At 39.7% G+C, this 132,955-nt stretch overlaps 3 protein-coding genes across 3 annotated transcripts; 1 reads left to right on the top strand and 2 right to left on the bottom strand.

The window, feature by feature from the left end:
- Positions 1-33,607: 33,607 nt before the first annotated feature.
- LOC117393811 (sodium/potassium/calcium exchanger 2-like) lies at positions 33,608-48,988 on the bottom strand. The gene is made up of 12 exons (XM_055229794.1): positions 48,709-48,988; positions 45,811-45,980; positions 44,503-45,226; positions 42,446-42,577; positions 41,301-41,409; positions 39,129-39,170; positions 38,283-38,348; positions 36,831-36,928; positions 35,640-35,852; positions 34,878-34,967; positions 33,996-34,162; positions 33,608-33,857 (listed from the first exon to the last, which is right to left on the bottom strand). Exons 1-12 carry the CDS (start codon positions 48,886-48,888, stop codon positions 33,608-33,610), a joined length of 2,241 nt encoding a protein of 746 aa, XP_055085769.1. The 5' UTR covers positions 48,889-48,988.
- Positions 48,989-52,234: 3,246 nt separating this feature from the next.
- Positions 52,235-73,124, bottom strand: hacd3 (3-hydroxyacyl-CoA dehydratase 3). Its single transcript, XM_033986286.2, has 11 exons — positions 72,896-73,124; positions 70,917-70,959; positions 69,505-69,578; positions 68,420-68,584; positions 67,780-67,831; positions 67,598-67,708; positions 64,206-64,333; positions 60,968-61,080; positions 60,074-60,180; positions 58,398-58,529; positions 52,235-54,457 (listed from the first exon to the last, which is right to left on the bottom strand). Exons 1-11 carry the CDS (start codon positions 72,974-72,976, stop codon positions 54,381-54,383), a joined length of 1,083 nt encoding a protein of 360 aa, XP_033842177.1. The 5' UTR covers positions 72,977-73,124; the 3' UTR covers positions 52,235-54,380.
- Positions 73,125-74,111: 987 nt separating this feature from the next.
- Positions 74,112-103,912, top strand: slc22a18 (solute carrier family 22 member 18). The gene is made up of 10 exons (XM_033986275.2): positions 74,112-74,554; positions 76,226-76,323; positions 83,888-84,033; positions 84,568-84,700; positions 86,275-86,384; positions 96,333-96,437; positions 99,422-99,522; positions 101,574-101,675; positions 102,063-102,183; positions 103,455-103,912. Exons 1-10 carry the CDS (start codon positions 74,432-74,434, stop codon positions 103,652-103,654), a joined length of 1,239 nt encoding a protein of 412 aa, XP_033842166.1. The 5' UTR covers positions 74,112-74,431; the 3' UTR covers positions 103,655-103,912.
- The last annotated feature ends 29,043 nt before the right edge of the window (positions 103,913-132,955 follow it).

The raw sequence follows: 132,955 nt of genomic DNA, 5'->3' as shown, positions 1-132,955 counted from the left end.
ATATTGTTTCATCATCACAAACATACCTGGAGCTGAGTTTTGTTTCATTCACACATGTTTAACACATGGGCCCTGGATGTTTAGTTCTCCATCTTGTGATGTCATGTAGGAAGTACCCTGAGTTTTTAAACTACATACTCCTTCATTAGATTTCAATCCTGGAATTGCCAATCTCTACTGAACTAAAGGTAAAAGGTTGTTGTTACCTTGAAAATTACCACTTCATGACATCGCAAGGTGGAACAGAGCTGAATTAGGCCCTAACATGACCTGAAGTATCAGACCTGCTGTAGAAGGCCTCAGAGCAGAAAAGATCCAGTGTGTTGACTTTAAAAACACAGAGAAGCTCTTTGTTTGACCACTTGAGTGTGAGCCACAGAAGCGTGTAATGCAGGGAGTTATTCAGATTCAGATTTAACACAGCCTTCACAGAGCCAGTGTAACTTTAATGAGGCTCAGAACGTCACATTCAAGTCTAGTTATAGTGGTCAGAGTACATTTGGAGTAAAAAGGAGAAGACCTGAGGGCAGAAAATGGTATGAGGTCATAGTTATTCCTCACTTACCTTGTACATTCAGAGCATCCTAATTACTCACCAGGATGAGTTTATGGTAACGCTAACAACAACTAGCATGCTAACATGCACTTTCTGATTATCTTCAAGAAAACACTTTATAATTCGATGCAGACTGTACCCAGCAGACTTACTTTGACCTCAAGAGCTTCTTATACAATATATCTGTACTGGGACAAGACACAATGGCCTTTAAACATTCATGAAAGAGATTAGCAGCTGATAAAACTCACTGTGGCAAAGTCTGGGCCTTTAATCCAAAGTTTGGCAGATGATAAAATAAGAAAACTGTTTTTTAACTGATTCAAAATATTTTTTTTGTAAAACATTAATCTTTCAGAAGATCTGGATTTCTTTTAATAAAACAATCAAAACCAGAGGTGGGTAGTACTCAGTTACATTTACCTGAGTAACTTTTTAAAGCAGCATACTTGTACTCCTACTTGAGCAATATTTTTACCAAAGTAACAGCCTTACTTGAATAAAGTTTTGGTTCCTCTTCCCTCTGAGTAAGTCTAAAGTGACTTGAGCTTTATGTTGACAATATCAAATGATTTGAACATTTGCATTTCTTGCAGCTCCTTCAGATATGATTTAGTTTGTTTCATTTTTGTGTCCGTGGTTTGAAAATACCAGAATTTGTGCATCATTTAATGTTTTATCCTTTTATTTACATTAACTCCAAATTATAAACCAGATGTCACGTCCAAAAACTCTTTACTTAACTCTTACTCTTTAAATTACTCTTACTTGAGTAGTAGCTTTCTCAAATACTTTTTTACTCTTATTTGAGTCAAGACACAACTTACAGCTTATTTCCAGTTAAACCAGGACCAAATAAGGAGTTGTTTTTGTTTTTTTATGTGAAGCTAGTTTTGAGTGTGGTTCCTGAGTCAAAGTCCAGACCAGTCCAGATCCCTGAGGGCTCAGATCATAGACTGTATAAAAAAGTGGACTAAGTGAGTGGGATGTCACCCATACAGTTTGGCTCCAGTCAAATGAAGCCAATTGAGGCTAGCAGTTAAAGTGACGAATTTGGAGCCTGAATATTATATTTTCAATGAGCATCATAGCAATCAAAGAGTCAGTCAGGAGCAAAGGTAATTCCCCTTCAGGCCCACATCGCTGATTTGGCAGGAGGTGGGAGTTAAGCCGCGCTGTCAATCTCTCTCAACCGGTTGCTAATGCTAATGTAAGCAGCCTCAGGGGAAAGAAGGCGCCTGATTGATCTGTTATTAATGTTCATATTAATAAGGCACAAAATAGCGAAATAAAAATATCAGGATCATGTAGAACGGGTTAATATGAACTTTTTAAGACCAAAATGAAGAGCTTGACAGTAGCAGTTACAGAGAGAGGAGCACAGGACATTTCTTCATTAGAAAGTGAATTGGAGCCAGAGTTGATGGATGCTCACTTTCATTTATATATACAATCTATGACTATGACCAAAAACAGACATAGACCAGGTTTGGACCGGGTCTGGACCAGGTTTTGTTTTATTGTTTTATTGCAGACAGGTGAGGGACTTTAACACCTTTTTACGACTAGTTTAACCCCTTTTCTGGCTCCTCGATCAGTGCCTGTGTCCCCTGTGGCTCTCGATCTGCATCACATACCAGACCATCAGGGTTATTATGGGCTATAAACTGGATCCACAGTTATGGCAGGTAAGGGGGTGGGGCCAGGTTTGCTCCTCACCTGTGGAGTCGTAATATAAGTCGTGGTCCAGAAACATTTAATTATGTCATAATTTCAGATGTTGTGCAGGGGCCTATATAACTCCCTGGGAGAGACATAGTTTTTGAAGAAATCAACACAACTTCTCATTATTAATTTGGGATTGGCTCTACAATTTTGTCATATTAATGTTATGGCTTAAAGTGCTTTCGACTGACAACATCACTTTCTGAAGCTATTGTGAAAAAAATTGTCTCAGTTTTATTTATTTATACTGACTGAGAACATTATGCAGTAATTTCACAGATATTAACCATAAACCAGGTCAACGCATCTGTAATCTGACAGGTAAACAGCAAATTCTTTACTTTTTTTACATCTATTCACAAACTATGTCAGATACCCTGAGTGTGCACCTCCCCTTTAAGGCCTCTGTCAGAAATCACTTTGTTTCTTGGTTTAGCCGCTCCTCTTTGTTTTTAAAAGAGATCAGATGCCTGACCCACAACCTCCTCACTGAGAGGAGGAGACAGGATAACCACAGTAACACAAGACGTTTGACCTTTGTGTGAACTTTATGAAGTCAGTGACTCGGTCTGTAAACATATTTAAATCAGTCACATGACCAGAGCCGGCCAATCAGAGCAGAGCATTGTGTTCTTGAAGAATGTGTAATAGGATTGTTTCAGTGTGGGTCCAAGGGTCAGCAGCTGGTTCAGACCAAAATATGAGGAAACAAAAACAGGGATTTGAACCAGATTACACAATGTGGCTGAAGTGTCTTGCTCATGGACAGTATGCTCTGATTGGGGCTAATTTTAGTTCAGGCTTGTCCAGGTTCAGCCTTAATTCTAGTCCTGTAACTTAAAATGTTCATACTAACCTGCTCTACATGATCCTGGGTTTTTATTTAGCGAGTTTGTCTAAATTCTAAATCAAGATATGAACTTTAGTAATCTAGTGTCTGTTTTTCTTGAGGTGTAGCCTCGCTCCTAATTGGCTCTTTGGTTTTGCGCTCGGATTTCCAAATATGGTCCCTGGTTGCAGATTAGTCAGTATAACTGCTAGCCTTGATGAACTTCATTTGGCTACGACCAAACGCTATGGGTGACGTCACACTCACGTTGTCCACTTCTTTATCCAGTCTATGCAGGAGATCTAATGAGGCTGATACAAACTGGCCTGGATTATGTTTGTGTTTCCAAAAACTCTGGACTATGACCTGGACTAAACCAGGACTGATCCAGGACTAAACAAGGACTGATCCAGGACTAAACCAGGACTCATTCAGTACTGAATTAAATCTGGTCTAAATCATAAACTCTGCGACTGTGGTCCCTAATCTTTTCTCCACTGAACCTGTGTGTCCAGAGCCTTAACCTGCAGATAGAGACACAAAAAAGTGTGTCATTCTCAGTTTATGGACAGGCCTCATGTGAAAGAACCTCCAGAATTCACTCACTGAGCTGCAGAGGCTGCACTAGCACTGATTCACTAACTCTAACTCATGATTAGCTGCAGGTGCTGGGGTTTAGGTAGTGACCATTCAGATCAGAGAGAGTCCTTTTAGGTTTAAACCAACTGGATTTCAGCATAGAAACTGGCAACACAAATGAGAGACGCATGTGAGGCTCATTCTGCTTTCTGACTGAATAATCGTCTTGAACCAGAACACCAAATAATAACTTCTACATCATGTCCAACATTTTTGTAATTAAGAATAAATCAGCATTACAGTTGTTATATTTGCTGTATTTGATTTGAATTCTTTGGGGTGAGTTAGGAAGTTCAGATGCATAAGGTAAGTGAGGAATAACTTTGGACCACTGCAAATTGTTAAAAATGAACTGATGTTTTTCATGTCTCTTTTGTTTGCTGATAAACTGTTCACATGGTATTTTGATGATACTGTTTCTAGTCTTTTGCCTTTTTAGCTAAGTCATTTGTAACTTTCAAAAACACTGTGTGCTTTGTACCTTTCTTAAACCACAGGTGTGACGCAAAAAGTAAATCTCTGTTCTGAATTCAAAGCAGACAACTGTCAAAAAATGTGAAATAACGTGTTTCATTTGGTTTTAAATTAAAGGGCCCATATTACGTTATTTTCTGATTTATGTTATAATGTTGTTTCCTCATCACAAATATACCTAGAGTTGTGTTTTGTTTCATTCACACATGTTTTAACACACAAACCTGCATATTTAGGCTGAGTTCTTCATACACAGAAAACACTTTGTTCCACCTTCAGATGTCATGTGGTAATTTTAAACTTCATACACCTTCACTAGAATCATTTGGATAATTTCAGCCCTGAAATTTACAATCTTTACTAAACAAGGGAAAAGGTAGCTACAATTTGAAAACTATCACTTCATGACATGACAAAGCAGAACAGAGCATTTTGAGATTTGGAGATGTAGACAGACTGATAATAAATGGTTACTCAAACATGTGTGAATGAAACAAAACACAACTCAAGGTCTGTTTTTGATGAGGAAACAACATTATAACATGGCTTAAAGGTCACAAGAGTCAGTTTTGACCTTTAATAACTATAATAAAATATCAAAATCCTGAACAGCATGTCTTTAATGACATAATTTTTCTCAGATCCTGAAACAACCAATCACAAACTCTGATGCAGGCCCCGCCCTTTCTCATCTTTACTATAAAAATGAAAAACCAACAAACACCATTCATCCTCTCTAGGACTCTGCAATTTGACAGGTAAGACCAGGACTGAACCAGGACTGAACCAAGACTAAATAAAGACTAAACCAGGACTAAACCAAGACTGAACTAGGACTGAACCAAAACTAAACTAGGACTGCAATAGGATTAAATCAGGGCTACTCCAGGAATAAACCAGGACTGAACAAGGACTGAGCCAGGACTAAACCAGGTCTAAACCACAGCTAAATCAGGACTGAACTGGGACTGAACCAGGACTGAACCAAAACTAAACTAGGACTAAAATAGGATTAAATCAGGGCTACTCCAGGACTAAACCAGGACTGAACCAGGACTAAACCAGGACTAAACCAGGACTGAACCAGGACTAAATCAGGACTAAACCAGGTCTTAACAAGGACTAAACAAGGACTAAACCAGGACTAGACCAGGACTAAACCAGTACCAGGGGTTACCTTAGGATTTTGGCATCTAAACCAGGACTAAACCAGGTCTTAGTAAGTACTAACCCAGGACTAATTCAGGACTAAATCAGGACTTAACAAGGACTAAAAACATAATTTTACTGATTTTGAGTTTGAATTTATTCTTCTTATCTAATTATGTGATTGTGTGTGATGTGACTCTCTCAGTGTCATCTGATTGGCTGCTTCATCATGCTCCACCTACTGTTCCTCCTCTTCCTCTCCAGTGTCACAGGTAAAAATCTATTATGAGTTTAGCCAGTGTCAGTTACATTTGTATTAGATGTACCAAAATAGAGCTTAAAGTGCATAGTTAACATCATCATAGTTAAAGCAGATACATTGTGCTTGTGTCTACTCTATAGTGAAAATCGATGACACCCATGGATCATTATGTTATCATTTGGACATTTTAAATTATAATATTGATCTAAAATGACTTAATAAAAGATTATTTTTGAAAAACAAGACTCCGGGTCACACATGTAGAGTTAAAAAATGTCACCATAAAACCATGTACCTGACAATCTGCTGCTACAATGAAACGTCACATGAGGAGACAGGGGCCATCTAGCCTGCAGTTTGAACAGGAAACATAGACTGTATAAAGAAGTGGACTAAGGGAGTATGACGTCTCCCATAGCGTTCAGCTCCACTCAAATGAAGCTCATCAAGGCTAGCAGTTATAGCTATGAATCTGCAACCAGGGACCATATTTGGAAATCTCAGTGAGAAACCAAAGAGGCATTAATGTTCATATATTGATTTAGGAACAAAATAGTTAAATAAAAACTCCACGATCATGTAGAGTGGGTTAATATGAACATTTTAAGACCAAAATAACAAGCCTGAAAGCAGTTACAGAGAGAGGAGTGACCCATTTTTCAATAGAAAGTGCATTCGAGCCAGGGTTTGAAGGAGCCACTTCACACCCATGCTCACTTCCTCTTTGGAACCTGGCAGGCATGTTAGCTGTGTCCACTATTTTCATATATACAGTAGGGTGACCAAATTTTTTGACCAAAATTCAAAATTGGGACACACTCGCGTTTGGATGGTTAGCATACATAAAATTGTGAAAAGAGCACATAACAATGGCCATTCTCGACACTTGTGGGTCAGTTTATGATCTCACAGACTTTTTTTTTTTTTTTTTTACCTCATGCTCATTTAGCTACAAAAATGACAATATTTACTGTTGGCAGAGATCAAACTGGTCAAAAATAGGGACATCTGGAAAATATCTTGAATAAAACTGGAACAAATCAATGGTTTTGGGTAAATGTGCTGGGACAGGAGACACAGGGCTCAAAGGGACTATCTCGGGTCGATCAGGGCGTTTGGTCAGCCTGATATACAGTGTGTATGACAGTCAGTGACCCATATGCACTTGTGTTTTCTTTAGGGTTTGAAATCTATCTGGAAGGAAATTTCAGCACTCCCTGCGTTGTGAAGTACTATGGACTGAATTACTTTTCTGCCTATGTGAGTAGCACTGTGAACACTCACTCACACTTGCACCTCTCATTTTAAGATCAGTACATGGAAGATTTTGCCAAAATTTTTACTTTTTTCCAGTCTGGCCATATTTTCGGTTCCAAATTTTACTTCCTGGTTAGAAATCATGATGCTAGGAAATTCTATAACTGTTACCTAGCAACCATATTGTACACCGGGCCATGTGTACAGCGAGCTCATCGATATGGAGGTCTCTAAAATAGAACTCTCTACTCTAATTTTCAACATATTTTTCAACTTTTCTTCACAAATTGTTTCTTGATTTGTATAAAACTATCATTTACATTTACAACCAGCCTTTAGGGGGACCTAAGCTGGATTTTCCCTCAGGGGACCTCTCCACTTCAGTGACACATATTCATATATGACAACATTAAGGCATCATCGCGACTTATAAAAAGACTGCAAATTCTAGAGGCTCACCACAGCAATAACAAGAAGTACAACAGTATAAAAACATGTGAGGAAGGAGGGTCTGCCAAAGACATTTTTTAATTCTGTACATTTTTTTCTTGATTTCTGGTGTATTTTAATGTGTTCCAGTTGAGTAAAATGGGCTTCCATTTATCAATTCTTTGTTATAAAATGCAGAATTGGATAGAGTAGCCAAACGATGTACTTTAGCAAGAGTACACTTACTTCAAAATCATGTCACTCAAGAAGTACAAAGTAGTGATCCAAGTTAAGAGTTGCATAAAAGAAACAGCCTGGACATAACATCAGATTTAAAATCATCAGATCATTTGGACTGAACATTAATTCAATTCAATTCAATTCATTTATTTTTGTAACGCCCAAAATCACAACAACAGTTGTCTCGAAGGGCGTTCATGTTTTGGTTGATGGGGGAAACCGGAGTACCCGGAGGAAAACCCATCCATTAAATAAGAGGATTTTAGGATCATATTATTTTTGTGTTTTTTGTCAGGCTTTGGATGCTGTGATTTCAAATAAATGCAGATATTAATGAGTAGGGATGCACAGATACTGATACCAGTATCAAGTGTCAGTACTCGTACTCGTCAATGGGCTGCCGATACCAAGAGCCGATACCACTGTAACTGCGCTACCTCTTGTTTGATTCTCACAGCTCATCTCTCCACAGAGCAGAGCTCTGAGCTCTGAGCTCTGCGCAGCATTTTGCACAGTGCTCTGCATAAAGATGCACATTAACTGTTATGCATATGTGACTGTCATATGAAATATACAAATATTTAGGACTCAAAAAGTTTTTATAGTTCATAGAGGATATCAGCGCAGTGCTTGTGTTTATGATAGTAGCATGCTAACGCTGCTAAGTAGCGCTGGCGATTATTTGCTTGTGCTGCATTGAAACTTATTATAATTGACAAACATGTTTAGGGCGTGAACAGAGCTTTTAAGAGGCATAACGTGTCCATATTGGTCACAGTGTGGCCGTGGTAAAAGTAACACAACATTCACTGCTATGTTAACAGTGGGGCGTTAAAGGCAGGTGCTTATCTAAATAAATTATATTGAAATTATGCCTAATTACAGTCATTTATCAGTAAAGTAGAATACTTATCTACTTATCAGTAGATAAGTATTCTAAGATGAAAAATCTTATGAAATTAATGAGATTTACGACACTAGTCTGGAATTTTCCACAGTACGACATTAAACTTATCTATCTCCATGGAGACAAGCAGATGACGTGACCAGACCAGGTTTATGTACAGATTTTTAGTCCTCTTTCCACCACTGCCAAAAAGTCTGATATTATGTTTTTGACTGTAGTATTTGTGGTGGTTTTTTTTTGTTTTTTTTAGATCGACTCTTACTCTGGACACCTCTCATTCCACGAGGTGGTGTTAGATTATGTCACATTCCCCTCTCCAGCAGACTCAGTGATAATGGTGGACCACATGCCTACTATCACACCTGAAATGGAAGCAGCTGTGTCCAACCTCTACCTGACGCCGGCGACACTGCGCTGTACCTTTTTGATCTCCTTGACGTACAACGACATGTCAGCGGTACAGCTCCTCCTCAGCATTGCTCATTCTCAAAAAGCAGAATTTATAGCAGACATATTGTGTTTGTGTCTGCTCTGTGGTTACAATCTATGACACCTGTAGATCATTATGTCATAGTTAACATTTTAAATCGCAATATTGATCTAAAAAGACTTAATAAAAGAAACAAGTCTGCTGACTTCCACATTAGAAAACTGTGGTGCCCAATGGGAGCTGATGTCACCGTAAACATCAACACAATAAAGAGCCTCATGCTGGCAGCCCCTCGTATGTATAGCTGCAGATAACAAGGGAGCTAAATAGCAAGTAGCAGATTTTTTATTTTTTCATTTGTATCAAAATTATGACATGATGCTGCCAAATCCCACGCACATCACTGATGAATGAATCATTCAACTATCAAACAACTATAACATAGGGGCCACACATGGCTCTTTGGGTTTATTAATCTGGTGCGCCGAACCTGACCAAATTATATTAAAATAGGTAAGGGTAAACCTCGTTCAAAGTTTTTCTGCTGTCTTCATTCAATTGAAATTTTATAAATTCATTATCAATTTAATTAATGCATTTGGAAAACAATTTGTACGGCCCCTCTGTCAAATTTTAGAACCTATTGTGGCCCATGTGTTAAAAAGTTTGCTCTGGTATATTGTGTAGTGTGTAGTATGTAGTGTATAATGTGTAGTGTATATTGTGTAGTGTGCAGTGTATAGTGCGTAGTGTGTAGTATGTAGTGTATAATGTGTAGTGTATATTGTGTAGTGTGCAGTGTATAGTGCGTAGTGTGTAGTATGTAGTGTATAATGTGTAGTGTGTATTGTGTAGTGTGCAGTGTATAGTGTGTAGTATGTAGTGTATATTGTGTAGTGTGCAGTGTGGCAGTGTAACACACTATAGTGTGTAGTGTGCAGTGTATAATGTGTAGTGTAACACATTTCCTCTCTTTCTCTCTCTCTTTCTCTCACTCTCTTTCTCCCTCTCTCCCTCCCTCTTTCTCTCTCTGTCTCTCCCTCTCTGTCTCTCGCTCTCTGTCTCTCCCTCTCTCTCTCTCTGTCTCTCTCTCTCAGGGTTATCTGATGTATGCAGACTTCCTCAATGCCTCTCTCTTGTATGCATACGGATATTTCCCATCCACCACCTTTGATCCTGTAAGTATCTCCTCCTCTCAGTAAGGAGGTTGTAGAAGCAAATATTGTACTTTATAAATCTAAGTATTGTCTTTTCTTCTCTCTCTTCCTTAGTTCCTAAATTCATATGCTTATGGCAGATTCCAGTCTCGTCTGCCACTCTCCTGGACAGAAGGGCTGCCTCCTGCCGAAGTTCTGTTGGACCTGAGCGCGTGTCGCTATGGTAACACAAACAGCACACTTAAGTCACATTTACAAAGACAGAGTGACAGAACCAAGGGTCATATGACACTAGTGCGCCTCTGAAATAATTTGTCTCACTGAGCTTCAGAGGTTGGTAGTACTCAGTTGCATTTGCTTGAGTAACTTTTTAAAGAAATTTCACTTTTCTAGCAGCATACATTTACTCCTACGCGTTTAATAATTTTATTGAAGCAACAGTACTTTTACTTGAGTAAAGGTTGGTTCTTCTTCCCTCTGTGAGTAAGTCTACTAGTGACTTGAGCTTTACATTGACTATATGAAATGATTTGAACATTTGTGGTTTTTGCTCCTTCAGATATGATTCAGTTTGTCTCATTGTTTGTCTTTCCTTTAAAAATACTAGATTTTGAATGTTTTGTCCTTTAAATTATGTTAACTTCAAATTATAAATCAGATGTTACTCCCAAGAGTTTAAAGACTTTAAAGAGGGGGTATTATGCAAAACAGATTTTTTGAGCTTTCTACCATGTTATAACATTGTTCCCTCATCAAAAACATGCCTGAAGAGGCTTTAGATGTCATCCATGCCCTATTCTTTCCTGTGTCCTATTCAAACCCTTCTTATAGTTAGCTGTAAGATCCAAGGCTTCACCCACTAGCTTCAACACCCATGCTCCCACACAACAATTCTCCATAAACATTCAAAAACATAACACAAAACTGTACACAACAACGTGACAAACCTGATGTGATGATGTGCAGTAGTTTCATTAGCGGGACACATGCCAATTGTGTTATGATGGCCCCTTGAAGTAAGAGAGAAAAGGGAGGAGAGAGGAGGAGCTTCCAAATTGAAAGTAAAACATGTTAATACGTTGTTTTTGGCAAATATAGCATTTTCAAAACAGTATAAGTAAAATACCACCTCTTTGAGTTACTCTTAATTGAGTAGTACTTTTCCCAAATACATTTTTACCCTTACTTGAGTAATTTGTTGGACCACTACTTTGTACTTCTGCTTCAGTTATATTATTTTGAAGAAACGTTATTCTTACTTTAGTAAAATGTTTGGCTACTCTACCCCCCTCTGCTCACTGAGCGTAGAAAAAAATATCTCCCATAACATGTGCCACAGGCGAGTGCAGTGTCCCTAAATGTAAGAGCACACTCACCAAATGAGCCTTTCCCCCGCTGCACAGGGGAGGGGACATCGGCCTAAAATCCAAATCCAATAGAAGGTGGCATTTTGTTTGGGCCACCAACTGCTTAAAGAATACATTTAAAGCTTTATTTGAACACTTGAGTACAAAAAAATTACTTCTTTAAACTTGGAAACACTGCTCTCTTAACAGTTTGTGATTTAAAAAAAAGTGTTGTGTGTAAGTTTTTTGTCAGTCTAGTTTGAATGTAAGACTAATCTTACTTTCTGTGTTTGATTCCAGGTGACATTTTGTATGCTACTAATACCACAACAGTACTTCCTGACTGCACCATTCTTACGTGTGATGCCATGTTTGGCCTCAGCCTGACCCCAAGCTGCGGCTGGTTCAGCGAATGTAACGGCGACGGAAAGTATGTGGACACTCTGTGTATCTATCTCTCTATCTCTCTCCTGGGATCTGCTGTAGCCACCCCTGGCTTAAATGAAAATTAAAAAATAGATAGAAATAGCCACCTTTTGCTTTCACTGGTTTGCTCTTTTTGCATTTCTTGACCCTGACGTGGCACAGCTCTGAAGTGAAAACCATTTCTGGAGCCTTCACCTTGAAGCTCACTGAGAGAAGGACAAGGGTTTGCAGCTCTGTCCACAAAGCAATGGGCAGATACTTTCAGGATTTGAAAGTATCTGCCCTTTACATACATATATATATATATATATTCTTTACTACATAACTCCATGTATCTCCCTTCATATATTTGAAGGGAGATATATTATATAAAATGTGGAAAGTAGTAAACATGAAGAAAAAAAAATTGATGAGAGGTGTGTCCAAACGTTTGATTGGTCGTGTATTTGTAAGTATAGAGCTGTACAGGGATAGTGCATAGTGAGTTACAGAATTCACCCACACGGAGAACACACATCGATGACACGTGTTGATGATTCTGTTACATTTTGGACATTTAAAACTGCAATATAAATGTCAACACAACAATTTCAGCATTGTAACTGGCAACCCGAACAAGAGGCTCATGTGAGGCTCATTCTGCTTTCTGATTGGATAATCTTCTTGAAGCAAAACAATAAATGTCCAATGTGTTTGTAATAAAGAATAAATGAGTATTACAACTGTTATCAGTATATATTTTTAAAATCTTACATACAGTTTCAAGGGGCGTAGCATCTGTGCAGCTCCTCCCTTCAAATAGTTATTTAACATATTCACTCTAAAAACATTAATAATGAATTTAAATTTAAATTATATACATTATTATTATACTCATTATGTCTGATCATTTGTGATGCTTAGTCACACATGTTGTTGTTTGATTTGCATTGTACAGGTGCGTGAGGAATTGCTCCATTGTCTCTTCATTTGTGATGGACTTTTTCAATGGTGTCAGAGAAGTCACAGACCGCTGTAGGTACCATCTGCTGTCCAGTGTGAGGCACCACATCTACGGACAGTTTAAGGATCGGCGCCGCACGAAAATTAGCTTTCTGGACAGTCTGCACCTCACAGTGGACACCACCTCCATCGACCTGCTGCAGGGAGGGATAGTCCTGGTAAGAGCTCTGAAAAACAGGGTCTTATAAAAGAGAGACAAAAACAGAACTAGTTCATTTTAAACAGTTTGTAGTGGTACAAAGTTACTCTGCTCTTACCTTATGCATTCAGAGCATCCTAATTATTCACTGCGATGAGTTTATAAGCACTTTTCACAACTCTCAGACAACTGTCAGAGATCAGATAGTCATGGTAGATGGCAAAACAACTTTAACATGCTTTCTGCTCCCTTGCTGGAGTTAATAATCAGATGGAGGTAGCACACAGTGGTCTCATTTTCACTCCTTTTGTCACACCTCAAGTCAGAACCAAACATGATCATTCAATCATATTCGTTTTTTTCAGTGATACATGTGAAATGCTCATTGCCCACCCATCACTTACAATTCACATTTCTACATTCACATTTCTCTCTCCTCAGATGTACAGAGTTTAGTGCTTCATTCATTGATTCTGCAGAAAATCCGTTCAAAGATTATCAGTCCACTGTGGGTTTTTTTTTCCCTTCATAAGCAGCCATATTTGTTTTATTAGGGACAGACCATGCATGTCCCTGATTGGCTCACCCATCTGTCAATCATGCCCATCTGAACTTTGGGAGATGCACTGGTGACTGGACTCAAATCTTCCTAAAGTAGACCTATTGGATAAACGTATGGATCAAGCCAAGTTACATGTCAGATCTGTGGAGAGGCAACCTTGCTCACAGTAATAATATATGTTCTTAGAGGTATGAGTAACAAAAACCTCGTGTTAGATCAATTTAATATCATACAGTGGGAGATTCCAGGAAAAGCTGTGGCCCAAAGTTATTCCTCTCTTGTGCATTCAGAGCATCCTAATTATTCACCACAATCAGGTTATAAGCACTTTTCACAACACTCAGAGACCAGAGCGAAGTTTTGGCATGACACCAACTAGCATGCTAACCGTACATTTCATTATTTTTGGACATTAAATTCTTTATAACTCGATGCAGACAGTACACAGCTTATTAATTTTGATCTCAAGAGCTGCTTGTACAATATATCTGTACTGGGGGAAGACACATTTTGCTCAAAGGCATGAGAAAAAATGGCTTTAAAGATGCTGTATCTGATTTTCATTGTCTTAAAGGTAAATGGGAGCAAATCGATGCAGATGCCACCAGGAGTGGAGGTGACCAAAGACCTGACCGGAGTCACTGTTGATATCCGTGGAGAAATGTACATCTTCTTTGACGGGACTGGGGCTTTCATCATGCTAGCACGTAAGAAAACATTTCCAGATGTCAGTGTCAAGTTTTATGATTCTCTCATTTTGACTGGTGGAATATATAGTACACACTAATTACAAGCAATTTGCAAAGAAAAGTTGAAAAATACACTGAACATTACAGCGAGTAGAGCGTTCCATGTTGATGACATCACACTGGGAGAAATCTATCAAAAATCAACAATTACAAGCAAGAAAAACATTTTTTTCTGAGACTTTAAAAATGATTTCAACAAAATAATGTAGAAATAATGTTTTCTAATATTTGTATTAGATAATCATTTCTGTATACATTAGAGGAGTTTTGACCCAGTGTACAGTATGGTTGCTAAGTAACATTTATGGGATTCCCTACTGTGATGCAAACATGGATCTCTAATAAGAACTGGATAAGACATTCCCCCTCTGTCCCGGGGCGATATCAACTAGTGGCCGCTCCAGGTACTGCAGCTCCCAGGAGCTTGGGCCCAGAAAGAATTCTCCAATAGACCGCAATGCATGTTTTGGTAATTCAAACTGCCCGTGTTCGGCTGACAGGGCATCCAGTTTTCACAGACATCAGATTTTGTTGGAATTATTCTCTATTTCCACAACATGAACATTTAACATGGCTGCCCATTCAAGTGAATGGGCCGAGCTCAATGGCACATATCTCTCGATTAGCCTTTAGCAGCTAGGTATCCAGTGTCTGGGCAAACAAGTGCTCTGACCAATCAGAGCTAAAGCAGAGCTAGAGCGATTAATAAGCTGTTTTTAAGACAACTAAAGGATTTTGAACTGATCTGAAAATAGGTGAAAAATTGACACAAAATCTGACCTTTGTGAAAGCTGTAAGTGCCTGTGGGTCCCTGTCAGTCCCTGTCAATCCCTGTCACCTGAACACATGCAGTTTGTGATTAAATAACGCTCAATGGGAAGAATGTTTTCTGGGTAGGAGGTATTTTCTTCACTGCAGTACCATAGACTGTATATATAAATGGACATAGCTTACCTGCTGGCCACCATGTTCCAAATTGAAAGTGATCATGGGCGCTCTTCCGGCTCCATCAACTCTGGCTCCAATTCAGTTTACATTGAAAAATTGTGGTCTTAAAATGTATTGACCCGCTCTACATGATCCTGGTATTTTTATTTTGTTATTGTGTCTGTAAATCAAGATATGAACATTTATAACAGATAAATCAGGCAAGGTCATGCCTGCTAGTGTTAACAACAGGTATGATTGACATCGTTGCTAAGCAGGGCATTACCTTCAGCAGCCTCCTGGATTGGCTCTTTGGTTGCTATGATACAAGAGGTCGGAATTCCAGATATGATACTCGGCTCCAAATCTGCCAATTTAACTGCTAGCCTCGATGAGCTTCACTTGACTGGAGCCTAACGCTATGACGGGTGATGCCACACTTCCATAGTCCACTTCTTTATACAGTTTATGTGCAGTACCAATGAGTGGCCACTAACATGATTACTAGTAAAAGTAAGTAAGGAAGTAAAATATTAAACAAAAACATTTATAGACATTTATACACGCAAAATTCTATCTCTACTCGTTGCCACAACTCAATCACTGCACTACCAGGAGTCATGTCAAATGCCCCTTCACATACAAATGAAGGATGAAGCTAATCTCCATATTAAAGTATATAAAATGTTTATTTCATGATATTTATGTCTTTTTTCTGGTGTCCTCACAGTAACATGTACAAGAGGAGGTTTAGCAGTTCACCAGAATCACAACTTGAAAGTTGTTTATCCGTTAGCTCAAATGCTACTTTTACACTAATTATGATCTAAAATAAAACACCAAAAGGTTTACACACTCCACAATGGTTTTCGTCTATGTTCCCTTGACACAAATCTTTCTGTCATTAAAGAGAGCCCTATGGAGACAGTTATGACGGGGATGTGCGTCAACAATCTGCAGCCGAATGCAAATTTTCGCATAGCGGATGACAGGTCCAATCTGCACCCACACTCACACACACGTTTACATCAGGTCCTAACCTTGAAGGCCCATAGGACGCTATTTTCTGATCTATGTTTCTGATCTATGTTGTTTCCTCCTCAACGACATACCTGAAGTTGGGTTGTGATTAATCATATGTTTAACACACAAATTCTGCATATTTAGGCTGAGTTCTTCTCTTGCACAGAAAACACTGTGAATGAAACACAACTCCAGGTATGTTTTTTTAATGAGGTAACAACATTATAACTTGGTTTAAAGTTTACAAGAGTCAATTTTGTGTAATACAGGACCTTTAACTTTAGGTTACTTCCGTAACTCTGGTTCTCTGGACAGCATGAATGAGATGTCTCACTATGGGATACGCCCCCTCATGTATTCACAGAAGCCCTATACCAATATGCCAGTCCTGAGTGATGTTGCGATTTTGGCACCCCGTATAAATGCCGCTGGTATGACATCGCCCATCATTCAATAAGCACATCTCTTCATGCTTCTCTCTTCACCCCAGCAGTAAGAAAGGTGGGCTGCTGAGACATCTCACTCATGTTTCTCAGAGAACCGGGGTTAGAAAAGTAACCTATGAAAGTTCTCTTTCATAGCATTTGTTTCAGTGTCTCAGTATGGGATATGAAGACTCCAGATAAGCTTATCTCAATGACATGATGCCAGCAAAGGTCTATGAGAGTCCCAAAGATCAGTCAGCCTGGCATTATAAGCATGAACATACCCACAGAGCATGAATATCACTGGCATGTTTGGGAGTGGCTAAGACCATCAGCAAAACATCCTTCAGTGACACCATGCTCAGGTCAATGTCCGCCAGTGGCTCAGTGGGATGGACAGTGAGGGTCCAAAAGATTTGGCCAGGTCCAATGAGGGAGACACAGGCTTGGACACAGGCAACAGTCTCCTTACTCCTTTCATGAAATAACAAGCAGATGCTGGCCTACAGTCTTGCCATCAAAGCCAACATGACATGCTGAAAGAGCAGCCAAGTACACCTTGACAGTGGAGAATGCCTTCTTCCTGTTAATAAGGTCTGCAGGAATGACAATATGACATTCACAATTAAAGGGGAACACTCCCTTTTTAAGGCACCAGTCCTCACGGTCATAGAATAACCTCGTAGATGCGGTCCTGGTGCTCTGAATAATATTAATCACATTCTCAGTGCAGACCAGCCACGGTCAGGCTTAGCCACTCAGGGGCCAAACCTCTAGTGCAAGTTGCTCTGGAGAAGAATGGGATATCTGTTCATTTGCTTGGGTCAAAAGGTAGTAATTGTTTCACCTCTACAGGACTGATCAATACTAGCAATTTAACCCATATCTCGTTTACTTTTAGTTGGTTTATTCAACAGGGATGTGTACATTAATCTCATAAAAGGACAGACGCCACACCAGATTTAGCTACAGCTAGTTTTCATCTGCAGCCCCTGGGCAAGTGAGCAATGGAAATACATCAGCATTCAACATTTAAATTTACTCAAATACTATGTCAGAAATGACCATGTATAGGTCTATATTTCAATTTACCACATGCAAATACAAAATCAGTGTTGACAGTGCTGACTCTGTGAACTTTAAACCATGTTGTTTATCTAATAATCAAGGATTTACATCATTGGCACCTGACCTTAGCCCCCATAAAGCAGGTATCCATGGTGCGTGCAGATATTAGTGCCCACAATAAATATCCACCCACTCTATAGGCTCTGTCTGATCTGTTACTCTGTCGCCCTCTAGTTGTCAGACGATTGTCGAGGAGCCTCCATTAACAAATATTGACTGCCCCATGGTCCAAGATCAGTGAGTAACCTGTGTATTCTTCTTATTCATTTATAGTAAAGGCAAAATGTTGCTTTTGTTTTTATTTGGTACTTCCCTGACTATTATTCATTTGGTGACTTAAAGAATGCATGTGATGTGATTCCCCTTTAAACATGGTTTTGGTCACTTTGGGAGTATTTCACATTTTATAAATTAAAATAATGCCTAGATTTCGGAAATGTGCTTTATAAACTACACCTTTATTTTGATTGAGGTATTCAAGAATTGGAGCTATAATAATATAACTATGCGTTTGTTGGGAACACAATTTTATGGGCTTAAAACTGTGTAGAAGTCCCAACACAACAAAACTGACCAAACCTGAATAAAGCATTTTTGAGGCTCAGAGAAGATTGCTTTGGATTGATGAAACTAAATACAACTCTAGGTATGTTTTTGATTTGGGGAAAACATTATAACATTAATGTTATAATTAAACCCTCAAAAAGTCCATTATACATAATATTTACTTCTAAGGGGTATCAGGGGTATTAACTTGTAATACATAACATACTCGGATCACTATGTTTCCTTTATTGTTTTGAAAATGCTATATATTGAAAACAATGTATTAGCAGGGTTCATAAGTTTCACTTAAATTTTTTGACGCTCTGAGTCACTCCTCCCTTTGCTCTCTGCGCTAAGTCACTCCCTGTTCAGAATGATATCACACGATCAGAGTGCATCCCCTTAATGAAACTACTGCGCACCGCATCAGGCTTTACAAGTTGTAGTGTATTGTTTTCCATCCTGCTTCTGTATATTTATGGAGAATTGTCATGTGGGAGCTTGGGTAACATAGGCTTGTGGGCGGAGCATGGGAAAGAATCTTATTGTTAACCATAAGGAGGGTTAGACTAGGGCCCTGGAGAAATCACAAAATTACTGAAACATGCATGGATGACATCTAAAACCTCTTGAGGCCTGTTGTTGATGAGGGAATATGATAGATTTTGCATAATCCCTGTTCTCTAATGTTAAATATGTGTTTTGAATCAGCCCACCTCACTTCTCTCTCTTTGAGTAGAGATAGGGAGGAGCTCAGTTATGGAGAGACTTAAGTTTAAAAGCGTTGTGTGTTTGGCTTGTAGATGTTCACAGATGTCCCCCTTTGTTAATGACCCTTCCCTGGCGGGGTTGTGCCCTAACTTGATGTGTCGCTATCCGGACTTGGACAACTTGTTCTGCTCCTTCCATTATTTCTACGCTCGAAAGTTCAAGGTCCCTGTTCTTCCAGAGTGTGGTAAGAACATAACACAACAACAATAATTAAAGGTTCTATATTACGCAAAACTCCTCAAAAACATACCTGGAGTTGTGTTTTGTTACATTCACACATGTTTGAGTAATCCTTTATTTTGAATCTGTCTACATCCCCAAAGCTCAAAAAGCTCTGTTTGACCTTGTGATGTCATGAAGTGGTAGGTAACAGCTACCTTTTACTTTTACTTCAGTAGATATTAGCAATTGCAGGACTGAAATCATCCAAATAGTGAATGGAGTGCATGGAGTTTAAAAACACAGTGGAGCACTTCCTGTATCACCACATGACATCACAAGGTGGAACAGAGTGTTTATGCAGAGTTTGTGTGTTAAACATGGGTGAATGAAACACCTCCAGGTATGTCAGATTAGAAAATATCGTAATATACCCTTTAATATAATCAAATACGACCCTCAACAATGATTTTAGTAGTCGACTAGTCAGCAATGATTTTAATTCTTTTACATACACTATCAACCAAAGAAAGTTTGAAATATGGTGTTATTAGTTTAGTTGATTAATAATCATTACTCTCTCATTTGGGTTGCCAGTTTCAGTGCTGAAATCCAGTTGGTTTAAACCTCTCTCTGATCTAAATGGTCACTACCTAAACCTCAGCGCCTGCAGCCAATCCTGAATCAGTGCTAGTGCAGCTTCTGCAGCTCAGTGAGTGAATTTTGGAGGTTCTGAGTGCCCTCTATCTGCAGCTTAAAGGGCCCATATTACACTGTTTTTTGAGCTATGTTATCATGTTGTTTCCTCATCAAAAACATACCTGGAGTTGTGTTTTATTTCATTCACACATGTTTAACACACAAACCCTACATATTTAGATTGTGTTCTTCTCTCAAACAGAAAACACTTCACCTTGTGATGTCATGTGGTAATACAAGACATACACCTTCACTAGAATCATTTGGATCATTTCCTCTCTGAAATTGCCAATTTCTACTGAACAAAAGGTGAAAGGTAACTGTTAATTTGAAAACTACCATTACATGACATCACAAGGTGGAACAGTGCATCTTAAGCTTTGGAGACTAATAATAAAGAATTGCTCAAACATGCATGAATGAAAAAAAAACAATTCCAGATATGTTTTTGATGAGGTAACAACATAATAACATGCTCACTACAGTCAATTTTGCGTAATATAGGACTTTTGAGACACTAGCAACTCAGGTTCAGTTGTGATTGTATTACATTTTTAAAACAGTAAGAGCACAGACTGCAATAAGGGCTACATACTGCCCCCTTCAGGCACATGCTCAACGTCTTTGTATTGGACTGTTCATATTTCTTTCGTGTCTCTGCATCATGTGCTCTGTGTGTTTCCACAGCTTCCTCTGTCTGTGCAAACCACATCTGCGCCCCTCATGAGTTCTGTGGTCTGAATGCAGCTGGGGATCCCATGTGTTTCTGCCGCTCAGTGTGGGCATATACCTACAGAAACAATGGCATATACAGCATGAATGGTGCGTATACAGGTTGAGAGGACCAACCAAAGTCTGTAAAAAGATATTTATATAACTTTGGCAGCTGTGTTACCTGTATAAAGCGGGCTGGGTTACCTGTGTAAAACGGCTGTTACTTGCGTGAACCGGCTGTTACCTGTGTAAAGCTGCTGTTACCTGTGTAAAGCTGCTGTTACCTGTGTAAAGCTGCTGTTACCTGTGTAAAGTGCTGTACGTGTGTAAAGCGGCTGTTACCTGTCCAGGTGAGGGCCCTTATTGTGGAGATGGGGAGGCCTCGCTGCAGCTCGTGTCTTGTCTGTTGGAGGATAAAGGTGTGGATGTGTCACAGCTCCGACTACTGGACCCCACATGCAAAGGTGTGATCGACAATGAGGCACACACCGTCAACTTCTACTTCAACGTCTCTCACGACTGCAAATCAGAAGTCTCGGTAACTTTACTTTCAGATTTTTTAAGTTGCACAAGAAAATTGAATTCTGTCAACAGGACAAAAAATATATAAGTTCTATATTACACATAATTAGGATGAAGTATAAGGGTCACTTAAATAAATTTTTTTTTTTAAATATGTGGGCGCTACGAGAATAAAGTCGTAGCATTTCGACATTAAAGTCCTAATTTTACGAGAATAAAGTCGAAGCCAGAAAAAGTCGTAATATTACGAGAATAAAGTCATAATATTACGAGAAAAAAGTCATAATATTACGAGAAAAAAGTCACAATATTACGAGAAAAAAGTCGTAATATTATGAGAATAAAGTCGTGTTTTTTATAGGCTGCTGTGCGTGAATGAGTGACCAGTGCGTTATGAAGAATTTGGAGCATTTTGTTCAGATATAGCAATTTCTTCCAAATCTGTCTGGTTTCTCCGACTAAACAAACTCAAATGCTTGCAGTGTTGCTTCAAAGTACTTATACTGATGATAGTGTGGTGATGGTGGGCTAAAAGACACAGTATTTCATCGTGCGTAAACCCCAGTTTAAAGTTTATCTGAACAAAATGCTCCAAATTCTCCTTCACACACAGCAGCCTATACTCTCATAAAAATACCAATTTATTCTCGTAATATTACGACTGCGCCCGCATTTTTTTATTTATTTAAGTGACCCTTATACTCCATCGTACATAATTGACTCTTGTGAGCTTAAGGAATGTTAGAATGTTGTTACTTCCTCCAAAACACCCAGAGTTGTGTTGCGTTTCATTCACACATATGTGGGTAACCCTGCATTATTAGGGTGTCATGAAGCGGTAGTTTTCAAGTTAATAGCCAATTTTAGAGGGTGTGATTGACAGGTGGATTAACCAATCAGACAGAAGCATGATCTGTTCGTGTCAAAATCTGTCATCGGGTACAAAGCGTCTCTACAATGTTTCTTTGATTAATGGTCCTGTGTCTGGTCCCTGTAAAATAAGTTAACTAAACTAAATTAAACATAAAAAAGAGGAAAGACAACACAGAGCACTGACAAACCGCATGGGTTTCTACAGAATCAACAGGGGACAATATTGTAACATGGTTAAAAGTTGTTTTTTTTAAAGTTAATTTTACATAATATGTGTTTTTTAAATAAAACTTGCCTATAGAATCTGAAACCCAGCAATTAGTTGAGACCAGAAGTGGGTAGAGTAGTAAAATAACTCAAGAGACGTAACATCTGATTTATAATTTCAGGTTGAGGTAATAGGAAGGATAAAATATTAAATAATTCACCAAATCTGGTGTTTTGAAAGAATAGATACAAAAATTAGACAAATTAAATCATATCATGAAGGGGCTGCAAGAAACACAAATATTCAAATTATTTCATATTGTCGACATAAAGCTGTTGTCAGTGGTAGATTTACTTACAGTGGAAAGAGGAACCACAACTTTTACTCAAGTAAGAGTACTGTTACTTCAACAAAAATATGACTCAAGTAGGAGTAAAAGTATGTTGCTAGAGAAGTAATTTGAAAGGTACAATTTCTTTAAAAAATTTCTCAAGTAAATGTAACTGAGTACTACCCACCTCTGGATATGATGTGCTAATCCTGTTTGGTCTAAACTCCACTAACGCCTGCTGTTTCTGGTGTGATTTCAGTCCAATGAGACCCATATCCTCTACTATAACGCCATTCTGGACAACAACACGGATAGCAACGGCATCACACGCGAAGACCAAATCTACCTGGATTTCTCCTGTGCCTATGAAATGCCGCCCCCTAATGTCATGACCTTCAGGGTCCGCACCAGGTGAGAAAACAAAAAGAGCAGAGGGAAACAGGGAAGTGTTAGCCTCATATTATGTTAACAACAGACAACTGCACAAATATGAAACAAAAATCGAATGGCAAAGGTGGTTGTGATTTATGTTTAAAAGTAGGCTTCTGTTCAGAGTGCGCATTGTAAACAACCTCAGAGGCGCTCACATTTGAAAGAAGACTGAAATCTGATCAACTTAAACAAGAATCCCACCTTTTAGGGCCATTATTTTTTATTTTGTTTATTAATGATTTGTGTGAGTCTTCAAAAAAGCTGTAATTCTTGTTCGCAGATGACACAAATATTTTTCATCCTGGGAGTAACCTAAATTAATTAAAAGAGACCATAAAAGAAGAAATTGCAAAAGTGAGATTTTGGTTTAATGAAAATAAGTTATTTTTAAATTGAGGAAAACTAAGTATATAATTTTTGGTAACTGAAAAAATTATGAAAATGTGACAATATCTATTGATGGTGTCAGCATAGAGAGAGGAACCGAGGTGAGGTTCTTGGGAATAATTTTGAAAAAAATCAATTGGAAGTCTCATGCAGGCCATGAAAAGAAAGGTCAGTAAAATATTGCTATATCGTATAAAGTCAAAGATTTGTTAGATTGTAAATGACTTCATATGTTATACTTCTCATACTTTAGCTACTGCTCAGAAGTTTGGGTCAATGCTTATTTAAGCACCATAAAACTTTCCCTTCTGCTGCAAAAAAGAGCAAAACGAATAATCGGCAAAAAGGGGTTTAGAGATCACACCAGTCATCTGTTTAAGTCTAATCACCTAAAGTTAAAAGACTTAGTTGATCTTAAGATTTTACTAGTTATGTCGAGAGCCAAACAATAAAATTGACCAGAAGCTGTATAAAATCTTTTTACGTTTGTTTCAGAGGACTGTGACCATAGGAGACAGTATTTTTAAAACAGAAATGTGTCTCTGTTTATGGAGTCAAGCTATGGAACTCATTAAATCATGATTTCAAATGTTGCACTATAGTTTATAAATTTAAAAAAAAATTACAAAATAATGATCGATTGTGGACGATGTGACTAAGGAAAATATTTAAAAGCAAGCTGTTGTGGCTCATTGGGGACTTTTGGTTTGGGGAACTATTATGAAAGAAATGTTTATTTGAATGCTCTGCGAAAGGAGCAGGGTTTATAAGATTTATCTTCTGTTCCTTTTTGTTCATGCCAGTAATGTCAAGGTACATAACTGTTGTATTTATGTTAACTGTCTGAATATTTAGTTTTTCACTCATTAAATTGATTCCAACAAATTGAAATGGTGTTAGCAATAAATAAGCAGCCCTCATATCTGGGTGACAGTGGCTCGATGGTTAGAGCACTGATCTGGTCAGGTGGAGCAATTTCTACTCGGACCAAGTTCTTTTGTTGTGTCCTTTGGCAAGACACTTAACACTCCGTGCCTAGAATGAAAGTGGTGAGTGAGTCTGCCCACGGGCAGCTGTGGCTACAATTGTAGCTTACCACCACCGTGTGTGGAGCGAATGAATATGAGGGGAATGAGGGGCTTCAACAAATCTGTAAAAGTACATTAAAAGTTTCCTCCACACCACCTAACCTGCCCAAATATTATCTTTACTGGTTTAGTTAGTCCTGTTTTAGACCTGTTTTTTTTTCTGGGTTAGTACTACTTAGTCTTGTTTGGTCCTGGTTTAGTCCTTGTTTAATTCTGTTTTAGACCTGGTTTAGTCTTAATTAATTTTGGGTTTGTCCTGGTTCAGACCCAGTTCGACCCCAAATAGTGGTTGTGTCAAACACCTTCTGGCCCAGAAGCCACGCCCTTCCAAAAAGTCTGCCAACTGGGAAAATGTAGTTGAGCAGCCCTGCATTATTATTATCATACGATCTCATAGCCCTTAGAGACAGAAACGCTCAAAGTGTGAATACTCAGTAATGAATCTTTCCTGTGTGTTTGTAGCTCCATGATGATACACTTGAACACAGGTCTGTTTAGCTTCTCATTGGAGACGAAAGCGTGTAGAGACAGCCAGTGCTTACAGCCACTGAGCTCGGAAGACGAGCTATCATTGGCAGAAGACATCTGGATCCATCTCTTTGCAAGCGAACTGGCCACAAGCCAACTGGTGCTGTCCACCGAGTATTGCTGGGTCTCCGACCAACAGACCGACAAGGGCACCAGGGTACACAACCTCATCACCAACGGGTCAGTCCTGGTTCAGTTCTGGTTCAGGCCTGGTTCAGGCCTGGTTTTGTCCCTGGTTCAGCTCTGGTTTAGTCCTGGTTCTATCCCGGTTCAGTCCTGATTCAATCCTGATTCAGTCCCTGATTTAGTCCTGGTTTAGTCCTGGTTTAGTCCTGGTTTAGTCCTGGTTCAGTCCTACTTTAGTCCTGGTCTAGTCATGGTTCAATCATGGTTCAGTCCTGGTTCTGTCCTGGTTTAGTCTTGGTTCAGTCTTAGTTAGGTCTCTAGTTTAATTCTATTCCAGGTTTAGGCTCTGGTTCATCCCTTGTTTAGACCTAGTTCAGTCTCTGTTAGTATATAGTCAAGTCAAGGCCCCAAATGAACAGTCCTAAATCAACTTTGCCTTTAAATGGCAATAAAGGAAATGCTCCACCGTTAATGCTAATATATTGTTTTAGGCAAATATAGCATTTTCAAAACAATAAAAGGTAACATGGTGATCTAAATATATTTTGTGTTAGCAGTTAATACCCCAAGTAAAATACCCCCACCACTAAATGACATAACAAGGTGGAACACAGCATTTTGAGCTTTGGGGATACAAACAGTCTCATAATTCAGAATTACTCAAACATATGAATGAAAGAAAACACAACTCCAGGTATGTTTTGAGACAGCAACATTATCAGATTGTGCAATATGGGCCCTTTAAATGCTATTGCAAAAAATAACAGTATAATAAGTGATTTTTGTGTCTTAAACGTGTAGATGCGCTGATCCAGGAGACGACACAGTGAAGGTCCTGGAGAACGGAGTGGGGGAACGCTGCTCCTACATGTTCAAGGCTTTCCAGTTCGTCGGCTACTCTGGAGAAGTCTACATGCACTGCCAAGTCCACTTGTGTGTAGATGATGGCACCTGCGCTCCGGTGAGAAACCACAAAACATATGCACTCCCCTTAGTGTTAGAGAGGTGGTATTTTGGATACTCATTTGAGCAGGTATTGATACTAAAAAAGTCACATTCACAGGGCAGAAATGAACCTTTCCTGAATAGGTTTAGAATGATCTTGAGCTGAATCAGAACAAGTATAAGACACATAGACTAGGTGTATACTAGTCTATGTGTCTTATACTTGTTCTGATTGGACCACTATGGAAACGACCTGGACGACTGAGGGATTTCACAGATATAAGGCCACGTGGGAATTAGTACTGAGCATCAGGTCTATTCTTTAGTATGAAAATTGAGTGTGAAATTTTTACTATTGTGACAACATTACTCTCCTGGGTACTATTCAAACCTTCCTGTTGGTTCAAGGCTCCGCTCACAAGCCTATATATCCAGGAACTTCTCTGCAGTGCTCCCCATGCTCCCACCACACGAGTGTCAAAAACGAAACTGAAACTGATTCAGCTTTTTAATTCTGTTTTCAGCTAATATAGAAAACATTAAAAGGTAACATGGTGATCTAAATATGTTATGTGTTAGCAGTTAGTACCCCAAACACGTGTAATAGTCCGGCTTCAAAACCGACCTCTTCTGCAGAATGGACTGTTCAGAGCTTTTAACCGTGTTATACTTGTTTCCTTCTCATTGACCCTCTGAGGTTATATTTAGAGTGATTCATGTATGTTTGAGCAATAGTAAAAGAAAAATTCAAATCTGTCCTGTCTATTTTAAACCTATAAACACTTTAAGACAGAAACTTGTTGACCCTAAGGACAAAACCCCGAGCCATAAACAAAGTAATGTTGTCTACAGTGTACAGTGTAGTGAAGAGTGCAGTGAGCGTTACATTGGAGAAACTAAACAGCCATTCCATAAGAGAATCTACCTTCACACCTTCACAAGAGCAGCTCGGGGCCCCAAATTGCCATACAACTCCATCACAAAGCCACTAACCACTCCTTTGAAGATAGTGAGGTACAGATCTTAGCCAAAGAAAATAAATGGTTTGAGAGAGAAGTTAAAGAGACATTTCTTTTAGGAAAGACAATCCTTCTTTGAACAGGAATGGGGCCTTAGACATAATCTATCTCCTATTTATAACTCCATCCTTAGACCTATATCTAAACAAAGAAAATAATTGGTGATTCACTTAGAATTTGACAGCATCGCCTAGTCATTTTGGTACAAAACAAAAAATAAAACAAAAACTGATGCTTGCTCACGTGATGTGCAGCTATCCATAGGAGGGGCCAACAGCATGAGGCAGTTTGTTGTCATGACGTGTACACCGACGTCAGCTCCCATTGGACACCATAGTTTTCTAACATGGAAGTCAGCGGACTTGTTTCTTTTGTTAAGTTGTTTTAGATGGATATTGTGATTTAAAATGTCCAAATTATAACATAATGATTTATGAGTGTCGTATATTAAAACTATAGAGTAGACATAAGCACAATATGTCTTTTTACCCAGGACATAAATCCTTTATTATTGGATCAACAGCCTGGTTTAAAGTTCACATATGGATTAAAATAGGGTAAGGGTAGGATTTAGGTTCAGGTTAGATAAGTAGTGTTTATGGTTAAGGTTAGGATCAGTCTCCAGGAAATTAATGGAATAATGTCCCCAAAAAGTATGGAAACCCAACACGTGTGTAAGTGTGTGTGTAAATCTTGGCTTTCAGGTTTGTCCTCCTCCTTCTGGGGCTCGTCGACGTCGGTCGGTGTCCAGTGTGTGGAGCACCACATTCTCGTCCATGAGCTGGGCCAATCTGGTAACAGTACCTTTTCAACATAAAATGCAGGCAGTTGGAGTCAATGTTAGAGAGGCCAGTCCAATAAAAGTCAGAATTTACTTTAAAATGCAACAAATACAGAAACAAACACATAAAATGCATCAGGAACATGTGTCACAGAAACTTTATTTAAAGGCAAGATAGACTTTATTGTCCACTTGCATCCCATCCTTCAGTGTCTCTGGGTAAAACCTGCATTTTGACCCATCTTTCAGAAAACACTGATAAAGTTTGTGATCAAAGTAAATATGGTTTTCTTTGAGGTGATCTTAACATTCATTAGTGTTACAACAGTGGCAGGTCGTGCATTTCATCTTCAGTGACGCCCCACTTACACATTACAACATCACCTCAATATAGGCAAGTCAAGCAACACTTAATTTCAGGGGCATTTAAAACCAATAAGCAGCATTGCATTCACAATTAAGAGCAGGAAAGTTCACAGATACTGTCAAAAATAAAAAATAAAAATGTGATTTAAAGATACCAAACAAAATTACATCTAAATTACGCTTTGTGACCTTAAACAAGTCTGTCCAATAAACTGCGCAATGTCGCTGTTTCATATAAGACACCAACCAGACAATAACAAAACAAACTATCCTTTGAAAATAAAGTAAACAGATCATTTGCATTTTTTGACAATAGGCTATACAACAGCAAATAACTGAAAATGTGGCACAGCTGAGATTGAATGAACTATAGTGCAATTTTTACTGAGGTGACTTCAATGCACCATGTTATTATTAACCTTATAAACTCACTTTTTCATTCTGGAGCTCCATCTCCCTGCGTGCCGCTGAGCAGCATGTCCTCTCGAGTGTCTCCAAATGCTTTTAAACGCACTCTAGTATATAAGTGCCCAGCCATACAACAACAGTACAATTTGTGGCATTTCTCAGAAGCTGTGATCCACGCAGTACCGTTCATAGTTGCTTGTCTGGAAATAACGGACAAACCCTTTCCCTTGCTGGGACAGGTTAGCTAGCGCATGGGGTTGGCCTCTTCTCATAACGTCCAGCTTTTTGTGAAAAATGGCGTGGAAAGTATATCTGCAATCAGATCAATCTCTCCTCCTTCGGCCATTATGTGTTAAAAATACAGCAATGGCTGTTGGATCTCCTGGTTTAGTTCGATATTCTGCAAACTGCCGCCTTTCCAGCTCTAGCAGTGCTTACTATCCAATTATAGGACAACACAAGCTAGCTGAAATATAATTGTATATAATATAAATATAATATAATATAAAAATAATCAACAAGCAACATTGGAAGCTACTCAATTAAGTGCATGTAATAAGACATAAAGAGAATAGAGAATATTTTTGTTTACATATTTATGAAAATAAAATAAATTCACTTTTCTGAGCATGTTTAGAGAAGGCCTTGCTGGCCCTGACGGCCCACCACTGTTTTACGATAACTGCACGTGGCCCAGATAGACTTTTAGTTGAGAGGGTGTGAAAGCCTCTACTAGTATTGATCTTATTTTTACACATGTTCCAGAGCTCTTTTCACAAACAGTATCAATAGACATAGGGCGCAGCGATCATAATTTGGTGACCTTCTCAAGAGAAATAAAAATGCCTAAATCAGGGGTCAAAATTGTGCAGTGTAGGTCATTTTGAAGGTTTACTCCAGATTTAGTTTGGTCTGATGTCAATAATGGAGCAAAGTTTATGAGGAGCATAATGTAAACGCTGATCTGGTGTCACTGTTGTTGCCCCCCCGGGTGTTGAAGTCCCCCAGTAGAACAACGGAGTCCCATTTCGGTGCACTGTCCAGTACCCCTCCCAGGGACTCCAAGAAGGCCGGGTACTCCATTTGGCCTGTAGGCCTGCACAACAGTGAGAGACTTGTCCCTGACCCAAAGGCACAGGGATGTGACCCTCTCGTTCACTGGGGAAATCTCCAACACATGGCGGCTGAGCTGTGGAGGTATAATCAAGCCCACACCAGCTCGCCACCTCTCCCCGCAGGCAACGCCAGAGAAATGGAGAGTTGAACCCCTCTCAACAAGTTGGGTGCCTTTCAACCTCCTGCACAAGCTCAGGTTCCTTCCCTCCCAGCGAGGTGATGTTCCACATTGCCCCAGCCAGATGCTGTGTCTGTGGACTGGGTCATCAAGACACCCGTCCTTGACTATTGCCCAGTCCTCCTTGCACCTGACCCTATGATCCCCTCTGCAGATAGTGAAGCCAAAGAAAGGCCAATATTGAAATGTATGCTGATGATGCCACACTATATATGTCTGCACCAGCTATATCTGAACTAAGCGATGAGAGATGAGATAAATGCAAATGAGTAAAATGAATAAACTAGTGGTGAATATTGCTAAAACTAAATGCATTGTATTCATTAACAGATGAGTTCCAACAGCTACTACTGCTCTTAGTCACTAGAGGGAGCACTTGTTGAGCAGGTCCAAAAGTCAAATTGCAGGGCATTAGGTTAGACCAGTCCTTGTCTTGGACAGAGCAAATGAATCATATTGTTGGCGTGATGGGGAAAGGTGTTGCCATGTCTAAAAAAAATTCTGTTTTTTGTCCACATGCTGTCCTGAAAAGAGCTGTTGAAAGTCTGCTCTTAACTCATTTACATGGCTGTCCCATGATGTGGTCTAATCCTACACAGAAACATCTAAAAAGCTCCAGATCAAAACAGAGGCACTAGAATGGTACTTCTGTGCTCTTATCACACTATTAGAGCCTGCCCTGACTAGTGGTGGAGGACAAATGGCAGAAAAGTCTATTGGTGTTCAGGTATCACATTATGGGGGCCCTGATTTGTGATGATACCTTTTATTCAGTGGGTTTGGCTACAATCATCCAACCAGCCAAGTTACCTCAGGCGTCGAGTGCATGAAGGAGTGGATCATGAAAAGAACTGTTCTCTATAGTAGCTGCCCCCTAGTGTCAAATCAATTAAAAACAGGACCTCTTTTGAAAAAAAAAAAAAGAGTAAATGACGTTTTGATGGTGCTGCATTTAATGTTTTATTAATATTAATATTAATATTAATAATGTCGTATGCTTGAAATGCTGTTAAGCAACTGTTCACTGTATACATGGAATTCATACAGCAATTTTTGCATTTTATGGACTCCAGGAAGACTAGCAACCATTTGGTGGAAGCTAATGGCAATCTAAATAAAGAGTAAAGAATAAAGCCTACAGTTAGCATCACATCCTCAGGCAAAGTTTATCAGCTTTAAACTATCATGTGCTGATTGAACATAGTCATAGACCAGTGCATTTGTCTCATATTTTGCTGCTCTGATGTTGTGTCTGGTCCACAGGACAGCTCTGGTTCACTGAAGAACAAATAAAGCAGCTCCAGACCACAGCGTCTCAGGCCCACAGCCCCAAAGAGACATCTGCTCCTGAACCTGCAGAATCCCACTGGAACTGGGTCAATAAAGTTTATAACTGAACATAAGTCACTGTGTTTTGTCTTCACTCACTGAGCTGCAGAGGCTGCACTAACACTATTTCATGATTGGCTGTAGGTGCTGGGGTTTAGGTAGTGACCATTCAGATCAGAGAAAGGCATTTTAGGTTTAAAACAATGGGATTTGAGCACTCAAACTGTTGTGAGGTTCCATCTATGCACGAGTTTGTTCAGTGACTAAAACTAACACATTATTCTTATGTAAAGAAATAAAAGATAAAAAAAAAAACTAAAACAATCTCATTGGAAAATGATTTATTGCAGAAAGAACTTTGCAAAATATAATAACATTGTTTTTGTCTAGTTTTGATGCATCCACTTTTAATTAAAGGTGCACTGCATAACTTTTCTGCTCTGTCACCTGCTTGCCTCCATGGAAATGATATTGTTTTTCCTGGAATGTTACACAATATAACATTAATCTATCTAGCATTTGTGTCATTACAAGTTGTTTAATTGATAAAACACCTTGAAAACATGTATTCTTACTGTTACTGGAGTCGCCTCAGATCTGACCCATAACTTGACCTGGTGACATCTCCATGGAGATGCATGCGTTCATTACCATACTGTAGTAGAGTATTCCACCCCAAAGCAATAACATCTCCATAGATTCAAACAGGTGGTAGACCACCTACCAGCAAAGTTATGTAGTGCATCTTTAAAAAACAAACACACAATCAAACACAGAACATTTTGACATTACAACAAAGTAATAATAATTGAAACATTTAGGACAGACAATCTGTTTAAAGGTCCTATATTACGCTACGCTACGACGTTTACATTTTTATAATGTTACCTCCTCAAAAACATATCCTGGGTTGTGTTTTATTTTATTCACACATTTGCATTATTAGTCTGTCTATATCTCCAAAGCTCAAAATGCTCTGTTCCACCTTGTGATGTCATCAAGTGGTAGTTTTTTTTAAAGTTAACAGCTATTTTTAGCCTCACTTGAACTGATTTACTAATAACTCTAAGTTGTTGCCTTTTTCAAAAATATTTTAATTTTACTTTTTGTTCAGTTGAGATTGCTACAGAAAGTCTAGAGTATCTGCTGGTGCACCGACGAGAGAAGCCACTTCAATGAGGCTAAACAAAGTCTATTATTTCAATAATAATGACAGTGCCGTACACTAATGTTCTTTACAGGTTTTACCACAACAGTCACACACACCACATTCATATTATGTGGGGGAAGTGTCTTGCCTTAAGACACAACAAACTCCGACCTTCGGGTTGGGGGACCACTGCTCTAACCACTGAGACACCGTCGCCCCTGACTCTAGTGAAGGTGTATGGAGTTTAAAACAACAGGAGAGTACTTCCTGCATCACCACTCAATGACATCACAAGGTGGAAAAGAGTGTTTTCAGTTTGAGAGAAGAGCACAGGTTAAATATGTAGGATTTGTGTTTTAAACATGTGTGAATGAAACAAAACACAACTCCAGCCATGTTTGTGATGAAGAAACAACATTATAACACAGATCAGATCAGAAATGTGCATAATATGGGCCTTTAACTTATACATCCAAGAAACAAAAGGAATGTGACCTAAAAGCGCTGTTTTGTGCAGAATTTACTTTGGAGTTGTTTATCATGTTATTTTTATCCTTCCAAAACATCCATGCATGTTTGAGCAATCCTGCCTCTTTCTATGAGCTCCAAAAATCTCTTCCACCTCGTGACATCATCAGGTGGTAATCCAGAAGTCTATTCCTCAGACTCATCGGAATCACTTCAGGGCTGGAGATTCTAAGATTCATCTCAACTTTTAAAAATCTAATTTAAACATCTGACTTGTTTTTCACATAGACACTATTTTAACCTTTAATTAACCTTTATTTAAACAATGCATAAGGAGAGGAGACAGGCTAATCACTCTGCCACAATAACACAGGGATCAATTTGTAGAATTCAAAATGACTAAAGCTGTTGTAATTGGCCCATTGCAGGTCACGTGAAGTTTTCATTTTTCAGCCACGTTATAGCTGTTTCCATTTAACCTCTGGAGTCGTATTTAGAGTGATTCGACATCAGCTACTTCCATTGGGCACCACAGATTTCTAATGCGGAACTCAGTGGACTTGTTTCTTTTACGTTGTTTTTGATCAATATTGTGATTTCAAATGTGCAAATTAAAATGATGATGACCCACGGGTGTCATAGGTTATAACTATAGAGCAGACACAAGCACAGTATGTCTGCTTTAAACAGACACGGGGCAGGTGAGGATGCGGTTTTGCAGTAGAACGCTGAGCACAAGGAACAGGAAGTAGAGGAGGAACATGGTGAAACCCAGTTTGCGGCTCATCTTCCAACGACACGCAGCGATGGAGGCGATCACGAAGAGCAGCATGAGGAAAAGCAAAACGATGGCACAGAACAGACCATTAGACCGGACCGCCACCGACTCTCCATCGTGGGTCAGAGAGAAGAGGAGCCAGGGAACAGGGAGACTGCAAGGACAGGAGAGAGGGGAGAAAGAGACAGAGAGAGAGGAAGGCAGATAGAGAGAGAGAGGGAGTCATTGAAACTCATGTATATATTTTTACAGTTCACTAACCTGTGTATATTTTTGCAGTCCAGGTACATACCCCACGGTGATGTCGAAAATGTTGCTGCCCACAGAGCTGGACACAGCCATATCGCCCAGGCCTTTCCGGGCCACGATGACGCTGGTGATAAGGTCGGGGATGGAGGTGCCTGCTGCCAGGATGGTTAGCCCCATGATCTCCTCCGAAATGCCTACCGTCTCCCCCACCTGCAGGGGGCGACACAGGCCAGCATGGTTTGGAGCTCTTACACAGGATTTAGCCACAGCCTCAGTCCCTCCTGGCTCTCCTCACTCTGGGATTCTATGTTTTAGCTCTAGTGTTGTATTCGACTTGAGAAATTCTTGGTAGACTAAAGACATGTCCTGACAGTCGACTAAAAAGGGGGCGTGACAAAAGCTCTAGGTATCTCTGTGTACCTGACCCAAACTGCACTCACAAGACTACACCTGCAGGGGGAGTTCATGCAAAAACTACTATTTATGCAGAAAAAAGTACCAGGAAACAATGGATTTATGTAAAGACAGACTGAACTTGTGAATGATGAGTTTAATCTGACTTTTTATAGATAAATACCTAAAATACCAAATCTTCAGCTCATTCACTATCTTCTCCTTTCTGCTGTTGTCCCAGATAAATCCTTATCATCTAAATGAAATGATTAATCGACTAATACACATTTTGGATGACCTATACTCCATCGACCGATTAATTGACTGAAGGACTAAAGGCCTACAGCCCGATATAGCACATAGATGTTTGATAATGATAATAATACCAAAAAATGCATTTATTAAACAAAATTGTAGGTATATTAAAAAAGGCACATTATCAAAAGGGCAGAAGCAAAACGAAGTTCAGTGAGAACTTAGATTGTGTGTGTTGAGTCTGTGCCTAATGCTCCAGAGCTGATATCAGACTCACCTGATGAGCCCACCACACCATGAGGTAAGAGAAGATGCCGATCCACAAGATGGAGCCGACGAACGTCATGGCAAAGTACCGCTTTGAGGCCTGGAGAACAAAAACAGAGAACTGCAGGAGAACTGGCATTATACACAACTATGGACATGCTTTAGCTCAAAACATTTTTAAAAACGTCTTATAGGATTTCAGTGCAAACCTGAAAATGGTTTAAAAAACGTGAGGCTAAAAGGGCACATTACTTAATTATTGAAGTTATAACTATTGCATTATTAATATACACACAACTGCACTGTGTTACCATCTTATTCTGTGAAAATTAAGCTTTTATAAATATCAATTCAAAGCTTTTGTAAAGTACCAAAATTATTTATATATATATATATATATATATATATATATATATATATATATATATATATATATATATATATATATATATATATATATATATATATATATATATATATATATATATATATATATATATATATATATATATATATATATATATATATATATATATATATATATATATATATATATAGTATTAGTTTGTCAGTTCATATTTCAGTCGTTTTGTCAATTCTTCTGAACCTGTTTAAAATAAATGTGAACTTTGAACATACATAACCATATTATAAATCACAAATGAAATCATAAAATTGCTATTTTTGATATTTTGCCCAAATGGTTGCCCCCTGGTGGAGCCTACAGCCGCACACGTCCTAGTCTGCATCTGATTCTCATTTATTTTCTTACAGAATTCCTGACGTCCGGCAGAGTCACCCACAGGGGGAAGATGATGGGCAGCAAGAGCAGGTATGACACCTGTTTGGACAAGGTCTGGGGCCAGTCCAGACTCAAGGGGGCGATCTCCTCCTCCTCCTCTGCCTCTCCATCCTCTTCCTCCTCTTCATCATCAGAGCAGGAGGAACAGCTGCTGCGTGAACTCGGCTCACTCTCCTCTGGGATCTGCAACACAATACAGCCATGGTCAAAGAATATAAGCTGGTTATGTTTGCACCACCACACCTGATGAGTCAAGATTTATTTATTTTGGGGACAGTGCATTAATGACTATTTGTATCTCAGGACCTCATGGCTGCGCGCCCTTTATCTCTCTTTATGATGTAGTTGGACAATTGGACAGTTGCTGACAATCTGCAGTAAACAGCATTGGTGCATATTTCTTTACAAAGCTAAGGTACCCACATTATCACTCTAGAATTTTTTGATCGCTTTGTCATTACAATTATTTGAATCTCATTGGTTGATGTGTCACAAGGGCGGAACAAGATGAAAAATCTAACCTTTGGCATCCTCCCTGTTCACAAATGCACAAAGCTCTGACCCTCTGCACATTTTTCATGAACTAAACAGTCAGTATAGACGCTAAAATAGGCTGAAGTACGGCATCGCCATGTTTGTTTTGGTTTGTTTGGGCAACTTGCCTTTGGCTTCCGCACAAACCTCAATGCTGCTCTGCGCTCAGCCACTTCACCTTACAGCGGGGTAAGCTAAAATGGATTCTTCTCACAAATATCACGAGAATCCATCTTGCTGTGCCAGGTTAAGTCTACCTCAGTAATCTTCTTAAAGTGTTTCTGACTCAGCACCGTGATCTTGGGATCATTTATGATTTTCAGAACTTCAGTCTTTAGTGTTGGCTGCTACTCTCTTGTAAAAGAGACTCTAGATCTCAGTGAGACTTTCTGGTTAAATTAAGTAAAGTAAATTAATACAAATAAAATCTTCTGGCAAGTTTTGACGCCAGTGGCTTTGAAGAATGGGTCAAATGCAGATGACAAAGCCTTTTATTGTCTACAAACCAGGAAGCATGCTAGTTGTTTAGTCTCTGAATGTTGTGAAAAAGTGCTTATAAACTCATCATGGTGAATAATTAGGATGTTCTGAATGAGTTAGAACACATTTGGACCACCTTCATCTTACCTTGGTCTCGTGTGGTGGTTCTGTGGTTTTCTCTAGGACTTTGTGAGATGTGGATGGCTCTGGTACAGGAAGATCACACTGAGCGTTCTGGTCTCCATCTGAATATGTGTGGAGAGGAAGGACAATGAGCATATGGTACAGAGGAGGGACAGTGAATATATGGTACAGAGGAGGGACAGTGAATATATGGTACAGAGGAGGGACAGTGAATATATGGTACAGAGGAGGGATGTGAGTTTTAGAGTAGGGAGGTTTATGCATTTAGTGAAAGACGACATGGTGGATGGTGTGAATGCAGAGGATGCAGAGGAGAGGGTCAGAGGAGCAGAGGATGCAGAGCAAGCAGAAAAGAGGGTCAGATGGAACAGAGGAGAGGGTAAAATGGAGCAGAGGAGTTGAAATGTGTCAATACATTTCCCTGTTGCTCTTATATTATTAGGAGCCTTTAATGAGCTCTAGCCCCAGTGCTTTGTCCTGACCCAAGCAGCAGCAGCAGCAGCTTCCATTATAATTATATCACTTATTATTATTCAAAGACAGTTCTTGCCGTGATTGAAGTGGAGCGAACACTCATGGTTTAATCTGGATTTTGATTGGCTGTTGTCCTGAGTGCTTGGCTGTCATTGGATATTGCTTTACGTAATGGTTTGTGATTGGTTGGTTTGTCCCCTCTTCAGACAGCTCTTAGTGATGGTAGCTGATTGGAGAGGACCTAAGCCTCTTCAATGTCCCAGCTGCACAGAATACACACACGTCTGTAGAAACTAGATACTCGTTTGAGCAGGTATGTGTACAAATAAGGCCTCATGCTAAGACAAAGAAAGTACCATTATTGTGTATATGAAAATTACATTGTTTTAATAAAAAGGACCATATTTTACGATATTGAGTATATTGTAGTACTGCTAATAGAGTACTGCTAATAGTAGTATAGTAAATACTATAGTAGCAATAAAATCAAGTTTGAAATTTTAGTATCGTGACAACACTATAAGCGCCCTGTGAACTTATAACCACACATACAAAACCTAGTGGTGCTTCGCCTGTAATTATATTACAGGAGGACGGAAGGGCATCTGACACACAGAGATACAGAAGGATGGGAGGGCATTTAACCCTGAGGGACTGGTTTGGAGGTTGGTAGTTGTAACACTCATAAGGAAATGTGTTTTGCAGTGAGTAGAGAAACATTAAAAGGACAAGGTGACAGGACTTCTACATCAGTGGATCAGGCACAACAGACAACATCCATCACACAAAACTATTGAGGACTAGGCCTGAAACCCTGAGTGAAACCTGACATCATTAAAATGAAAAGATGAGAGATGGGTCAAATGCAGAGAAAAAATTTCCCTCACAATAAAGTACACCTTAACCTTAACCTTAAAACTCTGGGCGGTTTATAATGAACCCAATCCCCCATCAGCTGGACCACATCGGGCAGTGTCTCACCCTCTGAGGCAGTGTTCTCCTCTGTCTCTGCTAACGCTGTGCTCAGGGGCTGCACTCTGCTCCGCACTGAACCACACACAGTATCAGAAAAACATGTGTTTTTTTTATATTTGTACAAAACAAACTTCCACAACAACACCACAACAGTGTCACAACAGTGTCATGACAACACCATGACAATGGCATGACAGCATCATGACAACCCCAAGACAGCACCATGACAACACCACGACAGCACCATGACAACACCATGACAACACAATGACAATGCCATGACAATGTCATGACAATGTCATGACAACACAAGAACGACACCACAACAACACCATGACAACATCTCGACAATGCCATGACAACAACATGAAAAACACCATAACAACACAGGAACGACACCATGATAACACAGTGACAACACCACAAAAACACTACAACAACACCATGACAATGCCATGACAATGCTATGACCAGAGGTGAGTAGAGTAGCCAAAACTTGTGCTTAAGTAAGAGTATTGTTACTATATTACTCAAGTAGAAGTACAAAGTAATAGTTGAAGAAATTAAGTAAAAATCAAGTAAAAAAGTATTTGGGTAAACTAAGAGTAAGAGTAACCTAAAGATTATCAGGATGCAACATCTGTTTTATAATTTAAAGTTAATGTAAATAGAAGGATAAAATATGAAATAATGCACAAAATTTGGTATTTTCAAAGGCTGAAGGAGCTGCAAGAAATGCAAATGTTCAAATCATTTCATATTGTCAACTTAAAGCTTTTGTCACTTGTAAATGTAATTGACTAAAGGTAACTGAGTACTACCCACATCTGACCACAAGACACAGAGCCTTACCTCTCCTCTGTCCAGTCTTCACATCACCATTCAAAGACAAGTCTGAACACAACCAGAAAACAAGTAAAGATGTGAGTTAATGCAAATCCAGGTTCAGTCCTGGTTCAGTCCTGGTTCAGTCCTGGTTCAGTCCTGGTTCAGTCCTGGTTCAGTTCTGGTTCAGTCTAGTCTAGACCTTGTCTAGTTTCATTGCAGCTGACATGAAGAAACACTTTTTAAAGGCACACTTTGTAACTTTTCTGGAGGATCCACCAACTGCTGGTCTCCATGGAGATATTATTGTATTGGCTGGAATCTCTTAAAAACATTTTGTTAACAGAATTCATGGAGACAAGCAGGTGATACAAGACCAAGTTACAGGTGAGATCTGTGGAGAGGTGACCCCACTCACAGTAAAGTAAGTTACTCGAATAAAAGCAAGGCAGGTAAATGCAATACCATACTGTGGAACATTCCAGGCAAAGCAATAATGTCTTCATAGAAACAAGCAGATGACGTATCCCTCACTAGAAAAATTACATAGTGCACCTTTAAAGTGGAACTAAACCACTTTTTTCACTACTTAACTGTGTATACAGTGTTAGTATTATCTACTGTTCATATTTATATTTTTGGTAACTTTAGTACAAAATAAGTGAATTTATGTCTTACTGGTCAAAAATGCCTAAATCTATGGTGCCTTTTGTGACCTCAAGTAATATGTGATACCACACAGAACTGCCCTGATTACAGGGACTCAGTTTGAAGTGTGGATACATGTTAGACCAATGACACTGTTCCTTATACCTCCAGACCCTGCCCCTCCTGCCCCTATCTCTTCCCTTTAGGCTTCCAGGCCCCACCCCTCCTCCCCCTCACTCTCCCCTTTAGTCTTCCAGGTACTGCCCAGTTTAGCAGCTCTTTATGAAATGTGGTGGTGGGCGGAGTTAAGGTGTTTAGCAGAGGTGTAGGCAAACAGGTACGGTCCGATACTGTGTACCCCTAAAACAGGGGTGTCAAACAGATTTCCACCGAGGTCCACACCAGCAAAATGGCTGCCCTCAAAGGGCCAGATGCAAAATAAATCTAACTACTTTTTTTTTTTTTACTTGTTTTTTCTGTATTTATTACTTATTCAAGTTACAAATATTGCATTTGCCTAGATGTAAAAATATGCTGTGTCACTGTATCTTCTGATAAAATGACATTTTAAGACCATCATACCTTTTAATTTACCCTGTCGAGGGCCACATAAAATGATGTGGAGGGCCACATTTGGCCCACGGGCCTTGAGTTTGACACATGTTCCCTAAAAGATCTGGTGGCAGATTTGGTGGCAGTGCACTGTACCATAAGGCAGGGAGATGATGAGCTGTCAGACCTTACGCACAAAAAAGTAGTCCCACTGAAATACAGTCAAGCCATTTCTAAAACCACATAATTGAATTTATTTCTGAGTCAGGCTGTGTATTTTTTATATTTAATCTGCCATACCTTGAACCTTCAGCACTCTAAGTTTATTCATTTGTATCTGACTCACCCCTCTCGCTCTCTCTGTGGGTCACACACATACACACACACACACACACATACCCACACACACCCCGACACGCACCCACACACACACACACACACACACACACCCACACACCCCCACACACACACACACACATGCTCTCATTGGCCTCTCCATGTATAAATAAAAAGTGTGACTGAAGGTGGAAACTATCCTACAAGTATACTGATATAGTGGCATATTGTGATGTGCGTCTGTAACAGGTGTTACACACACAGAATCACCTGGAAAGGGATGCTATGGAAGCTAAGGGTGAAAACATCAGTAATAGTCATTTATGGCACACAGAAGAAGAACTGGATGAGACCTGCCTTGCTGTGTAGAGGAAAAAACAGCCTGTCCCTGCTTTGAACATGATAAAATAACATGCCTGAGGTACATTCTAAAATGATTAATTTGACCAAAACCATATTCTAATTGAAATATGGGTGTATGTTAGTGAAAGCCGTGAGACAAAAATAAAAAATGTCAGCCTAATAGTACCAGGAAAACAAATAAAAGCACTTTCAGCCCTGATGTTTAGTCCAACTTAAATCACAGTCTTTTAGCACCAAAGGTTTGTCAGGGGATTTGAAAGGGAACGGCAGCATTACTGCAGTCACAGCTGTTCCTCTTACCCTCATTCAATGGGTCCAGTGTGTGGATCATGAGCTGGAAGATGGTGTTTCTCATTGAAGCATTATGGAGCGACGCAGTGCTGCCACCTCTCTGCAGAGCCGGGCGCGTCTAAAAGAATGCAGTGGTGTTACCCCTGTGTTTGTACAGCTCATAGTCTGTCTGCATGAATCAGTGGTCCTGGTTTAGTACTTGTTTAGTCCTGGTTTAGACCTGGTTTAATCCTAGTTTAGATCTCTGCTCCTACTCTTGTCTGTGCCTATGAGCTTTTGACTGAAAGGACAAGATAATGGATACAAGCAATCAAAATGAGTTTCCTCCACAGGGTGGCTGGGTGCTCCCTTATGGTGATGAGCTCAGCCACACAGGAGGAGCTCAGAGTAGAGCCGCTGCTCCTCTATGTAAAGAGGAACGTGCTGAGGTGGCTCTGGCATTTGTTCTGGATGCCTGTTGGACACCTCCATGAAGAAATGTACCCATGGATTTGACCAATAAATTTACCAAATATGTGGCCCCCGAATACACACTTGTTTAATACTTCACAAAGATGTGAGTCAGGTCAGAGCTGAATCTCCCCGAGTTCAGATGGGACAAGCATGGTCCATCCATATCGGAAAAAATAAACATCACAGGGGGCTGAAAAACATGCGGATTTCTACAGAATCAATGAGTGAAGCACCAAACTCTGTTAATCTGAGGAGAGATACATTTGATTTGATTTTTAGATGATGATAAACCAATGAGCTCCTTCGTTTCAAAAGTGTCAGTGGAATAAACAAATCTGATTGGATGATCACTTGAGACGCAGCAGGGGACGTGGGGACCAGACTGATATCAATCAAAACTGCACATAGGTCAAGGGAATGTGCAGTTACTAATAGAAAATAAGATAATGAAGGGCTTGCCTGCACAGAGTCACTTAAAGGTCCCTGATGATGTATTATTTGTGGATATATTTGGCCTCTTCTTTAATGGGGGATGTTTGCTCAGGCTTATGTTGCTGTGTTGTCTTTCTTTGTGTTAAAGCATGTGACCTCCTGTCCCAAAACAAATTATAAGGGATTATCTTAATCTGTATAAAAATACAGAGAGATATCATTCTGGATTTGCCAGGCAACCAAATATGAATAAACCACCAGAGTGTCACCTTGATTTTGCTTCGGTCCATCTGAGGGTCTGAGGTCCGCCTGATCTTAGGACTTTGAGGCTCTGGGTCAACTGTGGGTTTGGGCTCAGGTTCAGGGGCAGGAGCAGGGGGAGGGGGAGGGGCTTCGGTTACCTGGTAACAAAACAAATTGGACATAACCAAAAAAATAAAAAGTAAACATATAATTTTAAAATACATATGTGAGTAAATGTGATCATATAGGTCCTATATTATGCAAAACTTACTCTTGAGTGTTATACTGTTGTTACCTCCTCAGAAACATACATGGAGTTCTGTTTTGTTTCATTCACACATATTTGTGTAACCCTTTATTATTTATCTGTCTACATCTCCAAAGCTCAAAATGCTCTGTTCCACCTTGTCCTGTCATATAGTCATAGTTTTCAAGTTAACAGCTACAGCAGAGACTGGAAATTCCAGGGCTGAAATTATCCGAATGATTCTAGTGACACTGTTTGGAGTTTAAAAACATAGTGGAGCACTTCCTGTATTACCACATGACATCACAAGGTGGAACAGAGTGTTTTCAGCATGAGAGAAGAGCCTAAATATGCAGGGTTTGTGTGTTAAACATGTGTGAATGAAACAGCCTAGAGCCAACAACTTTGAGAAGGCTGAAGTATTTTTAGTCAATTTTAGGAAATTTAGAAAGTGAAAATTTGTCTCATTTGTCCAGCAATGGTCCATGTAGGAAAGGACACATTTTTTGAAAGGTGGGTGAACAATTTCTTTGTGGATTAAGTCTTAATCTACCTTCTGTTTAAACTAAGCTTGTCAAAAGTATCAAAAATCAGATACTAATTGATGCTAAAACTAGGATTGAAACTAGATACTTATTTGAGCAGGTATCAATACTAAAAAAGTCACATTCACAGGACAGAAATAAATGTTTTCTGAATACCTTCAGAATGTTCTTGAGCTGTATCAGAACAAGTATAAGACACACAGACTAGTATACGCCTGTTGACCAGCTGCTTCAGTTGTCTTTTTGTGATTCGATAAGATCAGCCTTCTGAGAATATAATTCAGGTAAGATTTAGATTTTATTTATTAAATTAATATTAGTTATGTTGAGGTAACATCCCCAGGACCTGGAGCCGTACCCGGAGCATGGAAACACAACTTGGCTGGAGTTACGGCTGGTCCTCCAATAACGTTCCAGATGCTTTTGGAAGGTAATACCTCCAGCAGTCCACTTTGAACCTCTAAAAGGGAGTGGTACGGATCACCTTATGCAGTGGAAACACTCAGGGTCAGCACTGTACCACCCCATACGGGCCCTATGCAAAACGAGGCTATAGACTAGTATAGGCCCATGGACCACTATGGAACCTACCTGGACAACTGAGGGATTACACACATACAAGATAGATATATCGGAATTGATATTGAGTATCGAGTCTATTCCTTGGTATCGAAATCAAGTTTGAAATGTTAGTTTTGTGACAAGACTAGTTTAAATCATGCTGATCAGACCTTGGCCAAATGCTAATCAGGCACTTACCAGTTATGTGGTAGAGAACAATAAGTGGATCGACCCATAATCAGGTTAGCAAATAAACTAAGACAGATCAGCTGCAGGTATAACTCATCCACATAAACTAGTTTATGTGATCTTATATTTGTTCTGATACAGCTCAAGATCATTCTAAAGCTATTCAGAAAAGGTTATTTTCTGTCCCGTGAGTGTGACTTTTTAGGATCGATATCTGCTCAAATGAGTATCTAGTTTCATTACTATTTTAATGTATGGATCAGTATCTGATTTTTTGACAACCCTAGACTAAACCCAGTCTGAGCGAGGTGGAGCCTGGTGCTGGTCTTACAGAGGTTGTGGGTCTGACACCTGCTCTGTGGATCAAAGCACAGCTGCTGTGTTCACACACACCTCCATTGTTCCTCTGCACCTCTCTGCTCCATTCAACTCTACACAGTGTGAATCAGCTCAGCAGTCTACATTTAGTAAGCATTATTTTATCTTTCACGTTTTTACTACTCACAAATCCTCTGCATCCTCTGTTCCATTTGGCCCTCTCCTCTGCATCCTCTGCTCCATCTGACCCTCTCTTCTCCATCATGTGGTCATCTGACCCTCTCCTCTGCATCTTCTTCTCCTCTATCTCCTCTCTTATGATGTTATGCTCTTCTGTCCTTATATTCTGTAGAGTCCTGACCTTGTTGGTCTCGTCGGCTCTCCATACTTGCACTGTGTTCTTGTGTCTGCTGCAGTGAGTCTTCACTGCCTTCTCAATCTGAGCATTAAACTTCATAAACGCCACATAGCTGATGTACCCCAACACCAGCAATGCACTTTCCCACCACCGGATGGCGTTGTCCAGAAAAAACACGATAAGCATCATCAGGTCGAGGATGTAGAAGGACACGTCTCTGAAGAGCGGCCACCAGGTCAAATGCAGCATCTCCCGGGAGAAGATTGCGCACATTCCAATCACAAACAGGATGTTAAAAACGGCTGATCCGACGATGGTTCCGATCCCGATGTTGGAGCGAGCAATGAACACTCCGATCAGAGAGGTGAAGAGTTCGGGAGCAGATCCGCCGGCTGCCATGAAAGTCGCCCCTGCGACGTCATCAGAGATTTCTAGTTTTTCTGTGATGACTTCCAAAGCAGGAACGAAGAACTCATCACAAACAATCGCCAAGGCAACGAACATGTAGATCATCCCAAAAAGGTGAAGCACAACCCATCCATGTTGCCTCTGCTCGAGCGAGAACAGATCCACCGGGTACTCGCCTTTACTGTGGGCACAGGAGAGAGTTAACTCCAACCTTCTACCCACATGTTGTTTACTTTGCAGTGGTATCACACTGAGGGTGTTCTGCATGTATGCCTTTGGTAGAATGTTCAGCATTTGCCATAATGATACATTGCACACATTCGAAAAATCAACTTTTGGAGCTTTCTATCATGTTATAACATTGTTCTCTCATCAAAACATGAATGAGGAGGTTTTAGATGTCATCCATGCATGTTTGAGTATTTCAGCAATCACTCCCAGGCTCTATTCGAACCCTCCTTAAGGTTAGCTGTATGAACCTGTACAAGGCTCTGCCCAAAAACGTACGTTACCTATGCTCCTGCATTCTCAATTCTCCATAAATATACATATATTATACAAAACTGTACACTAGAACTTCACAAAACCTGATGCAATGTGCATTTGTTTCTTTCAAAAACAATAAAAGGTAATGTGGTGTTCTAAATATGTTATGTGTTAGCAGTTAATACCCAAAAAGTGTAATATCCCCTCTTTATATCCTACCCTCCCCTGTACCATATATTCCCTCCTCTGTACCGTATATGAACTGCCCCTCCTCTGTACCTCTTGGTGGCTCGGTTGGTGGGAGGAGGGTCAGTAGCTTCTGGTTTGTCCACATACACACAGGTCTGAATATCCGTCCGATTCACTTGGATCACCACAGGAGGACTGGTCTGGACTTGTTCCATATTCTTCTTTAGATTAGAGACTCCATTTGAAAACTGCTCTGGGTCCTTCATAAAAATTTTAATATGAGAGATTGTAAAAACCTTTTGTTTTCTTACAATACAAGTTGACATTCAGTTAATTGATAATAGAATAAATATATTTTTATTTACAATTATCTACAATTTGCTGACCAAAACGTTTCACTCAATTTTAATTAATTAAGTTTTATTTGAAAAATGTGTGAAAAATGTGTATAAAAGGTAACTAATATAGTACTGTGTTTAGTATTTTTTATGTCTACTTTGGCAGTAGTATAAATTGAGCATAATTCTAGTCAATTCTTTACTTGAGTAAACCCTGCGAGTTAATCATCTTCGTCCCTGTTGGGGCATATGGTCACACTGAGTTGCCTTATGTGGGGGGCTGTGTGCTGTGCCTCGCCCCATGTTACCCCATCTCTTCAGCTCATTTATTCTATGTCATGTTGTTTTTGGTCGGCCTCATTCCCTTTTTCCAGGTGGAGTCCATATCAGTTCAGGATATGGTCCTGGTCAATTCTCAGAGCATGTCCCAGCCCCTGGAGGTGTCGGGGTTTGATCTCTTGGACTACGTCTGTGTAATCCCTCAATCGTCCAGATCTGATCCCTAGTAAAAGCCAAAAGTAAAATCTGGCAACTAGACACAAAGTTGTAGGAGTGAACACCTTTCACTGCTCATCCAAGCTTCTTTAGTTCTGGTCAGATTGTTGGTGGCCACTGTCTTATATCTATCTGAAGGGAGGAGCTAACTACACTGAAACTGGAAACAGCAATTGTTTTCAATATCTGTATGTCGGCAAGGTCTGTTGAGCTACACTAAGTGTGCACTGTGCCTGAGACATACTTAGCATATTTGTTCAGCTCTTAATGGGTGCTTCCACACCTATTGGTATCCTGGCTAGCTCTATTGTTATCTTTGTTTCCTTTGTTTGCTTTGGTCAACACCTCCAATTTGATTCAGATAAGACCATGGTTTCATTCCATTTGACCTCTCTTTTCACTTGTATCCCCACAGCGTTAGCGGTGGGGGCAGCAAAGAGGAGGCTACTGCAGGATACTAAGTTAAAAGAGAGAACTAAATTGTCACCTGACCAAATATGCAAACTGCTGGAAATTTGTTTGAATACCACATATTTACAGTTTAGAGGAAACTTCCACAGGCAAATCCATGGCCGTGCCACGCGGTTTCTCTTATTAAGGCTAACTTATATATGGAACAATCTGAACAGGAGGCTTTGGCCTCATTTACAGGTACGCCCCCCACACATTGGTATCAATATGTGGATGACAACTCGACTAAAATCAAAATTCAAGATCTGGAGCCTTTTACTGCACATATAATGCTGTGGATCCAAACATCAAGTTCATATGTGAAGAAGCCAAGGAGAACAAACTGGCCTTTTTAGATTGTGCAGTCTCCAGGTAGAAGTTTACAGCGACTCCAGGTAGAAGTTTACAGGAAACCCACACACACTGACCAGTACCTGCTGTTTGATTCACACCATCCACTGCAGCACAAACTTGGAGTGATCTATACGCTGCAAAACAGAGCTCAACTGGTGCCCACAAACACAGAGAGAAAAGTGAAGGAGGAACAACACACAGAGAAAGTCCTCTTGGCTTGTGGATATCCAAAATGGGCCTTCAATAGAACTAAGAGAGCGAAAAAAACAGGACAACAGGGAATCTGAACCTAGAAGGAAAAGTGTAACTATTCTTTACACAGCGAGTGTGTCTAAAAAACTTCACAGAATTTTCAGACAATAAAATTCCAGTCTATTTCAAACCTACAAACACTTTAAGACAGAAACTGGTTCACCCCAAGGACAAAACCCCGATCCACAAACAACGTAATATAGTCTACTCCATTCAGTGTAGTGAAGAGTGCAGTGAGAGTTACATTGCAGAAATTAAACAGCCACTTCATAAGAGAATGTACCAACACCGTTATGAGAGTTCCTCTAGACCCCAGTCCACTGTACATCTCAAAGCGACTAACCACTCCTTTGAAGACAGTGAAGTTCAGATCTTAGCCAGAGAAAATAAATGGATTGAGAGAGGAGTTAAAGAATCTATTTTTGTCATGGGGAATGGGGACCTTAAAAATCATCTCTCCCTTATCTATAACTCCATACTCAGACCTAAAGCAAACAAAGAAAACAAAGACAAAAATAGTGCTAGCCATAATGTCAATAGGTGAGGAAGCACCCAGTATGAGCTGAATGAATATGCTAAGTATATATAAGGCAGACTGGCCAGTCTGAAAGAAGAAGCGGCTCAGATGAGAAGTGAAACGTCTTTGCTCTTAAAACTTTGTGTTCATTTGGCAGATTTTACTTTTGGATTTTACCTTGGACCACACTCTTTTCTTGCTTTATTAGATATTTTGTTTGGCCAGAAAATACAGCTGTTTCTGAGGCAGCCTTTGTGGAAAGCATCAATCTTATTCATATCATTTTTAACAACACACCAGCGTTCAGATGCAAACAGCAAGCCTGATCTGACAATGCTAGTCTTAATACTGGACTGATTTCACTTCAGATGGGTCGAGGTTTATTGAACGTGACGGGGCTGTTACCGGTTAAATCCAATTCAGAATAAATGGCCACAACCACATGTGTCCAAATGTCTAAACTGATCCACAATGTCTAATTCTGCAAAACAAATAAATGCATCTGTACAGCTATATAATTATGGAAAGACAAAAATCGGCTGAATCTAACAAAACCAAAGACATTAGATGCTGGACTCTCACCTGGTCCTGTTTGAGATCCGGGTTCAAATCCTGGTCCATATCTCGGACTCTCAGGTGAACTGGGTCTAGATCCGGGTCTTGAAGTTTCAGGGACAAAATGTAGACCGAAACCAGGACCAGACAGACTATGAAAACCAGGACTCTACCGAAGCGCAGTCTCCTCCTCGGATAAGCCCCCATCCTGGGTCTAGTCTGGGCACAGTCCTGGTTCAGTCCTGGTTTAGATCTTGATTTGGTCCTTCATGGTTTAGACTTGGATTTCTCTGGACCAGCTGTGGTTTCCAACAGATGAGACCTACAGAGACCAGATCAGACCAATGAACATTACAGCATTACTGCATTTGAATTCAGAGAGTTTTGGAGATTTTTTTTTGGATGATTGCTCCCAGCAGGTCAGATGCAGGTTTAACCCAGAAACACTGAAGGGTGGGTCGAATGCATTATTAAGTAAACTTAGCAGCAAGTTGACCACCATAATGACAAAACACACTTCTATGGGGTATTAACTTAACATATTTAGATCACCATGTTACCTTTTGTTGTTTTGAAAATACTATATTCACCGAAAACAACATTTTTTTTTATAAGTTTCACTTTCATTTTTTACACCCTCCCTTTGTTCCCTCATGACTCCCCCATCAGAGTGACATCACAACACAATCTGTGTGCATCTCGCTAATGAAACTACTGCACATCACATCAGGTTTGTGAAGTTGTAGTGTATTGTTTTGTATCATGTTTTTGTATATTGATGGAGAATTATCCTGTGGGAGCACGGGTGACATAGGGTTGTGGACAAAGCATTGCACAGAATCTTACAGCTAACCGTATAGAGGGTTCAAATAACGCTAGATTACTCAAACATGCATGGATCACACCTAAAACATCTCCAGCCATGTTTTTGACGAGGGAACAACGTTATAACACGGTAGAAAGGTTCAATTTGATGTTGCTTATACCCCGTATTTAATCCATCTGCCAGTATTAAATGTTATTAGACACAATTTGGTTTAAGCCAGTGGTTCTCAAACATTTCTCTCCACGGACTATCACGTCATATTACCACTACTACACCTGGACTATATCAGGCCTGAATTAGGGCTAAACCACTTCTAAAATGCAGAGGTGGGTAGTACTCAGTTACATTTACTTGAGTATCTTTTTAAAGAAAATGTAGCTTTCAGAGTAATTTTCTACTAGCATACTTATACCCCTACTTGAGGTTTTTTTTTTTTATGTCGACAATATGAAATGATTTGAATATTTGTGTTTCTTGTAGCTCCTTCAGATATGATTTAATTTGTCTCATTGTTGTGTATGTTTGAAAATACCAAATTTTGTGCAGTATTTAATGATTTGGTCTTCGAATTACATCTTGAAACTATAAATCAGACATTGCATTTACACAGACTCTTACTTTTTTACTCCTACTCGAGTCATTTCTTGGATCACTACTTTGTACTTCTACTTGAGTAACATCATATTGAAGTAACGTTACTCTTACTTGAGTACAATTTTGACTACTCTATCCACCTCTGCTAAAATGACATAAAAAACCGAAAAAACACAACAAAACACGGATAACACTGCTGTATAATCAACCCAAAGAGGACAAAATCATACACAGATTCATCTCTAATTCAAACAGACACTCAAACTGCAGGGAGTCCCGCGCACCACAGTTTGAGAAACACTGATGCAGGCTATTGAAAAACTATGAACCAAACGGATAAACACTAACTAAAAACGGTGCAAATCTGACTTGAAGAGAGAGGATGCAGCTGCTACGCGACGCACCGAAGCCACTTGTTGCTGCAGATGTCTCGAATTGCATTGGTCAGTTTGGTTTTTCATCTCGTCTTTACCTTTCTTGTTGCTCGTTCCGCTGTTGATTTTCTTTTATTGTCGCATTTGGCTGGTTAAATGCGCTCTCGCCTCACCTGTAGACGCGCTCCGGGCCCCGCTGCTGCGCCATGCCGGGCTCCAGCTGTGAGAGGCGGGCTGGAGATGCTGCTGACTCCGGGGTTTGGAGCCGGAGCCGCTAAGAGGATTACCGCCGCCAATCAGCTTCTGTGCTCCGGGAGAGAGCGCCGTGAATGAGCCGCACTCTCCAGCGCACACTCGGGATACTACCGGGCATGTTCAGGATTAAGCAGGTGCATCTAAACACGAGCTCTTTAAAGGGACTGGGGATTGCATCTGTGTTATAATGTTTGTTTCCTCATCACAAACAGACCTGGAGTTGTGTTTGTTTCATTCACACATGTTTAACACACAAACCCTGCATATTTAGGCTGCGTTCTTCTCTCAAACTGAAAACACTGCGTTCCTCTTTGTGATGTCATTAAGTGGTGATACAGGAAATGCTCTACTGTGTTTTTAAACTCCATTCACCTTCACTAGAGTCATCTGAATATGTTCAATTTGAAGGTAGCTATTGTTTTAGCCTCATTGAAACTGCTTCACTCCTCGACACATCAGCAGATATTAGAGAATTTACTTTAAATCTCAACTGTACAAAAGGTTAAACATAAATATTCAAAAATAAAAGGAACAGCTGGAGGTTATTCTAGAGTACTGAAGAGTAAAACTTCTAAAAATTCACATTAAAACTACTAAATGACATCACAAGGTGGGACAGAGCATTTGGAGCTTTGGAGATACAGACAGACGAATAATGCAGGATTATTCAGATATGTGTGAATAGGGTATATTTTTCAATTCAGTTTGACTTTTTTACTTACTATGGGGGTACTAACTGCAAACACATAACATATTTAGATGACCATGTTACCTTTTATTGTTTTGAAAAGGCTATATTCATCAAAAACAAAATATTAACATGTTTTATAATAATTTTTGACACTCCCAGTCCACCCTCACTTTGCTCTCAGTGTTAAGTCGCTCCCCCTTCTGACCGCTATCACAACTCAATCAGCGTGCATCCCGCTCATGAAACTACTGCACATCACATCAAGTTTGTGAAGTTGTAGTGTACAGTTTTGTATCATATTTTTGCATATTTATAGAGAAGTTGTCGTGTGGGAGCATCAGGGATGTAGACTTGTGGGTGGAGCGTTGTACAGTATCTGACAGCTAAGAGTAAGGAGGCTTCAAACACGGCCTGGGAGAGATCATTAAAATACTCAAACATGCATGGATGATATCTAAAACCTCTTCAGAGAGGGTTTTTGATGAATTAAGCAAACTTTTTTTGTTTTTTTTGTTTGTTTGTTTTAAATCATTTTTCCATTTCAAGCTTTCTACCATGTTATAAGAGTGTTCCCTCTAAGTTAGGATGGGTTATGTTCTGAAAGTTGGTCATCTACTAGCCTTATTTCAACTTGTACCACAGAATAAAGATTAAACAAACAGTGAAAAATGTACCATTTTAGGCCTGTTGATGGTTACAGATGCTAACACATTACCATGGCAACCAGAGCTACGTGATTACTTCCATCCCTCTGGACTATCTGAGTGTCCCCTCAGGGCCACCGTACCAGCAGCACTCAAACACACAGACGCATTAGGAGATCTGACATTTATTCATTCATATCATAATAACAGGCTCAGGATATTGCCATAAATCACTTACAAACAAAATCCAAACAGAAAGACCAAAGGTGAAAAGGAAACTTAAGCTAAAAGCAACACTGAAAACACCACCTTAAAGGGCCTGTACCAGATTTTGTTTTATTTTGGGGAAAAAATACTAGTACAGGCTCCGTAAAAGTACCAGAAATTCCAAATGTTGCTTTCTGACAGATAGTTGTGGCAATAATAAACACTTTTGTTATTCAAAGTGCATATGTCATGTTAGACTCATTTCACCAACACACTTATCATTAGATTTAAGATTTGACTAAACATTTGCATCGTCTTTTCTGGCATTATAAAATTTTGATGAAGCTTATAATTTTACTTCCTGGTTGGACACAGGCTGCAGATGTGACACATGTAGAGGCAATTCCATAATTTATCTAGTACCTATGAGTCCTACCTGCCATACTGCAAAAAAGGCCCAAATCTTGTCAGTTATATTTATTTTTGAAATCATAACTATTGTGCAATAAGACAACACCTTTAGTTAAATGAAGGCTTGAACTGTCAGAAAAATGCCTTCCTTATGTCGAAATTGTCTGGATGGAGTTTTCTGTGACAGAGGCAGAGGGATTCTGTTTTACAACTCAGTGCTGCTTCCTGTATTTTTGTACTTTTCTTCTCAACTGTTCTTCTCAAACTGCTTCTTAAATAATGGAAAACTATGATAAATATTTGCAGCACAGATACTACCACACCAAAACAAGTCAGAATTAGAAAAACATGAAAACATGTCATATGCACTTTTACAATTTTTTGGAAATAAATATAATATATTTAAGGAAAATACAATTAAAAACACAAACGTTCAAACGGACAAATAATGTAAGTCCAGGCAAGTCAAGGACAAAGTTATTAGGTTTTTCTTTCAAAGTTTGGACAGTTTTTAAACTTGAAACTCCATGCGAGATCTGTGTAATCCTGTATGAGCGTATAAAAGAGAAATTTAATTCTGTCACTGGACAAAAAGTTGGAGTGAAGACGTTTGGCTGCTCATTCAAGACCCTTCTTCAGTTCTGGTCAGATTACTGGTGGGCACTGCCTTATATCTGTCTGAAGCGAGGAGCCAACTACACTGAAACTAACACACCTGTTTAGTTTAGTTTCAGAGAAGTTCGCTCCTTGGATGAGCAGCGTCTCCACTCGAACAACTTTTTGTCCAGTTGATAAGAGTTTAATTTTTTTAAATTCTCCGTACGATATTGACACTTTGCAGCTGATGTCAAAAACATTTCCTGGGTGTGTGATGTTAACTGTAGGCACCACTCCATCTAAGGGTTTGTTAGACTTAAATTTGAGCTTTGTTTTAACAAAGTCTGACAAGAAAGAGCTGGTTTAGTTAGAACTACAACAGGAGAGCTGATTTGTGCTGCTAAACAAGTCCCTCTTAAATAACATTACATTCCCAACCTAGCTAGCATTAGCATCAGTTATTCACTCACCTTTTTGGTTGAAAATAAAACACCTAAACAGTACTGTGAATGCTCGTATTGATCACAGGATCCTGATATTTAGGAGTTTAAATCCGTTTTGTATTTTTTCATCAGTTTTCACATGATCTTAAAAAAGATTTGACAGTGTTTGCTAATGTGTGCATAGTGTCACCATTGTAACTGCTGAACATTCCACCACAGACATACATGTAGAACACCCTCAGTATGTTGTCACTGCAAAGAATAAGTATTTCATGATATGTCACAGTATGATATTTATTGCGATATTTTGTAGAGGCTGACAAAATTGTGAATATACTTTTTCCTTTTAAATCTCAATTATGACAGAACCAAAGGCGAAGCATTTTAAAAGTGCTGAACTGCTATTTCTTCATGTAGTCTGCACTGAACCAGAGCAAAGGATCATGGTCTATGTAGTTCCTCAGTTTTTAGCCATTGCTGGACCATAACAATAAATTTAAGTTATAATTTGATATATTGCATATACTGATGATATGATATCACGATATTTGGGTTATTGTTACATCTCTAAAATGGAATGGATATTTCATTAGACTCATTTTAAATAAAAAAAAATAAAAAATCAACATTGCAGAGTTGGAGCAGAGCCTGAGAAAGTCAGAGCTGCTTCCTTTTTCTGGAACGATATCGTCGTCTCCTCTGTTTATACAAGTGACGGAAATTGGTGAAAAGACCTGAAAAAAACAAAACACAAAGTTGTTATTATCACACAACAATAGAATAAACCACAGCAGAACTAACCAGGGTCTGTTCACGATTGCCTTCAGCTAATGACTTTTTATTGTTTGTTGTTTTGTATATAGAATTTTTGTTGTCGTTTGTTGTTTTAACATTTACTGCACTTGAAAAGCACTTTGGTTCAGTTTTTGCTGTTGTAAAGTGCTATATAAATAAAGTTTGATTGATATGGGCCACAACGCTACTTCAGATATGGCCAGTTCATCATCATTTAAAAATGCTGGTACCCGATTTATTTTTCCTCGTGCGTTTGAGCAAAAATGTGTCTTGCCCCAGTACAGAGATATTGTATAAGCAGCTCTTGCGGTCAAAATAAATTTGCTGTGTAGTGTCTAATTACAAAGTGTTTTAATGTCTGATAATCAGGAAGTGTGTTCTTATGCTAGTTATTAGCACCTTTACCTTGACGACACAACTCTGTACTGGCCTCTGAGTAATCTGCTCTGCCAGCATGCTAGTTATTGTTAGCTTTACTGTGAGGTCTCTCAAAGTACTTAAAAACGAATCAAATTAGTTATTATGTTAAGACAGTAAAAAACAGGTACGGTGCCTTTAATAAGATACTATTATTTTAAGTTGAAAAATATTTTCTTTAGTTTCTTTATTATAATTGAAAATTAATTTGAGTTTGAAATTTAATATTGTGACATAGGGTTTGTCAAATGTATCAAAAAATCTGAAACTAATAGATACTAAAACTAGTATTGAAACTAGATACTCATTTGAGCAGGTATTGATACTAAAAAAGTCACATTCACAGGACAGAAATGAATGTTTCCTGAATATATTTAGAATGATCTTGAGCTGTATCAGAACAAGTACAAGACACATAGACTAGTATACTCTAGTCTATGTGGCCTTACGGAATCTACCTGGATGACTGAGGGATGACACAGATATAAGGCCAAGAAAAAATACAAAACTGAGTGACTAACTGATAGTAATGCTAGCTAGGTTGGGACTGTAATGATGTTTGAGAGGGACATGTTTAACAGCACAAATCAGGTCACCTGTTGTAGTTCTAACTAAACCAGCTCTTTATGGTCAGACTTTGTTTGTCTAACAAACCCTCAGCGTATGCTAGAGTATACTAGCATATGTGGCTTTATACTTAGTCTATTACAGCCACACAGACTAGGGATTACACAGATATAAGGCCACATGGGAATATACAAGAAAATACTATTATTTAATGTTGAAAATCTCATTCTATTGTCTAAAGAAAAAGTGTTTTTATCATTATGGTATCAGAATCAGTATTGAGTAGGCCTGTCATGATAATCCCTGTAGCAGTTTATTGTTCAAATGATCATTATTGGGGTCAATATTTATCATGTATACATTTTCTTACTAATGAGAAAGTTTTAGTTATTTTTTCTGCAATATGACAAGATTTGAGCCGATGAAGGTTGAATTATGAACTAAAATTATAAACTAATTGCAGCTATTTCATTTATTGCAGCTTATGTTTTTAACAATATTGCACTTTTTTGTGGATAATTCTGCTTTATGGTTTGGTTTCAATATTATAATTTACCATCTGCATTTAAAATGTATCGCAATTCTAAATTTGTTATCGTGACAGGTTTAGTATCGAGTATCGGGTCCATTTCCTAGTATTGAAATTGAGTTTTAGTATTTTGACAACACTATAAATGTGATACTTCTTTGCATACTTTCAAAAGACAAATCATCGGCCCCATAGACCCGGCTCATGCGAGTTTAGACTTGAGGACCCTTGGGGAGTCTTGTGTCTTGTCTTTGATGTGAGACACAGACAGGTGGTGTTGTCTCTGATGTGAGATACAGACAGGTGGTGTGGTCGATTCAGAGGACGGCTCCTTCACAAAAACTCAAACTCCTCATTTTAGACTTTAATAATCTAATCTCCTGTTTGTCCCTAATCCATGTGCCCTGCTCCATCTGTGCACCACCCGAGCACAACCACTGTGTAGGTACAGGAGGAGGGTACTGGAATTAGTCCTGGTTTAGCCTTGATTTAGTCCTGGTTTAGTCCTGGTTTAGTCCTGGTTTAGTCCTGGTTTAGTCCTGGTTTAGTCCTGGTTTAGCCCTGGTTTAGTCCTGGTTTAGCCCTGGTTTAGCCCTGGTTTAGCCCTGGTTTAGCCCTGGTTTAGCCCTGGTTTAGACCTGGTTTAGACCTGGTTTAGACCTGGTTTAGACCTGGTTTAGACCTGGTTTAGACCTGGTTTAGACCTGGTCCAGATTTGATGTGGTTCATCTCTGGTTTAGTCCTGGTTTAACCTTACTAGTTTATGCACACTACACAGGGCTCTACACAGGAACATTTGGGAAGTCCTGGTACTGTCCTGATATTAGGTTTTGGGAGCATGCAAAGTTGTGTGGATGCATTTCATATTCTCATGTATTTATGTAACTGTGATTTATTCCATACACTACAGGTTTGGTCCCTGGTTTGGTCCCTGGTTTGGTCCCTGGTTTGGTCCCTGGTTTGGTCCCTGGTTTGGTCCCTGGTTTGGTCCCTGGTTTGGTCCCTGGTTTGGTCCCTGTTACGGTCCCTGTTACGTCAGATTCTACTTTCTGCCTTTTGTATCAGACACAAAGCAGTCCAGATGTTTTGTTGGACTTAACCTTTGCCTCGTGCGTTTACATAAGCAGGTCTATGAACAAGGATTTAGACATTTCCCAAATGCTTTTTAACTGTAATGTCATTATAGCAGTTCCACTAATCGGGCAAAGTAATGCGTCATGCTTCTGAGACGTTGAGTGGGGGTTATTATTGTAAAGGCCCTGGAAGCTGTGCTTCATTTGTAAATTAGACGTTGCTGGAACAAGTGACATATGTGAGCATAGGTGCAACTGCCCATTTAACTCAGTTTGAAACAATATAAAGCCTATTTTATATACTTGTATGTCCATTCACTCTGACTCAAACCAACGCAGCACCTGCTGTTTAAGCCGATCCACGCATCTACAGGATGCCCTCCCGCATTGAGCCTGAGTGCACTGTACCAAAAAAGAAATTAGGCTGATTAGCCTGCTGTGTTTGTATCTGGGCCACTATCTAGAAATGTGTTACTTTCATCACACACTAACGCAAATAAATGACAAAATAATCTACAAAAAAATGCCCCCGTCGCTATTTGTTCAAATTAAAAATGAGCTCCATGCAGCCTTATTTACCCTGCAAATCATAGAATGCCCCCAGAGCAAGCATTAGTGATAGGCCTCTCCTGCACAGAGCTCAAAAGCATCAACATAGACACGAGGACTGTACAGTCAGCCACAACAACGCAGGGCAAACAGTGTCATTCAGCAGCAGACTCCAAAACTCTAAACAGTAGTGTATTTAACCAAACACACATCATATCATCATATCAGAACCAAACAAACATATGGCAGCACTTGTACAACTATAAAACCATAGGTGAACTGCCAAATAGTTAAAACTACTCTCCTGGCTCACGTCTTTGTAGCAATCTTTAAATTCCAAACACATAGGTCGCTTCTGCTGTCATCTTCTTTTTATTCCCATCACAAAAGATGAAAAATAATGACGTATATTCTCAAAATCCACAAGAATTGCCATGATTCCTCTGGGAAACAGCAGGTAGACCATTATGACACAGCATCTATCAGGTTACACCAATGAAATGTCAGGGAAGTCTGAAGCTTGCTTTATGCTTGAAGGACTCAAATAGTGGTCTTATACTTGTTCTGATACAGCTCAAGATCAGAAAGGTTCATTTCTGTCCTGTGAATGTGATTTTTTTGGAATCAATACCTGCTAAAATGAGCATCTAGTTTCAGTACTAGTTTTAGTATCGATTAGTATTTGATTTTCAATACTTTTAACAATTGTAGTTTAATTACTTTGACATGGAAAGTGTGTCTTACCCAGGAACATGAGGATGAGGTAGAGGCGCAGAGAGTAGGAGAAACTAAGCGAGCCTCCGAGGGACACAGGCAGTGGGAGAGCAAACATGCGGGTCTCATCGAACACAGCCAGAGACTGAACTACTGCCACAGCTGAGGAGAGGGACAGGGACAAAACTATTAGAATAAACATTTAAAACCATTGTAAACAGAGACTGCACCAAAAGCACCACTAAAGGAAAGTACAGGGACAAAACCAGAGCTGCATGATATGAGAAAAACATGAGATATTTGATCTATGTTATGCAGGGCTGGAGGCCTTTAGTCCTTTTGTCGACTAATACACATTTTGGTCAATTCAGACTAATCACTTTATTTAGATTATAACTTATCTGGGACAACAGCAGAAAGGAGAAGAGAGAGAGTGAGTCTGAAGATTTTGTATTTTTTGGTATTTATCTGTAAAAAGTCAGATTAAACTCATGATTCATAAGTTGAATCTTTATATAACTACATTGTTGCACAGTATATTTTCTGAATATATAGTAGTTTTTGCATGAACTTCCCCTGCAGGTGTGAGTGCAGTTTGAATCAGATACACAGAGATAGGGAAGAGTTTTGAGAGCTTTGGCCACGCCCTCTTTTCAGTCGACCAATTGATCTGCAGCACATGTCTTTACTCGATTACAGCCCTACTATTCTGTATTGCATGATGATACTATACTACTATAGTGCACAATGAGTTCAGTTCAATCAAAATAAAAAATGAACATGGCTTTGTTTACCCTACAAGTCAAACTGTGTAAAAGTAAAAACTTAAAAGAAACTAAACTAAGACCGACCTAATGTCTAATGTAGGATCTAATATAGCCAATTGGGAAAATCCTGGATTCAAATCTACCTTTTTTCCCATTTTACTTTCCAAAAACAGGGTTGTCGGGATATATTTATTTTCTTGTGGTACAGATTATTGCGTCAGCCAGTGTTGCGATATTGATAATTTTGCGCTATATACGGTGTAGCCCTAAACATTATAATACATATTTCAAAAATAAAAGTTAAATACAGCGTGAGATTTTTTTTTTTTCTAATTTAATTTCGTGACCTTCTTCTGCTTAGGTAACTGCCGTTGGGTACTTGATAACGTGATAACCTATCTTGTTGCTGCCCAGAAAATAGTCATGAATTATTAGTCAATTCTCTGAGAAAAGGAGAGTTATTAGATTAGTACCACCTACATCAAACACCTGTTCATAGCGCTATATGCAAGTCAATGAGGGCCTGGCACATAGGGCTGCAAGATTAACTGTAGTCAACCGAAATTACAATTTAAAATGGATGCAATTAGCAAATCACAAAGGCTGCACACAAGGCCTCCACAAACAACAAGAACTCCTTTCTTATTCTGCATTCAAAAGACTAACGCTGTAGTTTAGATCTATACAAACATGCTCTGAAATGTGATTCTTGTATTAGTTCTTCATTTCAGATTTCAGTCTTTTTGTCAGTTCTGGACGTGTTTAAAATGTGAACTTTGAACAGAATCCTATTATCAAAACATAAGTCACATATTTAATAAATCAAGATGTTTGTCAAAAACAGTAATTAGATGTTTTTTCACAAATAGTTCAGCCCTAGTGGCACATCCTTCCCACATCCTTCTACAAAAACATAAGGATGATTAAAGCGAATCTGACCTTCAGCAATGGTGCCCAGAGGATACAGAGGGATCCACAGACTGTACCGAAGCCACGTTAGCAACTTCCACTCTGTGCCAATGCAGCCCAGCATGTAGAATGGATATCTGCAGGAAGAATATGGGATAAAGAGACAGATCAGAATTCTATGGTGAAATTTACTGTTTAACTGTCAGACTGCAGATGTGTTGACCTGGTTCATGGTCAATATATCTGTAATTACTGGACCTATATAAATGAAACAAACACTGGCATCATCTTTTCTGTGAGTGACTCTGTTTACATGCACACCAAAACCAAATTATCTGATTTCTCAACCTTGAAATTACTTTGAAATAATGCAAAATTGACTCTTGTGAACTTTAAGTCATGTTATACTGCTGTTACCTCCTCAGAAACATACCTGGAGCTGTGTTTTGTTTCATTCACACATGTCTGAGTAACCCATTAATATTAGTCTGTCTACATCTCCAAAGCTCAAAATGCTCTGTTTCACCTTCTGATGTTATGAAATGGACATTTTCAAGTTAACAGATCCCGTTTACCTTTACTTTAGTAGTGATTGGCAATTCTAGGGCGAAAGTTATCTAAATGATTCTAGTGACGTTGTATGGAGTTTAAAACACAGTGGAACACATTACCACATGACATCACATGGTGGAACAGAGCGTTCTCAGTTTGAGTGAAGAACACAGCCTAAATATGAAGGGTTTGAGTGTTAACCATGTGTGAATGAACCAAAATACAACTGCGTGTATGTTTTTGATGAGGTAACAGCATTAAAACGAGGTTTAAAGCTCACAAGAGTCCATTTTGCGTAATATAGGACTTTCTGTTTGTTCGGTGGTGCTGATGCATTTTCTACTAGTGTTTATAATAGAACAAATGTGAAACCTGAAGATTTCGATGCAGCTCCAGAAGTAAAAGACGAAGAACACCACAGCCTTGTTCTGCATCTCCTCCACACAGCCGAAGATCACGAACAAGATCACGTTTCTCCCCGTCACCTGAGACCAAAACATAACTGTTATAAATGAAAAAGTGATTTACCATTAATGCACAAGTTAGTTGGGTCTCCAAGCACAAAGTGATCTGATGGGTAACGTTTATGATCTAGAATGTGATGAAGGCTTCTGGCATTCATCGAAAACAGAGTTTTATGCAGAATAAAACAGGTATATGAATGTCAAAGCTCTAAAAAAAAAAAAAAAAGCTGCTACAGTTTAATGAGAAATATAAAAGTCTACAACTCTACTTGATTTTCTTGTTTTAAATAAACTAAATATTTAGCGGACAATAGAAAACCAATTAACAGTTAAAGTTAAACAACAAGGAAACTGCACACACACTCATTCATCAATGATACAGACTCTGGATCAGACAACTGATGAACTGAACTATTCTCTCCTTAATTCACATGTTTCTGAGCGTGTGTTGAGGAGATTAATTGTTGTTGGGAGGTAACAACAGTTCCATGGACAAAAATGACACAATAAAAAGCAGCATAAGCATAAGAAACACATTTAATCTGTTGTGCTGCTCATAGTTCTGCCTCAATGCCACTCAGTCAGAATGATGAGGAGCATTTCAAAATCTGCAGATGTACAACAAATATTAAGGTTCACGCACACTCACACTGTATTTGCGATCTGTTATACTTTATTTATAATTTTGTCAAAAAAATTGCAACTCTGTTTTGCCAAGACCCTATTTTTTTCACAAAGCATAACTACATTTGGGGGAAATGGTGCCTCCCTAATACATCAACAGAAAGTAAAAGAAAAGCCGGATGTGTTTTTGTTATAATTTCAGTTCTAAATTCACTTTGTCTTGTCAAAAGTCTGTTTTTTAGACCTGGCAGCTCAGGAAAACACTGTTTAAATAAGTGGGTTGCCATAGTTGCAATAAAATGTTACGCCCCGCCTCCAGATGAAATGCTGAGTTTTTAGGGAGTTGCTTGATTGGTCTGGTGGTCCTAGTATTCACCCTCCATGCAGTTTTATTGGTTAAACGCCCTATATTATGCAAAATGGATCCTTGTGGGTAGACGCAAACCTTGCTTGCTCCTGCCGCTTCCTTCTTTCTTTTGTTTTTTAATCATTTTACCTCTTTCAGTGCAGGAAGATTTGTTTAGTTATGATTTTCTTTTAAGTAAACCAAGACTTTTAAATATTTTTTTTTACATTTTTTTACTAAATTTCTGACGAGCCAACGACGTGAACGATGTCGGAACTATCAACAAATTAATGAGCTACAAGCAAAGATATTCGTTTTATAATCTGAAAAATGACTTCTCCGGATGCTCCCTGTGACTTCCAGTGGTAAGTAGCACAGTTACTTTCAGGGAAGAGGGTGAAAAACTGCTACGTTCAACTTAAACCTGCGTGATACTGTGTCTTTTCCAAAACTTTGTAAAGATAAGAATGCCAAGCCAACGCAACAAGTGATAAAAGAAAATGCTAATATAGTTACATTACCCAAAATACAGCTTACAAACTGTTTTTTACCACACATATTTGTCACATATTAATGTTGATGTTAACATACAAACGGAAAATAGATTTTGGTCAGAAAACAAGAACAATGAAGTTGGCAAAAGAGCACAGACAAACAGGCGATCTGTGCCAAAAGTCAAGGTCAGAGATACGCTGCTGTTAGGAGACGGTGCTATCAGAGATGTGAGCCACAGAGCAATGCAACCATGCTCTTGCAATGTTTCTGAAATTACAAAACTCCTGCCAAAAGTTTTGTTAACACACTGAGGAGTTAAACAGCTGATTATGCACCTGGGTGTAGCTGACACCACAATGGAACAGAATGAAATCTTAAAAAGGAATTTCATTAAATTATTCGAGGAGTTTGATAAAGTGGAGGCTAAGACATTTATCAGAGGATCTCTTCATAGCATAGATAGAAGAAAGATGAGCAAATTTTCCTGGCTGTTTCAGCTGAACACATGGCTGTTCAACATGTGTGCGGTCAGAGGATTGCACTACATTGAGAACTTTAATCTATTTTGGAAATGAGACGACCTGTTCAAGTAAAAATGGCCCACACCTGAGCGATGGCAAAAAAAGAAAAAAAACATGCAGTTTCAAATTAATTAAAAAGCTGAACTTAAATTTTCCATGTAGCAAACAAAAAAAAAGGGCCTTCATCCTTATATTTGCCTTTGGGCTTATCTTGAGTGACGAAAAATAATAAACTATTGTGATCTTGAAATATTAAAATAAAATTATAATCTTCCAATTTAGAACTACAATTTAAAAAAAGAACTAACGCAATTAAAATACACTTCAATTAAATATTTTTATTTATTTTCCAAGGCCACACAGTTTAAGGATACAAGAGCTGCATGCGGCTCTGGAGTCGCGGGTTGCCCAACCCTGACCTAGACACTGACTCACTTTGCACCTGTAACTGACAAAACTGTCCAAGAGATCGTCACCAGTCTGAGTTCATCTACTTGCTGCCTCGATGTGTTACCCACCAAATTTCAACATGTCACTTCAAGCTGGAGTATTCCCAAGAGCTTTGAAAACTGCTCACTGGCCTCTCCAAAAGAGTGTTAAGACAGCTGCAGTACATCCAGAACGCTGCTGCTTGGGTCCTGACTAGGATGTACAAGCACATAAGTCCTGTGCTCAGGTCTAGACTTTAAAGCAGCTCAGCTTGTACACAAGTCTCTCCATGGCCTAGCACCAAGGTACATATCTGACATGTTAGTGCCATATGAACCATCTCACACTCTGATGACTTCAGGGACAGGCCTCCTGCTGGTGCCCAGAGTTTGAGTAACCCTTCATTATTAGTCTTTCTACATCTCCAAAGCTCAAAACGCTCTGTTCCACCTTGTGGTAGTGGCAGTATTCAAGTTAACACCTATCCTTTATCTTTAGTTCAGGAGAGATTGGAAATTCCAGGGCTGAAATCTCCAAAGGATTCTAGTGAAAGTATATGGAGTTTAAAAACACAGTGGAGCACTTCCTGTATTACCACATGACATTACAAGGAGCAACAGAGTGGAGAAAGAAGAACTCAGCGTAAATATGCCGCGTTTATGTGTTAAACATGTGTAAATGAAACAAAAAATAACAGATCAGACGTACATGCTCTGAGCCCGAGGCAGTACCTGGATGAGAGCAGGGATGAAGCCGGTCCGGACCAGGCCAAGTAAAGGGTTCACCACCTCCAGCACAGCCATCATCTGACAGAAGTACATCATGTCTGCAGTGGTGTGGAACGTGTCGTAGAAAGAGTCTGAAAACCACAACAAAAGTGCATTATTAATACTTTGTGTTAAATTAAAGCTCAAATTAAAGTCTGAGTTTAGTCTAAGTTACAATCTAACCAAAAAGAACTTACTTAGCTGGAACTACAGTGCTGTGAAAAAGTATTTGCCCCCTTCCTGATTTCTTACTTTTTTGCATGTCTATCACACTTAACTGTTTCAGATCAAACTAATTTAAATGTTAAACAAATATAACCCAAATAAACATAAAATGCAGTCTTTCTGCAATTAATTTATTTGCTGAGAAAAATACTACCCAAACCGACATGACCCTGTGTGAAAAAATAAAAGATTTGGTAACTGTGGTTTATCATATTATTGTGAAAAGCTCAGTTCAGTTTCATAGCAACACCCAGGCTTGATTCCTGCCAGACCTTTCAAATCAAGAAATCACTTGAATAGAACCTGTCTGACAAGATGAAGTCAGCCATATTGAACCAAAGACATTCAGGAGCAGATAAGAGTAATTGACATGTCTCCACAACCACAGTGAGAGCCATTATCCACAAACCTTCCCAGGAGTGGGTAGCCTCCAACAGTTATCCCAAGAGCACAGCGACGACTGAGACCTCCAAGAGATCACAAAGGAAGCCAGAACATCTAAACAACTCCAGGCCTCATTTGCCTCAGTAAAGGACAGCGTTCATGACTCAACCATAAGAGAGAGACTAGGCAAAAATGACATGTATGGCAGAGTTCCAAGGTGAAAGCTACTGCTGACAAAAAAGAACATAAAGGCTTGACTCACTTTTGCCAAAAAAAAAAACAAAAAACATCTTGATGATCCCCAAATACTATGGGGAAAGATTCTGTGAACTGATTAAACAAAAGTTGAACTTTTGCAAAGGAGCACATCCCATTACATATGGTGTAAAATGAACACAGAATCTGATAAAAAGGACATCATGTCAGCTGTGGAAAGTGGTGGTCGTGTCATGGTTTGGGGCTTTGCTGCTTCAGGACCTGCACAACTTGCTGTGATTGAAGGAACCATGAACTCTGTTCTCTACCAACAAATCCTGAAGGAGAATGTCCAGGCCATCAGTTTGTGACCTCAAGCTGAAGCATACTTGGGTTCTGCAGCAAGACAATGATCCAAAGCACACCAGCAAGTTCACTTCTGAATGGCTTCAAAAACGAAAAAAACAAAATGAGGGTTTTCGAGTGGCCAAGTCAAAGTCCAGACCTGAACCCAACAGAGATGCTGTGGCATGACCTTAAAAAGGTGGTTCGTGCTTGGAAACCCTCCAATGTGGCTGATTTAACACAATTCTGTAAAGAAGAGTGGGCCAAAATTTCTCCACAGTGATGTGAAAGACTCATTGCCAGTTATCACAAACGCTTGACTGCAGTTGTTGCTGCTGAGGGCAGTTCAACCAGTTATTAGGTTTAAGGGACAATTACTTTTTCATATTTTATTTATTTTTTTATTTTTTTATTTTAATTAGGACAGTGCATATTAATCAACATGTCAACAAACAGCATCAATGTAAATATGCCGGAATTAGCACAATAGCTACTTTACACCCGTTGTCCTAAGGCAGGTCAAAAACAGGAAATTTAAAGAAACACAGACAAACCAAAAGTGCACATAGACATGACAACAAGTGAACCACAATAGACCATATTCCGAGTTTAAGATGTCCCAGGAAAAAAATAAAAATAATAAAAAAAAAATAATAATAATAATAATAATAATAATAATAATAAAATCTACATGTGTGAGCATGTTTGATTATATTATGGGCCATGTAGGTTCAGATGGCTTTTTTCCCAGCACTTAAAACTGCATTTTGTTTGTACTTGTGAGTTATCTTTGTCTAGTATTTAAGTTTCCTTGATCTGAAATGGCTAAGAGTGACAAAAGGTGCAAAAAAGTAAGAAATCGTAAGAGGGCAACTACTTTTTTCACAGCACTGTACAACACATAAGCTGATTGCCATCATAGAGATACATGTAGAACATCTCCAGCATGATGTCACTGCAAAGTATCAATTAACTATACAGTGGTCCCTCGCTATATCACAGTTCACCTTTTGCGGCCTCGCTGTTTCGCAGATTTTTTTTTTTTTTGTGGAATTTTGCCTTCTTTTTTTTTTTTTTACAGAGTATGAACATTCATTGTGTTCTCTGTCCTGACTGGCTAAGGGACTGTAGACCATTATCCATCAGTCTCCTTTGTGCCGTGTCTCCTGTACAGCTCAGAATGAGTTCAGCCAAATTTACATAAAAGTTCGATCGCAGTGTGACCCTGAAGTGCTGTATATTTGCAAGTTTTCTTCCCGACAAAACCCACAATGTTGATGAAACATTCTGCACCGACAGATTTCAGAAACGCTTTGGACTTAAGTGTATCTCTGCAGATACTGCTGGAGCAGAGGCACGTGAACAACACTTTTACAGTGTAAAGATCATTGAGGAAGGGGGATATAATATACGAAGGTTTGAACTTTTGAGAGTGTTTAAACAAGAGAGAAATGTAAGAAAAGTGTATAAAGTGTGTGGTGAGGGGTTTTACAGCCTTGAAACATATATACTAATTGTAAAAACTAAAGCTGACTACTTCGCAGATTTTGCTTATTGCGGGCTATTTTTAGAACGTTACCTCCACGATAAACAAGGCGACAAACAAGGGACCACTGTATACGTCAATGTTTCTTTACACCCTGTATGTGAAATAATGACTAATATGAAATATTTTAACGTGCACTATGGAACATTTCTGTTGGAGCATTTTTTTCTGCTTATCTCCATGGAGATGTTACTTCTGTGCCTGAAATGTTCCACAATATGGCATTTAAGTAGCTGCACCCAATGTATTAAAGCAAAAGGTGCCTTGCACCAGTACAGATATATTGCACAAACAGCTTTTGAGGGCAAAATATGTCCACTGTGTACTGTCTACACATTTTGTTTTTCATTTGTACCAAAATTACTATGCAACGCTGCTGAATCCTACGTGTATGACTCATTAAGTACAAAGCAGCAGGCGTGTACAAGTGGCAGTGATAATGCGAGCTGATTGGCAAAATGGCGACTTGAAAATAAGGTATTGAAGATTACTTAAACATGCACAAATCACTCCGAACACACCTTCAGAGAGTAAATGAGACGGAAACTATTATAACATAAAAGTGCTAAAAAGTCGATTTTTCAGAAAAAGTCTTTAGATTGGAGTATTTACACAGCCTGCTTGTCTTGGTTGTCTCTCTCACACTTTTGTGTTTACAGACCTTGCCCGAGGATGCAGAGGCGGACGGTCATGTTGACGAAGATCCAGGAGAAGCCCAAAAACTGCACCAGATTATACATGAAGAGGTACCCACGCTTCACACCCAGGAACGCTGTGGGAGAAAACATTTAGATCTACAACACTAATACAAACCAGGTAATCTCCCAGACTGTTGTGACTCACGGTCTTTGCGCACTCTGGACTCCACACTGATGCTGCTGATCTTCTCCTCCTCCTGAAACAATCATTTTACACATTTAAACCAACAGTCAGTTGTTTTGACACACTTTTTCATTCATCTTTCTTCTTTACTTCCATGATTATTTCCATTCCACTGAAGGAATTAAAACTATGAATGACACATATGGAATGCAGTAAACAAAAAAAGTCAAAATAACTTGTTTTAGATGTTACATTTTAAAAAATAGCCACCCTTTGCTTTGAACCCTGATTTACACTCTTTTTATTTCTTGACCCTAGCTGTGAAGTGAAAACCATTTCAGGAGACTTCAACCGCTCATTGAGAGAAGGACAAGGGTTTGCAGCACTGCCAACAAAGCAAAAGGTGGGTTGAGTGCCTTTCATGACACCCACACATTATTCATTGACTCCCTATTTCCTGATAACAAAGGTTTCCACTGGTCTCCCTTCCAAGTACTAACCAGACCCAGGGGGTATCTGACCTGCAGAGATACAAGAGGATGGGAGGGCATCTGACACACAGGGATACAGGAGGATGGGAGGGCATCTGACACACAGGGATACAGGAGGAGGGGGGGGGGGATCTGAGACACAGGGACAGGAGGCTGAGAGGGCATGTGACCTTCTTCTTGAGCTCCATCTCGGCGTCGCTCTCGTCCATCCAGCGGTCAAAGTCTGGGGCGAGGAACAGTGGTCTCTTCTCCTGCAGTGTGAGCCTGTCCCACCAGTGCTCCGCCTGTTTAGACACTCTGATGTCCACCTGCCGCTGTGTTGACCGGTGGTGCACCTGACAACACATAGGTCAAAAGGTCAAAACATCTGTCATCACATCTGTATCAAAATATATTTAAGATCTGGAGAAAAAAAAAACTATCATTCTATAATCCTAAAGTGCGTGTGACATGTTAGAGTCATTACGCATTACTCAGCATTATATTTGAGATTTTTCTAGAAAAAGTAGTTATTAATAGTTTTTAAATTGTGATCAAATTTATAATTTTACTTCCTGGATGCACAATGGCTATTTTTTTTTCCCCCAATACAGTTATTCATTGGTGGGTATGCTCGCAATTATTAATCTTTGACAAAATATTTTTCACAATCAGGTTAAGGTTAGGGTAAGGTTCAGAGACAGGTTAGCTTACTGAGTCTTGGCAGATCTGCGTTGGGAGAAAAATTATGCGGGCAGTACATACGTAGGTAATTCCATAACTGTTACCTACCAACCATAATGTAAACAAAGGTCAAAGCTTGCACAATAGTTAAGATTAGACTAATAAAAATTAATGATAACACCTTTATATTATTAAACTGACAGAAAAATGGCTTCTTTGTGCGTAAATTGTGTTTGCATTTTGGATAAAGTTGTCAGTGTTGATGACAGAGGCGGAGAGATTCTATTTAAGAACTCAGTGCTACTTCCTTTATTTTGTACTTCTCAACTTTTATAATTAACTGATGTAAAACTATGATAAATACTGACATAAGGCATTATCCCACTAAACCAATAATGATAATTAGAAAAACATTAAAACCTGTCATATGGACTTTAGTTACTCCTGACCATACCTAATTTAGACACAGTGAAAATATGCAAATTTCACCCACAAAGGCCAGTATATAAAATTAAGATCTTGATACGATGAGGAAAGAGCGCTAACCACTTAAAGCTGATCTGGGGATTGAACCCTCAACCTGACGTCTTACCTCTGGTTTGACAGGCTCTCTGAACTGCAGACTGAACTCGTAATCATTCTCTCCTTTGGCTCCGTGGCCCTGAGCTGAAAAAAAAAAAAAAAGACAGACACTTTTTTTATTACTATAATTTAACAGGGCTGCACTAGGATTCTCAGGATAATACAATTTCAAAGTTCAATACTAAGCAATATGCTCAATAGTCAATACTTATTCCAAAGCCATAATGATAATAAAAACACTATTTAGAGAATACAATGTGATTTTCAACATTAAATGGTAGTCTTTTATATTCCTATGTGGCCTTATATCTGTCGTCCAGGTACGTTCCATAGTGGTCCATGGGTGTGTACTAGTCTCTGTGTCTTATACTTGTTCTGATACAGCTCAAGATCATTCTAAAGCTGTTCAGGAAAGGTTCATTTCTGTCCTGTGAATGTGACTTTGTAGTATGAATATTAAGATTTTGCCGATACGATACATAGGCCGCGATACGATACATATCTCAATACAGTACTTTTTTGATTCGATACAATATATTTCAAATCAATTCGATATGATTCAGTAAAAAATTCTTTCGTAAAGCCTTTCGTAACCCTTAATGATCAACCCCACGTTCACAAAAAATAAACATTAATGGTGCGTTTATCTTCTGTTTAGTAAAGATGGATGAACATAACCAAGTGCATTGTGTTTAGTGCATTTTGCTAACTAGAAGCACACATCAAACTGTTCCATTGGTCAATATTCCTCATCCACAGCTTACATTTACATTTAACCAGCAACGTGTGCAGTATAATGGCTGTGAAGGATCACGACATATCGACTAAATAATGACTGTGATAAACCACTTTGTTAAACCACCATCTGCGCAAAGTTAATATAAAAGAAACCTATTTTAATAATCAAAACAGGGAATCAAATGTCAAATGTATTGCATGAACAATAGGACTAGGGCAGAATAATTTGGTAAAATATAGAAAAAAAAAATCCATTCAGCAGCCCACGATATCGATACTGTATCTTTAAATTAAACAATATGATATAATGAAATTTCAATATTTTTGCACACCCCTAATGGATATTAGCTTGATGTCCAATTTCTGTTTTTACAACCCTAAACGGCACACTTTCATACAGTAATCAAACCAAAGCATGTACCCCAGAGCAAAACTTGAATACGGTATCTCACACTTGATCCTGGCTTAGTCTCTGTAAAAGTTCTTAGATTTTGTTACACTGACATTAAATGTTTATTTGTGCCCTTTAAGTGTTTGTGGACAGCAGCAGGAAGTGAGAAGAGGGCGGGGGTCACAGCTCTAACCACTCATACGTAGCCAGTCTTAAAATGCTAATATTAAGTCATATTGTGCTTGTGTCTGCGATACAGTTATAATGTTTAGTTTGGCTGTAAAACACCAGACCTCTGAACTGCAGGGTGTTCTCCTCCACACTGATGCGCAGGTTCTGAAATAAACACAAACATAAAAAGGTAGGCAAAAATCTAGAACTGTGTGTCCGATGCCTTCCCATTCAACTACATCCCTGTATGTCAGATGCCCTCCCATCCTCCTGTGTCCCTGTAGTGTTAGACTGAGATAGGGCAGGTCAAGTGTCTCAAGTTACTCTGCAGATGTTGTGGTGTGTCAGATGCCCTTGCAGATGTTGTGGTGTGATTGGAGAAATACAATGGGAGAATGGACCTTGTCACTGATAAAAATCAAGGGAAAAAACATTTGTGGATTTGACTTTTGGAGATTGGAAATATACCAGAGAATAACACAGAATACTCCATTGTCTCCTAAACCCATAATTACAGGTAGAACTTCTCTGCTCCTCCGTGGTCCCAGTCTGTTGCCCTCATTAAAAATGCATGCTTTCCATGGCTAAGTGCGGGTCTCCATAGTACACACCTGTCAGCTGCAGTGCCTTAGAAGTGAATAGACAATGGGCTGGTTGAGTTGTGCTACACCCCCGCACAGACAAAAGCTCACTGTTACGCCTCTGTGTGCTTAATACATATACACTGTAAATGTGTCTCGCTATGCAAATAAAATGTGAAAGCAGGAGCAGAGCCAGAGGAGCAGAGCCAGAGGAGCAGAGCCAGAGGAGCAGGGCCAGAGGAGCAGGGCCAGAGGAGCAGACAGATGTAGAGCCAGAGGAGCAGGGCCAGAGGAGCAGACAGGTGTAGAGCCAGAGGAGCAGAGCCAGAGGAGCAGAGCCAGAGGAGCAGAGCCAGAGGAGCAGAGCCAGAGGAGCAGAGCCAGAGGAGCAGAGCCAAAGGGACAGACAGGAGCAGAGCCAGAGGAGTAGACCCAGAGGAGTAGACAGGGGCAGAGCCAGAGGGGCAGAGCCAGAGGAGCAGAGCCAGAGGAGCAGAGCCAGAGGAGCAGAGCCAGAGGAGCAGAGCCAGAGGAGCAGGGCCAGAGGAGCAGGGCCAGAGGAGCAGGGCCAGAGGAGCAGGGCCAGAGGAGCAGGGCCAGAGGAGCAGACAGATGTAGAGCCAGAGGAGCAGGGCCAGAGGAGCAGACAGGTGTAGAGCCAGAGGAGCAGAGCCAAAGGAGCAGAGCCAGAGGAGCAGAGCCAAAGGGACAGACAGGAGCAGGGACAGACAGGAGCAGGGACAGACAGGAGCAGGGACAGACAGGAGCAGGGACAGACAGGAGCAGGGACAGACAGGAGCAGAGCCAGAGGGGCAGAGCCAGAGGGGCAGAGCCAGAGGGGCAGAGCCAGAGGGGCAGAGCCAGAGGGGCAGAGCCAGAGGGGCAGAGCCAGAGGGGCAGAGCCAGAGGGGCAGAGCCAGAGGGGCAGAGCCAGAGGGGCAGAGCCAGAGGGGCAGAGCCAGAGGGGCAACAGTCATTGTGTTTCCATATTAAAAAGTAAATGGCTTTCATACTAATTTCATAAAACATATGAACATAAACAATACTTACTTTTAATTATTGCCATTTTACACTAAACTATAGCTACATTTCTTTGCCCATAATCTTATGTCTGCTCCAAACCACATGTTTTACTGATAGAGGACTGGCTGTAGACCTCCCCACCCGAGCTGATAATTAACCATTAGACACGACTGACTATTTGATGAATGGCAGTACTTTTTCTCTTAATCTTTACTTAACGATTTCTCAAAGATTTACGAACAACTGAGCGACATATGATGAATTGGTGCCATGTTTTATTCATTATTCATTAAAACTCTGCAGTACCAGGCTAAGCTAATACTGCTCCCCATTGAAACGCACGCGATGAACTTTAACCCCTTTCTTTTGGTTTAAAGCTAATTTATGCTCAAAAAATTGTACGTGAATACATTTTTTCTACATTTGTGATTGATAGTAGTAAATACGATGAGAAAACCGCTGAAATATCCCGTTTGATCCGGTTTCTGTCCGGGTACCTTGGCATCGCAGAGCTCCACCCGCAGGAAGATCTCTCCGCGGCGCTGGGCCCAGTACACATGCGGGGTGAGGAGCTGCATCTTCGGCCTCAGGTTCACGGGAGGGTCGGTCTACATGCCCCGAAGGAAACGCGCAAAATCCGGTCAAAACTGCGCTACACCGGCGAAAAAGGAAGACACTCTCCTCAGCTGGTGCAGAGGCCGCCCACCAAGCAATAACACCGGAACTTCCGGGGTGCGCGGGAGTGTCACAATAAGAGCCCTACACAATTCTTCTTCACAATTCTTCAAAAATACTCATTATTTTAGTGTTTTAGTTTGATATACATTAATCATTAATCAGTCAATTTTCTGTTTATCTATTAGTTCATTAATGATTAATGAACTAATACATAAAAAAATGACTGAAATAAAAATAGTCACAGTACAATCATATTCTTTTGTGTTCAGGAGTCTAACCTACAACCTCCTTACTGAGAGGAGACAGGATAACCACTCTGCCGCAGTAGGGGCAAGACCCAATAGCCAATATAATTTAGTAAATGTGTTACTATTCTGCACTTTTCTCCTTTAATGTAAATTTTATGATGATTATTTGTGATTATTTATGTTTTGATTTGTCTTTTTTTACACTACAAGAATTTATCGTAAATTACTCTCCGCTGTCCTATACTGGTTATTAGACCTATGTGTCAGATACCCTCCCATCCTCCTGTATCCCTGTAGTGTCAAACTGAGAATCAGAATCAGAATCAGAAGACTTTTATTGCCATAGTCTGTGAACACAGTTCACAAACTAGGAACTTGATACGGTGAAGAAGTGCAACATAAACACACTGAATAAATACAAATACAAGATGGGGGCAGGTCAAATGTCTTTAATTCATCTGCAGATGTTGTGGTGTGTCAGATGCCCTCCCAGATGTTGCGGTGTGTCAGATGCCCTCCCAGATGTTGTGGTGTGTCAGATGCCCTCCCAGATGATGTGATGTGTCAGATGCCCTCCCAGATGTTGTGTAGTGGTTGGAGAAATACAGCGGGAGAATGGACCTCGTCACTGACAGAAGTGGTCAGAGAAAACATTTGTGGATTTGCCCTTTGGAGATTTCGTATTAAAACACCAGAGAATGAGACAGAATCCTGCTCCGTCTGAGAGAGACACTCCATTTAACTGTTTAACTGAAAACTAAAAGGGAAAAAGTTCCTCCTCTCCTGTGCGCTCGTGAAGGCGTCCCATCGAAAGCGGTAGTGTTTTTTTACTAGTTCCAGTCGCTTTCTCCGATTTCTTCTTTTGAAATCACTTTTTTGGTCCACCCATATCGGTATCGTACCACTGCGCTTTGTTTGGTTTGTAACTGATTTATCTTAGTAAGAATTAAGTTCCGCCTCCCGTGTCCAAAGTGCGCGCTCGGAGCAGGAGAACCATGTCAAAGTGCACGGCTCCTGTTCGCTTCTCCTTCACGTAGCGCTGGTTATCGCTCTCTCCCGGTTTGACCCTCGCTGTGATCCTGTTTTCACGCAGATTCTGACCCGAAAATGGACCGTATCCGCGCCGAACCGGAGCTGAGCCACGCGCAAAGACGCAAAGTGATTCGGGTGACGTATGTAATCGCAGCGCTGGACATTACATGGATGTTTATGCAGTTTTCAGTGACTCCCGTGAGTAAAACGCAAGCGATTGCATAATAAAGCTAATGTAAATAACTATGTATGAGACCTGTTATGACGTGAGTGAGAGAGAAGCCAGGATTTACGGAGTCGCAGTGAAGGGGTCATGTTTCCTATGGTTTCAGGACAGCAGACCGGCCTAATATGAAGCCTGTATCACATGGCAGATTCATTACTATAGAATAGACTCACAGTAAAGCAATTGTCAGACTGATTAAAACAGTGCAGTTTGTAGTTAAAGGTTATAAAAGGTTTTCTATGACAGCAATAATTCCTATATGCACAAGAAACACATCAATTTAAACACTGAGCAGACAAATTAAGGTTACCGTCTGATCTAAACTTCTATACTAAGAAACAGACTTGACACCAATTTCAGCATTAAATAATAGTACTTTCTTTTCTATTCCCATGCTAGGTGATAGTAAAGTTATAAATTACCCCAAAAAATAAAATCTGTACAAGATTATTAGCAAAATCTTAAATATAATGATGTTAACCATGTTTTAGTGAAATGACATATCCACTTAAAAGTCTCTCCTGGTTTAAACAAGGCAGAGTGTCCTAATAATGAAAATAGGACATGTTGCCATAGTAAGAATGCATTTTTGGAGGTATTTTTGAGGAATACCAAAATCTGTAATTGAATAAATTCCAGTTTAATGCCATATTGTGGAACATTCCAGGTGAAATAATAACATAGCCACAGATAGCCAAAGTTACACTGTGCATCTTTAACTATGCTATTATGGAATGCATGTTTTATTGTTTAGGGCAGTGTTTCTCAAACTGTGATACACGTCCCTCTGGTGGTATGCAGGTCCCTCTGCAGTTTGAGTATTGATACTTTGCAGCTGACGTCATCAATATTCCCTGAGGGTTTGATGCTAACTGGAGGCTCTACTCTGTCTGAAGCTTAAATTAGATTTTAATCTGAGCTTTGTTTTAACACAGTCTGACCAGAAGGCGTGCTGATTTGTTCTGTTAAACAAGTCTCTCTCCAATTATATTACAGTCACCAGTTAGTTAGCGTTAGCCATCATCTGTAAAAATAAGGGGTAAGATAATGTCACATATTTCCCAAGTCTAAAAGAGTTAAGTTTTAAGTGTTAAAATCTGCTTAAAATCAGATTTTTTAAAACATTGTTATAACATTGTTTCTTCATCAAAAACATGAAGAAGTTTTAGATGTTATCCATGCATGCTAGATGAATAATCTAGTAATCTCTCCATACGGCTAGCAGTAAGATTTTGTGCAATGCTCAGCCCACAAGCCTATGTCACTCATGCTCCTACATGACAATTCTCAAAAAATATACAAAAGTATGACACTACAACTTCACAAACCTGATGCAATGTGCAGTAATTTCATTAGTGGGATGCGTGCTGATTGTGTTGTGATGGTGCACTGAAGGGGGAGTGACTTAGTGTGGAGAGAATAGGGAGGAGGGTTCAGAGCACCAAAAATTAAAGTGAAACTTATATACTAATACACAGTTTATATATTATTTTCAAAACAATAAAGGATAACATGGTCATCTAAATATGTTATGTGTTAGAAGTGAATACCCCATAGAAGTCAAATACTCCCTCTTTAATAACCCAGAAGAATATCTGAAGCATTTGATGTTTCTATATTTACTAACCTGTTGTTTGTCTCAGTTTTTGGCGAAGAAGTTGGGCTTTGATACGCTGTGGTTCGGGTACCTGCAGACTCTGGTGGGAGTGCTGCAGCTCATCGGGAATCCGCTGTTTGGGAGGTACACAATATTAACTTTACTTAGAAACTTAGTTCATTGGAATGGCCACTTTGACCTTCTCCAGTTAAAGAGATGAAACACAAAAGGAGATCCGGTTTGTAAGTTTATTGTCCAAGCATGCCATGGTTTCTGAAGCAAACAATAACAGGTCTACATCGAGTTAGGAGCCGCAATGCAGAAATAATATAATAATGTAATTCTCCCAATCAAATCATATAAACATAAGCAGTCTTACTTTAACATGGAGGCACTGGGACTTGAACAGAGGTGTCGGGATGAGGAACAGCTCCATGTGCTCATGTTCAACCTTAAGAAGGGTCAACACACCCGAACTGTAACACACCCGAAATTTGTCAATGCAGTTTCTGATCCGTCCACTAGATGCCCCCATTTCACCCACTTAGGGAAATTGCAACAAGCTTTATCAACTTCATTTAGAAACAGGACTGTAAATCTACAGTTCAGCAGGTCATCTCATAGGGCATAGTTTTGTCACAGTACAAAAATTTCAAACTCAAAGTAAAAAAACAAAACTTGGCACTAATTTCAATATTGCAATGAAAGACACTCTTTTGATGAACATATAACATCATATAACCCCAGATTTTTATTCCACATATTTATCATAATTATACAATATAATGTCATTTTCAATGCAGAAGAATAAGAGTCCATTTACTTTCACCATGTGGTCAAACACATCAAGTTCTGAGAAGATATTTGTTCTTAATCAAATTATCATGTTAGGGATACTGTTTTATTTAACAGTTGTTCAAACTTATTTTTCAATATTGCAATTGTAACATTTGCGACAATGTGAGTGTATTGTTTTTTGGTTCTAATCAGACTTTTTTTTTTTTTGAATTTTTTTTTTTTTTTTTTTTTTTTGAATTTTTATGAATATTTTATTTCAGGAAGAACACATATCACAGGCACATTTTTCCAGTACAAGTATTGTATAAAACATTATTGATCAAAGCCCCTAAGAAAAGTGCTTGTCAAAACTATACCGTGGTCGATTAGTCCCATCCCATTTTAATATAATAAAGGAGTAGAAAGGAAAAAAAAAAAAAAAAAACAAACAACAAAAAACAAAAACAAAAACACACCAAAAACTATTTACAAGAATTGGGGAGCTTACATGGAAAAATAAAGTGTAGTCAAACATTTATATATGCATTATACCGTAAAAATATAAATCTTCACCCAAAATGGAGAAGTCACAAAAAGTCTGTTCTAATTGGAGCGATATACTTAATCCACTTGTTCCAAATACAATAAAATTTGTTCCTTTGAATGTTTATTGTGTACGTTAGCCTTTCCATCTTAAATATTTCATTTACTATATCAATCCAGCCATCCACTGAAGGCGGAGCAGAATTTAGCCATTTTTTAGTGATGTTCTTTTTACTTGCTGCCAGGAGGGCTTGCAACAGCTTTTTATCACTTCTCCGTTCCAAAAGAGCAACCCTACCTAAGTACAAAGTTTCAAAGTTGAATGGCATGTTCACTCCAAAAACTAAGTTTAACCGCACATGGATCTCCCTCCAATACAGTTTTAATTTGGAGCAAGCCCAAAATATGTGGTAGTGATTCCCCTCCTCAGAACCACACTGTCTCCAGCATGCCGACTTATTGCTCCCCTGTGCAGGAGTTCTAAAATATCTAATAATGTTCTTCCAGCAGTGTTCTCTCCAGGACAGGGATGCCGTCGATGACCACTGGAATGACCAGATGCTGTCCCAATCCTCCTCAGTCATTTTAATTGTTGCCTCCTTTTCCCATTTCTGTTTCACATATAGCGTATTACACTTGTCAGTCACATAAAGTGCATTGTATACTTTAGAAATCATTTTTTGGGTAGATAGCCCATATGCCGATTTCAATATTTTAAAAAAAGCTTCTTCAGATTGTGTAAAGTTTGTTAAACTGCAATTTGAGTTAAAATAATGTCTGATTTGTAAGTATCTGTAAAAGTCATTTGCCCGCAGATTGTATCCACTTTGCATTGCCTGAAAGCTGAGAAAAGTGTTTCTCTCTGTGTATGACAAGTAGGTGGTCAGACCCCTGTCTATCCAAGCTTTGAAAACACAATCACTTCTGTTCGGGGGAAACTCTGTGTCATAAGCACACCATCTAAATAGAGTTATCATTTTCTGAATTTGAGTTAAATTTACCACCTTTTGCCAGATCTTCAAAGTTAAACCCATGCAACAGTTGCCCATTTCACCCACCTGTGACCATAGATTTTTATCCCCTATAAAGGCCTGCAAAGGGAACTTTTTTATCATTTTAAACTCCATTTCCTTCCACTTTGCTTTGTAATCATCATTGCACCAATAAAGAAGCGGAACCAACTGAGATACATAGTAATAATGTCTTAAGCAGGGAAGGGCCATGCCTCCTTTTTCTCTTCTTAATTGCATTGTACTATACCGCACCCTAGGTTTCTTACCTTCCCAGATAAAACGTGATATCTGTTTGTCCCACTCCCTGAAATAATTGTCCGGTACTTCCACTGGGAGTGTTCTGAACAAGTATAGCAATTTAGGAAGTACGGACATTTTGATGGAGTTCACTCTGGAAGTCAAACTTAAAAAAGGGATGAGACTCCATCTATACAAATCCTCTTTGATTGCTAATGACAGCGGTTCATAGTTTATTTGAAACAGATTTGAAAGATCTTTAGTCATTGTGATACCCAAATATTTCATTCCCGTTGCTTCCCAGTTCAAATTATATCCTTCCTGTAGCTTTACTGAAGCAGTGAAGTTTATGGCCATCACCTGTGTTTTGGCAATATTAAGCCTGTAACCAGATAAATTCCCAAATTCTTTCAACATAATCATCAGCTCATTAAATGACTTCTCAGGATCCTCCATGTAAACTAGTACATCGTCTGCGAACATTGCCACCTTATGTTCGACCCCTGCCATTGTCACCCCTTTAATCTGGGAGCTTTGTCTTATCCATTATCCAAGAGGCTCAATAAATAAAGAAAATAACAGCGGAGAAATTGGGCAGCCCTGTCTACTTCCCCTTTCCAACTGAAATGAGTCTGAGAGATCACCATTAATTTTTACCTGTGCAGTTGGTTTTGAATATAGAGATTGGATCACTCTGGTAAATTTGCCATGAAAAGCAAATCTGTCCATTACTTTATAGAGAAAAAGCCACCTTACAGAGTCAAAGGCCTTTTCTGCATCTAGCCCCACTATTAATGCTTCAGTTTTTTGACGTGTTACGTGTTCTATAATATGTAGTGACTTCCTGATGTTGTCCAATGTTTGTCTTTGATGAATAAATCCTGTCTGGTCTAGATTAATTATCTCTGGCAGAATATTTTCTAATCGACGTGCCAATATGGAAGTAAATAATTTATAATCCACATTGAGGACACTTATAGGTCTATAGTTTCCACATTCTTGTTTGTCTTTATTTTCTTTTGGGATCAGTGATATAATGGCTTCGCACCATGAGGGAGGAATTTCACCTGTTTGTAATACCTAGTTAAATGTCCGCAACAACAGTGGTGTTAGATTTGCCCTCAGGCATTTATACCACTCTCCTGTGTACCCATCAGAGCCTGGGGATTTACCAGACTTCAACTTTGTTATGGCAAGGTTAACTTCTTTGATTGTGATTGGTTTCACTAACATCTCATTTTGTGAATCTTGGATTTTGGGCAGCTCAAGGCCACTCAAAAACCTATCAATACTCTTCTCATTAGCTGCTGGTGGTTGAGTATATAATTCTTGATAGAATTTCCCAAAACATTCTTTAATTTTCTCCCTCGAATCTATCACCTGACCAGTAGTAGGATTTTTTATCTTATAAATTGTATTCTCCCTTTGTTGTTTTCGCAGTTTATAGGCCAAAATTTTTGCCGATCTTGCTCCAACCTCATAGTGTTTCTGTTTCAAAAACGTCAACTTTTTTTGCACTTCTAAATTATAAATCTCATCTATTTGTTTCTGTACTTTCTTTATTTCAGCTCTCAACTGGACATTGATGTTTTGGCTGTCCCTGTTTTGCATCTGTTTCAATTTTGCCTGTAGATCTGCCAGACTTTGACCCCTAGTTTTTTTCATGAACGCTGTTAGGGAGATAAGTTTCCCTCTTAAAACTGCTTTTAATGCATCCCATAAGATTGTGGGCTTAATTATACCATCATCATTAAATTCCAGATATTCTTTAATATCTTTTTTAAGTTTCTCTACTGTTGTGGAGTCATTGAGAATATTTGAATTAAGTTTCCGCGAGGTTCTCTTTGTATCTTTTTTTAAATCTAGCAGCAGGATTATTGGGCTATGGTCTGATATGTCGATCGTTAATATTTGAGAATCCTTTATCTTAAGTCTATCAGAACTAAAGACAAAGTAATAATCAATCCTTGAGTAAACTGAGTGTGGGCTTGAAAAATGTGTATAATCTCTAGTTGTTGGGTGCATATCTCTCCATACATCTATAACACCCAGCTCCTCCATCAAGGATCTAACTTTTTTTGTTAGTGGGTTACTCTGGGTACTCCTCCGTGATGAGTCCAGGTTTGGGTCTAGCCTGATATTAAAATCTCCGCCACAAATCACCAGACCATGGGACGTGGCCATCAGCTCAAAGATGCTTTTATAGAAGAGCCAATCACTCCCTGGTGGAGCGTATACATTTATCAAAGTTATATCAATGCCCTCTAATCTACCAGTAATCTTAATAAATCGTCCTCCCTCATCTATAATCTCGGACCCATGTTCATATGTCAGTTCACTAGATATTAATGTGGCAACTCCTCTTTTATGAGCCTGTTTATATGATGAGGCAAATACATATTTAAAACCTTGCCTCTGAAGCTTAGCGTGCTCTAACCCAGACATATGTGTTTCCTGGAGAAAAGCTATTTGGGCCTTTTCTTTTTTAAGTTTAGAAAGAATTTTAGATTGCTTAATTGGATTTAATACTCCATTCACGTTAAAAGAAATGCATTTCAGTACATCACTATGCATATTTCCTTAGTCTAGTAAAGTAAACAACTCCAATCAGAACTATTGTGTAGCTACCCCTTTTAACGAAACAACAAACACGAACATAAAAACTACAACTAAACCTTGTAGTAGTTAAAACAATTAAACCGCGAACATTCATACCCACTTCCAAGGATGAGGTCCCAACTCTATTGGACCTCGGCTCCAGGGGATATCCTCTTTGGCCTGCTTGGCGTCGAGGGCCCTCTGAAACAGTCATTTTACTATTGTCCCCGACATTAAATATTTCACGTCCTGCATCCAAGTTCTTAAGTCCTTCTCAAAATATATCCACTCCATACCTGTCCATTATTGCTCCTTCAATTGCTGGTACCTTCAGATACTTCCCGCCTGAACACCTGTAGCTTTTCTTTAAAACCCCGTTTACGTCGTCCTGGCGCTGGCATCCAACTGTACCGCTGTAGTTTCTCCAGAGAGGAAACCGGGCGCTCCACCCTCGTTACAGGTAAACCTTTATCAGCCAGATCTGACGCAGCCTCCTCTACTGAATCATATATCTTCGTCTCATCCTTCAGGAAGACCTTAAGTCGAGCTGGATACAGCGTTTGAAATCTTATGCTGCTTGCTTTAAGGACCCTCCTGATCTCTCCGTATTCCTTTCTTCTTGCCAAAACATCTGGCGCGTAGTCGTGATCCAGGTTGATTTTGCTCCCCTTCCATGTGAAGCCTTTCCTTTGCCAGGCCGCTCTGAGCACTTCGTCTTTGATCCGGTAACTTTGGAATCTGATGATTATAGATCTGGGCTGGCTGTCCACCGGGGGTCGCGGCGCCAAGGCTCGATGCGCTCTCTCGATTAGCAAATCTTTAGTAGTTGGGAGATCCAGGTTTTCACGCAGTAACTGCTCCACAAACGGGATAACTGATAGAGCCGTGGACCCCTCAGCCCCCTCCGGGACACCGTAAATTCTTATGTTCTTCCTACGGGAGCGTCCCTCTAAGTCAGATACTTTTAGTTGAAGTTGCACTTGTTGCTTCACTAATTCAGTAATGATGTCCTCCGCCCCCTGCACACGATCATCGATAGTTACAAACCTTTGCTCCACTTCGTCCAATCTCACATTTGTCTGTGCAATATCTTGTTTTAAGTCGCCAAATTGTTTTTTATTCTCCTCTCGCATCTCTCTAATTTCCTTCAGGATTAATGACAGTTTATCCTCGCCGCCGCCGCCGGCCTCACCGCTGCCCTCATCTTGGCTAACAGAGTTAGCGTCTTCATCTTCAAAGTTTTTCTCGTGTAGTGGAGCGTTCCTCCTTTGACTTTTCTTGGATGTCATTTTCTTCCCCTTTTAACACATTCCTAGTGTGGCAGAACACGCTTCATAAGTTCGTTTAGGGGATTTTTTTTAATCAATTTGTCGCTGCGGACTTTTCACGCTGCCATCACTGGTGGTGACCCCCTAATCAGACTTTTTATCTCCAAAATATCCCTAGAGTCTGCAGTGTGAGGGACAGAGCAGGAGGATGGTGGTCCTGTGATTTTAGTTACATTTTAATCTCTTTAATTACCAATAAGGTAAGAGATTTATATTTACAGATTGACTGATTAAACCATGTATGAGGTTTGTTGGAGATTTTTCCCTACTTAATTCAGTTTAGAGGCTACAGGCTCTGAAAAGGCAAAATGTACAAGACAATGATGAACTTTTTCCTTAAAGCAGACTAGGGTTGTCAAAAGTATTAAAAATCAGATACTAATCGATACTTAAACTAGCATTGAAACTAGATACTCATTTGAGGAATTGGGTAGCAGGTATCGACTCTAAGAAAAAAAAAAATCACAGTCACAGGACAGAAATGAACCTTTCCTGAATAGCTTTAGAATGATTTTGAGCTGTATCAGAACAAGTATAAGACACATAGACTAGTATACAACCTACCTGGACCACTGAGAGATTACACAGATACAAGGCCACATGGGAATATGGAAAGTAGTATTATTTAATGCTGAAAATCACATTCAGTTGTCTAAAGAAAGCGTGTGTTTTTATTATCATCGTGGTATCGAAATCAGTATCGAGCATCAAGTCTATTTCATAGTATCAAAATAGAGTTTTAATATCGTGACTGACAAAGCTATCGTCTACAACATCCATTGAAAGCAAATTCATCCCAGAAACATTTTTTTATTAACAGCTGATGAACATATGTTTGACTATACGTAAATTGGGTTAGCAAAACTGTCTTTGTGGAGGATAGAGCAGTGGCTTTCTAAATGTTCTGTGCATGTCCCTGCAAATGAGTATTATTAATAGTATTAGTACTTATTAAAATATTTCTCAAAATACAATTGTAGCATTTATCAGTATCAGGATGAGCAGCAGTAGTAGTCGTCACAACATTATAGAATCTCTGTAGTTTAACCTGAGCTGGAGACAGGTCAGAATTCTCAGCTGGAATTTCAAACAGATAATGACAAGGTTCAACTTTTGTGGTCTGAAATTTGGAGATGTCTATCAAAAACAGTGAATCTGTCGCAGAGTTTCCCCAGTGTGCAGAGTACTCCCCGTGTCCTGCTCTCTCCCCAGGTTCGGTGACCTGTTTGGGGCTCAGGCGGCTCTGTCTCTGTCCTGTGGCGCCACCATTGTCTTCTTTCTGCTCCTGGCCTCAGCGGAACACCCTGCCATGCTTTTTATCCACAAACTGCCCACACTCTTCATGCACGTTCTGCCCGGTAACAAGCCAGCCAATCACAAAACAGACTTTCAGAACTAGTCTTGGTCCAGGCAGTTCAAAATGTTAGAGATGTTTGAAAGAAAATAGCAAGTAACTAATCCACTGATAAATGCACAGAAAGGAGTACTGGCATATATTTGACCTGTATCATTTTAAAGGAACTCTATGTAGCTCGCACTCTTACTGTTTTAACAATGGTATTACAAGTCACAACTGAATCTGTGTTGCCAGAGCCTTAACCTACAGATATAAGTTTCTCATTCTCAGTTTATGGACAGGCGTCATGTGAAAGTTCAGCCCAGAATTCACTCACTGAGCTGCAGAGGCTGCACTAGCACTGATTCATGATTGGCTGCAGGTGCTGGGGTTTAGGTAGTGACCATTCAGATCAGCGAGTCCTTTTAGGTTTAAACCAACTGGATTTGTTTGAAATCATGAAATTGTAAATCACTGTCCTAAAACACAAAACATGATGTCAATAAACTTGAACAGTCTTTACTTGAATATTCTTCAACATTTCTTGCAACTGCAGCGTCTCAGATGGTGGTGACGGACCTCTCAGACCCAGACAGAAGAGCCGACTCTCTCTCTAAACTCGGACTGTGCTTCGGCATCGGCATGATCGCTGGCTCCACGCTGGGAGGGCATCTGAACACACGCTACGGGTCAGTACTGCTCTGTGTGCTGTAGGGGACGCAAAATCAAAATCACTTTACAACATCACAACACAATCAGCTAATGACACTACTGCACACTGCATCAGGTTTGAAAAGTTGTAGTGTATTGTTTTATATTGTGCCTTTGTATACAGTGGTCCATCGCTATATCGCGGTTCACTTTTCGCTATCTCACTGTTTTGCATGCTTTTTTTACACTGTATGAAGGCGCATTGTGTTCTGTGTCTTGATTGACTAATGGACGTGGCGTGTCTCCTGTACAGTACAGAATGCGCTCAGCCAAATTTACATACATTTTCGATGTTAGCAGTGTTACTCTGGGGCATCAAGTATGTGTCGGATGCCTTTGCATTTGAGGGCACGTCATAGATGCTCTGGACGCACGTCATCTTAATGCGTAATTAAGCTGCCTCTAGTTTGTGGCTGATGTCTTTCTACTTGTTCCGGATAATGACATTGCTTTGTCAGTGGAGCCTAGTCTCTGATTAGTTGACGCTGCATGTCAAATGCCAAAAAGTTCAGCTTTTTCAATTTTTTGATGCGTCTGAGCCTCTGACGCCTGGATGCTCAAGGAGCGCCGCGTCAACGCCAGATTCGTGCTGCTCTGACGCTTGAAGACGTGCTGCAAAAACACAGGACGTCCAAGACGTGCATCCACCAGAGACTGTGAACTCGACATAAAGAAGGAGGAAAATAACACAAGGAGGACAGCAGCAATAAGTTTTAACAAAGATGCATAAAGGGTTGTAACCATCGTGTGGATGGAGTCTGCTTTAACTTTGTGGAACAGTGATTGCAGGAAAAGGAACATTATGACAGTATTATTACAGTTCAGGGACGCCAGCACACAGAGGCGGGGTAAGAGGAACTGTGAAATACACGTGAGTCACTATTAATCATTTCTTATGTGTCCAACCACATAGGTTGATCATTAAAATTTAATTTGTTACAGTATTTCTAAAAGCTGTCATTTTTATTTACAGTACTGTATAGTAATTGGTTTCGTTCTATAATACTGTGCTTTTTTTTTTTTTATCTACGAAGGTTTGAACTTTGAGAATGTGGTGTAGTAAAGTGTGGTGAGAGGTTTTACAGCCTTAAAAATATATAATTGTAAAAAATACATTTTTCTACTCCGCCGATTTCGTTTAACGCGGGTTATTTTTGGAACGTAACCCCCGCAACAGGAAACACTGTATTCAAGGGAAATTGCTGTGTGAGAGCATGGGTGATGAAGGGGTGTGGGTGGAGCCTTGTACAGGTGTATACTGCTAAGGATAAGGAGGGTTTGAATAGTTTCTAGATTACTCAAACATGCATGAATGACCTCATGTTTTTGATTAGGGAACAATGTCATAACATGGTAGAAAGCTCATGAAAGCCGATTTTGCATAACACCCCCTCTTTAAGTAACTTGGATCTTGCACTACATATACTGTATAGATACACTATGGCAGTGTATCTATACAATTTCAATGTAGTCAACAGGCAGAAATCTCAATCATAACAAACCTATGAAACAAGCTTATAGAATGTAATATTTGCTTTCATATTTATTGCAGAGAGAAGTTTACAGCGTGTGTGGGGGCTGTGGGGAGTGCCTTCAGTCTGCTCCTGGTTCTAAAGTTCATCCCAAAAACCACCAAAGCTCCAACCAAAACCAACAGCGAAGGTGAGAAAATGCAAAGTTGTGGGTTAAACTCCTGATCTCTGAGTGGAGTGTGCATGTCCTCTCTGTGTTACTGTGGCAGAGTGGTTATCCTGGCGCCTCCTCTCAATAAGAAGGTTGTGGTTTAGACTCCTAAACTAATAATGAAAGATTTTTTTTATTTATAATGCACTTTTGAAGACAAATCTCAAAGTGCTACTAGTTCATTTTACACTGTTTGCAGTGGTCCACAGTTATTCCTCACTTGTCTTATACATTCAGAGCATCCAAATGATTCACCACAATGAGTTTATAAGTTTCACAACTGTCAGACCAGAGCGGAGGTTTGTCACAACAGTAAAGCTAACTAGTAACGCTTTATAATTACATGCAAACAGTACACAGCAGACTTATTTTGATCTCAAGAGCCGCTTATACAATATATCTGTGCCGGGGCAAGACACATTTTACTTAAATACCTGGGAAAATCATGTACAGTGCCTTTAACATTCCTACTTACAACAGACATACCAAAAAGTCAACAAAAGAAAAAAATATTACTACACTCTTGAAATTGCATTAAGTTGCATCTTATTTATGCTCAAAGTTCAAAGCAAAGGATAAAGTTAAAATGTATCAACTGGACATTTCGCTGCTCATCCAAGCCGCTACTTCAGTTCTGGTCAGATTGCTGGTGGCCACTGTCTTATATCTGTCTGAGGGGAGGGGCTAACTACGCTGAAACTACAAACATCTATTGTCTCCAGTTTCAGCTGGAACTACTCTATTCAGGCCTTAACGACACTGCTATTGTTCTCATTGTTTTGGGTCTGAGGATGAGGATTGGATCAACTGCAAAACGTTTTCACTCTTACAATGATTTGTCCAGTTGACAGATTTTAACTTTGTCTTTTGCGATGGATCAGCCCTGGACGACTGAAGATTTACACAGATATCAAAGTTCAAAGGTTACACTGGCCTCTGGATGCCTCGCCCGGAGACAGACAGAGCTACGGGTGCTTTTAGGCTCCGCCCTTTGCTCTTCTGCTGTTTACTCACTGCGTTGATCACTCTTCAGTATTCCGTAATGCGACACGACATTTTTCGTACTTTCCCAGAACCTGAGCATTTTTGCCTCGCAAATCTTGACATTCTTTTAACTTCAGGATCTCCTCTGCTTGGGTTGCTACCTCTTTCTCCAACAATTGGATCTTGGTATTTTGTGGAGCGGAAGTTACCATGGGAAATTTAGGACCTTTCACATCCACAACCGTGATTCTCATATGCAGTTTGTTCTCAACAGAGTGGAGGCACTGTAGATCCACCATCTTGTGCTGAAACTTCAAATCTTCTTTTACCTTTTGGATTTGACATTTCAGCTCCTCTTTCTCCTTTTCTATAAACTCATAATTGATGATCCAAATGTCCAAGTCTTCCTTAAATTGAAGGATTTCCTTCACATACTTCTGGTTTTCCTTCTCTTTGCGTTTAAATTTGTCAATCTGCATAGCGTTTCTCTCCTCCAAAACGCTAATTTCTGATTTTGCTTTGAGCAATTCTTCTCTGAAGTTATCTCGCTCATCTTGCAGAAGCTTTACCTTCTCTTCAAATTCCCTCCACTTGGCCTTGTGTTTAGCAGCACCATCTTTAGCAATATTTACCTGCTTCTTTAGAATGTCAATCTCCTCATCTTTGGTAGAGATTTGTTTCTGGGCATGGCGTAGTTCAACATAATACATAATTAAGTATCATCCAGGTTTTTACGTCCTTCACGCAGGCACTAAATCTGTCTACTCGATCAGTCTGATCTGGTTTCATTGATAAGTACAGCTGTAGCAACTGCGTGATGTAAGGAAATAGCTCAATTAACAGTGAGGCAATACTATGGTGCAGTCGTTATATAGTAAGAAAGGGTTAATGGGCTAATAATCAGAAGACTAGAGAATGCTCTAGGAGGGAAGTGACAGGAGACTGAAATTGAGTTTGGTTGGTACTATATATTAGAAATGATAAATGACATGCAACATTTAAGACAGACAGTTCACATGAATGGCCATTCAGAAGTGCAGTAAATATTTACAATCAGCAAGCACTTGAAACAAATCAAAATAATTAAATGCAAAACCAATAATGGCAGTGCAATAATACCAAAAGAGTCAGTAGTTGTTAAAGTGACATGTGTCAGAGTTCCGCAACTATTGCACTGGATTGAAAAGGTCCGAGTTCATTTACAGTGCAAAAAGGCAACTTGTCAATGTATACCCAGCTCACACAGTTCAAAGCCCCATCTGGAGAGGACTGGGTTCCAGAGGGAGAGGTAAGTGCAAAAGAGTTCCAGGAGAGATTTTCCACAGGTGTGGGTGTGTTGGGAGAGTATGATGGGCTGCCAGGAGCCCCCTACCAGCCCGGTGGGAGAAGTGCGGCTCTGCGATGCGTTCTCTTAGGACAAGTGAACGCTTCTCTTAGGACAGGTCAGCGTCCCTCTTAGGACAGGTCAGCGTCTCTCTTAGGACAGGTCAGCGTCTCTCTTAGGACAGGTAAACGCTGTAGGCTTTCTTTACTAGCTCGCCATCGGGGTCAAAGACCAGATATATCACATACAAGTCCTTTTGACTTGTGTGCGAGTCACAGCAGAAGGTCCCTGCAGCACGCCTCTCCGTTAGCCTCCAACACACACCTCTCCTTCACCCAGCTAGCGCCGGTATGATAACTCCGGTTGGCCACGCCTTGTCACATGACCGCGGAAACTTCACCGTGATTGGCTAGAATGAACCATGTGACACAATGACGTAGAAAACCCGCAAGAATGACTGAAAATACCGTGAGACTTGGCAACTTAGACAAAATATAGGCTGAAACGCCAGGAGAGAGAGAAACGGGAGAAAAAGAGAGAGATATACAGGATTTGTCACCTGGGTTACACAGCTGTGTGTCATCAACAAAGCAGTGGAAGTTAATTCCAATGTTTTCTGATTATATTACCTAATGGCATCATATAGAGTTTGAACAAGATAAGACCAAGTACAGTACCTATCCTATAAATAGGAATAAAACAAGCTGAGGGCTGCTCCTCTGACACCTATGTCACATTCTAACCTCTGCTCTGAGGTCCAACAGGACTGAGACCAGTTCATTGTCAGCAGCTAATAACAAGTCATGTGTGACTTTTAGTAGCGCAGTTTCTGTGCTGTGGTGAGCCCTGAATCCTGATTGAAAAACTTAAAAGAAATTATTAGCCTGTAGTCTGTGTAATCCTTCAGTCATCCAGGTATGATTCACAATAAAAGAAAAATTCTAATCTGTCAGCTGGACAAAACGTTACTGGAGTGACGACATTAGCCTGTAGGTGGCGACAAAGTTGCTTAACTACAACTCTTTCAAGGATTTTTGAGACAGAGGGAAGATTAGCGATGGGTCTATAGTTGGCTAATAGATCAGGTTCAAGATAAGGTTTTTTTTTTAGAAGCGGTTTATTGACTGCATGGAGGATTTCTTTTAGGGAGTCTATTTGGAATAGGGTCAAACATACAATTTGATGTGTTAGAGGATATAATGGCTGAAGTTATCTCTGCTTGGTCGACAGTAGTAAACCTGTCTAGTATCACTGCTGGACTTATGTGGGACACTAGTTTTACAGCCTGGGCTTGCTCAGTCCTAATCTTAAAAGTAATTTAATTCAATTTATCTCTAATACTATGGTTTTGCCATCATTACAGCTGAGTGTAGCAGGGATTGAGGGTTCAACTGCACTGTGGTAGTTTGTTAGCCTGGCTACAGTGGTGTACAAATGTTTTATGTTTTTGTTTACTTCAAGTAATGAATTAATAAAATTTGAATAATTTCTGGATTGGGCCTTCTACAGAGACTTATAAATCAATAAGCAGATTTTCCATGCCTTTAGGGATTGCTCCGAGTGGAAGTGGCACCATGGCCTCTTTAATTTTTGGACCTTTTGTTTGAGAGACCAGAGCTCTTCGTTGGACCCATACTCAGTATAAATGTGTGGACATAGATAACCTGCTAGCTGCCACGTTCCAAATAGTAAGTGAGCATGAGTGCTCTTCTGGTTCCATCGACTCTGGCTCCAATTCACTTTGTATTAAAAAACGTTGCCACTCTCTGTAACTGCTGCTTCAGCAGCAGCACTTATAGTTGGACTAAAGCTCGTTTCAGCAGGGTCACATGGCATGTCCCTAAAGATTGGCTCTATGGACCTCCGGTTTGGCTAATGGTGGAATAGGTGCAACACCGGGAGAGCTCTGCTGAAATCCTTAAAATACTGGTAAAAAGTCTGCTAAAACGCAGTGTGGGTACATTTAGAATATCTATTAAGATGGGTAAAACAACAAAGAAACCGATTTCAGTCCAAGTGTTCTGGTGAAAGAAGAAATCCCTCATACCAGCGATAACCAAGATACCGCATGTACCGACAGTGCCACTAGCAAACAAGGCGCTGTGCTAACCCGAGCCGACATGGAAGCGATCCTCGCTGAATGTCTGAAGGAGGTTCTCGATCTGTACACGTTCCCCTCCCCGGTGGAAGTTGACCGAGCGCACCATGTCAGTGTCCACACACGGAACAAGGATGCTCCTTGCCCGCTTATCGCCAGGATTCACTACTACCGGAATAAAGAACTCATGCTGAAGCTTGCTTGGGAAAAGGGACGACTCATCTACCGCAGGACAGAAATCCACATTTTTCCAGATTACAGCCCAGAGGTTTCACAGAAGAGAGCAGCCTTCTCCGAAGTCAAGTCCCAGCTCAGATCTGCAGGATTTCCATACAGGATGTTTTTTTCCAGCTAAGCTTCAGTTTATAAACAAGAATGGACAGGGTATAACTTTCTCCACTCCAGACCACGTGCGCTCCTTCCTCGTCGATGTGCTTAAGGGCCGATGAGCCGGTCCGGACTCACCTGATCACTGTCTTAGCTGCGGTCAGGTGAGCGGCTGATGTGCGGCTCTCAGTTCGTCTCACCAGTGTATCACCACCGCCCAGTATGAATGTTTGTATTTGGACTGTTTGCTTTGCCCTTGATTTTAAAATTCTTATTTTAAAGTTTTATTTTACGGAAACAAAAGAGTTATTCTACAAATATATATATATAGGCTGTATTCTCTATAATGGACAAATCTGTCCCAGTTTATTTTAACTTTAGGCAGCAGTGTATTTCTATTATCTTTTCCTGCAGTTGAATTTTTTCCCTTCCTTTTTTTTCATTCTAACCTCCTTATGTGTCCACACAGACTTGTTTCGATTTACAAAGTTCCCAGAGTGACTTTGAGATTATCACAGTACTTCTCTTATTATGGCAAGTATAACCAAACATGAAAAAAATCATAGCATTACTTTTGTCTCTTTAAATGTGAAGGGTGTTAATAATGTGGTTTAGACAATTGGGAGTGGGTGTGGCCTTCCTTCTGGAAACACACTTGAGGCAGGGCCAGTCCACATTACTTAAGGAAAAACTGGGTTGACCATATTTTTCATTCAAGTTTCAGTGCCAGGGCCAGGGGCACCACAATTTTAGTGCATAAGGACATACCACTTCAGTTAGAAGAAGTCATCTCGGACTCAGCAGGACGCTATGTAATAGTTAGGGGTCATATGTTCTTTACCCCTGTTATCCTGCTGTCTGTATGTGCCCCAAACTGGGACGATGGTGTCTTTTTTACTAAGCTTTTTGCTACTTTGCCCAGGCAAGACAATTACAATATTATAATAGGAGGTGACTTTAACTGTGTTTTCGACCCCAACCTTGATAGATCCTCCAATAAGCCGCAATCACTGTGCAAGCCTGCCAAAGTTATTAATAATTTCAAAAACCATGCTGCTTTATCTGATATTTGGAGGTTCCATAACCCTAAATGGAAAGCCTTTTCCTTTTTCTCCAATGTCCACCACACTTACACTCACCTAAAAGGTTATTAGGAACACCTGTTCAATTTCTCCTTAATGCAATTAATCTAATCAACCAATCACATGGCAGTTGCTTCAATGCATTTAGGGGTGTGAGCATGGCATGGTTGTTGGTGCCAGACGGACCGGACTGAGTATTTCACAATCTGCTCAGTTACTGGGATTTTTACGCACAACCATTTCTAGGGTTTACAAAGAATGGTGTGAAAAGGGAAAAACATCCAGTATGCGACAGTCCTGTGGGCGAAAATGCCTTGTTGATGCTAGGGGTCAGAGCCTGGTCTGATGAGTCTTGATTTCTGTTGAGACATTCAAATGGTAGAGTCAGAATTTGGCGTAAACAGAATGAGAACATGGATCCATCATGCCTTGTTACCACTGTGCAGGCTGGTGGTGTTGGTGTAATGGTGTGGGGGATGTTTTCTTGGCACACTTTAGGTCCCTTAGTGCCAATTGGGCATCGTTTAAATGCCACGGGCTACCTGAACATTGTTTCTGACCATGTCCATCTCTTCATGACCACCATGTACCCATCCTCTGATGGCTACTTCCAGCAGGATAATGCACCATGTTATAAAGCTCAAATCATTTCAAATTGGTTTCTTGAACATGGCAATGAGTTCACTGTACTACAATGGCCCCCACAGTCACCAGATCTCAACCTGATAGAGCATCTTTGGGATGTGGTGGAACGGGAGCTTCGTGCCCTGGATGTGCATCCCACAAATCTCCATCAACTGCAAGATGCTCCTATCAATATGGGCCAACATTTCTAAAGAATGCTTTCAGCACCTTGTTGAATCAATGCCACGTAGAATTAAGGCAGTTCTGAAGGCGAAAGGGGGTCAAACACCGTATTAGTGTGATGTTCCTAATAATCCTTCAGGTGAGTGTACACTCATATAGATTATTTTTTAATTGAGAATAAACTATTGGAAAAGACCCACTCCCTTATCATAGTATAACTGTGTCGAACCACACCACTCTGTCCTTTATTTAGGAGTTGCCAGACTGTCCTGATTCCTGAAATTAATTCCTTTTTGGATGAACTGGCTTTTCCCACTGTCCCTTCTGAAAAACTGAAAATCTCCATAATCGAGATCAAGGATGCTATTAAGTCATTCAGGACAAACAAAACACCTGGTCCTGACGGGTTTGGCACTGAATTTTATAAGAAATTTGTGGAGACGTCTTGACATAATGCACACTCCGCCCGATCAAAACACTGAAATTGTTCTATCTCTGGACACAGAGAAAGCTTTTGACCGGGTGGAGTGAGAATTTTTATTTGCTACATCGAAGAGATTCAGCTTTGGAGACGGTTTCATTTCTTGGATAAAACTACTCTATTCTGAACCAGTCGCGTCAGTCATAACTAATGGACAGCAGTCTCGATATTCTCGTTTTGGTAGAGGCACACGTCAGGGATGCCCACTGTCCCCTCTTCTGTTTGCATTAGTAATTGAACCGTTAGGTATTGCCCTCAGACAAGCTGTAAACTTTTGTGTGTTTTTGTTTGTAGGCAGCACGGTGGCTGAGTGGCAACACTCATGCCTCACAGCAAGAAGGTTTGGTTCGATCCCCGGGTCGCCCAGGCCTTTCTGTGTGGAGTTTTGCATGTTTCTCCCCGTGTCTGGATGGGTTTCCTCCGGGTACTCCGGTTTCCCTCTTCAACCAAAACATGAACGCCCTTCGAGACAACTGTTTTTGTGATTTTGGGCGTTACAAAAATAAAATGAATTGAATTTTCAAGGCATAGAACAAGGTGGTGTATTCCATAAATTGGCTCTTTATGCAGACGATTTGTTGCTTTATGTGTCTGACCCACAGTCCTCAGTCCCTTCCATCATTAACTTGCTGGACCAATTTGGGAGACTATCAGGTTATAAAATCAATTTTAATAAAAGTTTATTATTTTTCCTAAAACAAGAAGATGCAGTGCCCTCCGTAGATGTACTGCAGTTTAAAATGGCTAAAACCTCTTTTAAATACCTTGGAGTGGAGGTAACGTGCACCTTGCCATCACTTTTCACTAAAAACTTTACTGTCCTATTAGAAAAATGCATACAAGATTTAGAACGATGGAAAGAACTCCCCTTGTCGGTGGCAGGAAAGGTCAATATAATTAAAATGGGAATACTGCCAAAATTCATATACCTATTTCAAAATATCCCTGTGTTTATTAGGAAATCATTCTTTAAATCATTTGACAAACTTTTGACCTCCTTCATTTGGAAATGTAGCCTTCAAAGGCAAAAGAAAAGGGCTGGACTTGCACTTCCCAGTTTTCTTTATCAAAATATATATATATATATATATATATATATATATATATATATATATATATATATATATATATATATATATATATATATATATATATATTTTTTTTTTTTTTTTTTTTTTTTTTTTTTTTTTTTTGCTATTTTTATTTATTACTCTTTATTACTATATATTATTACTACACCAGTCAACCTGAATCTTGGGTGTCCCTTGAATATGGCACCAGCCATATCCATCTAGCCTCACTTGTAAGTGCCTCTGCCTCTTCCATTGTATTATCAAATTCAATTGTCAATCAAACTATGAAAAATATGGACACAGTTTAGAAAGCATTTTGCTTTAAAAAAATAAATCTATTTATGCCCCTATCTGGAGAAATCATAATTTTCCTCCTGCCTCTTTAGATGCTACTTATGGAACTTGGCACATTAATGGTATCAAATCTATATGTAACTTATTCTCTGATGGATAATTCCTTTCCTTCTCTGGTCTGAGTGAGGCATTTCAGTTACCAAAATCAGATTTCTTTGGATATCTACAAGTTAAGAACTTTGTACAAAAGAACTTTCCCTCTTTCCCCATTCTGCCAAATGATAATCTATTAGACAGCCTTCTCTCACTTTCCCCAGCTAAAAAGTCCATTTCCACTTTGTGCAACTTAATAAGTAACATCTGTCCACCACCACTTGAGGAAATTAAAAGGCGGTGAGAGACTGACTTTAGGTCTTGCATTGTATGATGAGATGTGGGAGGCTTCTCTTAAGCGTATACATGGATCCTCAATCTTCGTGTGGCATGGTCTTATACAGTTGAAAGTGGTTTTAAGAGCTCACCTTACCAATGCAAGACTGGCGGACATGTATCCTAACACAGATCCTTCCTGCCCTCGCTGTAGAAGCCAACCAGCAGATCACATACATATGTTCTGATACTGTCCTGAACTTGGCCCCTTCTGGTCTGATATTTTTGAAGCATATACAAAGATTTTTGGCAAAGCCATTTGCCCTAACCCTTTAAGTTCTGTATTTGATTGATGATTGATTGCTCTTTATCAAGCAACGCACGAGATGTTATGTCTTTGACCTCACTCAAGAAGAGTCATTCTACTTAATTCGAAACAACTATCCCCACCTACTTTCGCTAGATAGATAAGAGATGTTATGTATTTTTTGAAATTGGAAAAAATTAGATACACTTTAAAGATAACTACACAGCAATTTTTAGAGACCTGGACTCCATTTTTGAATTATTTTCAGGGACCACAAACACCTCTCAGTGAAGGGAACACTGACTGATTTTATCCGTATAATTGGGTCTTTTATTTATTTATTTATTTATTTTTATTTTTTTATCACTATTATTATTATTTATTTATTTGTATGCATTTATTTTTGTATTAGTACTGATAGTACTGATAGTATTGTTTATTTAATTTGTTTATGCATTTATTTTCAGTAGTGTATTTCATCCTTAATGTTTATTTGCAATACCATTATTTCTATAATTAATAATGATATGTAAATCTTTTGAAAATTCTGTTGTATTGGATGTATGATGTAATGGTATGTCTTGCTGGTCAGATGTACTTGAACATTGTACTGGAACATTGTTTTGCAGATAAATAATAAATAAATGGGAAAAAAAAGATTAGATCTATTATTTCTTTGAATTTCAAGATAGATTTTTCATATATTGTTCAGCCTAACCCACGACCTCCTATGACAGGATGAGACAGGATAACCACTCTTGTTTCCTGTTATGTTTTTCAGCTGAGAAGAGGTCCCTGTTCAGTTTGGGGGAGATCACCAGATTACTGAAGTATCCAGGAGTCACTCCAACTTTTATTGTGAAAATCGCAGCGGGTTTACCTTCAGGTGAGTTTAGTACAAGCCTTTCAGGGCCTATAATATGCCATTTCGTTTTATTGATGTTGTAATGTTGCTTCCTCATCAAAAATATATGTGCAGTTGTGTTTTGTTTCTTATTTAGGTTCTTCTTTGAAACTGATAACACTCTGCTTGTCTTTGTAAAGTCATTTGATAATACAGGAAGTGGGCTGCTGTGTTTTTAAACGTAGTTTTCCCGTAGAAACTGAGACTTTGGTATCACTGTAAGGTGGTTGTGTCTCCACAATAAAGAACGCCATAAAATTATTTATTAACATTTATTCCCATTGTAATTTTATCAATATTTGTTTTTAATCATGTTTTTTACACTGGGTTACACCTGTCTTCATGGAGATGTTATTACTTTGCTTGTTGGTACACATTATGGCATTAAACGTATCAATCACTATGGAGGGAAGCAGATCACATCACCAGGCCAAACTACACGTCAGATCTGTGGAGAAGAGACCACCACTCACAGTCAGAATGCATGTTTTCAATGTAATTTTGAGAAATAAAAACACTTAATTGAATAAAAGCAAGACTGATAAGCTGAATGGCATAATGTGGTACATATAGATAAGGTAGATAAGGCAATCCCATCTCCATGGAGACAAGCAAGAGACAAACACCCACCAGAAAAGTTACACAGTGTACATTTAATGTGAAATAATTTAAATATTGGACGTTTGGGGCTCTGGGATTGAAAAGTGGAACTTAGATTTAGTCTCATTCAACAGTAATATCTATACATTTTGTCATAGTTTTATGAAAAATATGACATTGATGAAAAAACTATGACAAAATATTTTAGTGTTCAATGTGTACACAGGCCTTCTCACTGTTTACTGAACTCTCTCGTCTGATTGTACATTTGTTATACATTAGTGGTGCATTTGTGCTGCATTATACCATAGTGAGAATTGTAATACTGACTGCTGTGTATTATTTTTGTATGGGTTATTTTTGCATAACCCATACATTGTATGTATAAATGGACATTAATTAACCTGCTAGCCACCACGTTCCAAATTGGAAGTGAGCGTGGACTTGTTTTCTATTGAAAAAATATTGCCCCTCGCTCTATAGCTGCTGCTGTCAAGCCATTTTGGTCTTAAAATGTTTGTATTAACCCACCCTACATGATCCTGGTGTTTTTTATTTCACTATTTTGTCCCTAAATCAATATGAACATTAATAACAGACCAATGAGCTACCTTCATTTGCCGAAGTCGCTAGCGTTAGCAACAGGCTTGATTGACAGCATTGCTAAGTGCCCGCTCCCAACTAAACCAACTCTTCAGGGGCGTTACCTTCCACAACCTTGCTCCTGATTGGCTCTTTGGTTGGTATGATACTCATGGATTGAATTCCAAATATGGAACTCAGCTTCAGATTCACCTCTATAACTGCTTGTCTCAATGAATTTCATTTGGCTGGAGTTAAATGCAATGGGTGACGTCACACTCCCTTAGTCCACTTCTTTGTACAGTCTATGCCAGAGGCCGGCAACCTTTAACATGCAAAGAGCCATTTGGACCCAGTTTCCATGGAAAATAAAACACTATTATACACTAAAACGGTGTATAATAATAAAATATAATGGAATGGAATAATGTAGTTTTATTTTCACGGACCAGCCTTCTACACGTGGCAGATAAATATGGTAAAAATAAGTTAAGTGCATAAAAAATACAACTCACTATACTGCTAAATCAGTGAGAGCCCTGCACTTGTTTCTTTGGGATGAGGTGGTCCCATCGAGGACTGATGGGAGACAATGACACCCACAGTGTGATTATGTCTAGTCTGCTCCGCAGTTTCTTTCAAAAAACTCTAAAGGCTTATTTTTTAATCCCAGGTGTTTAGTCTCCATGTGCCGAAGCAGTTTTGAAGGTTTCATTGCCTCATTTGCTTTTCCCGCATATTACTCAGAGCAGACTCTGTACCTGTAGCGACAAACCCATATTTTAAGTAGGTATTGTCTCTTAAATTTAGCTTCCTTTTTCTTGGTGGTTGTAGGCTCCTCTTCTGGCTCCTCAGTTGGCCTTTTCCCCTTTGTTAAAAAGCTCTCCAAAGACTTTTGTTTTGGCTCATTTTCACTTGCTTGTGGCTCTAATTTTGGGCGAAGTGTCTGACGTGATACGTCATCATGGAGGACAAGACCAGATCCAGAACTGATATAATATACTCGCCATTATATCAAATAGATTTCTGTGGCGAATTCCTCTCAGGATTTTCAAGATATATCTACGAACGAGTTTATTAGTGCGTCATGAGGGATGGGCGAAAGTTATGTCAAAGAAGATCCTCCTGCTCCTGACCCCTATGTGCACAGCGTCTGAAAATCAGGGCTGTGTCTTTACGTGTTTGTAAGGCGTGAGCGGTATTTGTTTTTAACATTGTTCCGCGAGTGTGTGAAAATATTATTTTATTTTAATATTTGAAGATCATAATAATCTTCCAGTTTAAACTACAATAAGAAAGAACTAATACAAATAAAATACACTTCAATTAAATACTTAAAATGTATTTTCCCAAGCCACGCAGAGCCGCAGTATAAGGATGAAAGAGCTGCATGGGGCTCCGGAGCCGCAGGTTGCTGACCCCTGGTCTATGCTGTGACAGCACAGATAGTCCAGCAACAGTTAATCACTGTTCTACGTCACTACAATGTGAGCATTACCATAGCAATGGATACAACAGAACAAATTAATGACTGATAGGAGGAACTAGCTTCAACTAAAACAGAAATAACTAATGTCTTGGACATCCATGGGGAGCCCAAAGGTTGTCAGATTTAAAAGTGAACTATTTTACTTTTGTGGGACCATGGTATAAGTGGATTATGCAACTGGTAGCAATGCGTTAGACTGTTGTAATGCTGTGTGTGGTGGTGTGGTGGAGTGTCCTTATTTAATGGTGCATTAGTCATACATTTGTCATACTTTTGTGGTACATATATTTTCCAGGGATCTTCCAATCGATGTTCTTGATCATCGCTCTGGACATGTTCAAACTGGACCCGGAGCAAAACGGTTATCTCATGGCTTTCTTCGGGATCTCCCAAATGGTGAGAACAAAGAAACATTCCCATTTTTCTACTCCGATTGATATTTTGCAGCTGACGTCATCAAAATTGTGCATGATAGTAACTGAGGCACTGCTCTGTTTGAAGCTCTGCTACTCAAGTTAAACTTTAATCTGAGCTTTATGTTAACACAATCTGACCATAAAGGACTGATTTAGCTGGAGCTACAACATGTGAGCTGATGTACTGTTAAAAGTTCCTCTCACATAACATTATAGTCATAAGATAGCAAGCACTAGTCAACAGTTTTTCATTTAGTTACTCTCACCGTCTCTCATCTTTTTTGTTGAAAATCAAATGCTTAAACAGAACCATATACAGTCATGGTCCTGTTTTGGTTTAGATCACAGGGTCTTGGAAATGTGTGGTTTAAATGTTGTGTTTTTCTTGAGTTTTCAGGTTATCTTTAAGTCTTTATTGGCAATGATTGCTAATGTGTGCATTGTGTCACCATGGTAACTGCTGAACATTCCACCATAGAGATACATTTAGAACTGCCCCAGTGTGACGTCACAGCAAAGTATCAATATATATCTGCCACAACACTTATATTTCTAATATAACTAGGGATGCATTCAGAGGTCCTGGGAAATAAAAGATAGCCACTAAAACTTTCAAGTTCTAAATGTACAATATACTCCTCACCTTACATGGGTATCATAGTTTAGCAAAAAAAAAAGAACAACCATCACCTTAACACGGTGGAGGCATTTGAACCCTCGAATGATCCTAGGAGCCATGTTTGTCTGATGACGGGTCACACTAAGAGCAGCTCAGAAGCCCTTTATGGTAAGTTCTATATCAAGGCCAGTTACGCCGTCCAGACTGGCATCACTGGAAGTAAGGGTTGCTCTCAAGCTGGAGAAGGAGTCCTATTGAGCCTTGTTGGCTTGTAGGACTCCTGAGGCAGCTGACAGGTACTAACAGCCCAAACATGCCATAGCTCTTTCGGTCACAGAGGTAAAAACTCAGGGCTGGGAGGAGTTCAGTGAGGTCATGGAAGAGGACTGTTGGTCAGCCTCAAAGAAATTCTGGCAAACTGTCCAATGCCTCAGGAAGGGGAAGTAGTGCTTCACTAACACTGTTTAGAGTGTAGGTGGCTCCAGGGCTAGACAAGATCTGTCTTCAGTATTTTAAGTCCCTGGATGTTGTGGGGTTGGCTTGGCTGACACGCCTTCATCTCAACTCTTGTTGTGTCAGTACAGCACATACAGTACTAATCAATACTAATCCTACAGTAGAATTGTCAGATTGGACTGATGGTTCCTCTGTTTAAGAAGTGGAAACAGAGGGTGTGCTCCAACTACAGGGGAATCACACTCCTCAGCCTCCCAGGTCAGGTCTATCCCAGGGTACTGGAGAGGAGAATCCGACGATAGTCAAACCGCAGATTCAGGAGGAGCAGTGTGGTTTTCATATCGGCTGGGGAACATTGGGTGCTCGAGTTTTCATGGGAGCCCTGGTTAGATTGTGTTTGGTTCTGGTTTAGTTCTGGTTTAGTCTTGAGTTAGCCCTGGTTTAGTCCTAGTTTAGTCCTGGTTTAGATCTCTGTTCCTATTCTCACCCATGGTCTTGAACTTTGGGTAATGACCAAAAGAACACGATCGTGGATACAAGCGGTCGAAATGAGTTCCCTCCACATGGTGGCAGGGTGCTACCTTAGAGATAGGGTGAGGAGCTCAGTCACACGGGAGTAGAGCCGCTGCTCCTCCACGTCAAGAGGAACCAGTGGCTTGGGCATTGGGCATCTGTTCGGATGCTTCCTGGACGCCTCCCTGGAGAGGTGTTCCGGGCATGTCCCACCAGAAGGAGGCCCTGTGGAAGACCCAGGACACATCCTTCAGCTAGCCTGGGGACGCCTTGGAATCGCCCCAGAGGAGCTGGGGGATGTCTCCGAGGCAAGGGAAGTCTGGGAATTCCTGCATGGATTGCTGCACCCTCAACCCGGCCCTGAATAAATGGCTTAAGTTGAATGGATGGACAGTAGATAAGACAACATATTTTCTTTTCCATTGTGTGAATGTGTTGTGTAGTTTATACAGGGTGTAGTGATCGGTCCCCTCACAGCGAGGTTTAAAGAGCCTACTCTCCTCCTGCTCTCCATCGCCATCTCTGCAGCTGTGGGTCTCGGACAGGTAACAATACTGATCTGTCACACCTGTCACATCTGTTCTCATTATTGTGTCTGTCCTCAGAAAATTTTGGGCATTGTTTAATGTCGTGTCCTTCCAATAACATTATCTTCAAATTATAAATCAGATGTTACATCCACTCTGACATGAGTAGTCATTTTCCACAATACTCCTTTACTTACACTGTTCTGTCCCATTAGTTTGAAGTAATAATACTCATGCTTTACTTTGATCTTTTATTTTGAAGGCATATATGCTTTTATTATTATGCTTTTATTTTTTGGGTCTTTTATTTTTATGACATATATGCTCTTATTATGCTTTCATTTTGAAGGTGTTTACTCTGGCCTTTTATTTTGAAGATCTCTAACCCGATCTCTCATTTTGAAGGCATACATGCAGACAATGGTGCATTTCTGTCTCACTGTGGTCCCCATGATGTTCTTCCTAAGTGTCTTCAATGTCATCACAGACAGCATCTTGACCAAGAGTGTGCCCTCCTCCGATTCAGGTAACAACCAATCAGAACACTCCATATGCCAGTACAGGTGAGTCACAGCCAATCAGCACACAGCATCCTGACAAAGAGCTTGCCGACCTCTGTCTAAGGTAACACCCCATCATAACAAAGAAGTCTGTGACAAACATGTTCTGAAGTGAATGAGATTCTTGGATCAGTTTAGCAGTTCAGATTTCAGTCTTCTCTACAGTTGTAAAGAGGGGAATTATGCACAATCGACTTTTTGAAACTTTCTACCATGTTATAAAGCTCCTTCATCAAAACATGTCCGAAGAGATTTTATATGTCATCCATGGATGCTTGAGTAATCTAGCAATCTCTCCTGGGCCTAGTTCAAAATTCCTTACGTTTGGCTGTACGATTCTGTACAAGGCTCTGCCCACAAGCCTAGGTCACCCATGTTCCCGCAAGACAATTCTCCATAAATATACAAAAGCAGGATATAAAACAATACAAACCTGATGCGATGTGCAGTAGTTTCATTTGCAGGATTCACACTGATTGTGTTGTGATGTGAAGGGGGAATGATTTAGTATGGAAAGCAAAGGGAGGGAAGACTCTCTAAGGAGTCTAAAGCAGGAGTGTCAAACACATTTTCACAGAGGGCCACATCAGCAAAATGGCTGCTCTCAAAGGGCCAGATGTAAAATAAATGTAACTACTTTTTAATTTGTTCATGAACTGTTTCTGTATTTATTACTTATTCAAGTTACAAATATTGTGTATGCATTTGGCTAGATGTAAAAATATAGCTTTGTAACTATGTATGTCCTGATAAAGTGACATTTTAAGACCATCATATTTTTTAATTTACCCTATCGAGGGCCATATAAAATGATGTGGAGGGCCACATTTGGCCCCCAGGCCTTGAGTTTGACACATGTGGTCTAAAGCATTTTTAAAAGATTAAAGTTAACATTGTGATCTAAATATGTATATGCAGTTAATACCCCATAGAAGTCAAATACCCCCTCTTCAATACTCCTGGATGATTTAAAAATGTTCTTTGTGAATTGAATTCTGATTTGAAAACAAGAATTTCAAATTTAACTTTTTATTTATTCTACTTATTTATTTATTTGTCACAGGCAGAGTATGTAGCTGATGCGACGCATGTAGTGTATAACTAGAGCTAATTCTCAACTCCTGTCCCTGGTTGGGCTTTTTCCTACAGAAAACAGTTTAAAAGCACAATCTTTAAACACAAGAACATTGCAGTTTCATGTTTCAGACATTCCTACAGCTGCATTTTGTGGTTGCAGGTACGATGCTGGGTCTATGCGCCGCGGTCCAGTCTCTGCTCAGAACTGTGGGTCCCACTTTAGGAGGAGTTCTCTATGTGAATGGAGGAGTAATGTCCATCGGCCTGACCCAGTGTGCGGTGAACGTTGCAGTGTTCGGTCTGCTACTGCTCAAACCTCTGTCCAGTGACCATCACACGAGCAAGACACACGGGGAATAGAATCAGCAACTATCAAACCAGCAAGACACATGGTTCCCCAACATCCACCAGCAAGAAACATGTGGAATAGAACTAGTAACCACAAGCAATACACACAAGGAGTCGAGCCAGCAACCAGCCAAACAGCAAGATGCATGGAGAATTGCAAGACATGCATTAAGAATAGAACCTGCAAACGAGCAAGACACATGGGGAGTAGAAACAACAACCATAGAGTAGAAACCGCAACCACAAGCAAGACACATATGGAGAATTGAACCAACAGCCACGAGCAAGGCAGAAATTTATAATAGAACCTACAAACGAGCAAGGCACATAGGAAATAGAACCAGCAACCACGAGCAAGGCACACACGGAGAATACACTGGACTGGTGGTAGTCGTATAAAACTTGTTCAGACGTAGACCATGACCTAAAGGCACAATGCGTAACTTTTCTCATGGAGGTTCTGATGTCTGCTCGTCTCCACGGAGGTGTTGCTTTACTTGTTCCACAGTGAATGTATCTATTTCCATGGATACAAAAGTTGACACCACAGGTCAGATCTGTGGCAAGGCAAGCCCATACAAAGTTAGAATGTTTTGGGGTTTTTTAAGCAATGAAAGAACCTGATAGTAGGATTGACAAACATGTAAAAAAAATCAGATACTAATCGATACTAAAGTCAGTGTCAAAACTATAAACTTATCTGAGCAGGTATTGATACAAAAAATGTCACATTCACAGGACAGAAATTAATTAATTATCATTATATATATAGTTTTTTACAAAAACATTCACACTCATTTTCACAGTTTGGCTATTTGTTAAGTAGAAAATTTTACTTCCTGTTTGGAAATCCTGACATCTTTATTTTGTTGAAATCATGTTTAAAGTATCAGGAAAAATTTGTTTTTTGGATGGTGTAAAACTGTCATTTATATTTTGAACAGGTATAATCTCACCAAGTTAAGTCAAAATGAGAGAATTATACAAACTTTAACTTTGGACCACACTCACTTATTTGATACTGAATTGTACTTGTTTATTTACCGAAATGAATGTTGTTTCTATTGTCTATATTTTATTAAATCATGACATATTTTACTATGCTGTTTTGTGTTTGTTTCCTCTAATGTTTTTTGAAAATTAACCAAACTAAACAAACCTATTCATGGGTTTTAGCTTCATGTTATAAGCGCCATAGGACTTTTCACCATTCAAAAGATATTACATTTTGTTTTGAAATGTTAGTCACTATGACAACTGTGCTAATTACATCATCATGGTATTATTAGTTAGATTTAAAGTTCCAGGTTTTATTAAATAGTCCTGGTTTAGTCTGTGGTTTAGATCCGGTTTATTAGTTCTTACTATTTAGCCCCCTGGCGTTCATTCAATTTATTTCCAGATACTGAACCAAAAGTATCCAGGCAAGAAAGAAGACTTAGAAAAGATGAATCTGGGTTTGTCAAATATATCAACACATCGTCTGCAAATAAGGAGATTTTGTGTTCTTGGCTAAACATCTCCACCCTGGTAATTTTACTATTTTGAGCTATACCCCGACTCAACGCCTCAATAAAAATGGCAAAGCACAATGGACGGCTTGGGCATACCTGTCTATTTCCTCTCTCTAGGTTAAATGATTTGGAAAGGGCCATATTTACTTTAATTCTCGCTTTTGGACATTATATATAATGCCTGAATTACCCTTGTAAATGACTGAGGAATTGAAATTGTTCTAAAATTTTGTACAAAAATTTCCAGTTAATGCGATCAAATGCCTTTTCAGCGTTGAGGCTTACAAGTATAATTTTATCCTGAGTATTAACTACACTGAAAAAAGTGAAACATTGCTGTTGTTCATTCAATGCGTTTTTTTCCCATTGGTTTAATTTAACAAAATCTAATTGGTCTGTACAATTTTAATGATCCCCTCCCCGAACCGCCACCTTAACGTGGTGGAGGGGTTTGAGCACCCGAATGATCCTGGGAGCTATGTTGTCGGGGGCTTCATGCCCCTGGTAGGGTCACCCATGGCAAACAGTCCTGGGAGACGGGTCTGACTAAGAGCGGTTCAGAAGCTCCCATGAAAAGGAAAAGATCAAGGCCAGTTACGTCGCCCGGACTGGCGTTACCGGGGCCCCACCCTGGAGCCAGGCCTGGGGTGGGTGCTCGGCAGCGAGCGCCTGGTGGCCGGGCCTTTCCCCACGGGGCCCGGTCGGGCCCAGCCTGAAGGAACGACGTGGGGCCGTCCTCCCGTGGACCCACCACCTGCGGGAGGAGCCATGCGGGGCGGGTGCAAAGAGATCCGGGCGGCAGTCGAAGGCGGGGACCTCGACGACCGGATCTCCGGACATGGAACGTCACCTCGCTGGGGGGGAAGGAGCCTGAGCTTGTGCGGGAGGTTGAGCGTTACCGGCTAGATATAGTCGGCCTCACCTCCACGCACAGCTCGGGCTCTGGAACCCAACTTCTTGAGAGGGGTTGGACTCTCCATTTCTCTGGCGTTGCCCGCGGGGAGCGGCGGCGAGCTGGTGTGGGCTTGCTCATTGCCCCACAGCTCAGCCGCTGCGTGTTGGGGTTCACTCCGGTGAACGAGAGGGTCACGTCCCTGCGCCTTCGGGTCGGGGACAGGTCTCTCACTGTTGTGTCGGCCTACGGGCCAAACAGCAGTGCAGAGTACCCGGCCTTCTTGGAGTCCCTGGGAGGGGTACTAGACAGTGCACCAACCGGGGACTCCGTTGTTCTCCTGGGGGACTTCAACGCCCATGTGGGTAACGACAGTGACACTTGGAGGGGCGTGATTGGGAGGAACGGCCTCCCCGATCTGAACCCGAGCGGTGTTTTGTTATTGGACTTCTGTGCTAGTCACAGCTTGTCCATAACAAACACCATGTTCGAGCACAAGGGTGTCCATCGGTGCACGTGGCACCAGGACACTCTAGGTCGGAGGTCGATGATCGACTTTGTTGTCGTGTCATCTGACCTCCGACCGCGTGTCTTGGACACTCGGGTGAAGAGAGGGGCTGAGCTGTCAACTGATCACCACCTGGTGGTGAGTTGGATCCGCTGGCGGAGGAGGAAGCCGGACAGACCTGGCAGGCCCAAGCGCATAGTGAGGGTCTGTTGGGAACGCCTGGCAGAGCCTTCTGTCAGGGGGGTCTTCAACTCCCACCTCCGGGAGAGCTTCTCCCTGATCCCGGGGGAGGTTGGAGACATGGACTCCGAGTGGGCCATGTTCTCCACCTCTATTGTCGATGCGGCTGCTCGTAGCTGTGGTCGTAAGGTCTGTGGTGCTTGTCGCGGCGGCAATCCCCGAACCCGGTGGTGGACACCGGAAGTAAGGGATGCCGTCAAGCTGAAGAAGGAGTCCTATCGAGCCTTGTTGGCTCGTGGGACTCCTGAAGCAGCTGATGAGTACCGGCGGGCCAAGCGTGCCGCGGCTCGGGCAGTCACAGAGGCAAAAACTCGGGGTTGGGAGGAGTTCGGGAAGGCCATGGAGGAGGACTATCGGACGGCCTCAAAGAGATTCTGGCAAACCGTCCGACGCCTCAGGAGGTGGAAGCAGTGCTTCACCAACACTGTTTACAGTGCGGGTGGAGAGCTGCTGACCTCGACTGGGGATGTTGTCGGGCGGTGGAAGGAATACTTTGAGGATCTCCTCAATCCCACTGTCACGTCTTCCGAGGAGGAAGCAGAAACTGGGGACCCAGAGGCGGACTCGTCCATCACCCTGGCTGAAGTCACTGAGGTGGTTGGCAAGCTCCTCGGTGGCAAGGCTCCGGGGGTGGACGAGATCCGTCCTGAGTACCTCAAGTCTCTGGATGTTGTGGGACTGTCTTGGCTGACACGTCTCTGCAACATCGCGTGGCGGTCGGGGACAGTACCTGTGGAATGGCAGACCGGGGTGGTGGTCCCTCTGTATAAGAAGGGGGACCGGAGGGTGTGTTCCAATTACAGGGGAATCACACTCCTCAGCCTTCCCGGTAAGGTCTATTCCAGGGTACTGGAGAGGAGAATCCGACCGATAGTCGAACCTCGGATTCAGGAGGAGCAGTGTGGTTTTCGTCCTGGTCGTGGAACACTGGACCAGCTCTATACTCTTCATCGGGTCCTCGAGGGCTCATGGGAGTATGCCCAACCAGTCCACATGTGTTTTGTGGATCTGGAGAAGGAATTCGACCGTGTCCCTCGTGGTGTCCTTTGGGGGGTGCTCTGGGAGTATGGGGTCCGGGGCTCTTTGCTAAGGGCTGTCCGGTCCCTGTATGACCAGAGCAGGAGCTGTGTTCGCATTGCCGGCAGTAAGTCAGACCTGTTCCCGGTGCATGTTGGACTCCGCCAGGGCTGCCCTTTGTCACCGGTTCTGTTCATTATATTTATGGACAGAATTTCTAGGCGCAGCCAGGGGCCGGAGGGGGCCTGGTTTGGGAACCACAGGATTTCATCTCTGCTGTTTGCGGATGATGTTGTCCTGATGGCTTCTTCGAGCCAGGACCTGCAGCAGGCACTGGGGCGGTTTGCAGCCGAGTGTGAAGCAGCTGGGATGAGAATCAGCTGCTCCAAATCCGAGGCCATGGTTCTCGACCGGAAAAAGGTGGTTTGCTCTCTCCGGGTGGGTGGTGAGTCTCTGCCCCAAGTGGAGGAGTTCAAGTATCTCGGGGTCTTGTTCACGAGTGAGGGAAGGATGGAGCGGGAGATTGACAGGCGGATCGGTGCAGCGTCTGCAGTGATGCGGTCGCTGTATCGGTCCGTTGTGGTAAAGAAGGAGCTGAGCCGGAAGGCGAAGCTCTCGATTTACCGGTCAATCTACGTTCCTACCCTCACCTATGGTCATGAGCTCTGGGTAATGACCGAAAGGACAAGATCGCGGCTGAAATGGGCTTCCTCCGCAGAGTGGCCAGGCGCACCCTTAGGGATAGGGTGAGGAGCTCGGTCACACGGGAGGAGCTCGGAGTAGAGCCGCTGCTCCTACACGTTGAGAGGAACCAGCTGAGGTGGCTCGGGCATCTGCTCAGGATGCCTCCTGGACGCCTCCCTAGGGAGGTGTTCTGGGCATGTCCCACCGGGAGGAGGCCCGGGGAAGACCCAGGACACGCTGGAGGGACTATGTCTCTCGGCTGGCCTGGGAACGCCTTGGGGTCCCACCGGAGGAGCTGGAGGACGTGTCCGGGGTGAGGGAAGTCTGGGAGTCCCTGCTTAGACTGCTGCCCCCGCGACCCGGCCCCGGATAAGCGGAAGAAAATGGATGGATGGATGGATGGAATTTTAATGATACAGATTTAAACTTGTGTTTGTATTTATATTTTTTATGTAAATCCAATTTGGCTTGTGCAAATCAACAGTAGTTCACAATAGTTACATTGACTCAATTAACAATTTATTCATTGTGCCTTTCTTTCTTTCTTGATTAATTATATGTTTAAAATGTAAAAAACATAAATTATTTACTCTAAAATGTATATTATGTTGCCAATTTCAACATTTTTTTTTTTTTTTTACCTTGTTTAATTTACAGGAGCCCATTCCCCACCCCACACCTGGTCAGTTCTCAGGAGTGTCACAATTATGGCAAAACATTGGTTTCCTCCAATGCATTCCAGAGAGAGCATCATATCAAAAATATTTCAGCAACAAAAAGCCCTTTAGTGTACCAAGTGTTGAAACTGGTGTACCCAACTTTATTTAATTACATTGAAACTACCACAATTTGAGAAAGTATTCCAATTAAAAACTAGACAAATATTGTTTGGGACATGTAACTAACACGGTTTAAATTAAATTTGATACTTTTTTTTTTTTTTTTTTTTTTTTTTTGCAGGCTTCAGTGGACACCTGCACGGAGGCTGTGTGTGTTAAAATTGCTGATGATTCTCCTTGGCGATCCCGTTGAACAAATGATAAAGGAACAGGATCAGGTATGATAACAGGATATGTAGGAGAAGAAAATCTTTGTCTTGTTTTATACTGTCTGAAGCTCCTCGTCTTCTAAAATATAAAGCTGGTTATGAAGTTCCAATGTGTGATAAAAGCTCTTCTGTTTATTCAATTAATAGAGCTTTTATTTTGACATATTATTCAATTTGTTGAGTTATTTCAGGCAAAATAATATATCCCTTGAGAATATAAGATTTCACAACCTTCATCAGAAAATTACATAGTACAACTTTAAAATGTTTGATCTAGATTTGAATCACTATAGCTGGTATTTAAGGCAGTAGTAACAATAATGTTTGCATTTTGTAAAATCAACTTCACTAGAACTTTCAATTACCCTCCAGCTCAATTTTAACTACTAGGATCCTACATTGTAGTGACATCACATGAACCCTACCATGGAATTGGTTGTTGTATTTGACAAGAAATAACCTATATTCACCAATGTTGAACCTGATGATTTCCATTAGTGACAAGACCGAAGAACTCCTTGTATTATAACAAAAGTCTTAATTTTAGCAATATTAATTTTAACTGCCCACCATCTGCATTACCATCATGTTATTACCCCATAGAATGTTATTTCACGTGAGCACAACCCATTTGCTGTTTAGCTGTCAGATTGCAGATTTATTGACCTTTATGGTTAATTTGTGTATGATTACTGAGGGTATCTACAAGAAGCCAACTGGTTCAAAAAAAGTGTAAAAGTGAAATTATCCTTATTCAACATTTATGCATCCTAAGTAGAGATTTCTCACAAACTGTAAATCTGTTCTAGTAATCTGAAATTATAATTTAAAAATTTGAACGCAACCTATAGAGCTTGGGACAGAACACAAATATCGAACCTTGCACAGCAAGATGTGTTAAATGTTCATAGAGCTACATTATCAAAAACAATACAAAAAGGCTCTGGAAGAATAAACTGCTGGGTCACTATTGTAAATACATCTGTCACACTAGAGTCAGAAAATGTTTTGATTAATACAAAGTTCTGTATTTACATTTTTCAGAAAATGTCAATGGATGAAAAAAAGATGCTAATGATGACGACCAGGTGACCATGGCGGTCATTATAACATCTTCAGACATCAAAATAACTCTAGAAGGTAAAGCAGTCATGAAGAACCTCCAGTCAGCGATTAAAGGGTTCGTCATGCTGTTTGGACTCATCTACGCCCTAAATATGAGGTATCTTAAAAAGTGTGAACGCACATGCGAATTTGTTCAAAAAGTGCTTCTGGGACTCGAATCAAAAAGAATGAGTACACCAACTCAATGTCTTGCTGCATAGCAAGTAGCTCATTCATTTGCTTTCTACAATTTTACAGCTGTTTGTTTGAAGTTACACAAAATGTAACTGTAAATTTGTTGGCTCAAAGTTGCACAATATGCAAATGTTATTTGTTATGTTTTTTGTTGCGGCTAGCTGTGTTAATTTTGTGCATGCAAGTGTTAATAAAAAGCAAAATTATCAATGTGTTATGTATTTACTAAGAATATAGGACAACAATATTGAGGATGGAACTGTGTTATAAAGGACTTTAATTGTTTTAAATTTGCTCAATTAATGTTGCACATTAAGGTAACATAATTTTCATCTTGAATTCTTTCTTAGAATGAGTTAGACCAATGTAATAGATATCATTATGAACAACTTGGACTTTTTAGATGTAAATCGGTTACGATATAAATAGTAAGTTGAATCAATGAACCTCATTAATTGATTGAATGCACATTCATTTAATTTAGAATTTTAAGTTGTATTAATGCTTTACAATTATGCTCATTTAATTTTTATATTTTTAAATTGGCCCATTCAATTTTAAACATTGAACCAATTTATTTTTTATTAACTGTTATAAATTTACAAATTTAGTTTGACCAATTTAATATGTATCATTATGAACAGTTAAGATTATTTAGATGTAAATGATTACGATATAAATTATAGGTTAAACCAGTGTTTTACTTTTTTCAGTGTCCCTGGTCTATAATGTGTAAAGTTTGGTGAATGTTATCCTGTGTCTGTCTCTTCCTAATAAAACCTGTCTGGTCCAGATTAACAATTTGGGGTAAGATACTTTCTAGTCTTTAAGAAATAATATGTGCAAATATTTTAGAATCTTGATTGAGCACACTAATGGGACGTTAGCTCCCGCACTTGAGTTTATCCTTTTCTTCCTTTGCGATCAAAGAAATAAATGCCTCATTGCAAGATGGAGGCACTATGCCAAATTACAGAATGTGATTGAATGAGGTTTTCATAATAGGGACAATAAGGTCCTTCATCTCCTTATACCGCTCAGAAGGAAAGCCATCTGGTCCTGTCACTATGTTAGTTTTACAATCAGAAATGGCTTTTTAAATTTCAAGTTCAGTTATTTGTGAGATCAAGCTATTGTTTTGTTCTTCATTTACTTTTGGTAGTTTAATTGTGTCCAAAAATGCCGTCATGAGACTACCATCCACCATCGGCTGAGTGTATAATTTTCCATAGAATACCAAAAATGCTTGTTGAATATCTTCAGTACTATAGTATCTATTTGGGTATCCTTTATTTTGTGAATTGTATTGTCCAATTATTGTTTTTTTGTTTTTTTATTTAAAAGCCAATAACTTAGCAGATTTTTCTCCTGATTCATATTATCGTTGCCTCATAAAAGTCTTTTTTTTCCCTTATTTCACTTGAGAGAATTTCGTTAATTTCATTCTTTGTTTTATCTATATTGATTTTCAAGCTTGGATTTAAATTCACTTTATGTGCATTTTCCAAAGATTTTAATTACGTTTGTAGAGTTGTTAATTTCATGTCATTTTAATTTTCAGCTAAATAGTTTTGGATATCTTCTCTAATTTGTTCCCTCATAGAGTATAAGATACTTGTATTTAGCCTCCAGGAAGTATCTCTTTTTTTCCTCACTTAAAGCTCTATGTCCATATAGACTGGGGTGTGGTCTGATATATCCATAACACCTATTTTACAATTAACCAATCTGAGTAAATCATTTTTAAATATAAAGAAATAATTCAGTCTAAAATAAAGATTATGGGGGTGGGAGAAAAAAGTAAAATCCCTTTGTGTTGGATTCAATTCTCACCAAACATCAAGGAGTCCCAGATCATTGTCAATTTGAACTTCAGTCATAATTTTACTCCTTTTAATAGGATTCTCCAAACCATTAACATTGTAAGTTGCTACTCTGATTGTCTTGTTACTCTTCATAATTATTTCCAAGATAAATTTCCTCCTGTAAATGAAACATATACACCCCTAAAAACAAAAACGGAACTAGTAACAAACATCAGAACAGATGTTAAAAAACAAGAACGGAACCTATTGACTTCCAAACAAAAGGCCACTTTGTTGGCCGTAGGGAAGGGAAGGACTACTCCGTCTTCTCGCGCAGGAGCACCTTCTTCAGCCTGCAGGCTGTTACGTGAGTCTGTAGGGACTTTAATCTTTATCAGTGACCCGACTACAAATATGTTCTCGTACCTGTATCATGGAATATATAAAACTATAGGAAAATTATTGGTGCAAAATCATAACACAATTATTTACTAGTTATATAAAGCATTACCTCACTTTGTCTACGAGTCCGAAAATAAAAACCTTATGCCGTGTCGTCCTGATGTCGAAAGGCCTGGAGTTTCTCCTTAAATCCTGGCGTCTGGGCTGCATAACCTTTCTTTCCACCCGCCGTCTGTCACATTTGCTGCTTTATTTGTTCCAAAAGCGAAGGGGAGGTTTTGACCATGTTAACATACATTCCTCTCTTGACCATGTTCTCCGTTGCCTCCTGGGCTGAGTTGTACGTTACCGTTCCACCCAGGGGTGAAACTCTCAGCTTGGTCTGGGGGGGACAATAAGTTACAAATATCGCATATGTGTTTGCAAAGATGTAAAAATATGTCTGTGTAACTGCGTATCTCCTCATAGAATGACATTTTAAGACCATCATGCCTTTTAATTTACCCTGTCGAGGGCCACATAAAATGATGTGGAGGGCCACATTTGGCCCACGGGCCTTGAGTTTGACACTTTCCTGCTCTGCACCATGTGCTTGAGTGATTTTACCTAGACTTTTGTGACTTTGTTCTGTGGTGTTTTTGGCCTGGTTTTTGCTCAGCTCCCCTTGCAGTCTCTCCATTTCGCGCTGGTACATGTCACGATCAGCTGTTCGGATTTTTATCTTGTCTTTAGTATTCCATAATGCGACACGACATTCTTCGTACTTTCCCAGAACCTAAGCATTTTTGTCTCGCAAATCTTGACACTCTTTTCTTAACTTCAGGATCTCCTCTGCTTGGGTTGCTACCTCTTTTTCCAACAATTGGATCTTGGTATTTTGTGGAGCTGAAGTTACCATGGGAAAGTTTGTTCTCAACAGAGTGGAGGCACTGTAGATCCACCATCTTGTCATGCTGAAACTTCAAATCTTTTTTTAGCTTCTGGATTTGAGATTTCAGCTCCTCTTTCTCCTTTTCTGTAAACTCATCTGATCCAAATTTCCAAGTTTGACACATGTGCCTTAACTGTATAGCGTCGGATGCTATCGCCGTCGATAGATTCGCAGTTGTGGACTTTCCATTACCGCAACTTCACAACCAATTGTGCTTGTGCATGTTCAAAACACATTGTTCATTGATAATTACTGATATAATTTATTACAACATTGTTATTGCAACTGTCAGACAACTAAATCATGTTTTGGTAGTTTGTTTGTTTTTTTACAACAAGCCTTGTCATGGAACCTTTGAGGGGTCGCTGTTGGCAACAGGGGCGAAAGAGAGGAGGTGAGAGGAGCAGCTAACCCCACAGTCCAGCTTCTAGGACAGGAGTAAAGCCGGGTTGTTTGAGGAGATCAGCACGGATACCCAAACCACCACAGCACCTCCTAGAGGAGGGTGTCTCCATGGAGGTGGACAGTGCTCAGGAGGCAGTGAGCGAAGGAGAGACTATAATGCCAGATTCACCTGAGTAAGTAATAAACTGAAGCAAATCTGTCTTTTTATCACAATTTTGTCATTCAATTATCACACAAAAAAAAAATTTTCAGTATGAATTTGAGAGATGGGCCATCTGGTGGCCACAGTAGTTGCTCACCACCTAGACAGAAGAGGATCCTGGATGTTGCGCCACCAAAACTGAAGTTTGTTCCCAGGTGGACACCAAGAATCCAAGCTCCTCGAAATAGTGAGACACACTCTGTTTTTTTGATGCAGAGGTGTGGAGGCTGCTATGCTCCAACACAAACAAAAGTGCTGCTCGACATCAGGAGAGAGGAGAAAATATCACTGGACTGACGTAACCCCTGAGGAGCTGAAGAAATTCATTGGTCTTCTGCATGGGAGTGATGAACCTCCCTAAAATGACAGACATCTGGAGAAAACAGACTATCTTTGAAGTGCCCCTCCCCACTACTGTCATGATACGGGACAGGTTCAAGAGCATTTTTCCACATCAGTGACCCTAAATAAGATGGCCAGGGCCCTAGCCAGGGGAACTGAGAACTACGACCTCCTTCACCGTGTCCAGCCACTTCTTGACATCCTGTGGACCTGCTGCATAGCTGTTTACCATCCTTGGCATACCAATGGATGAACGGATGGTAGCCACCAAAGCAAGATGGTTCTTCAAGCAGTACATGAGGGATAGCCTACAAAATGGGGCCTGAAATTTTTTGTACTGGCAGACAACAATGGCTTCACCGTCGACTACCAGCTGTACACCGGAAAGTCCAAATCCAAAGCCTCAGTGAATGGACTGTCATTTGATGTTGCTTCCTCCCTTGTCAACAAGGGTAGTCCTTGTTGACAAGGGAGGGAAGAGGGTATATTGTCTATTGTGACAATTTTTACACCAGCCCACAACTATTCTGCCACCTGGGTGAGCAAGGGTTTGGAGCCTGTGGAACTTACAGGCAGGGCAGGATCGGGGTTCCCACAACAACAGAGAACACCTTGACAAAGAGATCACCACGAGGGTCCATTCGCTGGTTGAGGGATGGGGACCTTTTATTTGTGAATTGGATGGACACAAGGGAGGTGTCTGTGTGTACAAATGTCCACTCGGTGTACGCTGGACAGACGGCACTGCGGTGGAGGAAGAAGGCAGATGGAACATATGAACGGGTGCCTATCCCCAGGCCCACAGCGGTGGGCGAGTACAACTGCTACATGGGAGGAGTGGACACATCTGACCAGCTGTTGGGCACTAACACGGTCCACAGGAAAATGAGAAAGTGGTACATCACCATTTTCCAACACATGTTGGACATTGCTGTTATCAACAGCTTTATCATTTTCAAAGAGATGTCGACCATCCGTGGTGAGAGACCCCCCCACAAGACAGTACTTTCGGGAGATGCTCACATCACAACTCTTAGGACTTCCCCTAAAAACAAAACCCAAAAGGCCAGCATGGGACGGCGTCAGTGCGTGCTCTGCAAACACTGCACTCCCTGGCAGTGTGAGGAGTGTGAGGTGGGGCTTTGCATGCAGCTGGTCAGGAACTGTTTCAGGATGTACCACACTATGCCTGAATCAGAACTGTAAAAGACATTGAAAGCACTTCATTTAGTAAATTATTGTATATAATGTTGCACTGTTCGTGTTTATATTTCTATTCATTTTGTAAATGTATGATTTATTGTTCAATTTCCTCTTTATTGAAATAATATAAAATAATTTCAGATTTTATTTTTGTTTTTTCACTTGTTATAGTACATAATGATCAATGCACTGATTTTAAATTTCTAAATATTCCAAAAAGGATATTTTACTAAAGATTACGAACTCATAAGCTGCAGAACTTCAGATAGTCTTAGATAGTAGACATTCCAAAAAATTTGACCTGAAAATAAAATCTCACTAAAACTATATCATACCAATTACCATTCTTAATGCTGACACTGCTGATTCCCTAATAATAATTTCTTAACATTAAATGAAAAGTTTTTCATGTCAGAGGAAAGTTTCAGACTTTGTAGCAGTTTGTTCCATTCTTTGATGGCTTTGAAAGGCCGTTTAGGTGATCTAAAGTCATTGTAACTTGTGGACCTGGAGGTCCTGGCTGTTTGTTCAGAGCAGAGCTGCACAATTTTTTTCATTGGAGGATGCGCTGCATTATTTAAGAGTTTAAAAACTAATCACACATTTGAAAAGGTAATTAAATTGTCAAAGTTTAACATGTTATGTTGTGAAAATATTGGACAATGATGATATCAGTGGCTTTTTGTCCAGTATCTTAACAGCTTGATTATATAAAGACTTTAAAGGTTTTGTTGTTGTCTCACTTGCTTGAGACCAACAAGATATACAATAATTAATATGTGATATAATCATTGCATGTAGATACACTTTTGCAGCATCGTTGGTAAATTTGTTTCAAATGTGTCTAAACACAGACAGACTATATTTTAAAGTATTAGAAACTTTTTTAACATGTTTTTTAAAACTAAAGATTGGATCCAGAACAACTCCTAAATATTTGAATTCCTCTACTGTTTTGATTTGGCTCTTATTTATGTATATACATGGAAAGGAAGACTTCTGTTTTTGTGTCTTAGTAAAGTACATTGCCACCGTTTTGTTTGTGTTCAAAGTGAGAGAAGCAGATTGTAGCTAGTGTGAGATGTTTTCCATAACATCAGTTAGTTTTTTTGCCACACTGGTCGCTTCACTCCCATGTACATAAACAACGGTATCGGCCGCATACATTTGTATGTCCACATCACCACATACTGAAGGCGGATCGTTTATATAAATTGTAAAAAGCAATGACCCAAGGACAGAGCCTTGTGGGACACCCATATCATTGGCCTTAGATGTTGATAGCTTTGAGTTGATGCATACACACTGGACACCATCTTTAAGATATGATTCTATCCACTCTCTCCACGACCTTGAGACCACAGGAAGTATGCTAATTGACCTGTAATTGCATACATTCTGCTTTTCTCCTGCTTTAAATACTGGAGTGATTACTACAGTTTTAAAAGCAATGGGAAATGTGCTGTCCTCCATGGATTTGTTTGTTATATATGTAATAGAAGTTACAAACATTTCTTTATATCTTTTCAGGAGTGCAATGTCCATTGCCCAACTATCCTTACTTTTAGAGTTTGTGAATGCCTGTAATATTTTGTTTATTTCAAATTCATTAGTCAATTTAAAGTTTAGCATGTTCTGGTCATCTGCAATAAACAAATCAGTGGCTTTTACAAAATTATACAAATCTTTGTTCTGAATTTCAAGGTATTTAACTGATTTTATCAAATAATTGTTAAAATGATTAGCTACCATTAGAGCATCAGCTTCAAGATTTCATCAATAAAAATGTCTTGTTTTTGACCGCTTTTATTTTCCCAGGCAGTAACGTTATTAATGGTTTGCCAAAGGCTTTTAGTATTTCCTTTTGCCTGTTCAATTAAGTTCAAGTAAAAATTTGCTTTCTTCTTCCTTAACAGGGATGTTACTTTATTTCTGAGCCCTTTATATCGTAATGTATCTGTCAGCAGGCCTGTTTTCAGGTATTTTTTGAGTGCTGCATTTCTCAGTTTCATTAAACTCCACACTCTTTCATTGATCGAGTTTAGAGATGATTTAATACTAGTTTTCCAAGGTAATTCTTTTGTATATTTATGTATAAAGTCACTAAAGGATTTCATAAAATCATTATTTGCATCTTGACAGTTCTTACCACAAGTTATTTGAGCCCATTGAATTTGATGAATTTCATTATAAAATAATTCTAAGTCTCTTTTTGCAATACTTGAAATTACTGCGGCCTTGCACGATGAGTGCACGACGAAAGTTAATCACAGATGACGCTCTCTCTTCAGTCACCCTGTATATTCTGACATTCTCACGCCTTGAACGCCCCTCTACATCCAGTAGCTTAACTTCAACTGGACTTTAGAGTTTTGCTAGCTCAATTAGCATCTCTTCTGATGGCTGGATGCGCTTCTCTGCAGCCACTATTCGTTCTTCTGCTTCATCCATCCTCTTGCCAATATCATGTCCTCTCTCATTGCGTCTAATTGCTTCTTATTTTCCTTCCTAATATCATGAAGCTCTTTCAGGATTAAGTCGGCTTTGCTTTATCGTCTCCATCTTTCACTTCCGCTTTGTCGTCCTCCATGTTGCTATTACTACTAGCTTGAGATAATACTTCTTCCTCTTCTTCACCACATTCCGTCATTTGTGAGGTAGTCTTTTTACTTTTTTTGGGCATTTTGTCATATTTATGTAACCAAACATCTTTTGATCAAAAAAGCTTTGAGTTTCGAGTTAATCTTTGGGTATATTCTTGAATTTGGCTTGAATTAGGCTTTTGCACCGGAGCGCCCGGTTCTCTCCGAGGCTGGACCCTTCTCCACACTCTCCAGGCCTAAAATAAAAAAGTACGCAGAGACCTCAAACATCTGCTTGTTACACACTGCCTGCAGTAGAAATAAATAATGATACTAAAAAAACAAACAAACAAACAAAAAAAACAAAGGATACAAACCTCCAAATTATACAGGAAAAGGGCTACAAAATTGAAATAGTTTTAACATTTTTTTTATCAGAAAAATTAATTATTTAAAAAGTACAACTAATAGATTTAATGTAATGCAATTAAAAAAAAAAAAAAAAAAAAAAAAAGAATACAATTGAACCTAGCATGTCTGATTTCCGGTGTCTAGTAACAATCTCATCTGTACAAGACAGCATATACAAGTAAGCCAACAATTAATTAAAAGAACATACAATCTAGTCAATAATAGAAGTAGAAATAATAATAATAATAGAATAATTAAGTGTCATGCAGGTTTTTATGTCCTTCACACAGGCACTAAATCTGTCTACTCGATCAGTCTGACTTGGTTTCATTGATAAGTACAGCTGTGTGTCATCAGCAAAGCGGTGGAAGTTAATTCCAATGTTTTCTGATTATATTCCCTAACGGCATCATATTTATAATGCACTTTACATTTGAACACAAATCTCAAAAGTGCTACTAGTTCATTTTAAACTGTTTGCAGTGGTCCACAGTTATTCCTATTCCTACCTTATTCCTACTTACAATAGACATACCAAAAGGTCAACAAAAGAAAGAAATATTACTACACTTGAAATTGCATTAAGTTGCATCTTATTTATGCTCAAAGTTCAAAGCAAAAGATAAAGTTAAAATGTATCAACTGGACGTATTGTCTCCAGTTTCAGCTGGAACTACTCTATTCAGGCCTTAACGACACTGCTATTGTTCTCATTGTTTTGGGTCTGAGGATGAGGATTGGATCAACTGCAAAACGTTTTCACTCTTACAATGATTTGTCCAGTTGACAGATTTTAACTTTGTCTTTGCGATGGATCAGCCCTGGATGACTGAAGATTTACACAGATATCAAAGTTCAAAGGTTACACTGGCCTCTGGATGCCTCGCCCGGAGACAGACAGAGCTGTGGGTGCTTTTAGGCTCCGCCCTTTGCTCTTCTGCTTTTTACTCACTGCGTTGATCACTGGTTGCACTGTCTTTCGGGTGCTTTTACCTAGACTTTTGGGACTTTGTTCTGTGGTGTTTTTGGCCTGGTTTTTGTTCATGCTCAGCTCCCCTCGCAGCCTCTCCATTTCACGCTGGTACATGTCACGATCAGCTGTTTGGATTTTTACCTCATCTTCAGTATTCCGTAATGCGACATGACATTCTTCGTACTTTCCCAGAACCTGAGCATTTTTGCCTCGCAAATCTTGACATTCTTTTCTTAACTTCAGGATCTCCTCTGCTTGGGTTGCTACCTCTTTCTTCAACAATTGGATCTTGGTATTTTGTGGAGCTGAAGTTACCGTGGGAAATTTAGGACCTTTCACATCCGCAACCGTGATTCTCATATGCAGTTTGTTCTCAACAGAGTGGAGGCACTGTAGATCCACCATCTTGTGCTGAAACTTCAAATCTTCTTTTACCTTTTGGATTTGACATTTCAGCTCCTCTTTCTCCTTTTCTATAAACTCATAATTGATGATCCAAATGTCCAAGACTTCCTTAAATTAAAGGATTTCCTTTACATACTTCTGGTTTTCCTTCTCTTTGCATTTAAATTTGTCAATCTGCATAGCGTTTCTCTCCTCCAATACAAAACCAAGTGCAAAAACTTAGAGGGAGAAAAGAAAAGCACGAGATGGAGTTACTTAAAAGCAATCTGCAAAGGTTCCGCACCAAAGGAGCCAGGGCGCATGACCTGTTCACTGACAACATCAAACTCCACACCAAACTTCTCCAAGTGACCAATGACAAATGTGTGTTAGAGAAACGGGCAAACACTTTACTGGTTGAACTATGCCCAGAAACAAATCTCTACCAAAGATGAGGAGATTGACATTCTAAAGAAGCAGGTAAATATTGCTAAAGATGGTGCTGCTAAACACAAGGCCAAATGGAGGGAATTTGAAGAGAAGGTAAAGCTTCTGCAAGATGAGCGAGATAACTTCAGAGAAGAATTGCTCAAAGCAAAATCAAAAATTAGCGTTTTGACTTTTTCAAGAACTAAAAAGAGATGGGTATTGTGGCATCAAGACTGCTCTTCTTTAGGAGAGGCTTGATAACCGCAGTTTTCAAAGCTCTCGGGAATGTTCCAGATTGAAGTGACATGTTATCTATGCAAACTGTTGAGCACACTTTAAATATCTAGTGAGTAACACATCGCGGCAGCATGTAGGAATGAAAGTGATGAAACCTCATCATTAAAGACTGTTGCAAACTCACTGCATATATATAGCCATCAGGACCATCAAGTTTAAATCTTTTCTCATCAGAGAATAAAACTTTCTTCCACCTTTCAATGTCCAATGTTTGGTGCTCTCGAGCAAACTCCAAACAGAGTTAATAAACATTGTTAAACCTTTCCCCGAGTTCTGTCTCTTTGGTCCCCACGTCAGTCGTTATGACACATACCCAATGTTGTGTTTTGTTTCATTCACACATGTTTAACACATAAATCCTGCATCTTTTAGTTTAGAGTTATTCTCTCAAACAGAAAACACTCATTTCCACCTTGTGATGTCACGTGGTAATACAGGAAGTGCTCCACTGTGTTTTTAAACTCCACACACCTTCACTAAAATCATTTGGATCATTTCAGCCCTGGAATTTTGACAGACAGATCGATAATAAAGGGTTACTGAAATATGTGTGAATCAAACCAAATACAACTCCAGGTATGCTTTTGATGAAGTAACAAGATTATAACTGTTTACATTTACTCACAAGAACACAGTGACAGATGGATTTTCAAGTGTATGTGACTAACTGAAAAACAGCTGACGAATGTTCAATGTTGGGAAGGTTATAAATTATAAAAATCCATATTGTGAATAATAATTTTAAGCAGCAGTATTGCAGTACAGTTACTCTTTTTTATTTTATTCAGAATACAGTAACTTTTCTAAAATTAAAGCAATACCTCAGGGCACTTTATCAAGAAATTCTGTGTTGAAACTGCCACCATTATGAGTGCAAATGACAAAAAGCAGTTTTAACTGCAGATGCTACAGTATATCGATTATCGGTGATATCGAGTATTATACTGGTAGTTTTTCTGCACTGCACCAGTCTGTGTGCCCATGTGTCATTCCCAGTTTATCCTCAGAGCAGTAGCTTTGTCTTTTTGTCATTCATGAGGGGACATATGAATTTATATCCCAGATAAACCTCAAAATAACATACATTTGGTCTGTACTATAAGCTTAATATGGGAATTGGCAAATATATGTTATCGACCACATCATGTTGAACTTTCTCTAGTTTTAATAATATGTAAGGTTTTTATGCTATAATAAACATTCCAAATTAATGTGTCAATCAAATACATTTAATGCAAGTATTCAGTACTTTGCAACATAATGCATTTTCAAAGTATTCTTCTCAACATGGCCAATGCTAGCTACACTGTAATGTTATTTGAGAGAGATTTAACAACACAGATCAGCTCACCTGTTGTAGTTTTAACTAAGACTCAGATTAAAGTCTAACTTGAGTAACAGATTCAGACAAAGCAGTGCCCCCTGTTTTAGATGACATCATGTGAAAGGTATCAGTATTCTTTTGTGAGTGCAGTTTTGGCCCCATCAGACCATCCAAAGTTTATATTCAACTTATGGCCCGCTACCCACCTTCCAAACATTCTCCTGTTTGCTGGTTTAGTTAGTCCTGCTTTAGACCTGGTTTTACTCTGGGTTACTACTAGTGTAGTCCTGGATTTGTCCTGGTTCAGTCCTTGTTTAATTCTGAGTTAGCCATGGTTTGACACCAAGAAGTGTTAAAATTGTTCTCACATCTTGCACCTGTCCAGCCCAAAAGCCACACCCTCTGAAAATCTGATCCTTGTGCAAATTTGGTTGAAGTCCTTGCTTATACTGTACTCTGGGGAAAAACAATCACGTCTCTACTATGGAGTTTCAGAACATGTCTAAAGCAAGTTGCAGCAAGTGCAATTTACAGATGCCTCTGACATGTTTGGCTGAGCATGTTGCAATGTGTGATGAAACTCCCAGTGAAGACAGGGAGCCCAATCAGCAACTTGATGTAATTTACTTCAGCAACGCTGCAGCTGATACATTTTTTCATTCAATATAATTTATGTTTTGTTTTTTAACTTCTAGGAATCCAAGGATGACAGTGATTTGGCATATGTCCCACCAGATGTGGCTGTTTTGACTCCTGAAAAGGTCACCATTAATTTATGACATAAAGTTTCTTTTTTGTCAGACACGAGTGCTTGTTTACCTGCTTTACATGTTTAGCTACTTTGTCAAAAAGGCAAAGTCAAAAGAATGTACACATGCAAAGCAGGTAAACTAACACTTGTTAAAATTTGAAACCAAAGGTCCATAACATTTGTTTTAATTTTTCTAGCAAGGAAATGTCTCCTGCCCCATTTGCCAAAGGGAATTTTTCTGAAGTTGTAGAAGTGCATGAAAGTGTATGTGGTGAGAGGTAGGTGCAATACAGCTTGATGAAACTAGTGAGTTTAATATATGTATACCAGCCCAAAGGATGAATGAAACAAAGGTAATCATCAGTACTTCACCCCTCCTTATGTTGTTTTTGTGGCATTCATGTGAACTGCACCACTACTGCTGTGGCCTGATACCAGGACCCTGCGGCTCAGTTCAACTCCTACGTTATCAAAGTCTATTCTTTGTAGCAGTATGTTATTTACAACGTTATATATTAACTTGTGTTTCAAGGTCAGGGTTCAGTTTATTACATCAGATGTCACTTTAATCTTCATTCAACAATTTTTTAGACCTGCAGGAAACAATGCAAGTTGCTGGTGGAGCGAGTGGAGACTAGAGGTGGGCCCTGTAAGAAATGCAGACATAAGTGGAATCAAGTTGCACTACTTCGAAGCTGGCTCCGACAACCAGGGGAAGAACCCTATCTACTCAGTTAGTGTCTTGAAGGAGAATAACTTCAGGTTTTATGCTTCTACCATGTCTTCACAAATCAAAATTTTCTATACAATATTAAGTAAGACTCGATACTCTCTAAAAAGCATTACACCCCAGTGCAGTGCTCAGAGACCCCTCTCCAGATCTTGACCTGGGCTTAGTCAGAACTAGCTGTGGGGATTTAAGCTATTATGCATGGTTTGTGAACAAATCAACATTACATAACAGATGAATGAATTATATGTAGCCTGTGCACTACAGTTTTAAAAATCGTATTAGCAGTATTAGTGGAAATTAGCAACAGAAATGAGAGACTCATGTGAGGCTCATTCTGCTTTCTGATTGGATGAACCCCAGATTATAACATAAACAAATGTCTGATGTTTTTGTAATTAAGAATAAATCAGCATTACAATTATTAGTTGTAGTTAGGTCATGTTGACAAATTCCTTCAATAAAGCATGTTTTGTGTCATTTTCCAGATACAAAGGAACTTAAAGTTTATGGTTTTTGTTTGTTTTTTTAAATTCATGTACACCATTGTCACAGAGCATTTGTGTTTTTATATAGGAGCTTTGGGGAAATCATGGCCGTGAGCCTGGCTCAAGGCGGTTCAGCTCCTGCTTTCATACGCAACTGGTGCTACACCTACTGAGGATTTGGAGTGTGACAATAACCGCAGATGGTGTCACTGATTCACAGGCAAAGGAGTTAATTGAAAAGGTTTTTTCAATTATTTGTGCCAATATCTATCTATTGATCTATCATGCACACACACGTATACGTGTTTATATTGCATGGTGGGGACGCAAGACAAATACTATCGTGGTGGGGACCACCCTTTCTGAAGGTTCTGCAGCATTGAAAAAAATCAGGCTACATATTGAAACCTCCGGGAAAACAGACGTCACTTCAAATTATCAATTAGTCAAAGTAATGTTCCTTCACCTGACAAATACTAACTCCGTGGGGATTTCAGGTTTTTATGCCGCAGTGAGGTCACGTAAACACTCTGTCTGACTTTTATATCTCTCTTGGGACCACTTTACACAAATTCAAGGGTAACTTACTCGGTGGGGACAGAATATAATATTAAGTTCTCAATTGCAATGCAAGTTCACTTAAAGGATGTTAATGGCATAAATCCTTTGATTATGCAATTTAATAAGGTTTAAAACAAAAAAATTGCCAATAACAATTAAGGTGTACTGTATGCCAAGCCATGTTAAAAATCAACACAAGTCTGCAAGAATATAGGCAACAAGGTTACAACTTTTTAATAACTTAGCAGAACAGCTATAATACAAAATCAACATTTTAACACAAGTCTGCAAGAATATAGGCAACAAGGTTACAACTTTTTAATAACTTAGCAGAACAGCTATAATACAAAACCATCAACATTTTTTGCCATTTACAGCAGACGTACAAAATAAGTTTGTATGAAGGGAAATTTTATTCCTCAAATTTTAAACTACGAGTTTGACTTCAAACTTGCTTTGTCTGAACAAAATTAACAAATCTGTTTTGAATTAGTTGAAATATCAACATTTGTGACAGCCAATATTGCAAAATGCTGAGTAGGTTAAATTTAATAAGGTTTAAAACAAAAAATTGCCAATAACAATTAAGGTATACTGTATGCCATGCCATGTTAAAAATCAAGTCTGCAAGAATATAGGCAACAAGGTTACAACTTTTTAATAACTTAGCAGAACAGCTATAATACAAAACCATCAACATTTTTTGCCATTCACAGCAGACGTACAAAATAAAATTTGAGGAATAAAATTTCCCTTCATACAAACTTAAACTACGAGTTTGACTTCAAACTTGAACAACTTAACAAATCTGTTTTGAATTAGTTGAAATATTAACATTTGTGACAGCCAATATTGCAAAATGCTGAGCAGGTTAAATTTTCCTTTTCAGGGCTGTAATTCGATTCTTAACATAAAACTTAAGTGCTAGCCAATCTCTTCTTTTAAGAGCATTTTTTTCCATTTTGATACAGTTCTCACAATCATGCTTTCCTGGTACCTTACAGGTTGTGATGAAGAACATCATGTGTCTTTCCACAGCAGCAACCTCGTCCTCATCCCATTTCTTTCTCTTACTAAGTGTTTGCCCTATAGAGGAACATAAAGAAATTACATTTTGTATTTACATTGCTTTGTCAAACTAAGACCATGAACACTAAGCAGATTTACCTTTAGTGCTTTTCAGCTGTCCAGACCCTTTGTGTGCATTTGTAACCTGGGTAGTAGTCACAGTGTCCTCCTGTGGAGGGTGTACCGTCCCGCAAGTCTCACTTGCTCCCATGACTAGATCTACAAGAGAAAAAGAAAAGCAATTGAGCTACATAAAAAGTACATAACAGTCTAGTAGTCATGTTGTCTACTGGATAGTATTACAGGTGGGTTCACTTTTGTCTGTAGTTCATATCAGAGTGGGAATATTTAAATCATAAATAGAAAGACGTGCATATCTCAATCTAAACCAGTGTCTCTGTGGTGCAACCAATTAACTGGTGACCTTTACAGTTTGTGCACATCTTTTATCATTTTTTGTAATGTTTTAACCAAGAATAGTAGCATATTTTGTAATCATAAATAGTGATTAGTCCAGTTACATGTTTTGAAATAACTGAATGACTTGGTAATGAGTGATTAAAGTTGATTACTGAGGTTTTGCTCAAGCTTTAGATATTTTACACTCTTAAATCACAAGTGATATATGTTAGGGGTACATTAATGAATTATCTTCAAATGCATCTTATTTCTAACATTTAACAGTCTATTTATGTTTATGAAGACACAGATATGAGAATGGAAAGTTGGCGAGAGCTTACCTGGTGAGTCTGACTTATAGCCTGATTCCTGGTCTTGCTCAGTTTCATTTGAGTCTAGAGGATCTTCATCTTGGTCACTGTCTAAGTGCACATTCTCTGTGGAGAGATGAATATGAGTTAACACACTGCCCAAAGAACTGTAAGAAACATTTAAAACTCTCAAAAGGAAAAAGTCAATTTGATTAAAGGTATTATTAAGTAAAGGCAAGTATTAAGGACAAGAAAAAAGTGCATTGCTTAAGACTTTAAAAAAACAACAACATTCATAATGAGCGTATTCAGGCATATGGATGCCTCACACATTTGAGACTCAACACTTGGACATGCTTTTGAGGAGTCAGTCACATGAAATCTATGAATTTTAGAGGAAACATATGCAAACATAAGTGACTATAATTTGCAAATACAATAAAAAATGTATGCATGCTACTGTTGATTGGAGAGAGCCAAAATAGAAATGACAAAGACAAATGTTTGATACCTTCTGGATTAATGTTGATCTCATCAAGGGACATTCCTTTGAAGGCTGCTACACGCCCCTGCTCCAGAGCCAAGAGTACTTTGCTGATTTTAGCAAGTTGGAGAGTTCCTTCGGGAAGTCTATAAAACTGCCTGTGCACCCTAATGTCATGCCCTAAAAAGTCAGCAAGCTGATCTAACTCAGTATTACTTAGGTTTAAGACCTGAGACAGGGTTGCAGTTTGTTTCCGTAGTTTTGTTGAAGTCAGACTGTCAGGGCTTTTCGCACCACAAGCCTTGGCAAAGTACCGAAGACTATCAGAGCCGCGGTAGCAAGTCAAACTGGATGGTCTTGCAAATAGGTATATGTTCTCTGTGAGAATCCCACATTCCTGTCGTTTGCTGACAAGCAAATCCAATGTTTGTTGCATTGCCGGACTCAAAAGCACAGGGACCTTTCTTCCACGTTTGCCTCTAATCTCCAGTCTTCGGAAATGCTGACAGAGTCTCTTCTCTAGATCTGAAAGGGCAAGATTCACATCCTCCTGTGAATCCGACACATTTTGGGATGTATAGGCAGAGAGAGGAATTTTTGATACTTCTCCAGATCTGCGTCGGTTAAACAAAATAACTTGTGTCAAAATAACCTTTGTCAGCTGTGTGTATGTCTGAAGCGATGTGACTGAGGACAGCTTGTGGAAAAGATCTTCTTGCTCAGCATCCAAAAAAGAGTGAAGTGTTTGGACGTCTTTTGTAAAAGGGAGCAACTGTGGCCTGTTCCACTTTGACTCATTAAGAGTTCTAAGGGACGCGGATGATATTAGTTCATTCCACCTGGCTTCGTAAACTCTGCGAAATGTTTGAGCTTCCTTTGCTGCATTTTCGTCACCATTCACATTGGCACGGCTTTCAACAAGCAAGGAGACTTTTTGCAAGCTATATCCAATCTTCAAAGCTAGACTTGGGCAACTGTAGGAATGCTTTTCAGAATTGTACCCTGCCACTTCTTTTACAGCTTGAACGACATGCATAAAATTTGCAGGTTGTACGTGCTCTTTAATAGTCTTCAGGTGAGTGGTTTTTCTCGAGCACAACAGCAGTCTTCCAAGCTCCCTCAATTTCTGACGTATATACTCATGTTTGCTGGGATCATATCCAAGCTTATTGTACAGATGTTCACCATATTCCATTATACAGGCATCAGATTTGATTGCATGGAACACATCATCTTGCAACATGTTGATTAGCTTCCACAGCTGAGCCGTTGTTCCCGTTGGTGGAGGAGTTCCATAGCCACAGAGGGCCTGGATACGTGTTCTGCCAGGTTTCACTGGAATACAAGGTTTGAATTTGCACAGTTTCATGTGCCTCCAAAGGACTTTCCTCAGGAAAAGACCCTGACAATATGAACAATGTAGATAGTCCTCAGCTTGAACAGGTTGACTGGGCTGCTGTCGTGCTACAAGAATTCCAACACCAGAGTCCAGAACTTGCACATTGTGTGAAAAATTGCCCTTGTTTCTTAAATGTTCCAGCTGCAGTAGTCTTTCCTTAGAGTTTTTCGGGAAGGAAAAAGCCCTTGCAACTTCTGCCTCATCTCGATGAGCACGTTCCAAATGCCTTGCCATCTTAACAAATCCCTTTTTACAGTACAAACAGTATTGCTTTTTGCTGTACATTCTAGATCCATCATCTTTTTTAAAAACAGCAGGTATGAAAAGTGAACTGTTGTTTGTTTTACTTATAGAAGAATCTGTACAGGGTAGGTTTTGCTCTGAATTTGATGCAGAGTTTTCTATTATTGGTTCAGTCACTTGCTTGCTTGAGCATCTCTTATGACTCCTGTTTTGTTTCCTTACACGTGATCTCCCTCTCTCACTTTTCTGATTTTTTGTATTGTCCAGTTCAGCAAGTGATTGTGACTCCTTTCCAGTGTGCACTATCATGCTTGGAAATCTGAGCTTATTAATTTTCTCATCAGCTATGAGCATCTCACTGGTGTCTGTATCTTCAGAAGAGTCTTCTCCACTTTTAGGGATGTACTTTTCTCCACTGTCATCCGAGGTGGAATCAAATAGCTCATCTGAATCAGGATCAAATAGCTCATCTGAATCATAATCAAGGGGCGCTCTCATCTTAAGGAAAGAGAAATAAAATGAATAAAGCAGGTAAACGCCGTAAACAATATTGTGCACATTTAATACATGGAAACAACCATCAAGTGTTTATTTAAAGTGCACACCTCTATGCTTTTTGTTCTCCTCAGCTTTGGAGTAGATGTGTCAGTGATGGTCAAGTCACATTCAGAGGATGGACCTGATGCCTGAGGTGTAAATAAACCTGCTTAATTATATAGCACTAATACACAAAATGAACAATGACAGTGTAAAGACCTTACCTCACAGCTTTCGGTTAGCTGTGAAGAAACAGTGCATTGAGTTTCTGCTTCATTAGAATTTGTAATATTTACAACAGGAGAGCTTCCAGCTCTTATTCTTGTAAGTCCTTCATCCTTTGCCTGTGGAAGGAAAAAGAAAATATTTTAAGTGATTTAAAATATAAGCTAATTAAATTAAAAAGCTTTAAACTAAAAAAAAAGCATCAACATTGAAGTGACAGGTGTTATACTTACAAGTAACAAAATCAATGTGCGTGCAATTTGGAATCTACAGTAAAGAATGATTGTGCCCGCAGGAAAAAAAATGTGCTTGGAAACAAAACTTGCACCAAATTCAAAACCATATTATTACTGAGAAACATTGGCCCCCACAAATAATGTGCGCAAGACACAAACTACAGTAGATTACAGAATGCGTGTCCCTACAAAGTCAGAAACCCGGAGTGTGTTTGGAGTCCCCACCAGGTCGGAAAAAACATTGTGTTTGGAGTCCCCACAAAGTCAGAAAACCGGAGTGTGCTTAGAGTCCCCACGAGTAATGTGTTTACGACAATATCCAGATTCAAGTATGCAGTCCCAATGCAGAGTGAAGTTGGGGTCCCCACCAAGTCAGAAAACCGGAGTGTGCTTAGAGTCCCCACGAGTCAAAAAAAACAGTGTGCTTGGATCCATGTCCCATTATACAGTTGAACCAGTCTGGACTAAAATAGCACAAGAACTAAACAGTGCTGTTCACACTGACTCTTACTTGTACGACGAGTACTGGAGGTGACTCTGGAGTCATCTCTACAGGTCTGGACAGGTGAGGATCAGATGACTTGGCTGCTGGAGGTTGTTCCTCAGTCTGCAAAAAAAACATCAACATGAATAGTGGAGTTTCTCAAAACTTGTCAATTTATATTCAATAAGAAAATGGTTTTGACGTCAATGTTTAAGTCCATCTGGCTCCAAGTCATACGTTTATCATAAACACAGTTTCACCTGGACTTAGCTCAATGTTATGTGTATCTGGTTATAGTCAACATGAAATGTTACAGGAATAACCCAAGTTCTGGTTGAAGAACCGTTGTGAATTACAAAGACACACTGTGCTTGGGCTACAGTCTTACTCTAGCTGCCACGGTCCCCACGAGTAATGTGTGTATGACAATATCCAGATTAAAGTATGCTGTCCCAATGCAGCCAGCAACCAGAGTGAAGTTGGAGTCCCCACCAAGTCAGAGAACCGGAGTGTGCTTGGAGTCCCCACGAGTAATGTGTGTACGACAATATCCAGATTCAAGTATGCAGTCCCATTGCAGAGTGAAGTCGGAGTCCCCACCAAGTCAGAAAACCGGAGTGTGCTTAGAGTCCCCACGAGTCAAAAAAAACAGTGTGCTTGGATCCATGTCCCATTATACAGTTGAACCAGTCTGGACTAAAATAGCACAAGAACTAAACAGTGCTGTTCACACTGACTCTTACTTGTACAACGAGTACTGGAGGTGACTCTGGAGTCATCTCTACAGGTCTGGACAGGTGAGGATCAGATGACTTGGCTGCTGGAGGTTGTTCCTCAGTCTGCAAAAAAACATTTTATATTCATATATACAGCATAAATCTGTAAATATAAATCTAAATATAATATGTAATACAAGTATGATACACACACATATATATATATATATATATATATATATATATATATATATAAAAAGCTCCACACAAACCAGGCTTGCTAGATGCAACAAGTTATCAAGCCTTTAAAAAAGTCACAAACAAGTTATCTGAGCACTTCAATTAAAAGTTATTGTTTTGTCCATTGATTAAAAAGCCCGTGTTACTGCAGAACAAATGCCATATTTTAAATAATAGCCTAATTTAACTTTAACAACTTTAAATGGGGCAAGAATGGAGGATGACATTTTTGTACATTTTGGGTTTAAAGTTTTTGCATAACATAGTATTTAAACTACCGTAAATTTCGGACTACAGAGCGCACCTGAATAAAAGCCGCACCAGCTAAATTTGAAGAGAAAATCAATTTTGTACATATATAAGCCGCACCTGAATAAAAGCCGCAGGTTTTCATATTGTAACATGAGATATTTACACAGAAAGACGGTGCACTGACACGCTTTTTTTTAAACTGTGCCTGAAAATTGGAACCAACACGACAACAACACGGGATGAACACATCTGCAGGTTTAGAAAATAAAACTGCACCAAAACAGAAAATCTGCTTTTATTTCCTCTGAAAACTTTTGTCGTCTTTTACATTGACCAAGTTGGATTCATTGATGTCGAGCTTACGTGCAGTGGCTCTATTTCAGGAGTCGGCAACCCGCGGCTCCGGAGCCGTATGCGCCTCTTTCAGCCTTATACTGCGGCTCTGCGTGGCTGAAGTGTATTTTATTTGTGTTAGCTCTTTTTTTGTTGTAGTTTAAATTGGAAGATTATTATGATCTTAAAATAAAATTATATTTTCTTATTTTTCGTTGCTCAAAATAAGCATCACACTCGCGGAACAATGTTCAAAACAAACACCGCTCACGTCTCACGTCTCACGTCTCACAGACACAGACACAGCTCACAGTCCTGCGTAAAGAGCCCTGATTTTCAGACGCTGTGCGCACAGGGGTCAGGAGCAACTTTTGCCCGTCCCTAATGACACACTAATAAGCTCGTCCGTAGATGTATCATGAAAATCCTGTTGGAAATCGCCACAGAAATCTATTTGATGTAGTAGCAAGTATATTATCTGCTCTTGTCTCCGCGATGACGTTTCACGTATAACACATCAGACACGACGCACAAAAGTAGAGCCACAAGCGAGTGAAAATGAGCCAAAACAAAAGTCTTTGGAGAGCTTTTAACAAAGGGGAAAAGGACAACTGAGGAGCCAGAAGAGGAGACTACGACCTCCAAGAAAAAGAAAGATAAATTTAATAGACAATGCCTACTTAAAATCTGGGTTTGTCGCTGCAGGTAACTCACGCGCACAGTCCGCTCTACGTAACATACGGGAAAAGCAAATAAGGCAATGAAACCTTCAAAACTGCTTTGGCACATGGAGAATAAGCACCTGGGATTAAACGATACGCCTTTAGAGTTTTGTTGTTGTTGTTTTTTTGTTTTTTTTGAAAGAAACTGCGGAGCAGAGTAGACATAATCACATAATCAGCGCAGGGCTCCCTCTGATGCAGCGGTTTGGTGAGTTGTATTTTTTTAATGCACTTAAGTTGTT

The sequence above is a fragment of the Periophthalmus magnuspinnatus genome, chromosome 3, assembly GCF_009829125.3.
Source record: "Periophthalmus magnuspinnatus isolate fPerMag1 chromosome 3, fPerMag1.2.pri, whole genome shotgun sequence".
In the NCBI taxonomy this organism is placed as follows: domain Eukaryota; kingdom Metazoa; phylum Chordata; class Actinopteri; order Gobiiformes; family Gobiidae; genus Periophthalmus; species Periophthalmus magnuspinnatus.
Note: the sequence above shows the minus strand (reverse complement) of the source record. Positions and strands in the feature narration are given on the sequence as shown.

Bases quoted from the DNA above. Each gene is read 5' to 3' on its own strand.
- slc22a18 (XM_033986275.2), top strand. From the start codon at position 74,432: ATGGACCGTATCCGCGCCGAACCGGAGCTGAGCCACGCGCAAAGACGC. The intron at 76,324-83,887 runs GTACACAATATT...CTCTCTCCCCAG, and splicing joins GGGAATCCGCTGTTTGGGAG to GTTCGGTGACCTGTTTGGGG. The intron at 101,676-102,062 runs GTAACAATACTG...CTCATTTTGAAG, and splicing joins CAGCTGTGGGTCTCGGACAG to GCATACATGCAGACAATGGT.
- LOC117393811 (XM_055229794.1), bottom strand. From the start codon at position 48,888: ATGGGGGCTTATCCGAGGAGGAGACTGCGCTTCGGTAGAGTCCTGGTT. The intron at 39,171-41,300 runs GTAAGAGGAACA...GGTTGTGTTCAG, and splicing joins ACTGGACCCATTGAATGAGG to ACTTGTCTTTGAATGGTGAT. The intron at 38,349-39,128 runs GTAAGGCTCTGT...TGTGTGGTTCAG, and splicing joins GAAGACTGGACAGAGGAGAG to TGCGGAGCAGAGTGCAGCCC.
- hacd3 (XM_033986286.2), bottom strand. From the start codon at position 72,976: ATGCAGCTCCTCACCCCGCATGTGTACTGGGCCCAGCGCCGCGGAGAG. The intron at 67,832-68,419 runs GTCACATGCCCT...TGATTGTTTCAG, and splicing joins AGATGGAGCTCAAGAAGAAG to GAGGAGGAGAAGATCAGCAG. The intron at 60,181-60,967 runs GTTTCACATTTG...TTCTTCCTGCAG, and splicing joins AGCTGCATCGAAATCTTCAG to ATATCCATTCTACATGCTGG.